Source organism: Dermacentor silvarum, chromosome 7 (assembly GCF_013339745.2).
Source record: "Dermacentor silvarum isolate Dsil-2018 chromosome 7, BIME_Dsil_1.4, whole genome shotgun sequence".
NCBI classification, from domain to species: domain Eukaryota; kingdom Metazoa; phylum Arthropoda; class Arachnida; order Ixodida; family Ixodidae; genus Dermacentor; species Dermacentor silvarum.
This window is the reverse complement of record NC_051160.1, coordinates 129070419-129214597: the sequence shown is the minus strand read 5'-3', so window position 1 is coordinate 129214597 and position 144179 is coordinate 129070419. Positions and strand designations below refer to the sequence as shown.

At 48.8% G+C, this 144179-nt stretch overlaps 1 protein-coding gene across 1 annotated transcript; it reads right to left on the bottom strand.

Annotated features, from left to right (window-relative positions):
• Positions 1 to 48516: 48516 nt before the first annotated feature.
• LOC119459169 (arylsulfatase J-like) lies at positions 48517 to 130795 on the bottom strand. The gene is made up of 9 exons (XM_037720994.2): positions 130751 to 130795; positions 127644 to 127803; positions 126825 to 126937; positions 124402 to 124515; positions 109122 to 109262; positions 107625 to 107745; positions 71411 to 71716; positions 63457 to 63595; positions 48517 to 48859 (listed from the first exon to the last, which is right to left on the bottom strand). Exons 1-9 carry the CDS (start codon positions 130793 to 130795, stop codon positions 48517 to 48519), a joined length of 1482 nt encoding a protein of 493 aa, XP_037576922.2.
• Positions 130796 to 144179: the final 13384 nt, after the last annotated feature.

Below are 144179 nucleotides of genomic sequence, written 5' to 3'. Positions count from 1 at the left end.
ATTGAGAGTGATGACGAAACAGAAAGGGCCCTGCGACCTTTTCTGTCTGAGTTTAATGTTTGCGTTTCACACGCCCTTGGTTTATCCGCGGGCTGCTTCCTGTTTCTGAAAAAGAACCTACTTTGTTCAGCATTTAGTTACCATGTGGACGCTGAAGGCCGGTAATATATATATATATATATATATATATATATATATATATATATATATATATATATATATATACACTGCGATTTTGTGTTGCAGGATGTGCCATGACGAATAGTTAACCTCTATGCATTTAATGACGCTGCAACACGAATTCTTTTATTTGATACTGTGTCTAGTCTACTGGACTGTGAACGCTGCATTGTGTTAATGGGAGATTTTCATTGTGTATGTGATCCGAGTGATCGAAGCGGGATAAACATTCAGCGAGACAGGAGTGGTGAATTTTTGCCTAACGTGACAGAGAATGCAGGGCTCATAGATATAGGAGCGTCGGGACAGGGTTCTTGCTCTTATACACGAATTCAAGCTCACTCTTACGCCCGCCTTGATCGAATTTATGTCTCTTCATCACTACTCTCCCGAGGACTGTCGTGTAGTACTATCCCAGTTTAGTTCTCTGATCATCCTATGGTTATCACAAAGATTAGTGAGAGATCTGTAACCAATTTCCGACCACAGTGGGCACTCTGGAAACTTAACTCTGAGCTCCTAAATGATCAAGAATTTATCAATCGTGTGCGTATGACCCTAACAACTTGTTTTTCTACAGACTTGCCATTATTTGCTGCTTGGGAACTCTTTAAGCAAGAGGTTCGCACAGTGGCTATAGAAATTGGGTCGGTGAAATCATTTTATAGAAAGAATGAAGAAAAAATGCTTCTCAAGAGCTGAGTGGCATTTACGAGATGGAATGCGAAATGCCAGGCACTTACATAGAAGACATAGAAAATATGAAATGTCAGTTACAAAAGCATGACGCATTGCGTTACCGAGGTGCGCGAGTTCGATGTCGAAACAGGCGTGCTTTGCCCTCTGAACAGCCAACACGTCAAGCTTTACTTGATGAGTGACGTCACGGTACTTCAAAAGTAATTTCGGAAGTATACCCTAAAGGTGGTCTTGTAAGAAATACGAAAAATACGAATTACATAATTTCGCAGTTTGAAAGTTACTACAATGCTTTGTTTACTGCACCTCCCGAAGATTATGATGCAAAAGTCTTAGAGAGTTTTGTGCCTCTAGTAAAACCTTTACAGACTGTTACCATCCAAGAAATTGAGATTGCTATTGATCAGCTGCCTTTATCGAAAACCCCCGCCCTGATGTACTTTGAAGCGAATTTTACAAAGCGTTCAAAGGAATTATCAGTTCCATATTATTGGATATATTTATTACAAGTTTAGAGGTGGACGCCCTTCCGCAATCTTTCTGCAAAACCACAGAGTTTTAATCCCAAAAAGCTCAGATAAGGAAAAACTGCGTTCTGTTGAAAGCTACAGACCAATCACGTTGTCAAACGCTGATTATAAAATTTTTGCAATAGTTTTATCTAATAGATTACAATTTGCGATGTCGATTCTCATTGGTTCCCATCAGACGTGCGGAATTAGAGGTCATCAATTCAGACCAACATACATATCGCCCGTACACTTCTTGAGTACTGTTACGGTTCCACTGAGCAGCTTGCAATGCTCCAAGTAGACCTTGCTAAAGCTTTTGATCGAGTCAGTCATTCCTATTTATTTTCTCTTCTGGAACACGCCCATGTTGGCTCCATTGTGCTTAAAGGCGTTAGGCTTTGCTACACCCGTTGTTCTACTCGCTTAGTTATTAATGGCTATCTCTCCAAACCCGTTGCTATCTGCTCTTCGGTAAAACAAGGATGCGCGATGTCCCCCCTACTCTTTGCCCTTTACCTGGAACCACTATGCTTAAGCGTAATTCAGTCAAGGTCCATCCATGGCTTAAACATACTGGGTAATGAGGTTAAGGTGTTAGCTTACGCAGATGATCTAGCTTTTTTCTGCACAGATAAGCCCAGTGTTGAAAAGGTTGTAGCTACAATAGAGGAATTTGGCAGCGTATCAGGAGCACAAATGAACTCCTCGAAAAGCTTAGGCTTATGGTTCGGCTCCTGGTGTTGCAAGCAAGAACAGTTTGCGGGCATTAAATGAACTGATGTTCCGCCAACCTATCTTGGCGTGCCGCTAGACGCATATAAATTAAGCGCACACTATTGGAAAGAACGGGTTTCGGCCTTGCAAAGTTACGCTCGGACATTCGTTTCATACCGACTTTTTATTTTCGGCACGGCTGAAGCCTACAGTAAGTTTTTGGCAGCCAAAATTTACTACGTATTGCAAGTTATTCACTGTGCCAGGCTCTACATCTAACGCTTTCACCGAATTTTTGCAACTTTCATATGGTCCTCCACTTTTGAACCCATGAGGCAAGACAATGTTTTTAGACCAGTTAGTGAGGGTGGGCTTGGCTTAGTGCATCTTTACGTGCAGCAAATAGTGTCTCGTTTCTTCTTTTTTCGCGATGCTTCGCATCCTATAATTCGGTCATTTATACAAGTCACACTTGTTGATGCTTTGCCTGGTTTAGTTGTTTCTTCAAAATTTTTTTCGCGTTTATGCTTGCTGGGGTTCATGCAAGAGGTTTACTTGTCGGTTCGTTTCCCGACCGTTCGGTTTTCCACTGAATACTTGTACTCCGTGTCACGTAAGTAATACAAAGATTTCCTGCTCATGCTATTTCCGCCTCCATTTTACCGATCACTATACATTGAATGGCCATGCCACGATGTACTAACGCGGGTTTGTAAAAAGTATATATCCCCATGCTGCAAAACATTCTTTTATAAACTCCATAGTGAAACGTTACAGGTAAAAACATGGCTACAGAAAAAGGGTATAATTGTGTCTCTGTTAATTGTCGTCTTTGCGAGGTGCCAGAGACAATTGAACACTGTTTTATTGGCTGCAAAGATGCCATTATATTTTGGGATATCCTCCAACGGACTCTAAAGAAAGACTTTGAAATCAACCCCCATACAGTGGTGTGACACCTGCTGCCGACCACTGATGACAATGTACCTTTCAACATGTTTTTTCTCATGGGAATGCACAGTTTGTGGAAGGCGCGAATGATGGACCGCAACGCCGAACCGGTGGTACCTACAAGGGTACATTTCATCCAGATTACTGTGCATCTAAAACATATTTATTATGGCCTTGATGTTCAACCGGACTGGTACCACATTTTGGTGAGGTGCTTAACCTTACCACCCTTTTTGAAGCGGAACAGTGCCTCTTTTGTTTTTCTGTGTATGAATCATTGTGCCCGCCATCCTGTGACTATGCACAATTGGTGAGCGTTTTATTGGATTACATGCTAAAGTAACAAATACCATGAAAGAAAGAAAAGTGGGTGTACAGCGTAGTGATTATTACACTTGCCTTCGGGCCGCGGGTTGAAATCGCGCCTCGCTAAGAAAGGTTATATAGTTTTTTTCCTTTCTTTCTCTCTCTTTCTTTTTTGTCTCTCTCTCACTCTAATTTTATCTTTAGTCCACACTCAATTAGGTTCCTACCGTTTAAAATTAGTGGCGGTCCTCCCTATGACATGTTCATAGCACTGGGTTTATACAGCCTATGGAAATCTAGACTATGGGATCGTCATGTCGAAACCCCGCGATCTACAAGATCGTTCTTTCATGAAAGTGATGCATATGTAAGAAGTGTGTACACTGCGCAGGAACCTCCGCCTGACCGGATGCACTTGTTGGACGCATGTGTGCGTTTTCCCGAGCTTTAAGTGTGTAGCGATGTCCGCGATATAATCCATCTTCAGTATTGTTTTCCATGTCATGAAGAAAAAAAAAGTCTGTGTATAGCACGGTGGTTAAGACCCTCGCCTTCGGACCACAGGTATCCGGGTTCGAATCACATGCCGCCAAGAAAGTTCATTTTGTTTTATTTATTTCTTCTTTTCTCTCGCTCTTTGTCTGTCTCGCTCTCTTACTCTCTCTGCACCTCTCCTCCTCCTATGCTCTGCTTTCCCGCTCTCCCAGCTCAGCGATGCTGCGCACGACAACGAGACCAACCTAGCGAGGTCTTAACGGCTCCGCAATATAAGTTACTGGGAAATAGAAGTGTCAGTATTATTTGATAGCACAGCTCACTTAAGGAAAGAAAGCATGCGCTTCGTTCAGACGATTACAGATTCGTTGCGAGCACTGAAATTAGGTCACCTAATGGTGAAAGCACACTTTGTGCGCCTGTCCGCATCAAGCCTGTAAGCTTATAAATCTGCCAACGAAAATAACCAGGCGGCTGAACTGACCCAGATTAATATTTACGACAAACGTAAGCGTTATATGCTTGGTTCGGCATCGGCAGTTACATTTTTTATTTATTATTTATTTCTTGGTTAGAAAGTTGTCAGATGGGGCTAGTTGGTATGCCATTGTATTGCAAATGTCTATAGCATAAATTGGAAGCAACAGGACGACAGAGACAAGTACGACCGTTAACTTCCGACTTGTTTAGCCCGTCAAGCGAATCACTGATGACAATATCAAATTATTAGGCAGCTTTACAAAGTAAGGCTCGTCATTTTCTGGGCCGCATAAACTGCTGTAAAATTTCGCTTACTAACCAAATGAACAAGCACGTTGTCACGCTTGCGCAGGCAAACACGAACACATCCTAATAGATGAGCGCGGACACTCGCTGTCAGAACGCTGACGTGATGAAGAGGGGCAGCAGCGGCGAGCGAATTCCCCTTCCTGCTGCCTCTCGCTTTAACACAAACTAGGCGCGCGAGAACACGCGCACACGAAGCCATCAGCTATATCCGGTCGGCTAGCCTTCGAACCCAACGCAGTTTCCCTCCAAGATAGAACCACGCGACCGCGCTCAGCCGCCACAGCTGCTGCAGTAGAATATGCGATGCGCACTAACCTTCCCCATTCAACCCCCCCCCCCCCCCCTAGCCTGAGCACATCTCCGCTCCTCCCTTTGCGTGCGTGCGAAGAGGTCTTCCACACTCCCCGCCTTCTTCCCGTGCGAGCGCGAGATGACACAGCCGCAATAAGCCACTTTACTTCTCGGCTCACCCTCACAAGCTTTTTCTCGCACCTAAAGCATACGGCGCGCGGCCATGAATTGGACTTAACAGGGAACATCTTGGCTACGCTGACACCTATATGACTGAGTTTGTCCTGAAGTGTGTATAAACTTTCTATCGGAATAACGCAATGATTTATATAGGTTACCAGAAAGAAGTGCAGCAAGAAGGTTGCATAAAAAGCAGCACTTGAAACAACAAGATCGTTAAAGAAAAAGACAGAAAACTTAAAGGAAAAACGAAGAAATATACAAGCGCCAAAAAACAAGAACAAACAGACAGAGACAAACAGGCGCTTACACAAGCACACACGCACGCACACACGCACGCACGCATGCAACGACCGGGCATTCTGGTGATATTACCTAGTGAAATTGCATGATGTTTTGATTGGCATAAAGATGTGTCCGCTCTACTGCAGTAGTCATTCATGTTGCAGCGTCTTCGGGATAGGCCGAGGTGGTAACGCAACAGATTGTAACATTTTCTCATTGATGTATAATACGTAAATGTGCCTACCATCGCTCTCAGACAATCATCGGTTGGGAAAATTATCATCGGAACAGATTGAACTATTTCACTTATCTACTCTATTTTATGCTTTGTGACAATGTAGCTGAGCTCGGAGGCAGCCGAACAATTCCACACAAACTATGCCCCAAGATTATGGTGAATGTGCAATCTCTGCTTCCGTGCACCAAAACGCAGTCGAAGACCGCGACGCGTTCCCGCGCACCATGCTGGGGTTCCGCCGCAATCTCTCCGCACAGGACCTATTGAGTCTGCTAAAACACCAGATGGTTGGCGACACTACCAGCTTCACCGAGGCAATTCTCGACCTAGCTATTAAAAGGCATTTGACAAGGCTAAACACGAAGCGATTTTAAAAAAGGATCAAAGAACATACAATTACATTCGAGAGTTTCTTAGCACGCGTTGTCGTCGGCGACGAGGAACCGCCGGAATTAGAGACGGGCCCGACGGGCACGCCTCTAGGCTCCTTCTTATCATCATTACTCTTTAATTTAGTTCTACTCGGGCTACCCGAGAAACTTTTAGAAGTAGAAGGATTGTATCATAGTATATGCGCGGATGACATCACACTCTTGGTTCCCAGGGGAGGTTGGGACGGTGATGTCCAGCGACCGCTACAGGCAGGAGAAGATGCGGTCCGGGAGTACTTGCGAGGAACGGGCCTCGAGTGCTCGGCGAACTCCTAATATACAAACCCACGAGCAGAGGTCACAAAACCCTACGTAACGAGGAACGGGAATACTTCAAAATACGCATTATATCCGAAGACGTTACTCCCACACCGCACGTGGACAAAATTAGAATCCTGGGGTTACACCTGCAGGCAAACGGCCATAACGGAGAGACGGTGCGAAGACTCCATCGTACGGTAGACGACACGATCCGACTCTTGCATCGCATCACGAATAGGCGCAGCGGTACGCGTGAACACTGCGCGATCCGTCTAGTGTAGTCGTACGCGATAAGTCATATAACGTACGTCGCCTCCTATACCTCAAGTGGAAAAGGTCGGAAAAAAACCAGACCAAATGCATAATACGAAAGGCTTTCAAGAAGGCGGTAGGCATTCAAATCAACGCGAGCACCGACACATTTCTGGAGCTCGGACTTCACAACTCACTCGACGAATTTATCGAGGCACACGACGTTGCGCAGTACGAATGATAATCAAAGCTAACGATGGGTCGACGTATCTTCGAGTCGCTCGGTATGACGTACCATACTCATAATAGAGAAAAGACGGCAGTTCCAGCCTCGGTCCGCGACCGCCTGACCTTCCTGCCGCTTCCCAAGAACATACACCCGACGCACCGCGTCGGGCGACGCAGCAAACGAGCTAGCGACCTTCAATAGAAGTTTGGTGACAGTAACGAGGCGGTGTACGTAGACGCCGCGCGATATGGCGAAGGAAGAAGCGCACACGCGATCGCGGTTGTAGACCGCACGGGCAAATGCCTTGCGAGCGCGGCGGTGACCACAGGACACACGGAGGCGGCTGAAGAAGCCGCGATAGCCCTAGCACTCGCCGCGGTGCCGAACGACGCGATCGTGACTCGCAGGCGGCAGTCCGTGCCATCGCGCGCGCGGGATGCGGCCCGCATATTTCAAATTTGTGACGACGGAGACGCAACCCGAAAATTGTACGGACCCAGACACCCACCGACGTCCCGCTCGCGGGCAACGAGGCGGCCCACGCCACTGCTCGAGGTCTCACTCAAGGTCGATCCAAATAGGTCGCGCGCGCTTCGGGTGAAAAGCGGTTCAGAACGAATTGTCACCGACATAAGCAAGGGTGGTTATGGGAGCAGCGATTGAAGCGCGACTATGTTTGGGGGGAACAAACATAGGGAAACAAAAAAGCGTTTTTTAATTAAAGCGAGACACAGACTCATTCAACGAAAATAAAATTACTAATAAATTATATATACGCATGGTGAGGGAAGAAGAGACACCTCTATTTTACTTGATAATTATCAATAAATGCCTTTTTACAGCGCCCACCGTAAGAGCGCCCATCTATATAGCGGAAGCGTTGACACCGCTATCACTTGCAAGGCAATGCAGCTCTTGAAGTTTTCAGAAAGGCGCGCTCGTAAAGTTAACCTGTTAAAACACGCCCCCCTCGCATGTTATGTTGTTTTGCTTGTCGACGTTTGCCTGAATTTGGTGACGCGGATAGTTTAATTGTTTCTTAACCTGTTCAGTGAAAAGCAGTGAGTTGTGACCACCAGATAAATGTTTAGTTGTTTTCGTGGGAAAGCACTGGCCGACGGGCTTAGCATCTGACGAAAGGACGAGCACTCTACTCCGAAAGCATTCTTCGGCCTCCAAAGAAATTATGTTCTGTGCATCGATGCGATTTCGACACCCGTACGGCTGAACTTTTCCTGCATCGCTTCCCGCGCTGAAAGCTAGAAATGCCCATCAAGTCGAATGGCTGAGCATTTGAGTATACAGCTCTAATTGAAATAATTATAATTATATAATTGAATATACAGCTCTAATATACAGAAGCGCCAGCGCTGCGGATGCACTTCACGACGGCTCTGCCTTTTATCAATGTTTTCCGCAGAGTGATCGAGTCAAATAGCACAAAATCTACCACCATCAGATAGAGCAAATCCACTCGAACCCAGGGACACTGAGACCTGGGGTGAGCTACCTTTTTCGAAGATTTCGCGAAGCGAAAACCTGTGTGCACAGCTACACATAACGCCGACTAGGCCTAGCGGACCTCTACCGGCCCCCGGCAGGGTGAAAAACAGTGCCGCGATGTAAAGCAGAAGATCGGAAGCACCTCCGCAATGTATGTAGACGAGGCAAAAGTGGTGGAAACCTCGAATGACAACTCAGGAGAAGAAGAAAGCACTCCCACGAGATGAGACGAGCACGGCGACACGGAGGTATGGATCGAAGTTACGCACAGAAGAAAGGGCCGTGGGAACGCTAACGAAGAGGCAGAAAAGCAAGGCACCCGCTCGAGAATTCAGACGCACAGAGGCGGGAAGAGCATAGTGAACAAGATTTCACAAGCAAGCAAGATGCCCAGGCTACCTAGAGACGACACCAAGATAATCACCAGACCGCAAGACGGGCTGAAAGAAACGCGTGCAGAGCCAGCCTAGACGAGGCGATACGCAATGAAGCAGGAGTGAGCAGCGACGAAATCGTCACGATCTGCCCCAACCCCACTTAAGACATCCTAGTGATAAGCACACCGGACTAGAAGATGGCGACGAAAGTCGTTAAAATCAAATAATTAATAATCAACGGGATGAAGTACGAGACCAACGCGTACGTCTCGGCACAGGAACAGATGGCAAAGGGGTTAATCCGCAACATTCCCCTGAATCACACACAAGACCAGCTCGTGCACGCACAGGTGAACGAGAGGAACCGTTCCTTGGTGTACTGCAAGAGACTCGGCCGCGCGGCCATCGTGATACTACTGTACGAGGGCAACATGGTCCCCGCGTGGGTGCACTTCAACATCATCACGATGAGAGTATCCCTCTACCGGAAACAAATAGACTTTTGCAAAGACTGCGGCAGGCTCGGGCATAGACCCGATGTGTGCCCCAGACCGGACGACAAGCTGTGCTCGGCGTGCGGTGCCGAAACCCGACCAAAGACCACGAATGCACACCAAATGCAAGCGGAGAGCTGAATACAAGACGCCGTACATCGAGAAGAAACGAGGAAGAACTCCTGCTGGTAGCCGGCTCACAAGACCCCGACTGCGGGGAAAGTAACAACAGACAACCATCCCCCAGATCCAGGTTCAGGCCGGAACGCGGGGACGACCAACCTCGAGATCCAGGTCCAGGAGTAGAGACAGGACCGGGCGCGGGTCGAGATCCGCCTCGAAGGGGAAGAAGCCCGAAACGAAGGGGAAGAAGCAAGAACAGACGACACCAGCAAAGGTGACCTAGTCCCACGTAGTGGCCGGTCGCTAATCGTGAAGTTCCGGCAATACCAGTAACGATAGGGGCAAGTAGGAACACATAGAGGAACGCGTGAAGGACTATAGAACGGAAAACCAGCATACTCAGGCAGGAGCTAGAAAAAGCAAAGAAAAAAAGCCGGTCAGCAAATCAGCCCCCCCCCCCCAAAAAAAAAAATAGATGAACTACAGGAAACACTTAATCAACTACTCTCAAAAACGCCGGCACATCGTCGCCCCCGTCAGCCGCCGTCGCCGCCATCTCCACCCCATCCACCGAAGCCATGGAGGAGGAGGTGGAGATGGTAGTAAGGGTAGCACAACAACTGGGCGCCAAGCGAGAGATCCCGGAGACCATGACCAACGAGCAGGTCGGTTCAGTACAGGAGGTGAAGAGACCCCGCCCTTGCGCACAAAAAAACACACGTCCTCGAGGACATCCTCAACAAGCTCATGGACAAAATGGAGAAAGTGTTCGAGATGCTGGCGGCGCGCATTAGCGACAGCGGCCCTAAAATACGACAGGCGGCTCGCAGAACTGGAGTAGAAGATATCGTAAAGATGGTGGGCACCAAAAAGGAAGACTCGTCATCTGGCAGTGGAACTGCCGCAGTTTTTCAAACAAAAAAAGCAACAATGCCGGAACACATTAAAACGACCGCAAAAAGAAAAAAAAGCCCGACGTATTAATTCTCCAGGAAACATTCCACCGCGCCAAAATTGCAGGGTACGCCGCCTACAAACAATGCACAAAAGGGACTGGGAGGGGGGACATAATCGTGACCACATTAGTCTAGAAAGGACTGGTCGCGATCCCACGCATGATCAGAAAAATCATGGACATTACCCACATCCTCATAGAAATCGTGCCGCGCCGCAAGAGGGAGAGCAGCACTTTTATTCTGAGCGTCTACGTACAGCAGCCTGTCCAAAAAGGGCCTAACGCACCATTTCGAAGATTTAATAAACGAAACGATGACCATCGCGGGCGACAACAGGCTCATCATCGGAGGTGACTTCTGCGCTCCACACAAACAATCGGGATATGGGCACTCGTCAAAAAAGGGAAACGACCTAGCCGACCTCATAGAAAAGGCCGGCTTAACCCTTCTAAACCAGCCGGCCTCGCACACCAGAGTCGGTGCGGGCCTCCATAGGGATACCACACCGGACCTCACGCTGTGTAGGAGCGCCTGTAGAATCACCTGGGAGAACACCTTCGAGGACCTGGGGGCAATCACAGGATCCTCAGTATCGCCCTTGAAGAGCCCCGCGCCATGAAGGAAAAAAACAAGATCAGGTTAGTAGACTGGGACAAATTCCGCAAAATCGGAGACGAAAAAGAACAGGGGCCCATAAGAAACATAGAAGAATGGAGCGGAGAGCTGCTACAAGACGCAGGAAAGGCCACGTCCGAGATGGAGTGGTACGGCTCGGGAGCGCCACGAGAAGACGAAGAAAACGATGGCGGCGGTCACCCACCACGGATAGACAGCAGGCTCGCGCATCTCGTACAAGCCAAAAATTCATCCAGAAACACCTGCAAGGACAAAGACGCAATAGAAATCTAAGTCGCAGAATCGCGGAACTAAACAAGAGCATCGAAACACACTGCGCCCAGTTATGCAATCAGGAATGGAACGAAGTGTGCGACGCCATGGACGGGAACATCAACACGGGCAAGACGTGGAAAATCCTCAAGCACCTGCTCGACCCGTCGGGCACCAAGACGGTGGCGAAAGCGGAAATGGCCAAGATCAGATACAAGTACAAGGGAAACGCCCGTGAGATGGGTGATGAAATTGCCAAGCTTTGCTCGAGAGACCCCATCCGTCGAACACCGGAACTACTGAGGCTCTCCCAACGAGAACCTCGACAGACAGTTCTCCCAGCAAGAAATCAGGGCCGTCCTGCAGACCATCAAGACCAAGTCGGCTCCGGGCACCACCAAAGTGACGAACAAGATGCTCCAGAAACTGGACGACCAGGCAACGAGCCGATTGACAGACTACATCAACGAGTGCTGGTGGAACGGGAGGATACCCGACGAATGCAAGCGGTCCGACGTGATCGTCATCTCGAAGCCGGGTAAACCTCTACAAATCCAGAACATGCGGCCGATCTCCCTCACTTCCTGCGTCGGTAAAGTGATGGAGGACACCTGCCAGAACAATGTTAATGGCTACCTGAAGTCCGAAGACGTATACCTGAAGCAACACTATCGGCTTCAGAAGAGGGATCTCTACCCAATACGCCATGATACAACTCAAGGAGCAAGTCATAGACACCACGGGGCGAGGCTTGAGGGCAATACTCGGACTCGACCTAAAGAATGCCTTCGACAGGGTCGAGTACGCGGCCATCCTCGAAAGAATCGTGCAACTCGGCCTGGACAAACGAACGTGCAATTACATCAGAAATTTCCTTACGGATAGAACAGCCAGAATCAGACTGGACGAGAAGCAGAGCATCCAGGAGGACATGGGCAGCGCGGGCACACCGAAAGGGCCCGTCCTGTCGCCGATGCTCTTCAACCTCGTAATGATCGGACTAATTGGAGCGAATACAAGGCATTAACCACACAGTATATGCAGACGACATTACGATTTGGATCATGAAATACGCCAGCGAGGGCGAGATGGAGAACAAAATTCAAGGGGAGGTGGAGGCAGTCGAAAATCATTTGGAGGGCACTGGACTAGAATGTTCGCCGGGGAAATCAGAACTGCGACTCTACCGCCCCAGGAGGCTGGGCACACCGTCCAGAGACGTAGCGGAACTACACAAAAGGGGAATCATAATAACCACGAGCAACGGCACGGAGATACCCATGGTCCAGAAGATCAGAGTCCTCGGTCTCTGGATCGAAGTCAGGGGAACAAACACGGAAACCGTAACGCGCCTGGAAAAGTAAATCACGGCTACCTTTAGGCTAATACAAAAGGCCTCCAACGGCAGAAGGGGCATTAAAGAAAGAAACATGGTGTGGCTCCTCCAGGCTTTCGTGATCAGCCACATCGCGTACGTGGCGGTATTCGTCCACTGGAACAAGGCTGAGAAAGCCAAGATCGACGCGCTCTTTAGAAAAACGTACAGAACGGCACGGGGTCTCCCGGAATACACAAGAAACGGGAGGACACTACAACTCGGTGTACATAACACGCTGGACGAGATCGCGGAAGCACAGGCATAGACACAGGAAGCACAGGCTTAAAAGAATTGCAACTCGAAAGACTCTCCGGAACCAAGGCGGGAAAAGATCATGGAAAAGATCGGCATAAACTCCCATGGGATGAAGGGCTACAAGAGGCAGATTCACCAGGACGTCCAAGCCGCAATAAACATGGAAACATCACGAAGAACATGCACCCCGTGCACAATGCCGAGAGAAGAAAATGTCGCAGGAAAACGATCCTCAACAACCACGGCGCGCGGGAGGGGGTGCTCTTTGTAGCCGCCTGGTAGCTCCGAAACTGGGTCGACAATGGTGGTGTCGGCGGTGGTGTCTTCGAAATGGCGGTCATAGACACGAAAAGAAAGACCATGACGGCGGGCTCCGTCATGACCAGATCGTCGGAGGCAGTGGAAGAAACGGCAATCGCATTGGCCGTAATCAACGGTCGGAAACAAGACAGAATAATAATCAGCGACCCCCAGATGACCATTAGAAACTTCACAAAGGGCTGGGACTCCACGGAGGCGGCCAAAATCCTGAACCGTAGAGCAGCAGACTTCAAGAACGGCAAAATAACACCCGAATACCTCAAATGGATCCCGGAAGACATGGAGGAAGTAACTACAGATGACCCGAGGACCCCTCGCAACCTCAATGAGAAGGCCCACCCAGCCGCGTGAGAACTAACCCAGCGCGGCTCGGAAAGTGACGGCCCGACACCACGCTACCCCCCGCGGAGGTTTGAAGACTGCGGCGGAGGCGATGGGGAAGACGTAGGAGGCGACAACGACGACGTAGCGATACAGGACGACAGAGACATACTAGTCACGTACCATGGCATACTGACACACTATAAGAAACAAAGAGAAGCATACCCACAACGGAACAAACAACTAGACAGATCTCAAGAAATAGATTGGAGAAGGTTGCAAACCAGATCCCTCAGAAACCCAGTACACATAAAGATAGTAAATTTGACACAATACCCAGAAGCGATCTGCAAGGTCGGCAAGCATGAACACACAGACACGGCACACTTCTTGTGGAAATGCACAGAGATCAGACCAGTATACAGAGAGGACAACATAGAACCAGACCTTCTTGAGGAGTGATAGCTAAGCGCTCTGACTAGCTTAGATCTACACGACCAACTATGGGCTATCCAGCGGGCCCGGGCAGCGGTGGAAAGGCTATGCCTCACCGCACATAATGCCCGGGTGGCCTGAGCCCGTGCTGCCAACCTCGCAGGTGCTTCTATCAATAAAGTTTTTTCCCTCCATCCTCTAATGGCAAGCCTCCGAAAACAAATTTCGCTACTTTTGAGAGCACAATGACGTCACTTCTGTTTTTAACGGATATGACGTCACAGTTCTTTTCCACCGTAAGTGTTGCCTCCTCACACAGATGGCTGTGCCCCATGAACTACAGATGAACCGCCATGTTTTTAACGTATGGCTTCTATGGAAGCTTCGCTAGCAGGTATATTTACCTTGTCTCACTCGCCGACAGTGGCAAATTACGTGGCCGCCGCTTCCGGCCCCGAGAGCGCGGCGGCGGATCTGCCGGATCCAGACACTACGACAGACACGCAGCAACAACAATCACAGTGGTCGTGGGGTGATCGCCGGACCAGGTTAGAGACCTCACCCAACACTACAGACTCGAAAGACGCAAATTCCCGCCACCGCCCGGTATGTTAAGCAGGATCGAGGCCGTGACCTTACGCTTACTGCAAACACACACTTACCCTAGCCCGGCCGTCTTACGCCACTGTTCCCCGAGGTTACACCCGGCGGATGCGTGTAAAGCGTGCGTGCACAGAGCAGCGCTGCGACACATGCTCTGGGAATGTGCCGGCAACAACGGTACTGAAGCCGCCGGCTTTCGCGACGGGCCCATAACCGTGGACGTTACCAGAATACAGGAAGCCTCGAGCTCGCTCCTTCCCGCCGCCGCCCCGGCTGCGGAGGCCACCGGAGACCTCCGTCGGCGACGCCGCCGCTCCCAGCTCCGCCCTCTAAAGTTCGGAGCTGGAAGGCCAGCTCTGGGCCGTCGGCAAGCCGACGATGCCGCCCGAGTCCAAGGACTTCGAGCCGCCACCTGAGGCCACAAAAACCAAACTGCCAGTCCTTTCAATAAAGTTTATTTCTTCTTCTTTTCACGTGCTGCCGTGACGACTTCGTAATCTTGCAGGCATCGGCATGCAGTCGTAATCATGCTACTTTGATTCCTATATAGGCATCATGCCGCGTTTGTGAGGCGGTTGTGGTTCCAACGGGATCATTCCGTCGTCATCATAATGTTACCATCCGATTGTCGTCAATACCCACTGCCCATTACCAGAGGCAAGACGCAACGAAGTCGGCGAGAGAGACGTACAGAACAAGTTTGTAGCATAAGCCTTGCCCGTAGTGGGCGTGTGGATTGAATGTGCATTTCTGCGTGCCTGCTTACATATAAACATTGGCGCCATTACGTTACACTTACCTGACCACTTCACTTTTGGTCAAACATTGCCTACTTTGCGTAATTAAGCGTTTCGCGTAAAATAACACTACATTCCCACCATTTTCTGAAATCATTTCGGTCATTAGCTATGCGTTTACTTAGCATTTACTTCACCGTTTGCGTAAACATAATCGAAACCTTCGATTAACACCAATTCCCATATAGGCATGAGGCCCGCCGATTTTTATCCTAGCTTATTAACGCTGTCGGCGCCGTCGCTGTTGTGCTGTTCACATGCGGCTCGTAAAAGTACGGCAATTCAGCGGGCCTCGAGAGACACGAACAGGATTTGACCGGAAAACGACCGAGCCAAGTCGACGCGCCGTGAACGCTACGCTCGATCGCCTCGTAGCGGAGCCAGAGCTGTGGTCTGTCTTCCGCTGCTGGCATGAACGTCCAGCGCCTGCCACTAGCGCTTACTTTGAGCCGTATGCTCTGGTCTGAGCTGAACGGGTAGTGAAGGTCAAGTTAATGTTGTTGTTGTTAGTTATTAGACCGTTTATTAAAGAATCATAAAAAGTTTCCGCCCCCAGGAAGTGAATAATCTTATCTATTATTTCACTGGGAGCTGACCAGCGTCGACGCTTTGTGTTCCTTCTCAACTCATGCTCCATCGAGAACCCAGCCTAAAACGCCACTGGCGAAAGCTCCTCATCAAACCGATTTTGACGAACTACGCTTCTACACTGCTGCCAGGGTGCCGTTCCTTCTACCCAGGAGGAGTTGCCTGGCGTGCTGCGTGGCGGCAAGATGTCGGCGCCACGTATGCTTAGAACACCATCCGTGGAGTCCAAGCACAACGATAGACCATGCTACTTGCTGTGAATCATTTGCCGTTTGGGTTAATTAAACTCCCAAGAAAAAAAGGAAGAACGAAATGAAGAAAGAAGGTTAGTTTACTTTTCGGCTTAAAACAATTGCTACATGTAAGTGTGAAGCGCTCTCTCCCACTTAATGTTAAAAAAACACCGCCCAAGCACTCCGCACAGACGGTTAACCAGCAAAACTGAAACGTGCGGTCCCGGTGTTTAGCAGTGGGTTAATCCCGACGCTCTATTGAAGCGTTTCTCAATTATTGGTCACATGTTTGTGTTCCTAGTGGAACGCAAGCGCCAATGGCGGCGGATGTTGTTAACCACGACGCCGAGGTAACTCGAGATATCGAACGCATGCGACAAGGGCGAGCCGAGGAGCCAGCGGGGCGGGCAGAGCAGGTACGTCGCAGAGAACGACGTCACTAACGGCGCTGCCAATAGCGCACGCGCTTGGGTGTGACGTAGAGAACGACGTAACTGACGGCGCAGACAATGGAGACGTTTATCGAAACATGGGAAGAACGGTTTTTCGTTTCGCCTAGGCATATACAGCTTTCGCTGTAAAGCGAGCGAAAATGTGCTTCATGAGTCTAGTTGAGCAAGTCTGGCGGCCCGTTGAAAGGCGGCTCACACAGCGCAGGTCAAGTCGATGGGTGGCTTGTAGCCCGAGGAATGTCCACAGCAGGTGGTGCAAGTCTGCTTCTTGGTGAAATCGCGATGCTATGAAACTCGACAGCGCATTTGCGGCTGTGGTGGTGCGTCGTTGCCAGGTGTCAAGATAGGGTGCCGCTCACGGAGAATGTATGCTTTATTTTCTGGTCGTTCACGCGGTGGCTCAGTTAGTTAAGGAGTGGCGCTGCTGAGCACGAGATGGCGGGATCAAATCCCGGCCGTGGCGGCCGCATTTGGATGGAGACACAGTGCAAAAACGCCCTTGTGCTTGCGCTTTAGTGCACGTGAAAGAACCCCAGGTGGTCAAAATTTACCCGGAGCCCTCCACTACGGCGTGCCTCATAATCAGAACTGGTTTTGGCACGTAAAACCCCAGAAAGAAGAAGACAGAAACAAAGAAAAAAATTTCTATGATTGCATTCACGCTGAAATTAATGACTGAGCACCCGATACTGGTTAACGGCCCAACGATATCTGCAATACTACACCGCAGATTGCTTGGCGTAGTCATAGACCGGGGACTATTTTGATTAAGACACTTCGCCGCATGACGTCAAAGTTGAGGAGTTTCGTTCACCTCCTTCGCGTCATTGCAGAAGCAAGATGGGGCCTCTCGGAGGCATCAGTACTCCAACTGTACCAAGTACTATTCGTACGGCATGTACCGTACAGCATACCGGTGCTCTCAAGCAAGGTGCAACCTGTGTGCGCACGCTGGAGAGGACTGAAGCTCAAGCATTGGACACATGTTTGGGCCTACCACGATGCACGTCAACCAATGGAACAATAGGGGAATCTCTGTGCTTTTCCCATTGGTGTATACTTGCTCTGCGAGCCTCTTCGAACGTACCCTGTCGTGTTGACCCGACACAGACACCATCCTTTGTCATCGCTCCGGGCCACCCACCCAGGTTGCTGCTTTTCAATGACTATACCGCTGAATAACATGAATAATGAAATACCGTATGAATCACAAGCTCGACAGAACCCAAACGTGCATGGCGCACACTATTCGCCTTGGTGTCGCATTCACCAAGCGTTATAGACACCTCATAGGTTGCAGTGATGCTCGCCCAAATTGTGAGTACTGCCATGTGCCAGTAACCCTTCATAACATGTTTTTTTCGGTGTTTGTCCCGCGCATGCACAAGAACGACAGCAACAGGTCTCTCCCATTGCAAATGTCGATAAAAGGCTGCTATCAGACGCGTTTCTTTTGGGTTCTTGGCGTAATGCAAACCGCACAGCATTTATTTGAAGTGCCGCGATAGCCTTTCTATAAGCCAATGGGCTAAACACATGGCTTTAGAGATGGCACAATGTTGTGAAATTGTAGATACACACCTCTTCCACATATCACCATCATCATCATTCATCAGCCCTTTTCATTCCCGTCCCTTTTCCCCAGTGTTGAGTATCAGATCAGAGCAAGCTTGTAGCTCAGGCCTACCTCTCCGACTTTCTGTAAATAACTTATTCTCTCTCTCTGTGATCAATTACTGAATGCAGTTGTTGCTCGTCTGTAGCCGTGGTTTTCCTAGCGGCACCCACAACCATCTGTTTCAAGACTTGCCACTCAAAGACATCGACAGCTGTGGAACTCACAGCTCTTCGCGCTGCACTTCGTCTCGTGAGCCTAATACCTTGAAGGTGGTCAACATTTTCGCCACTCGAACGTTGCAGTGCAGTACTTTGCAGTCAGCCCTGCAGCGCGGAGCACACGAAGAACTGATATTCAAGATTAGAGGAATAAACCATACTTTGGCCGACACAAGACACCACGTGCCGTTTCAGTGGTTTTTATGCCGCTGCGGCGTCATAGCTAACGAACACACTGATAACGCTGATCTGTCGGCTATTCAAACCAACAAAGAGGAATCGATACCGTTATCAAGGACAGATGTCGCTAGAAAAACTTGCAATGCTGTCGCGTCATATAACGTTCTCAATCTGAAACAACCCAAGTTTTCAAGGTAGCCAGCTGAACCACCTGAACTCTTCTCTCCGCCTTCGCATCCCAGCTGGACTTCTTTGACCCGAGGTTACCGTGCTTGGTCTAATATGGCAAAAAACGGCGTTTACGCAGTCTTTTGTTTTCCGGATCAGATGGGCCGACGACGCCTCGGGTGATGACTGTGGTAGCAAGGAGACTGTGCAATGCGTTCTGTGTGACGGTCCTCGCTACAATTCACAGAAACGACCGCTTGCAATCGCGATAGCGCGCATTGATCAAAAACCGTTGACTTAAAAAATCACTTTAGAACGCCGACCTCAGAAGCCATCGCAGCCGAGAACGACGAGGGCACTGTTGCTGTTTTGAAGGCCAACCGACATGCACAAGCTTCTGTAACCTGAAGTCATGTTTATAATGCTACAAGTGCTACTGTGCAGTGATAGTATGCGGTGATAGTGAACGGCTGTGATTTTGTTTCTGTGGTTCCTTTCTCTCTGTGTACTTTCTTATCCGCAAAGCTCCCCTTCCCCAGTGTATAGGGTAGCAAACTGGAATTTGCCTTCTGGTAATTTTCCCTGCATTTCCCCTTGTGTCTCTATCTCTCGATAATCAATTTATCTCCGCCTATTGAAATGTTAACCGTAACAAAGAATTGTTGACATTGTAATAAAACATACTGCATGGATTGATACTATCGAAAGAAGCTGTGAAATTCATCGTGGGGCCACACAAGAAATATATAGTCTCTACTAGAGCACTACACGGGCCGATTTTTTCAGCCCGGGCCCGGCCCTGGCCCGATTTTAAATCGGGGTGCCCGCCCAAGCCCGAAAAAAAAGTTTTGTGGCGAGACCCGAGCCCCTCCCGGAAATAATCTACGTTACCCACCCGACCCGGCCCGCCACCCCTTTACCTTAGGCCCGAACCCGGCTCCAAACCGGCCCGAACCCGGCCCGAGACCAAAAAAGACCGCAGAGTGTCATTGAAAAAATAAACGAAAGAAGAGAGGGAAAGGAATTTATTCTTAAGGCATAAATACGTCATATGCAATTATGAACACTATTTGAGAGGTCTTAACGCAAATACCAAAGCGCGAAGTTGTGCGAATGACCCTGCCCAGCAGTTTCACCAGCAGTTTACAACGGCGCGACTTTGATGCGGCCCAATCCACTTCTATCACCACGCCGCCACAGTGTTAAAGCGATAGCGTTAATACTGTCGTTTATACTGTCGCAGAAAATCTGGCGTCGGCGTCGATGTCGGCATCCGTGGCAGATAAAATCATCCACAACCACCGCATCATCAAGGTGTTAGTGCAAGAGAAAGTCATTCCGAACCACCCCGACCAGGCAGGCCCTTCGTTGTCGTGGAGGGTTTCCGTGAACAAACATTGAATTTCTCACAGTGAAATCCGTCAGAAAAATGGTAAAGTACAATTTAAGCACAGCGTACAGACATGGTGGCGTCGAACTGTTATTTCAAGGTAAGATAAAACATAATTCTGTTACGAGGAGACTCAAACACAAACCACATTTGCCAGCATTTCCATCATAAAAAAAACACCGCATATCCACGGGGTGAATGATGATGAGTGGGCGAAGCTCCGGAGGGAATCATCGGTAAACCGTGAATCTTCCGTGTAATTCGCCCAGTCTCGCCGCACTAAATCGAACGATTGACTTCCACCAATGACACGCGCCATATGTGACGTCATTCCTATTTTATAACAGCGCCCTTCATTATAATTGCACCATCTCCCGCTTAAGGGGACGCTAGCACAAACGCGTTAGAAACGTGCAGTACTCTAAGGGGAAGAGGCCACAGCGTCTTACGCAGCCGTTTACACATGCCGGAACGTGCACCGCGTTTGCCGACGCCATCAGCGTTTATGAATACGGGGGTAAGGCGGAGAGGCCACAGCGTCTTACACCAGCTTCTTGCACGGGCCGTAACGCGCTAGCACAAACGCGTTAGAAACGCGCAGTCTTTCGTTAATGTTGGGTATTTATTGCCATCGTGGTGCGTCTGTCGACGTGCGCTTCGTGGCGTAGTGGTTAGCGCCACGCGTTCAGAAGCGAGGAGTCCCTGGTTCGATTCCGCTACGGCCACAACTCTCAAAATTTCTTTTTCTCATAAAAGTAGACGTGGCTACCTACTACGACGACTACTACTACTACTACAGAGGAGGGACAGACCCACACCCTAAGGAGCTTCGCCCCTAAAACAGTGGTTCAATCAGGTAGCTTACCTGCGAAAATCTTATCCGGGTGGTGCTGGCATCCTCGGCAGGTTAGGGAGCCTAGGTGCAACGCCGTCTTAGGGTGGTGACAGCCTTTGTAAGGGCACTTGCCGCCGCCAGCTAAATTGGCGGGTTAAATCTGGGGCACGAAATGGCGAAAGACCAGCCGACAGACCACAATTCCCACAACCCTTGCTGACGTGAAATTAATAACTTCTTTTAGTAAACTTTGGCCTCAGCAGCCAGTGACAAATGGTGCGTCTGAGAGCCGTACACGGCACGTCTACGTTTTAGTTAAACAAACTAGTAAGGACACTCTTTATTACAATACACTTCGAAAAGTACCCTTTATATATTATCTACAACTGGAAGGCAACGACGATGCTTAATGCAGTTCACATTCTTGGTGTAAGATAATGCTACCACGAGCACGCCATCGTGCCTTATAACTTGTTGCTTTATATGTGTCACACGACATGCAATAGAAAAGTAAGTTTGATGTGTTAAAATAAAAGGAAAATGCAACTAGTATATTAAAGATGTATGGCGGTTTCTTGTGTGCATTGGCACAAAACTAAATTAAAGAAATTTAATAGATCGCGTGCCAACATGAGTACATCAGAGCGTGACAAAAAAAGGGCAGAAAAACTGGGGACCAAAATTTGGCGGTAAATAGCGGTCAAAATCTTGGTGTTGTCACCACCCTAAAACGGCGTTGCATGTAGGCTCCCTACGGCAGGTTAGGGAACCTTCATGCAAGCGCTGTTTTAGGGTGGTGACAACTGCGAAATTGTGAGGGCTGTTTACCGCCAAATTTGGTGAGTAACCATTTTGATTACAATTTTCGCTAGAATTCGCGGCTCATTCCTGCTGTCTTTTTGTCACGCGATCTATTAAATTTCTTTAATTTAGTTTTGCACGAATGCGCACACGAAACCTGCATAGATCTTTAATATAGTAGTTGCCCTTTCCTTTTATTTTAACACATCAAAGTTTTTTTTTCATAGCATACAACGCAACAAGTTGTAAGGCACGGTGGCGTGCTAATGGTAGTATTTTCTCACGCCAAGAGTGTGAACTGCATAAAACATTGTCGTTGCCTTCCACTTGTACGCACTATATAAAGGGTGCTTTTATTGCGATAGCAATTATATGGACACTCCAAAGCAGATTTCTGCCGTCGGCGTCGCCGTCGCCGTGAGGTTCCGTATGACGTCAATGGAAATGAAATCGTCGCCGCGCGCCGCCGAACGCTGTATGTGCGAGTGAAAGGGCGCGAGGGACGCGAGCTTTCACGGGGAGTGAATCCACGGCGGAGAACAAACGCGCGTTCTGCGCCGTGCTCCCTGAAGGGCTGCAGAAGTAGGCGTCTCTTTCCACCTTTACAATCACCATATATGCAGAGCAAACGCGCCTTCTTCCGACGCGCGAAAAACCGTGTGGGGGGGGGGGGAGGGAAGGGAGGCAACGTTTAACTGCGGCACCAAGTGCCTATTTATATCAGAGGCTCCGGCAACAGTCACCAACGCCGCACGCATTTTGTGCGAACGCGGGCAAAACGCCGACGGCGTCGACAACAGTTCTGAGTGTTGCCAGTGCTGCTGCATGTCCAAGTTATACAGCTGATAAAGTTACTATCATTACTCCGTATAGATCTCTACAAATTTGCTATCGCAATTGATGCTTCGCCTTTCAGGTGAAACTGCGACATTTTAACACGAAAGTGTTTTATGCCGGGGTCCACCAAGACTTCACTGACGTATTTCCGTCACGGAAATACGTCATAGAACATAATACAAAGAAAGAAACCAGAAGAAAAAGTTCCACAAACATGCAAAATTTGGGAATCGAACCCACGACCTCTCGGTCCGCGACGATAGATCGCCGAGCGTTTAACCCATTGCGCCACAAACGCATTTGCAGAGAGCTACACAGACGCGCCTTATATATCTAACACTCCTCCGTGTACCCGCGCTCTTGTTCGGGGCGGTGCCGCCGCCTACGAGCAGAAAAGAGAAGTACTGCATTATGACACTAACGCGCACCGACAGGGAACGCTTCGGTGGTCTCACCTCACCACTACGACGCCTCGATGCCAGCATTCGAAGGGACGCTGGCATCAAGAAGCACTACCAACGCCACCTAGGTGGCGTTGCTAGGTGGCGTTGGTAGTGGCGTTCACCGTACTCAGCACAGCGGAGCGTGGCCTCCGCAATTAGCTCTGAAAATGTTTCTGAAGTTGATCGCGGAGGCTGCAATTACGACGCGCTGTACGCGCTGATTTGACTCGGTGACGATTCAGTTACGTGCTTTGTCTTGCGCGTTGTATTAGTGTGTCAGTTACATGCTTCGTCTTTCGCGTTGTGCTAGCGTGTGCAGCGTAGTGCAGCTTCCATATGCACGACGGTTGCTCATGGTCATCGACGTTGGTAGTCGTGATGGAGGAGACGTGCCACCAGGCGTCAGCGTGGGTGCATCAACGCCTAAGGGCGCTTTAGCCACAAAACACCAATAGACATTATATATCAATGTGCAATAAACATTACACTACTTCTGTGAAGACACGTTTCACTTTCGTGTTCTATACCGATTCCTATATAAGAGGGATCAACCACATTTTTTTTGAAGTGTGGCAATAAAAACTGTGCTTACAAGCCTGTTTCACTAAAACGTAAACGCGCCATGCACTGCTCTCAGACACGCTATGGGTCTCTGGCTGCTGAGGTCAAACTTTATTTTTAAAATTGAATTTGTTTCACGGCACCAACGGTTGCGGGAAACGTGGTCTGTCGGCTGTTCTTTTTGCCATTTTGATTCCCGCATGCTATATTTGGCGGAAAATTTGATTCGCAAATTTAGCTGCATGGCGGCGGCAAGTACGCTTACAAAGGTTGTCACCTCCCTAAAACAGCGCTTGCATGTAGGCTCCCTACGGCAGGTCAAACTGGGAATTGGCCTCCCAAATAGTTTTTTGGACAACCATGCGCGTCGGGGCAATAAACAATTAATGAAATAATGAAAAATGACCTTAGGGCCTTCACATTTAATTATAAGACGACTTATATTGTCCCTGGAAAAACGTCCTCCCAGCAATGCATTTCTGTTTAAAAGCGAAGCCGACTTTAAGGCGATCGGTGTAAGATTGTCTTTGTCAACTAGCTTTCCCACGTTCTGTGTTGCAGTGAATAAAGCCTACTTGCCGGAGGCGAGCGATACGAACGGGTCCCGATAACGCTGTTGCGTTCTACTATTAAAGGCGAAGCTTAAGCGTCCTCCAATATTTTTTTTTCTACTTCGGTCTCCTCACTGCAAAGCATGCGCCGCCCCAGCCGCTCGTCCCAATCAACCGTATTAATTCTAGTAGGATACTAGAATGCGGCAGGAAAATGTGCAGGATTCCCAGATCACATTATTTGTAGAGCAGCTGAAAAAATTATTTGGTTGGGTAAAATTGTCGAACCAGGCCAGCCTAGAAGCCGAGATGACGCGCGGAGAAAACGCATTGCCGTCATGCCCTATGTCAATCGCTCTTCCCACGGAATAAAGAACGTTGCCAGCAGGTTTGGTGTTGATGTTGTTTTCAGCGCCGCTGACAAGCTGCAACGAATATGTGAAGCGGTGTCCAAAAAGATTGATCAAACCAACAAGAATAAGTGTGTCTGCGCCTTAAAAGAAAATTGTAGGCTCGTAAAATGCAAAGTTGGTGTGGCATACATGTTGCCACTACTTGCGGTAATGTTTACATAAGCCAGACCGGCCGGTGTATTAATATTCGACTAAAAGAGCATCAAAATTCACTCGACAAAGATAACCACTTCCACCTAGCCAACCATTGCAAAAGCTGTCATTGTAAACCTGTCTATTCTGATACCATGGTTTTGTTTACTCATAGAAACAAACTAACACTCGAAATAACCGAGCCATATCAAAAAGCATACTGATATGTGCGTAAGTGAGCCGTCTATAACCCTAACTGACCAAGAATTTGCCTTTTTGAGCGCCACCTGATGTTAAGATACGTCGAAGTTCTGTGTATATATTTTTTCATAATGTCTGTATTATTTTATTTCTATTCCGCATGCTCTTGCACATGCTCACTTTAGTTATACTGGGTATATATATATATATATATATATATATATATGTGTGTGTGTAATTTCCCTCCAAAAATAAACCTTATTGTCCTCGTTTCTTGTGTGTGCGCTGCAGTTTCAAGATTAATAGCTACCAACTCGCCCAACTTTCAGTACATTTACGTATTCTAGTACACTCTAGCCGAAGCGCAGCAGTCGTGAACGCAGCGCATGGATGGAGTAAATGGAGAAAGAAAGCATCTCATTGCTCCATGGTGCAACGTAATGCGCTGCTGTTAGGCGGCCGGTTGAGAACATGCATACCATCATGAATGGATGCAGTGCCATATTTCAGCCGCCTGCCCAATTATCTTATGTTACCAGTCATAGTTTTACCAATTCGCCTTTGAAGAATCAGCAAGTCGTGAACGCGCTTGCACTGCGCTAAAAGCATTTATTACATTTATTTAGGTAAGAAATACAATGGCATCCTTTGGATTGATGACGACTTTGGGTTTTCTGGACTTTTAAATTCTGTTCAAACAGCGCAAAATACGGCGGAAGAATAAACGGGAAGTACACAGGCGTAGCACTGCTAGCTTCTAGCGGCGCCAGGGCAACAGGTTTTTTCTGAGTCGAGACGCGCGAGGATAACTCGCTGCACGTTACATGCACGCCACCAGAAAGTCCGAGCCCGGCCGGGGCCCGGGTCAAAAAGCCCATGCCGTGCGCGAGCCCGGCACGAGTCCGTAAAAAAATTGCCTTACTCAGCCCGACCCGGCCGGGCAGGGCTTTCGGGCAAGCCCGAGCCCTTGCAGTGCTGTAGTCTCTACACGGCTTATAGAATAAAACATTCAGGGTGCAGTTCTGAAGCAATTCGGCCTCCAATGGGCCCATAAAAAGTTTGGCGTACTTCGGCTCTATCCTGATGTTCACTGAACTTCCACTGTTCTGTACAGAGTATTTGCCATGAATCTGAAATGAATGAATGAATGTTAACTTTATTTATAATCCGGCGAGTTATTCGGGGATTTGGGCGAATGCCCCTGCCTAGGTGTCGGCCAGGAGCCCTTGAGCTCTGGCGGCTTCCTCGGCCCGCTGGGCGGCCCAGAGTTGGTCTTCGAGGGCGAAGCTGAGCAGCGTAGTCTCCCAGCGCGTTCGGCTCGAGGCTGCGTCCCCGTCTGGAACCCCCCCCCCCCCCCCTTGTTTGCACTCCCATAACATGTGTTCCAGGGTTGCCCTGGCCTCACAAAACTTGCATTGGTTGGACGAATAAAGCTCTGGGTAACAGAGATTCAAGATCACCGGGTTTACAAACGTTCTTGTCTGCAGCTGTCGCCATGCGACCGCCTGTCTCTTGTTCAGTTTCTGGTGTGGTGGCGGGAATTTGCACCTCGCCAGTCTGTAGTGTTGCGTTATATCTCTAAAACTCGTCAGGCGATCCTCCCACTCCCATCCCTCACCAGACGTCGTGGCCGAGGCGGCGGTAGTGTGGTTGGCGGCTCGGTACGTAAGCCCTCGAGCCTCCCCGTGCGCCGCCTCGTTGCCGGCGAGTGATGTGGTGTGGGCGGGTGCCCATACGATGTAAACTTCTTTATTCCCGGTTTTGCCCGCGAGTAGTATTCGTAATGCCTCGGGGGAGATGCGGCTGTTGGCGTAGTTGCGAATTGCCGTCTGGGAGTCGCTGATGATCACTTCGGCCTCGGTGGTGGCCACCGCTAGCGCGATGGCTACCTCCTCCGCTGTTTCCGCGTGCACCGTGCGTACCGTGACACTAGTTTTGCAAGTGTTCTCGTGATCTACCACCGCGGCCGTGAAGGCGCGCCTGCGCCCGTACCTGGCCGTGTCCACGAACACCGCGTCTTCACATTTGCCGTACTTCCTGTGTACGTCCTGCGCTCTCTTTTCTCTTCTACCCCTGTGGTATTCCGGGTGCATGTTCTTTGGTAGCGGAGGGACGACCAGCTTGTCCCAGAGGCTGCTGGGTACGTCGACTTTGATGCCGTGTTGAGCGTGATACCCGATGCCTAACTTTTCTAATATGTATCTGCCCGTCCTGCTCTTGGAAAGACGTTCGTATTGCGCTATGTTCTGTGCCTCTATCAATTCCCCCAGCGTATTATGTAGACCGGTCGCGGTACTCGAGGTAGTTGGTCAGCCTTGTGAGGACCGCGTGCTCCATTACCTTCCCCACGCACGAAGTCAGGGAGATCGGTCTGAGGTTCTCTAGCTGCAGTCGCTTGCCCGGCTTCGGTATCAGCACGACGTGCGCTGTCTTCCATTGCTGCGGTACGCGTCCGGTTTCCCAGCACGCATTTACGTATTTCGTCAGTTTCTTTATGGATTTATCGTCTAAATTCCTGAGCGTTTTGTTTGTGATTCCGTCGGGCCCGGGCGCCGATTTAGTGTTGAGCTTATGTAACACTGCCCTGATCTCGGACTCGCCGATCGGTCTGTCTAGCTCTTCATTGATTGCGCCTTCGTATTCTGGATGCGTTACCGGTGGGACCGAACTAATGTACCGTTCCGTGATCTCCAGTAAGATCTCCTGTTCGGAGCCTTCATACGCATGTATGATTCTGTTGATGTTCTGTCTATACGCGGTTTTCGTCTCTTCTCAGTCAAGCATGTACCTAAGCAAGTTCCACGTCTTCGCGAGCATTAGCTGATTCTCCATGTTACTGCAGGTGTTTTCCCACTGTTGCTTTTGCACTGTTGCATTTCTATTAAAGTGTGTTCAATTCCCTTAATATCTGTGTCGTGTTGGACGGCCGTGAGATTTCGTCTGACCAGCGTTGTAACGGCCGATTTCTCCCCCGCGGCGCCACTGTATCCATGAATCTGAGAATTATTTAATTCGAGAATGAGTATGAGCATGGTGCCCAGTGGAAACGCTATAAGGTTGTCACCAGCAGTGCGTCCATGGGTGAATAATACAGTTTGAATGCCATCTGAATGGCGAATATTCGTGGAAAGAGGCACGACATATAATGTCGCAAGCAGTGAGCCTAAAAGAATAGGCAAGTTCATTATTTTTCGTGTAAAATATATAGTGGACTTTTTCAAAGCTCCGAACGTTGGACAAATGGATTTCATCCCATGGTCTACATAATGGAAAAGGCTCTCAGTAACTGTCTGTACGCCCGAAAGGATTCGCTGTCCCAAGTTGCCAGGCTTATGAATTTTCGGTAGAAGATTAAACCGATCTGCTTTTGGACGAAGTGGCATAAGGGACCTAAATGTGTTTTTGCATGTCACATTTTGCTGAAGCTCTGACAGTGCTTAGTTTACCTTAACCTTGAAGTCACTCGTTGGGTAACTAGGAAGCCTTTACAAAACAAGCAATTCGATTTCTCTCTATACTCTTTCGTAATGTAGTGTGCTCGGTTTATTATCACGATTGCTCCGCCCTTATGAGCTGGTTTATTCATAATGGCTTGGCGTGAGTACAACCGGTCTCAGACGTCAGTCTCACTTCCATATATATATATATATATATATATATATAGTCATACCATAAGAAGCCAACAAAAAATGAAAGCAGGGGAAGTTACTTGTAGTTTTCAATTCAATTATAGAAATGATAAATAAATGGAAATTAAAGTGGATGAAAAAACAACTGGGTGCAGGTGGGATACGAACACACGTCTGTGCGTTACACGTGCGATGCTCTTTTCAATTGAGCTACTGCGACGTTGTTTCCACGTCCACTTTCTGGGGTATCTATGTTTATCTCCTATAGAACTAACACAGCGAGTGTTCACCAGCCCCATCACTCACCTTGGCGCCAGATGTGGAACATCGTTTCTGCCGCAGGCGTCACGTCAACGTGAACTTTTTGAGTCACAGCAACTGGTCCCTAAAGCCACACTACCTGAAGCCATTAAAGCTGCCGGATTTGAGTTCCTCGCTATGTAATGAGCGAGAAGAAAGGAAACAGAGGGACCTGATTTTTATTAGTAAACCCCAATTTTATTATGAAAAAAAAAAACTGGCCGCAGGTAGGATACGAACTCATGTCCTCACATTACGCGTGCGATGCTCTTACCAACTGATCACACGCGGTGCCGTTTTCCCTTCGCATTTCTTCGGGATTTATGTTTATCTACTAGGACTAATCCTGGGAGTGTTAGCCAGCTGCTCAGGTATAGTTCAGTTCATGTCGTTTACGGAGGAAAAACAACGTTTCATCTCCAATGCGCCCTGGTGGCCTTTTCAGCAAGGACACTTCTGGTACTCCGCTGGCTTCACACCTACCCAGCTTGACCAAGTGCAGTCGTGGTGCTCCGGATTCCCACGGTTGTCCACTTTGTCATTGAAGGGCCGAGGGGGTATGTATTCTCGGTATCTTGCCAGCTCGTTCAGCAATCTATCGCGCAACTGTAGAAAAAAGGAGAATTTCCTTTGCAGGTTAACATATCGCGCTTGCCTTTCTATACAAAAACCACCGAGTAACACCTTTTACAAAAACATGTGCTTTTTGCTCTAGTATTACCTTCTCTATACTGAGCGCTTACTGTTGCAGTTTTTTTACTAAATTGGTGGTTGATAGCGCCTTTTTTTCTCTTACTTACCAACCGTGTCTTAGCAAGTCATTCGTAGAAGATAAGCGCCATTACTTCCCTACAACAGCACTACCAACGACGAGAATAACTGTAGAACTAGAAGACGCACAACCAAAATCAAAGCCGTCATAGTACTGTAGCAAGCAAAGAAACTTTTCTCAACCTGAGTGGATGGTATAGAAAAATGAGACACAACAGCGTACCTTTTTATGAATTCTTGCATGTGTTTGCATAGTTAACTGTGGCCTCAACCAGCGTACAGAAAAAACACACAGTTTTACTTCTCGGCTATAAAGTGCAAATCTCGATGAGTACGGACACGCGCTGGAACCGGTTTAACGGAAAAGCAGTAGAGGAGAATCGAATAAAGCGTTCGTTTGACCAAATAGTCTCGTGGGATGTTTGTGAAGTGTCGGCTACTTGTTGGCTCCATCTTCAGTGCTTGCGATAGTTAGATACAGTCAATTATCTCAAATATTAAGATTGTGAACCACCCGAAGGTACCCCCCTCCATAACATGCAAGGAGCCACCGCATCTCTAAATAACGCGACACAGGGCACATCAAGAGAATCACAAGACAGAGCGCTGCCTGTGCGTTCTTTCTTTTCTGCTGTGTCCTGTGTCACGCTGGTAAAAGCTAACGTTTACCAAGACGTACCAAACTGCCCAAGTGAACACGCTGTTAGCCACCAATGGGGGCAACTTCGAACAGGCTCCTACCCCAACTTACATATAACAGCTTCACCTGCTGCGGTGGTGCCACAACCTTCAACTATTCGCTATGAGAATCCCTATAACCGCCGGGCGTCACATCCGTCCTCAGCCTTGTCCGAGCCTCCTGCAAGGCACGGCTGACGGGCGTGGATTTGCAAGACTAGCACTCGCTAATCGCCCGGCCTCCCGCGTTGTTTTCAGACATCGTATTCATGGATTGAGTGCACCACCTTTAATATGCATCGACATTGAATGCAATTTAGGGTACTTCAAGTACTTTCTGTGTGGTAACTGTGTATATATCTATCTATGTTAATATTCGTCTCTACCGGCTGACACAGGCACGGAATAGCCTTTGCTGCCCTGCAGACCCACGGCCATGACATCGGGCCGTAGTGGTCTTCAGCGCCAAGAAGCGAAAAATTACCGGACCAATAAAACCGACAACGCAACAGGCAAGCAGAGATATGTGCATAATGAGACGGAAAGCGTTCAGTAAATGCTGAAGCACCTGGTAGAGTCAATGGGTGTGATTCTCGCCGGTCTCGAGAATCCGGCCGCTCACGTTCCCTGCTGGTGCTCTCCGCACTACAACCACTCATCGCAGCTCTTTACATATTCTCTGAAGATTTTACTTGGCGCCTGTGCTGCACACGCAGGAGAAGCCCACACTCCAGCTTCGTCTTGGCGCCTTTACCTGAAGGTTCATTGAACTAGTGACTTCTGACAAGGTCTGGAACCCGGTGGTGGCTTCATGGATGACATTTGTGAATGTTTATGAACAGAATGTGTATGCCTCTTCCTGTGCCATCATCATCCTGCATCACACCTTTATGTCCCCGTTCCCCCTCCTCCTGTGCAGAATAGCAGACTAGAGCGCGCCGGCTCAGGCTGACCCGTCTGCCTTCTTGCAAATAAATTATATATGTCGCGATCTAGCTTTGTCTCTAACCGTTTACCCGCAAACCGGGATCCCCGGTTAGTCCTTGCTCGAATGGGTAGCGCATCGGGCTGCTGTGCAGGGGGAATAGGATTAACTTGGGTCAACGGGTACATGGCACTGGGCATCTATTTGTTGCTTTTAAAGAACCTCTTTGCAGCCGACACTGGGAGTGCGGGACTGGGTATTTGGCATGGGTATCTATACCGCTCTTCAATTAATCTATTTCTTGCTGACATGGAGCATTGTGTATCTTACTCGGTATGTGCTGCCATTCAATAAACCTCTTCGATAGCAACTTGGATCACTGGGTGTGTGCTAGTAGGTGTTTGCCGCTCTTCATTGAAAGTTGACTCCAACTTCGGCAAATAGTTATGTGGCACTGGGATTATGTCGCTAGTCATAAATAAATTAATATTGAAGAACCTATTCAGTGGAACCTCACTGAACGGGAACTGTCCAAGATATGTGCAGCATTATATGGCGGTCGGCGTGGTGTGGCGTGCACTAAAAGGAGGGGCAAAGGAAGACACTGGAGTTTAGTCTTATTGATGACAGCCCGCACTAAGGTGTTGGACTCCTCCTATTCGGGTGAAGCACGCTGTTCTTTTCAATTACCAGCACTCGTAGAACCTGCCGTGTGCGTTGTGTTGTGAATTTTCTTCCTCGCTGGATTTTCTCGTCGGCGTCAGAAATGAACGCACTTACACTCTTTTCTTAATAAAGGTAAATTAAGTCTTCTGTTTTACGGATTGAATTAAAGACCTTACACAGTACACTGAATGCCGGACTGCCGTGTGGTATACTTCAGAATGTGGTTATGTGATATTTTTTTGCTACGTGCAAACGGGCAGCAATGTAAGGGACAATGTAAAACTTCGTTTTATTCAGCTTCTTTCGTTATTTTTCTCGGTTCTTCATTATTCCTTTTCACGTTTTCTGAACACGTACAGTGGTTATGTGTCTCCTGATGGCAACGTCTAGCCATAGGCTTTGCTATAAAGCTAAGTGCTCAGGCTACGAATAGTAATAACTTTTCAACAGAACATTCGGGATTTTTATATAGCACGTAAAAACGATTTTAACGTTTAACGTGTAAGGCGCGTTCTGCAGGCTTTAACCAAATGAAGGTTGTCGTGCGTATCGTGTCGCTGTATACATTATCCTTGAGTGTTCTTCGTTCCCATTCCAGTGGCAGGTGCCAGCCTACTGCTCACATTCACTTTCCTCTCAAGCCTATGTATTTTCAAACTAAATACAACCACTACTACTACTACTCCTCCTCCTCCTCCTCCTCCTACTACTACTACTACTAAAAATAATAATAATAATAATATAGTCAAGCAATCAAACAATTGAAATAAATTAAATTATGGGGCTTTACGTGCCATAACCACGATATGATTATGAGCCACGCCGTAGGGGTGGGCTCCGACATAATTCGGAACACCTGCGGTTCTTTAACTTGCACCTAAATCTAAGTACACGGGTGTTTTCGCGCTTCACCCCCTCAAAATGCGGCCGCCGTGGCCGGGATTTGATGGTGCGACCGCGTGCTTAGCAGCCGAGCACCATAGCCAATAAACAACCACGGCGGGTTCAATCAATCAATCAATCAATCAAACAATAAATCAATCAAACAAACGCTTAATATAGTGCCTAGTAACAGCAACGAAGCCTTCCTACTGGTTAACTTAAAAAAAGTGTTATGCGAGACATAATGTACAAAGGAGATGTATGTAGTAGACAAAACAATTGCGAGGCGGATAAACAAATAGGGAAACAGAAAACGACGAGACGGGCGTAAAAGGGAGTTAATCAGACAACATGACTATTGACATTTATCCAAGACACAGGAAATGAACTCTTAAATATGTCAATAAAGGCAGCATACTTGATTGAAGTTTTTGGGAGTCCAGCCATAGGAAGATATTAAATGCAACAACACCGGGCAGAAATGAGGAATGTTGTCTGGCATACTTTCCGGCATTGGAAATTGCACATGATTAAGAAGATTTGGGCAATGCATAAAGTCATGGGCTATCTCATAGAGGAACTAAAGGTGTGACATAATACGTCTTGATTTTAAAGGTCTTAGTTGGAGTATATTTGAGAGGGCGGGACTATTTTCAACAAAACGGCAAAAGCCCTGCTTAAAAAACGTATCAGTTTATGCCGGATGCGTTAAATGAGGTCAGAAGTAGATTTGCACGTTCCGCTCTGAAATACAAAGGCATATTATAGTAGTAGAAGGCACACATGGGGATGCAATTTTAGGAAGGAAGCAGGGGAGTGGAAGTCATGCAATTTACGACAAACAATGCGAAGAACAAGAAAGCCAGGTTGTTTCGCATACTTAGCGCGTGAAGAGCAGCTTAGCGCTTCGTCGAAGTACACACCAAGATCTTTCATTTATCTTCTCTGGGCAGTGCAGAATCCCGAAGGGTGTACGGAAATTATCCATGGTGTGTGTTTCCGGGTATAACTTTATACCACAGTTTTGGAAGCATATAAATGCAGCTTATTGTTTCTACGCCAGTTTTAGAACGAAAAAAATCGCTTTCTATAGGTCAATGGAGTCCTGAACACTCTTGACAGTCTTAAATAGCCTTAAGCCTTTAGCATGTAAAAAAATGAAGACTGTCGATTTGCTGATGAAATGTCATTTATCAACAGTAGGAACAGGAGAGAGCCAAAACAGACCCTTGGGGAACTCTGCTAGTTACTGAAGTATTAAAGCGCCAAACAAACGACTTCAGTACGACTTAATACTTCAGTAACATGCACGAACTAGCCCAACAAAAAGTTCTGCTTGAACTCTGCTAGTCACCACATAGTTAATAGTACTCTGTCTATTAGTGAGAACGAAGCACAATATATAGAAGCGAAAGCTTCATTACGCTACCTCGGACAGCAATCGGCGACTCAACACTTTTCACATTGAGAGCTAGAGGTCAAACAACAAGAGAACATTAAGGCGCGTTTATAGTCCGACGTTATCGTTGCTCACACTTTGTCTTGCATTATTTACAAACTTATTCATCGGATATTTGAGTATGACAGCCCACCAAAATATCATGACACAAAACACCGGCAGCGCATACCTTTTATGTTAAATATTCTCAAACTAAATAATAAAAGTGCGAAACAAAAAATTGACAGTCACTTTAGCATACGCCAAAGAGGTTGAAGGCGAAAGCCTGCGCGCTCAAGTGACATTCATTAAATTACTTGACAGTCTCATTCGAATGCATTGTTACTTTTGAAGCAAAAGCTTCATTACGCTACCTCGGGCAGCCATCGGCGACTCAACAGTTTTCACCTTGAGAGCTAGGGGTCAAACTAACAAGAGAACATTAAGGCTCGTTTATAGTCCGACGTTATCGTTGCTCACACTTTGTCTTGCATTATTTACAAACATATTCCTCGGATATTTGAGTATGACAACCCACAAAAATATCATGAGACAAAAGACCGGTAGCGCATGCCTGTTATGTTAAATATTTTCAAACTAAATAATAAAAGTGCGAAACAAAAAATTGACAGTCACTTTAGCATACGCCAAAGAGGGTGAAGGCGAAAGCCTGCGCGCTCAAGTGACATTCATTAAATTACTTGACATTCTCATTCGAATGCATGGTTACTTTTGAAGCAAAAGCTTCATTACGCTACCTCGGGCAGCCGTCGGCGACTCAACAGTTTTCACCTTGAGAGCTAGGGGTCAAACTAACAAGAGAACATTAAGGCTCGTTTATAGTCCGACGTTATCGTTGCTCACACTTTGTCTTGCATTATTTACAAACATATTCCTCGGATATTTGAGTATGACAACCCACAAAAATATCATGAGACAAAAGACCGGTAGCGCATGCCTGTTATGTTAAATATTTTCAAACTAAATAATAAAAGTGCGAAACAAAAAATTGACAGTCACTTTAGCATACGCCAAAGAGGGTGAAGGCGAAAGCCTGCGCGCTCAAGTGACATTCATTAAATTACTTGACATTCTCATTCGAATGCATGGTTACTTTTGAAGCAAAAGCTTCATTACGCTACCTCGGGCAGCCGTCGGCGACTCAACAGTTTTCACCTTGAGAGCTAGGGGTCAAACTAACAAGAGAACATTAAGGCGCGTTTATAGTCCGACGTTATCGTTGCTCACACTTTGTCTTGCATTATTTACAAACTTATTCATCGGATATTTGAGTATGACAGCCCACCAAAATATCATGACACAAAACACCGGCAGCGCATACCTTTTATGTTAAATATTCTCAAACTAAATAATAAAAGTGCGAAACAAAAAATTGACAGTCACTTTAGCATACGCCAAAGAGGTTGAAGGCGAAAGCCTGCGCGCTCAAGTGATATTCATTAAATTACTTGACAGTCTCATTCGAATGCATTGTTACTTTTGAAGCAAAAGCTTCATTACGCTACCTCGGGCAGCCGTCGGCGACTCAACAGTTTTCACCTTGAGAGCTAGGGGTCAAACTAACAAGAGAACATTAAGGCGCGTTTATAGTCCGACGTTATCGTTGCTCACACTTTGTCTTGCATTATTTACAAACTTATTCATCGGATATTTGAGTATGACAGCCCACCAAAATATCATGACACAAAACACCGGCAGCGCATACCTTTTATGTTAAATATTCTCAAACTAAATAATAAAAGTGCGAAACAAAAAATTGACAGTCACTTTAGCATACGCCAAAGAGGTTGAAGGCGAAAGCCTGCGCGCTCAAGTGACATTCATTAAATTACTTGACAGTCTCATTCGAATGCATTGTTACTTTTGAAGCAAAAGCTTCATTACGCTACCTCGGGCAGCCGTCGGCGACTCAACAGTTTTCACCTTGAGAGCTAGGGGTCAAACTAACAAGAGAACATTAAGGCTCGTTTATAGTCCGACGTTATCGTTGCTCACACTTTGTCTTGCATTATTTACAAACATATTCCTCGGATATTTGAGTATGACAACCCACAAAAATATCATGAGACAAAAGACCGGTAGCGCATGCCTGTTATGTTAAATATTTTCAAACTAAATAATAAAAGTGCGAAACAAAAAATTGATAGTCACTTTAGCATACGCCAAAGAGGGTGAAGGCGAAAGCCTGCGCGCTCAAGTGACATTCATTAAATTACTTGACATTCTCATTCGAATGCATGGTTACTTTTGAAGCAGCTTCATTACGCTACCTCGCGCAGCCGTCGGCGGCTCAATAGTATTCACCTTGTGAACTAGAGGTCAAGTCACAAGAGGGTATTAAGGCGCGTTTATAGTTCGACGTTATCGGCACACGGGCGAGCGTCATCAGACGCCGGGCGCGTCGATGCGCATTGGCGGCACGTCCGGTTACGTTGACGGCGCCAGTACGTCGAACGTTCGGTCGAACTATCGCCGCTGTTGTTCTCGCCAACGTAGCATAACGTGCGCGCGCGTTCACGCTACCTCGGACTATATTTAGGCCTTTACGGAGCCATGAAAGGAGACATTGCCGCCTTTGCCAGAGTAGAGTTGGGCCCGGATGCGAGTGGCAACCAAGCCTGACTACTTTACTAATCACCGCAGTGTCTTCATAGGCATAAAAATTATGAATAAACACTGTATTCATTGCTAAGATATCTGTATATCATTGCGAAACCCCACCTCGGCCACAACTCGACAATGGGCCTAGCGAGGGCAGTAGAGCGTTCGCTATCAACCAGGGTTAACCAAAGTTAAACCACACCAATTTTTGCTTAGGTAATTTGATACCGGAGTAGTGATGGAAGAAATTATGCATATCTACGTGAGTTTTGTAGTAAGGAGCTCATGGCAAACTACTTGAAATGCTTTACTTAGGTCTAAGTGAAGTGTCATGTGTGGATTAAACCCACGCGCTGTCGATAGCAAAAGCAAGTCAAGTTTCCTGGTAGTCACTTGACGCGACCACGATTGCTTATTAGGCTAGCATGTTTCACATCTGTACACTTGCATTTTGTACTTCCGTTTTTGTAGCACGATGTAGTACAAACTGTTTGCTGCTGTTCTACGTTCGTCTCAGGATTCCTACTAATTAAGAACTGGTGACGAGGGTGGGATGATTCGAACCTATAGCGGCGGTAGTATAACGGATGGAAGGTTCTATCCTGGTTCTTGTTCAATGTGCTGTCGCTGCAAGATTGCGAGCTACCAGAACAGCAGAGATGACTGATGCAGTGACGCAAGCGGTGGGAAGATTTGGACACATCGAGCCATTTGACGACTCATCAAGCGCCTGTAATTTGTACAACAAGCAGTTGACATCGTTTCTTCACCTTAACAGAGTACTGGAGGCGGAGAAGGTTCATCCGTTCGTGAACCTAATAGGAAAGAAGACGTACGCCATCTTCAAGTCATTTACTGCTCCAGATCTTCCATCAAGCAAGTCTTACGACGACCTAAGGAAATTGCTTGGCAATCATTGGCAACCAATGCTTGGCAGCCTTCAGTTATTGGTGAGTGAGCCAAGTTTTAGCGGTGGTCTCGGCACGAGACTGAATCAATTGCTGAATTTGTAGCAGGACTGCGCTCCCTCTCGAGCTTGCGTGACTTCGCGGATTTTTTAGACGAAGCACTGAGGGACAGGTTTATTTGTGGTTTACATAAAAAATATTCAGCGAGTTCTGTTTGCGGAAGATAAAAAGGTAACATTTCAAAAAGCAGTTGAAAAAGCTTTAGCGATGGATGCCGCAATTAAAGGTTCTGCAGAAGTGCATGGTTCAACAAACTTTTTTGACGTATAATATGTAACTGCGCATAAGCAATGCAGAAAGCAGTTGCAGAGAAAGATTCTAACGAAAAGAAATCATCAAAAATGTGTTGGCGGTGTGCATCATTTGGGCATTTGGGCAAAAACTGCATGCATGCGTCAGCGACGTGTTTTCGCTGTGGCAAGAAAGTACATATTCAGCGCATCTGTCAAGCTGATAAGAAGGAAAGATCGCACGTACGAACGCGGAACATAAAAGTTCTTACCAGTGAAGCAGAAGTGGCGTTAAACGGTATCACATGCTCCGCAAAAGATGCCATAACCGTACATCTCTTGATAAACAAGACGCTATCTGAAATGGAGTTGGATACGGGAGCAACGGTATCCATGGTTTTTTTTAGGCAGCAGCGACAATTCTTTGCAGTTTCGCGCGACAAAATTGAGCTTCCGCACCTATAAATGTGCCCTAGTCGAACCAGAAGGAGTAGTTGAAGTTTTTGTCGAGCACAATGGGCAAAGTATTGTGTTTTCCTTGTACGCGGCAGGGGGAGAAGGACCTCCATTTCTTAGCTCACAGTGGTTGCAGCATGTGCGGCTCAACTGGAATGCTGTGTTCTGCAAAAAGCTCTCCTCGACATAGGAGCCGACTGATACTGAAGCAGATATAGAGGTGAGCAAGCTTTTGCAGAAGTACAATGACCTTTTCAAAGAACAACTTTAATATATTAAGGGATGGAAGGTAGAGCTCTTTCTCAAATATGATGCTTGTCCAAGGTTCTTGAAGGCGTGAAGTGTGCCTGTCACACTTGTTCCTGCACTTGAAAAAGAGCTTCACAAAATGAACACAATGGCCGTCATTACACCACTTGCCATGGGCGAGTACGCAATGCCGGTGGTGCCGGTTGTAAAGAAAGATGGAAACGTTTGCCTCTGTGGCGACTACAATACAACTGTGAACCCTGTGCTAAACACCGATCGCTTTGCTTTGCTACGTGTCGAGGAAATTTTCGTAGCACTCAGTGGAAGCCAAGCGTTCTCTAAAATTGACTTGAACAGGGCCGATCAACTGGTCTTGCTGGCGGAATCGGCGCGTCGTCTTCTGGCGATCAATACGCAGAAGGGACTATTTCCAGTTAACCGGTTGTCTTTCGGTGTTTTCTCGGCTCCTGGTATTTTTCAACGAATTATGGACAGAATGCTCAAGAATCTCATGGTGTTCCCTGTTATTTGGACAATATTCTAGTGATAGTAAAGGCTAGGACGGAACACCTTCAGAACCTATAAGCAGTTCTAAGCCGTCTGGGTAGCAGGAGAGCGCGAATAAAGGCGCAGAAGTACACTTTATTCCAGACGGAGGTGACCTATTTGGGGCACTGAGTGCCGATGGCATACATCCTACAACATATAAGACGGATGCCATTGTAGCCGCGCCAGTACCAAAGAACAAGCAGAAGTTTTGTTCTTTGCTTCGAGCAGTAAACTACTACGATAAATTCCCGCCTCGGGTGGCCACGCTGGCCCATCCTCTGTACGAGCCACTGCGTGACGACCAGACATGAGCGTTTACGACTGCATGGCAAAGATCCTTTGATAGCATCAAGACTGCGCTGGCATAAATGGGGGTCCTGGCCCACTATGACGCAGAACGGGCGCTTGAAATTCCTTGCGACGCATCGCAAAACGGGGTAGGCACCGTGCTTTCGCACATTTTTGCTGATGGCTGCAGTCATCTTGTTGCTTAGGCTTCTAGGACGATGTCCGATGCAGAGCAAAAATATAGCCAGATCGAGAAAAAGCGCCATCAATCATCCTTGGCGTTAATAAGTTGCACTACCATCTTTACGGATGCTCTTTCACATTGCTAACAGATCATACACCGCTGCAAACTATCTTGGGGTCAAAATCTGGTATACCATCCCTGACAGCAGCACGACTTCAATGTTGGGCTGTTACATTGTCCTCCTATACGTACTCCTTGAAGTTTCGACTGGCAAACTAAAACGTAGAGGCCGACAGTTTTTCGCGCTTGCCAGTTCGTCAGGCGCCCGCTGACGAAACAGAAGAGACATTCCACATACTACGCTTGCAATCGATGCCGGTCATAAACAAGGACCTTGCACGCGCAACCTCACAAGACCAACTTCTTTGCAGAGTAATCGAGCTCACAAGTACGGGGTGGCCTATCTTTGCGGACGACGTGGATCTCAAACCGTTCGTCGAAATGCGCACACCGCTGACCACGCATCAAAGGTGCCTCCTTCGGGAAATGCTTGTAGTGGGACCTTTTAAGCTGCGGTACCTGGTACTACAAGAACTTCACCATGGTCATTCAGGCATGGTGCGATCCAAATAATTGGCCCGCAGCTACGTTTGGTGGCCTTCTGTTTACGCTGATCTCGAATCTCACTTGAAAGAATGGAAATCGTGCCAGGAACAGCGTAATGCCCCTAACAGTTCCCCTTTGCATGGTCGTGGCCAACATCTTCTTAGAAGCGAGTGCACATCAAGTTTACAGGGCCCTTCCGGCAGACCCCATTCTTAGTAGTAGTTGATGCTCCTTCTAAATTGCCAGGAGTCTCCATTATAAAAAAAACCAGCCAGGCAACTATCGATCGTCTTCGCGAAATTCCTTGCCGCTTCGGTCACCCGACAATAATCGTATCTAACAACGGGCTTCAATTTACGGCAGCAGAGGTGAAGACGTTTCAAGAGATAGGCGCACGTGAAGTCACCGCAGCAACTCATCACCCGAGTTCGAATGGCTTGGCAGAACGTTTTGTTTAATCCCTAAAGACGGCACTAAAGAAAGGACGAAACATGGGAAACCTGCAGGCCAACCTTCACAATTTCTTACTAGCTTTTCGGTATCTACCTCATGCTACTACGAAGGTAGCGCCGGCCAACTTAATGTTCGGTCACCTTCACCGTTCCAAACTGGACCTTCTCACACCGGCAGTAGAAGAACTAATTGAGAGCCAGCAATTCATTCAGTCCAGCCAACGCAGCTCCACGGCTAGACAGTTTTCTGCGGGAGACTGTTTTCGTTCGAAATTGCAGGGCACTGAAATGTATCTCATGAAGACAAAGAGGCACTCGGATGGCGTGTGCGTGGAAGGAAGAGGAAGCAGAAGTAAACGAGCCGTTCTGGCGTACGGTCGGCTCTCTGTTCCTTTACAATGACGCAGTCTACAACGAACCTGCCTTAAGGCTTTCCAGTCCTAAGTGTTTCCTCGCGCAGTTTTTCGTCGTGCCGGGCCCCTCCTGCCCAGGAACGCCGTACACGCTTCCTCAAGTACGGAGCCCGCCACCCTACCACCGCCGCAAGTACCCACTGCACCGTCCGTGGACGGCGTTCAAGCCTTCTCGGCGACTCTACGACAGGGATGTACAGATAACCCTGTCAACCCGATCGCCAAGCTGACACAACAGCTCCAGGTTCTGACGACCGCCTTCGCATCCGTCAGCGATTGCGTCCTGCCTGGGAACGCCATCCACACTTCCCTTCCGCCGGCTTTTCGTGGATATACCACCGTTCCACGGGCTTTCAAGACGACGTCTCATCCTTTGGGTTGAAACTATCAATGCCTTGGGTGATCATCATGCTTGGCCAGAACAAAAGAGATGGCTGATTGCAGCAAAACGACTTTGCGGTGCCGCTAAGGCATGGGAGAACTACGAAGGCATGAAGCAGCCATCCTGGCCTGAATGGAGGGCAGCTCTGAGAGCTGCTTTCAGCCAGTGTCCTCATGCCTGCGGTGAGTCTAACCAGCGAAGTTCTCCGCACGGCGCGCCGAAGAGCTACAGTGTAGATCCTGCGGCAGGTGTGCCCAGAAGTGCCTGGACAGAGGGGTCTGCAGGCTGCCCCACCGCAGACGCTGGCTCACCGGTGGTCACCGTCTGCGTCACCTCAGACGACGGGAAGCGCATGGCGACCGCCGCTTCCGCTAGAACCACCTAGTATCTCGGCCTCAAACTCGGACAGTTCAACTGCACGCAACGGGTCATCAAGCACCGATGATGGAGAGCTAGAACTTGCATACCCAATGCATACTAAGAATACCATACATCAGAACCAGTCGGACGCACACCTCCGGACTTCACTGCTGTCATTGGCCGAAGTCGGAGATGTTCATGCCTCGCCTAGCGAGGTCTTGCTGAAGGAATCCAGGCAGACCAACACAGCTGTGGCCACCATTACTGATGACTGGAGCGTGTCCGAGGTCACCATCATTGATTACCTTCCGATGCGGCCCAGATCTTCCGATAGTACGCATCCTGCAATGAAGATCGAAGGCCAGTAATGTGAAGATGGCGTGAACACTGACAAGGAAGGCGGGGTAGCATTAGGCGTTTTAGCAAGATCTCCCGGTTCGAGCACCTTGAGGAGCATTGTTTCATTCGCGGCAACTCTGCAAAAGCGTCCCATACAAGCACGGATGATTCCTCCTCATTGAAGAAGGCACGTCGTAGACCACCCCGATGGATTACGACAGAACGCGATCAATGCGGCCAACCGGGTTCAATGCTAGTATCAACGGATCAGCGTCAAGGGTTTCCTGCCGCATTTTTTCAGGAGCGAAGGGCTAATCGTTGCCGAGACCAGCGACCAGAGCAGAAAACTCAGTGCCGCCCGCCAGAGAAGTTGGTAGCGCATGGACTAGATGGCTCAACGACGACGATTTCCCAGTCTTGTCGACCAGGATTCTCACCACCTCACAAACGCCAGAACCATCTTCGACAGCGTGTCAAGTCACAGCAGGCAAGCAGCAGCGTGGCCGAGTGTAATGTATGTCATGAAGACAAAGAGGCACTCGGACGGCGGGCGCGTGGAAGGAAGAGGAAGCAGAAGTAAACCAGGCGTTCTGGAATACGATCAGCTTTCTGTTTCTTTACAGCACCAACAAGATGGCTTCCGGGTACTGTGGTGCGGCAGAAAGGACCTGTTTCTTATGCCGTCAAGGCGCACGCGCCACGGAGCTTCGTAGGGTGGCATCATAACCACGATCAGCTTCTCCTGGGTACAGCTGACGTCTCCAAGGGCGAAGAGAACAACGACTCGTTCTGGGAGTTCACAGACACACCCCCGGAGCCGACTAGGGCAGCGCGCGTTGCTTCACAGGTGCGCCACCTATACGAAGCTATCGCACACCCAATCGACGGCCACGAGATCGCTACACGCAATCTTTGTTTTGTATAACGACAGCTCCCCACAGGTTAAGAGGAAGGAAATGTCAAGTATGTGATAAGGTGGTCAGTAAGTCAAGCTTCCAGGTAGTCACATGACCCGACCGCGATTGCTTATAATACTAGCCTGTTTCTCTTCTGGCCACTTGCATTTTGTACTTCCGTTCTTCACGTACGAAGTAGGAATAACGTGTTTCTGCTATTCTACGTTCGTCTCCAGATCCCTACGCCGCAAGATAAAGAGCGTCAAATTGGCCCCTACTATGTAACCACACTGGAAGTATGGGTCATAAATGTGACCAAATTCATTGTTGTGAAGTGCCCCCATACAGTGCCATGCTGTTCATCAATTAAAATGTTCCTAGCGCTAACAGAAAGCAGGTAATACAATACAGATTAGAACACTTTTGAGGCAGCGAATATGATTCATTTAGGCCGGTAGCTAGTAACTGCCCTTCTAAACCCGGTTTGTCTACGGGCACTACCCGAGCTACTTTCCATGCGCTAGGAAACGTACTAGACTTTAGGGAAGTGTTGAAGATACTTGTGAGAACAGGGGCCAGTATGCTTACGTACGTCTCAAGCAGTGCCGGATGGATTAGAGCACTGCACGGGCTCGGGCTTACCCGACAGCCCGGGCCCGGCCCAGCCCGTGGGCTTGGCCGGGCCGGGTAGGGCAGTTTTGTCACGGGCTCGGGCCGGGCTCGGACACGGCATGTACTTTTTGGCCCGGGCCCGGGCCGGCCTCGGGTATTTTGACGCGGGCCCGGGCCGGGCTCTGACTTTCTGGTGGTGTGCATGTAACGTGCACCGAGTTATCCTCGCGCGTCTCGACTCTCAAAATCTGTTGCCCCGGCGCAGCTGGAGGCTAGCAGTGCTACGCCTGTGTACTTCCCTTTTCTTCTTCCGTCATAATTTGCGCTGTTTGAACAGAATGTAAAAGTCCAGAATGAACGAAGTCGCGTCAAACCAAAGGATGCCATTGTATTCCTTACCTAAATCAGTGTAATTTATGCTTTCAGCACGGTGCAAGCGCGTTCGCGACTTGCTGATTCTTCAAAGGCGAATGGTAAAACGATGACTGGTAAGATGAGATAATTCGTCACGCGGCTGAAATGTGGCACGGCGTCCATCCATGATTGCACGCATGTTCTCAACCAGCCGCCTAGCAGCAGCGCATTATGCTGCACCATGGAGGAACGAGAAGCATTCCTTCTCCATTTACTCCATCAATGCGCTGCGCTCACGACCGGTCGTGGCTGTGCTTCTGCTATAGTGTACTAGAATACGGTTGAATGAGACGAGCGGCTAGGCCGGCGCATGCTTTGCAGTGAGGCGCCCGAGGTGGAAAAATACTGTGGCGGCGCTGCGATAGAACTGGATTTAAAGCCCCTTGATTATTTTAAAGTACCGCCACTCTTTGTACTCTGCCGCCGGCGCGCGACCTCCTCGCCTCCTCCTCGCCCCTCGCGAGTCCCCTCCGCGGGAGACGGTCTTGCGGCCGTTTTCCTGCACGGTGATTGGACTCCCTTGCCTTTGCCCTTGGAAACGAGCGGATCTTGCCTTTTGCTTGTGTTTTGCTTTTTCGTTCGCGCCATTTTGCGCCTTAGCTCGGCTGGCTCGGCGTATGAGAACGTTGCACGCTAACATTGCACACTGTTTCGTGCACTGTCTGCTAGCGCTATGCCGTGCGGCTGCGCATAGAACTGCAGCAAGAAGCGTAATGATGGTTATGCAGTTTTACGATACCGCAATGAAAGCGTGATGGCTTGCGCAAGAAGCAGTGGCTGCACAACATTGGCCGAAACTTTGTCAGAACAAAGTTCCGACAATGAACAGTGTTGTTTGCGAGGGAAGGCGCCTTTCTTATTGCTCCTATCAAAGCATCCCCTAATGCTGCATTTTTTTTTTCAATTCTTCCGTCCTGCTTAGCGTTTTTTCTGTGGCAATTTGTACGTTGCATTCAAATGGGGTGCTCCTCAGATTGCTCAATATTCTGCTGGGACTCCATAACGTCGCACGTCGTCAACTATGATTCAATCGGAAACGCAGCACTGTAGATTCTGCTTTCCACTGAACAAATATTCCCGATGATACAGCCTCTCGATCGCACTTGTCGTGATTGTTAGGATCCGTTGGCTGTTTTACTGAAAATCGAAATAGCAGCTTGTAGAGGAGATTTACAGCTTACTTCGATGTGTGTGTCAGTCACTTAAATACAATGAATGCAGGGCCTAAAAAATTTGTGGCAAGTATACCCGTGGTATTGCAGGTGATGAGCGCCATCTAGTGCACATTTTAAGGCGAGACCCTTAGTTGTATATGTTTCAAGGTGAGCGTTTGAGGTACAGAAAGTAACGTGCCCTAATGAGGGCCAGAAGCGAGCCTGATACTGCTTTATCATGTATTAAGCGGTGTAGGTTTGTGCCATGGCATAATGTTACTACTGTTGTGTTTTCTTGAGCATGTCTTTTGTCTCAGCTGCCATCCATACTGCATGGCATATTCCTGCACTAGCATTGTTTCTCATTCTAAATATTGACACGTATACATGTGTATATTTCACCGGTAGCCGCTTTCCACCGACTATCATATGTTAAACGTTATCGCTCGGCTCAGGACGCACCTGCATTGGAAGCTTCTCGAACGTTATTGATGCTTCTATCCGTCGTCTGTGGTCACCGACGCTCATGTAATCTGATTGTATGAGCGACGCGAATTGTCTAGAACTTTCTGGAAGACACGCGGGCACCAGGGATTAATCTGGAACCTTCGATGTATAAAATGCGTATAAAAGCCGACGCATTTCGGCGCTGATCAGATTTCGACGATCGCTGACTGTGTTCGCCGCTATCGTTGTGCTTCGAGTGTGGCTTGCTTTTGTGGGCACAGGTTCGCCCAACAAATAATCAGTTTCGTCATACACAGTTTTACGATTGATTCCTTCAGCGTTACTACAACGTGACAATATTACATGATACTCTTCTACGTTATCGGTATCTTGTCAAATAATGCTTTTGCGCGTGCATGAAAATAAAGCGTCTTGCTGATCATTCTTTATGATTTTTGTGTGATAAATGTTTTCCTGCTGTCCAATCAAAATCAAAATTTTAACTATCCTACTACATAATTTAGCGGTATATCGTTGGACTATCAAAATTCCTTATCCAGAGGCGTTTCTTTTGCCTAAAAATATAGTATGCCTTCTCCCATAGGTATACCGAGTATTTTTAAAGCTTCATTGACACTGACGCCTAAAGAACAATCTGTAAATTCATTTTCTCAGCTTCTGTTATTGCGGGCGATGAGGGGTTGCCGGCACCCCTTCATCGTACTTAGATTGCGCAGCCATCCTATTCAGTGCAGAAACCACAGCGCAAAAGCAACTTTGACATTGAGACAAACACATGGACGGACGATGCACTCGCCAATAATTCATTATAAAATGCACGCTGAATATAATACCTGCGGTGCACATGCGTGCACATGCAAGAAAAAACTGCCAAACATAGAGAGATGTGCCGCAAGCAATCCTGGATTAGATGCACAAAGTAAAGCAGCGTATCATGTGGCAGAAAAAAATGTCTGGAGTATAGAACTCGCCCGAAAGCTCCTTTTACATCAGTGTGTGTCATTTATACGGCTTTAAGATGGAACCAACCTGCTCATAAGCGTTGCCTTCAGCATTCTCCATGCTGTTATCACCATTTTGAAAATTTTTCTAAGCCACTGGGACGTGCAACTGGCCCAAAATCATGCGGCTCCGTCGAATTCTGCGGCCCGTCCTTAGGAGCGAAGGCGCAATAGCGTGCCGTGCGGAGCACCCGCCGCCGGCGGGCGACGAGAATCGAGGAGGAAAGAGTGGCAGGGAGGAGAGTGTCACAAGTTTCAAATTATCAAGAGGCTTTAAGTAGATTGGGCCGCATCAAGGTCGCGCCTTTGGAAACTGCTGGCGATACTGCTCGGCAGGGTCATTCGTACTACTTCGCGCGCTGGTATTTGCGTTCAGACCGCTCAAATGGTGTTCGTAATTGCATATGACATGTATTTATGCCTTAAGAATAAATTTCTTTCATTCTCTTCTTTATTTTGTTTTTTAAATTCCGCTCGGTGATCTTTTCCGGTCTCAGGCCGGGTTCGGGCCGGTTTCGAGCCGGGCTCGAGCCGGGCTCAGGCCTAATGTAAAGAGGTGTCGGGCCGGGCCAGGTGGGTAACGTAGAATATTTCCGGGCCCGGGCTGGGCCCGGGTCTCGCCATAAAACGTTTGATCGGGCTCGGGCGGGTAGCCCAACGTAAAAACGGGCCCGGGCCGCGCCCGGGCTGAAAAAATCGGCCCGTGCAGTGCTCTAGGAGCGATACCATCAGCGCCACAAAGAATGGAAGGTTTGAAGCGCTTCATACACTTGAAAACAGTCTTCACTGAGTGATAGCGTACACACCGTGCCAGACTGAGAAAGAAGGTTACTTGAGGAAGAAGCATTTTTACACCAAATACAGAAACTAAATGTTCTGCGAAGACGTCAGCCGTGTTTGAGTCAACATCGCCAGTTTCATCAACAAGACATACATCTTCGGCGCTCTTTTTAGAAGGGTGAGAGTGCACGAAGCTCCAGAAACATTTTGAATTACGTGTCCTACTTGCTTCAACACGTTCAATGTGGTTGTAGTGATAATATTTCTAATAAAAATTTGCAAGGACAACGACAGAACCTAAATTCAAGTTTCCACTTGCATGTGCCTGTTTGCTCCCTCTTTTCAATGTGCATTGTCTCTCAGTTTTCATGTAGTTTTTGTTCTTTAGAAAACCAATCAGGCAATTTTGACTTTTGGAGCGGTATTGTAGGTATGAATATGCACATGCCATATTCAATGACTTTAGTAAACAAGTTAACCTGTTCATCAACATCAGCTGTCCCATCAATTATTCAGGTGATGCTAGGATAACACCAAACAGTGCTGGAGTTACGTTAGGTGCTACATAGAAGGCACCAAGCAACAGCAGTTGACCACCTAAACAGCGTATGTCTATCCTAACAGCCTCATGATCGCACCCTAGATCCAAGCGACAGATACATTCTATCACGCAATCAACAGCGATAAGGACGCTACCACTTTCATGCTGCTAGGAGGAATAAGGTACTAAGGACGTTAGAATACGCAGGAAAATAAGCAGTGCATGCTATTTCAGGTAAAAGCCAAGTTTCACTAAGAGGTTTTACAGGATGTGCGAACGACAATGAGGTTTATGAATGAAACATTATGATATAACAATATAACACTATATATTGTTTTGCGCCAAAAGTAATGTTCACTCACTCGCTGAATTTCATGCTCATACCTCAGGCTCGGTTGATGCCAGATTGTTCAGCTCACACGGATCGCTGAATACATCGAACACAAAGACGGTGTCGTAGGCATCAAAGTTTTCCGAGAAGTCTTCCGACGTATTGTCATTGCTGCATTTAATGATCAGCTCTTGGCGCCAGTTGGCTCTGGGTGCAGACCGGTCGCTGGTGCCGGCGTCGAAGGTGGCTTGCTGGAGAGCTTTCCAGGCCTGAGACGACTCCATGAGGGAGTCCAGGTCGAGGTCGACGGGAGGCTCTCCTTCCGGCGGAGCCACTCGACTATCCAGAAGCGGGTCACTGTATGACTGCGAGCGGTTTACTAGCTTGTACCTGGAAGTGTAGATTCGTTCAAGCATTATAACACTGCCTTTGACAGCTGCAGTCGCATTACGTGATGACGGGAAACAGAAGAAACACTGGCGACCGGCTTTGACTGATTACTGACATCGAATTTTCAAAGACGGCGCCCTTTTGTAAACAAGTGGGTATTTATAAAGGACACTCTTTCTCTGCGATAACTTTATGAGCTAGGCTTCGAAAAATTGTGCCCGATATTGTGGCGTAAAATAAGACTAAAAAAGATGCAGAGCCTTTCTCTGTCGAGAAAATAGGGGTAAGCGAAGCTTGTGGCATGACGACACTGTCGCAGGCGTTCCGCTTCGTTTGCCCTAAACTTAGGGTCAGTGGCTCTTTGCAGACGTTTGGCCTCAACATTGCGCTCCCGCAACTAGGGGTCCGCGGCTATTCGCTGACGTTTCGCCTGGGCTTCGGAAGCCCTCACGATATAATCGGACGAGAAGCTTCGGGCACCCCCATTTTCTCGACAGGGGAACGGCTGGTGATTATGTCTCTTTGGGTCCCACGTTTGACAAGGGTAGTTCAAGGGCTCGCTACAGGGCCCCGAACCCACAGGGGTATATGCCATTGAGCTTGGACCCTTTCTGCACAATCACCAGGATCGGCCCACTTTTATGCGTGATACCACCACCGCAGGCACTTGTGAGCCTATAAAGCTTTGCTTAAAAAGATCTACATTGCGATCATATCATTAGGAAATATTTTCTCTAGGTGGTGACGAAGACAGTAAGAAATTAATATCAAGAAGCTAAAAGGAAGGCCGCAGTGACGTAATGCCAAAGAAATACCAGAAAACATCTATAGGACAATACTTCGCACTGTACATCATTAAGGCATCAAATAGAACAGGAAGACATTCCGGCATGGCCACCGTACCCCACGATGGCTTTCAAGCTTAATGCGATTGTCATTCAAGCAATGTAATGGCACACCTCATTGCTGCAGATGATCTAATTGACAGTCTGTAGTGTTCATTCGAGACTTCTATTGCTTCGGCTATATGCGATCTGCACTGTTTCCGGGATCGGCTCACTTTGTTATGACCCTCACTCGCCAGAGTTGGACATGACCATGATGACATTACGACGACTGTGTGGTGACGTCACTAGGATATTGTTAGAGAGACGGAGAGATGGTAAAAAAAATTAAGCCCCTTCCCTTCCGGGAACAGGGGTGCACGCGAAGCTTGTCCAACCCTAGGAGAGGGGTTGGTTAGTTTTTTTGAGCGTTTGAGACGTTCACGGGCCCGCTGCCGCTAGCGTTCCTTCAACGCAGCCTGCTCTTCGTCAAAACGAACCAAATGTGGCCTCCCCTTTTGTCTGCCGGGGCTGAAATGGCGGGAAACGGCGGGCACGAGGCGAGCGAGCACGCGATGACACCCTTTCCCTCCTCTGGAGGGAGGGGACACCTGTAATTGGCTGGGATATGGTGTGATCGCGTGCCCGCTGCGGGCGTTCGCGTCCGCTTCTTCATGCAACCCCGCTTTAAAGGGCCGTATGATGAACCGACAGAGGCTGACTCGGTTAGCGTGGTGGGCGCGCAACCCGGAGGTCGATGGTTCGATTCCGTAGCCCGACGAGCAGTTTTTATTTACGCGCGCCTTGGATTTTTTCGTAGGCCAACATCAACGTCATCATCAACACCGACGCCGATGCGGGTGAGGCAATACAAGCATCGCTTGAAAAGGATGAGGCGCTATTTTCTGCAACCCTTTAGGGAGCACGGCTAAGCGCCTATGGAATGATCATGAATTTATGATGTCAATTAGGCGACGAAGGCGATATGACGACAATTTAAACGCAATTCCTAAACGATGACGAAGGTATAACAACGACAGTGTGAGTGTGACAGCGACGACAATGACGTGATGTTGACTGCATAACGACGATGGCGTGACCTTGAATGTTTGATGAGAATCAGATGACGAAACTGGAATGACGGTCATGATACAACCGCGACGCCATCACGACTGTGTAACAACGAATGCATACCGACGACTGTATGACGACGACAATGTCATTACAGTGGGGGCGTCATCAGCATTGAATGATGACAGCAAAGTCGCAATTTCGCCCGAAAGGTGAAGCATCGATTCCGATGTAAATTAGTAAGGTCGGCCCTATAAACTGGTACACAATCGCTTACTAACAAAAAAAAAGTCACACGCAGCACAGTCACAGCGGAAGCTAGAGGAGAGGCTCCATAGGAACATGCACTAGTTTTCGTGACGAATCTGTTTGCGTCGTTTTCACAAGAACGAACTGAACTGTCCGCCCGGCGTCGACGGCGAGCTGCGGTTTGTGCTACTCTGCACAGTGGTCCGCTGAGCTCGACGTTGCCTCGTTGCTGCTGCGCACGTAGTTCTACGACCCGCATTTTCAGAAGTGGTTTCTACCTTGTGGGGAGGTGTCATAACGTGTACCGAAAAGTATACACAGGTACCGAGATCCGCGGCGCACATGTCCCATCCGTTGACAGCTTGCACTATACTATGCTGTTGATGATGATGATTTATTGGAATTCCTTTTGGAAAGGGGTAGTGACAAATAGTCACCCAGAATGTTTGAGTTAATCAGGTCCAGTTACATGCAACTGCTCCATGTCAGGACAACTGGTGGAATACAACGCAACCGCAATGCAATGTTCGTGCGTATCGACGCTACGCGGCACGTATGACACATCGCGTGACAAGTGACGTGATACAATGCTAATGATGATGATGATGAATTATTGGCCTCCCCTTTGAAACGGGGAGGTGGGAAACAGCCACCTAGCCTGATTTAATCAGGTATACTATACATGTTTGTCATTCTAGCATTTTTGCATACATCTCATTAATATTCTTTTTCTTCGTCAAGCCTTCTCTGTCTATACCATGTATTGCTACCTAAGTAACTGCTACATGGCATGTCACCTTGTGTAATAATATGCAACTGCTATGCAAAATACGCACGTATCGACGCTACGTGGCGCGCATCTCACATCGCGTGACAACTGGCACGATACGATGCTAATGATGGCGATGATGATAATTTTTGGCATCTCTTGAAACAGGGCGGTCACCTAGCCTGCTTGATTTAATCAGGTATACCTATACATGTTTTCCGTTCCAGCATTTGTGTATACATCTCAATCTTCTTTTTCTTCCTCAAACGTGTTGCATCTCCTCGCACGCTAGGACGCGTGTATAGGCCAAGTTTCTGCGGCGAGCTAGCAAACGCAGGTGTCGCTCTCTACAATCTACGAAACAGTGGCCAATCATTTCAGCATGTGGACAGAAACGGCAATGTGTCGACCACTAAACGAAACAGCATCGTTATTTCTAACCAGGGGCCAGATTCACGAAGGTTTTCTTTCGTACGTTCGCTTTGCCAGTGGCTGGCCGCCTCCACTAATGATATGTCTGGCATCCGGATTGTAAAAAATTTTTTCTTGCGAAAAATTCTAAGGTAAGAAGTTTTTGTGAAATCGGGCCCAGGTTTTAACACGAAGGATTCCCGAATGTAACTTGAAGAAAAGGTTTTCGTCCCTGGAGGAATGATCATTCGATGGACACGCTTAAGTACATGTAGGTAATAACATTTTAAATAAGGTTAACGATAATGGGAAGCACGAAACAATGCGCCTGTGAGTGCAGCAGAAATCTCTTTGCGGAGAATGTGAAAATATAATACATAATAAAGCGAGCATCAAGGAAGTGAAAGCCATTGGTGCATCTGTTACAGATGACGACATAACAATTTCTGGAAAGTAATTGATCAATCGAAATGGTAACACCTCTCTTAGAAATGGACTGTTTACATCACGACGAAAGAAGAATAACTGGAAGACAAGTTGTCTAACAAAAAGGTGAACTAGGCCAAGACCCCCGTGTGCTTCTGGTACATTCCGCAAAGAACACTTAAAAATATTTAGATATGACACCAAACACAATTCGTTTACTACTTTTGAAGATCCCTGTGACCCACCATATGACATGTTCATGTTACTTGGCCTACATAGCTTTTGGCGCAGTAGAATGTATGGCAGGCACCATCGCGTAACACTCCGGCGTTTTTTCAGGAATCTTCTGCCTACGTTTGTAGTGCGTACGCTGCGCAAGAAACAGCGCCGGACTTTATGCCTTCATTGGAGGCTTACACGTGCTTGCATGACTTTTGAATGTGTTTCCAGTCACGTTAAACCTTTGTAGTGCTTTGTTTTTCTTGTTTTACTGACGATTCTGCTCCAATGTAATGAAGAAAAAAATGCGCTGCGGGCCCGGGTCCGAGCACAGCGCTACCTGGGTATTTTCTTTCTCATTCCTGGCGATAGCTGCGACCGGCACAGAAATGGCTGACAACATCGCCAATCAAAACGGCTATTGGAATGAGCGCATTACAGCTTACGCTGTAATAACTGCAATAACTGTAAGCATGGTATCACGCACGCGCACGCAAACATGAACACATCTCACACGATTACAGCGGATACCCGCTGTCAAAACGCTGACGTAAGGAAGCGCGGCATCAACATGCTAGCGAATTGACCTTCGTGCTACCTTTCGCTTCAGCGCGAACTAAGCGGCGAAAACAGCGCCCACGAAGCTATAAGCACTCCGCGCACTCTGTCTCCGTCGCAAGTCACTTTGAACATACGGCGCACTCGGCCGCGCCATACGCAGCCGTCGACGGAGTATAATCCCTCCCGCTTCCCCCGGTACCTTGCATGCGATGGAAGACAGCGTGCTTCCTGCCCGCCTTCCACCCTTGCGCGTGCGAGATCGAGGTATCATCGTCGGCTCACTCTCGCACGCTTTCCCTCGCACACACAGCATACGGCGCGCGGCTACGATGTTATCGCTTGGACTTTATGCGAAACATTACGGCGACGCCGACCACGTCGGCGGAATCGCGCTCGGCGTGTCCATAGAACTGTTACCGCTATTATAAGAAATGACATCGATGGAACGATGAAGGTGGTGTGATGAAGATGGCATGAAGGCAATGGGATCGCAATTTTGAAATGACGTCGATAGTGTTACGACATCGTGACCACGCCCGCGTGACGACAATGCGATGATGATTATATGAATACGATACCATGACGACGACGGGATCACGACAGCGGTATAGCAACGAATGCAAGACGGTGACCGTATGACGAAGGTATGACGATGACATGACAACGGCGTACAGATCACGATTGAATGACAGCAGCATGAATGTAGTGGCGTGATGCTGATAGCAGCGCGTAAGGGGTGTTTTGATTGCCGAGCGGCATAAAGAGAATATATATATATATATATATATATATATATATATATATTGCCACCAAGCGTTTTGGAGAGAACACGCACCGAGAAGACGAGAAAGTAGAGGATCCGACTGAACAGTATTAGAGATGCTTTCACCAGCAGGTGCAATTTCAGTTTATCGATGCGGACGTGTGGTAGACAAGAGCAAAATTCCTACTGAATCGGTCATTGTCACGTTTGCAGGGACAGATAGACCGACAGAAATTAAGGCATGGCCCCTAATCTATCGAGTGGAAGCTCTATCCTCTCGTCCTCCACAATGTGTAAAGTGTTGGCGCTACGGACACACTATGAGAGGATGTAGGTCTGCTCCTAGGTGCCGAGTTTGTGGGGAGGAACACAATTCCAGCGAGTGCACCAGCAAGGAAGAAAAGTGCTGCCTCTGCAATGAAGGTCACTCTGCTGATGATATGAATTGCTCGGCAAGGGCACGAGAAATACAAGTTCTAGAAATCATTGAACGAAGACGTTGTTCTCGTCAAGAAGCCATATCTGAAATGCAGGCTAGAACACAGGGATACGCAGCTGTCACAGCCCGTCATACAATCGCCACGGAAGCGTCTCTGTCAATTGCTATTGCTGATGCAGTCGAAAGGGCAATGGAGAAGGCCATGGAGCGACTAGCTGGAAACCTTTGTGAGTCCTTGTCACAAATCCTAACTAACCAGATGGCGCAGATATTCGGCACAACAGCTACTATTAGCATGACTTCGCAAACTACTGAGTGTCCACGAACATCAAATGAAGACGTAGCGCCTAAACTCACGTCCCAAGATGATCAAATTGCTGGTCCATCTGTTGATGTAAGCAAGAACCACAGTGAAGGCATCAATGCGGATGCAGAAAGCTCAGATGAAATGGACATGGACCCCCGATCGCTAAAGCGATCTAGATCCCCTTTGTCGAAAACAGCCACTTCAATTATTCACTCAAAGACGAAAAAATACCTCAAAGACAACCTTACAAAGAACGATTTCTTAAAAGACAGCATTTTAAGTAAAGCAGTTACTGAGTCAATCTTTTCGCAACCATAGGATTCCTCAAAATTCTTCATTGGAATTGCCGATCCATTCACCCTGCGGTAACAGATTTATTGTATTTGGCATCGAAATTCTCCCCGGATATTATTGCACTGCAAGAAACATGGCTTTCAACACATCAATCTTTTAATATAAATAACTTCCGATCTTTCCGATTAGACCGTCCTTCGAAAGGCGGAGGCTTAGCATTTTTCATTATAGTAATGGAGTTAGTCTTAAGGTGAAGATTTCATATAAACATATGTCTCCTGAAAGTGAAATTTTTGCCTTAGATGTAACCTTACCGGGCTGCCTACCATTCACTTTAGTAAATCTATACTTTCCTGCGGGTGTGCAAGACACTCGATGTTTGGATTCCGCGGTGTCGTCATGGTGCAAGGATAAAATCCTTGTGGGAGATTTCAACTCCCATCACACGTGTTGGGGTTTTCGAACAGACCAATGTGGCAAACGTTTGTGGGATTGGTCAATAGATAACCATATGACTTGTCTCAACACCAGAATTCCTACATTTATTTGCAATCGGTCGCGCTCAGCTATAGATTTAAGTTTCATAAGTTCATCTCTCACTAGTTCATCTTGGGCAGCCTTGCACTGTGCCACCAACGGTGATCACTGTCCAATAATATTTGAAATTGCTTGCCCGTTAATACCATCGTGCTCTCAGATCCAAGTATTCGTAAACTACAATAAATTTAGAAATGATTTAAAAGCACATTTGGCTCACCATTCTGAAGAGCGCGAAGCAACAAAACTTATGAAAATTTTTGCTGTAATCAAACGATCACACAAAGAAGCTGAATTTATTTTTGAGTCTGCCAAGAGAGCCTCTCATAGTCCTTGGTAGAATACAGACTGTACACGAGACTACAGACGATGAGAAGCAGCTTGGAAGAAACTACTTTATAACCAGTCCCTCCAAAATTGGGCTGATTACAAGTTTTACGCTGCTGTATTTAAACGCACAGTAGCTAAATCTAAAGAAGATTATGATAGGAAACACTATGATTTCATTTCAAATCCGAAAAACAAAAAGGCGCTGTTTAGATATATGCGGAATCGAAAAATTCTGCCACCACCAATAAGTATTGATTATGTAACTCTATCATCTGATGAAATGATAAAATAACTAGAACAGATAGCAAAAGGCCTTGAGTGTAGATTCATGTCGTGCTATGTCACATAACTTGCAAAAACCAGCCCTAACGTCAGACTTCAACGAAGTTACTGTGCCTTAATTACCTCAAGTAATTCGAAACTTACCCTTGTCAGCTCCAGGTCCTGATGAAATTACAGTGCATATGATAAAAATTTTATTCGAAATATCTCCTTGTGACCTCCTAAGCATTATAAACTATTCTCTAAACAACGCCTGGATACCATATGATTGGAAACTAGCTAAAGTAATCCCGATACCTAAAAAACAAGGATTAGGTTACACCATAGAAAATATTAGACCTATCTCTCTTACTTCTATTATGGTCAAACTCATAGAGAGGATTCTACATTACAGAATTACTGTCTGGATGTCGGATAATTTAATATTGAATCCAAATCAAGTAGGCTTCAGAGCTGACTGCTCTATATGGTGTGCCCATGCTGATTTAGAGAGCCGCATACAACTCGCTAGAAAATAAAGACAATATTCCGCTTTAGTGACATTAGGCATAGCTAAAGCATATGACTCCGTGGAACATACATTTTTCTGAATGTACTACGGAATCATAATGTCCCAAAATATATTATTGCGTGGTTGGCAGAATTTTTGAGATCAAGAGAATTTTATTGCTTTAAGAATGGCTGCTCTTCCTCTAAATTCAAACAGACTCGTGGTGTCACCCAAGGAGCAGTCTTATCTCGAATATTATTTAACATATTAATGAGCGACATTCCAGCCAATCAGGACGTGCAAGTTTACGTTTATGCAGATGATATTGCATTCTTCGCGGCCGATAACGACAAACATTCTTTATACCAAAAATTGCAGAGATACTTGAGTATGCTTGAGGTATGGCTTCAATGAATTTGCATGACATTAAATGTAAGTAAAAGCGCAATATTGGTGTTCCCACTAAGGGATCTGGTTTCAATCTCTATAGTTTACAATCAAGAACCAATTCCCCAGGTTGAGTCTCTTAAATATTTTGGTATAATTTATGATGGAGAACTCAACTGGAGTCCACATATAGAAAATGTAGCATCTAAGGCACAGCGTGCTTTAGGTTTACTACGCAGACTGAGCAACCGAAAGTATGGGCTACGCAGGGACGCCCTCATAATGATATAAAAAATGTACATGCGTCCAATATTGGAATTCGGCTGTGTATTATTCTCAGGAAGCCCTGCTTATAAAACTAAGCCTCTGGTCCTTTTGGAGCGTGAAGCCATGCGCGTGTGCCTGGGACTCCCTAGGTTTGTAGCAAACAATGTTCTTTATCAGGAGGAGCGCCTACCAACATTGCCCTGCAGATTCCGCATCTTAACGATACAAACATTTCTAAAATTTTACAGTTTTCCAATTAGACGATTCGAGTATGTATTTATAAACGATCCAAGCTCCTTCTTTGTAGCTCATTGGCCACGTTTTCACACCCCACAGATTATTTTTGTACAAAAACAATTAGACAGTTTAAATGTAAAAATTCGAGACGTTATTCCATCGTATGACTCAAATCAGAATTTAAAGATTGAATTCGATAAAATTTTCCCACAGAACCCTAAGTTTCATTCAGTCAGGTTATTAAATAATATATTGCAAGATTACCTTGCGCACGTACACACAATTAACATAATAGCCACTGACGCTTCTGTGAACGACGATAAGGCGGGCGTAGGCATTTTCACGATGTCGCTTGGCGGGTCATTCTCCTTGAGAATGCCAGATTTTACTCCCGTATTTGAAGCTGAGCTCTTAGCAATGATTCTTGCACTGCGTAAACTCCCTTTACGTGAATCCAGCGCGGTAATTATAACAGATTCCCTTTCTGTCTGCTCTTCACTTACAGCTTCAACAAATTCGCCGGCTCTAAAGACGTTTCTAACATTAGTTCCCCCCAGCTGAATCTTGTAAAATTATTATGGGTACCAGGACACTGCGGATTACATTTAAATGAAATGGCCGATTCATTAGCGCGAGCATCCCTGAATGGACCAATAATATCGGTCCTTCCAGTGGTGGCACAAATAACCGCGATCAGATATCGGAATTTTTCAATTCGTTGAGATATAATTGAAACAATAACATCATGGAGTGAATTTCAGCACCTAAAACTTCCGTGGAAAATACATTGGTGTCCATCAAGACAATCGGAAGTAATAATCACAAAATTACGCTGCCATGTCCCACCATTAAACCTATATTTACACAGGGCTGGTCTGGCGATATCGCCGCTGTGTCCATTCTGTCTAGAAATAGAAACCATAGAACACTACTTTTTAATATGTCGTCAGTATAAATTACAAAGAAAAAGACGTCTTGAAATTCCGCTCGCTAAATTAGGGGTAAATTTTACATCAGAAACAGTACTCTCTTTCGGTGCCTCGGTATTCGGCTTTATCCACAGGGACGTGTTTGATGCCGTTTGTGGTTTCATTCAATCAACTAAACGAATAAAATTTTAAATCCATACTTTTACAACTAGAGATATAGCATGACATTTATATTACAAAAAGTGCAGTATAGGAAAATTATTCTGTTTGTTCTGATTACTAAATTGCACTGTAACAGTAGTTTCAAAAACCGTATCTAAAAGTTCAGGTGCCCAATTCTTGGCCAATCCACCGGAGTGGGTACGAGCCATGTGCTGACGATATCATCATCCTCATCAATTGTGAGCCAGGACAAAACCACCTTGTCATCTTGTTCACCTTGTCGTCTAACCGCGTGACAAAAGTGTTGGAGTTTTCCGGGTACAACGACGACGACGTATCCCATGCAGAAGACCCTGTCCGGCAGCGGGAGCACGAGTACTACGCACGTGAACACCCCAGTTCACAGAGAAAGCCGTGGACAACGAGGCTTACCACCAGAGACACCAGGACAGCATACGATGACGTCGTCTCAAATAACCACGGAAGTTCCGACGCCTCCTACTCCGACATAGTGTACCCTTCAGAACCCGCTGTCGCCCCCTGCCTATCACGGAGATTTATATGAGGACGTGGATGACTGGCTGAGTGAGTTTGAACGCGTCGTTGCGTTCAACTGCTGCGATGGTGCCACAAAACTCCGAAACGTGTAGCTCAGCTTAAAGGACGCCGCAGCACGTGGTTCCAAAATAGAGAAGACGTATTAACATCGTGGCGTGAATTCCGACATCACCTTCTGGAGTGCTACAGGAACAACGACCGCCGCGTACGCGCTGAGTATGAACTACAATCCCGCGTTCAGATTCCGGATGGGACCGTCACCATGTACGTCGAGGATAGGACTCGACTTTTCAAACGAGCGGATCCTGCTATGCTCAAGGACAAAAAGTTACGCCACCTGATGTGCGGTGTGAAGGAGCAACATTTTGCTGGTCTGGTGCGAAGCCCTCCGAAAAGTGTGGCCGGTTCCTCACTGAAGCTGTGGCATTGGGGAAAGTGCTTCGGGTGCAATAGCACCGAACAGGTTCGCGAAATGATTTGCTCTGTCGTCCGCGAAGAAATGAAGAAGCTCTACGGAGTGAGACAGCCAATGGTCGGCTCCATCGAGCCGCGATGAGGTTGAGTAAGCACTCGGAAGCCACTGATACCCACTGATGCGGGACCGGCCCCCATGTTCGCAGATATTGAGCCCCGTACGTATGCGGAATCCTTGCAGAACTCCATGCCTGCTTCTCGCCCCGCAGTCTCAATTCAGACGACGCCGCCAGGCGCAATTCAAGCAGCGCACACTGGCTTGGACGTCGATGGTCGCCGTGCACCCCCGAGGCAGTCTGATGTCTGGCGTGCGTCGGACAGAGGACCCCTCTGCTATCACTGCAGTGAGGATGGTCACATCTTCCGCGAGTGTCCGTATCGACAACTTGGGCTACCTCTGCTATCACTGCAGTGAGGACGGTCATATCTTCCGCGAGTGTCCGTATCGACAACTTGGGCTACACGGTTTCTCTATCAACTCGCCTCGTGCTCAGGTTGGCCAGAGGCCAAGGGAAATTGAAAAGTATGTGGCCCTGCCACGGGTACCTTTCACACGACGTCAATCGCAATCACCATCTCCGGGTGACTCTCACTCATTCGTCCATGTTTTGGGGCGATGGCACAGAGATGCTCGTCAAGCCCCCGTCGGGTAAACTGAAGGCAGCAACCTTCGGGGGCGAAGTTGCTGGGACTCAAAGTGTGGAAGACCTACCATCGACGCTTGCACGTAATGTCGCAGATTCACTGAAAACAGCAAGTTCTATGCGCAAGAAAGATATCACAAACGGTCGCATACCCGTATGAGTGCAGTGGAAAAGAATCGCCGGTTACCCCATCTGAACTTGGTGACCGAGTCTTCCTTGACATACCTGTGCTGATAGACGCTCTACAGGTCAGCGTATTGGTAGACACTGGTCGAGATTATTCAATTATTAGCGCGAAATTGGCAACGATTCTAAGAAAGTTATGACCCTTTGGAATGGAACGCGCATTAGCACAGATGGAGGTCACCTTGTTATTCCGCTGGGCCGCTGTTCTGCAAGAGCTAATATGCGTGCGTCGACAATTGCAGTCACCTGCCTCGTCATCCAAGACTCTTCGCGTCAACTCATCCTTGGTATAGACTTTCTTCGCGAGTACGGTGCAATTATATATCTTCGTGAGCGCAGTGTGACCTTCTCAACACTACGTGCTACAGAGCAAGACGCCGATAGCTGTCGTAAACATGCGCTGCGTGTTGCTAACGACAGCATGACATTGCTGTCAGGAGTGACTGTACCAGTAGAAGTCACGTGCGAAAACCTCCGAGTCGGGGACGCGGTCGCTGAAAGCAACGTCTCTTTATTGCTGCTTCAAGGTGTATGCGCTGCCCGAAGCCTGGTTCGTGTTCGTGACGTGTGAGGAATACTCCTCACAAATTTCAACTACGAACATCGACATCTTTTCCGCGGCACTACCGTTGCTATGCAGATCCTGTCACCGACGTCGCAGAGTGCTTCGCATCCGAGGAAATTAATGGTGATGACAATTTTCTTGACCGCATCGACGTCAATTCGAAGCTCTCGGACGAGAGGAAAGCTGCACTTCACGACCTTTTAAAGGAATATCGGTCTTGCTTCGCCTCTTCGTCTAAAGTCCGCCAAACACCCCTCACCAAGCACCGAATAATTACCGAGGATGATGCGCGCCCTATCCGACAACATCCCTATCGTGTCTCAGCTAAAGAACGCGAGGCGATTCAGACGCAAGTAAAAGAGATGCTCGACGAAGGATTCATTCAACCATCCAGCAGCCGATGGTAATCGCCAGTGGTTCTAGTGAATAAGACGGATGGAACACTACGCTTCTGCGTTGATTACAGGAAGCTAAACAGAATCACAAAAGAAGATGTTTACCCGCTGCCTCGGGTCGATGACTCTCTCGACAGGTTGCGGCACGCGAAGTAGTTTTTATCCATTGATTTAAAAAGTGGCTATTGGAAGATTGAGGTTGATAAGCGAGACCGAGAAAATACTGCGTTTGTAACCCCAGACGGCCTTTATGAATTCCGAAATCTTCCTTGCGGCCTCTGTTCTGCTCCAGCTACTTTCCAGAGGATGATGCATACCGTTCTCACTGGCTTGAAATGGCAAAGCTGCCGTGTATACCTAGATGATGTAGTCATATTATCTGACACCTTCGAAGAACACGTGAAGCCACTCGCTCAGCTTAACTTACGCTGTAACCTCAAAAATGTAATTTCGGCTATGAAAAGCTGACCTTGGACATGTCGTGAGTGCATAAGGACTTCGCTCAGATCCAGACAAAACTGCAGCCGCAACCGCATTTACTGTTTCCTCTGACAAAAGGGCAGTACGATGTTTCCGTGGCTTGTGCGCTTACTGTCGTCGATTTATTGCAAACTTCGCCAAGATAGCCGAATCGCTCCCGCGACTCACCCGAGACGATGTACCTTTTGCCTGGACCACAGAGCAAGAGACAGCTTTCACAAAGCTGCGACAGCGCATGTAGACAACACCTGTACTTCCCCATTTTGATGAGGAGACAGATACAGAGTTCCACACAGATGCTAACAAAGTCGGACTTGGGGCTGTCCTTTTACAAGAATACGGCCGTGTTGAGCACGTCATAACTTACGCCAGTCGTACACTCTCTCGAGCCGATGCAAAATACTCTACTTCATAGAAAGAATGCTTCGCAGTCGTGTGGGCGACGACAAAATTCCGGCCTTACCTCTAGGGCCGTCCCTTCAAAGTGGTGACTGACCACCACTCGCTGTGCTGGTTGGCCAATCTCAGAGATACGTCTGGCCGTCTTGCTCGGAGGAGTTTGCGCTTGCAGGAGTTTGACATCACAATTGTGTACAGGTCCGGGTGGAAACACGAACATGCCGACGCGCTTTCCCGCGCACCTGTGGGGAACCCTGCTGTGAGCTCTGAGGATGACGATGGTTTCATCGGGGCCGTTTCTGATTCTGACTTCACGTCCAGGCAGCCATCAGACGAATTACAGCCTGTTATCGACTACCTGGAGGGACGAAAATCTCAACTTTCTCGGCATATGACTAGCGAGTTATCCACCTTTTCTCTCATTAGGGTCATCCTGTACAAGAAAAATGGTCATGGCAGTGACAAAGCCTTTCTACTGGTTGTGCCTACTGACATGCGTGACATCCTCTGTTCATGCCCCGACGAACCCACGTAAGGCCACTTGGTCTATTCGCGGATTCCCGCTCGGGTGCGCCCGCAGTACAAGTGGCCATGACTTTGGGTTATAGAAGAGCCCGATAACATTTGTCGAATGCTTTTACCTACTCCCCGTTTGAATCGAATTGGCTGTACCTTTGGCTATGACAGAATACACGCCTTTAAAAACAATTTATTTGATGATCTACGATCCAGAAGACACCAAGCTCAACAAGTGCCTCTAGTCCATGGGTACAACGCGCGTCCGGCTCTCCTGCCCTTTTTTTTCTTATCCGTAGTGCAGAACGGGAGAGGTGTCCCCTTTGAATAGACAGTTGCTGTGCTGTATGTTACCCACCTTTTCTTAACCCCACAACAAGAGCCTCTATGAGGACAAAACTTTCTCTGGAATGCTATAGTCCTTGCCTGCCGGAGATGATAGCCGATTCGTCATTCCAGCCTTCAATCACCAGAATCACATCTTCGCGTTGATTGCCGTTGCCCGTGGAGAGTGCCTCCCACTGGTCCTTTCCGTCCACGTCGCCGAGATGTGAAACGTCTCCTCCTTGAGGAAAAAAATGAATGCGAGAACGTTCGTGAACAACAAGATACCTCTAACAATGTAATTTTACCCGTTATCAAAATTTTTTGCGTGGTGCGTCAAATACAGTGCGCAATTCAACTTGGCAGTTTGGCGATGATCGCACAGGTCTGCCACCTTGAAGACAGTGATGTTGTGGCCGGTATTGGTAACTGTAAGTTACAAAAGGTATTTTTTAAAGACGATAGTCTTCGCTAAACGCGAAAAATTTTGTCTGTCTGTCTGTCCATCTGTCGGTCAATTCAGCCGCCCGGCCAAAACCAAGCGAGCTACTAGCACTGGTGGCACGGGGTCATACACGGCAACATTACACAGCGCAAAGGAAACCTCAGGCCTATTTGAGGCAAAATATATGTGCATAACCGTGATACGCAGCGTTCATTTATTGAGAATACACATTGCACTGGTTTTTATGTTTGTAAATGAAAAATCAATGCGTTAGAAATGGTGTCGAAGAGACGCTACGTGCTAAAAACTAGCCGACTGAAGCCACGGCTCTGTAGACGGCTTTAAGGCAACAGTAATAAAAGGTCCCAACAGATGGTGCATGAGCTGGGTGAACGCGGGTAATTTCAATTGAATTCAGCCAAACGTTCATTGCATCCATCATGAGAGGAGTGAGAGGGGAGGGGAAGAGCGTGACGGGTGGGAGGTTGGGAGAAGAAGGGGTGTTACGTAGAAGACTATCGTCTTTTGACGTTATTTACAGCGAAACAAGCAGATATGCGGCCATTTTTTAGATGCACAAAGTTCTTAAAAAATTGCCTGTATCAGTTAGCACAATTCTACGAACCCTTGATCTAAATTACTGGTTCAGGCAGCCATTACTTCTGCGAGAAATCAACATGCTTAATTGAAAAATAACATAATTGCGCGTATCAACTTTTATTTTTGTTATTTTATGGCACATGTTCTAATCTAGGAATTGTAGCTAGTGCGTTTGTAAGGCATATCCACTTGGAATGAATTCTCAGGACGGCACTTGTTTCGAGATAATTTTAGAAGTGCCCGCCAGAATACATTGTGTTCCAGTTACTTTTCTGCTTCAGTGCATTAAACGGCATTTTGTTTAAAAAAGTTAAAGCAAAATAAATGCCTCATGTGCCTTGAGCTGATGTATGCAGCTTTCTTGTTGTAAAGGTACGAGTGAAATTCATTTATTAAACAACGTTGTAACTAAGTTTAGCAAAGTGAGTGCCTGTTGGAGGGCGCTTGCAGCATAGGCGACGACTACGGGGGGGCTCCGGGGCTCGAGCCCCCTCCGGAGTTTTCCGGGAGGGGGCTGCCCCCCCCCCCCCCCCCGCTCCTAAAATGTCATTAACTTACCCAATTCACTTAAGGTCTCTTTTGAGTTGCCTCTACCTTTTCCCTTAAAATGTAAAGTGGCTACACGCTATTTGCATGATTGCGGACGCGGACGTGCACGGATTTTATTAATGCTCTCGCTTTATTTTTAATATCCTGACACTAGGAAAACAAGCGCATTGGAAACATCTACCTCATCCGTGTTTTTTTCACTTCAACATGGTATTTCCAGTGTGAACACCATGCACACACATTATATTTCAATGTGTACGCAGGACAAAGTTCAATGTATTTTTATAGGGAAAGAGGTAGCCAACGAACAATGATTTATAATGATTTGGATAGCCCATGTCTAGAGAATGACTATGTTTCTGTATGTTCAAGTCGCTACAAATTGCTTTGCGCGCTTTTTTCACACTGAAAAAGACCTGCACACTTCAGTGACCCCTTCGGCAGAGTCTTTTATCAACAATGTGTGAAATGCACATGAATGATATATGTCTCAGCATTGCTTCTCTTTCCAGTAGGTAATGCTAGCGACTCACGAAAAAAGAGTTATAATAATTTACAACATTTATCTGGGATGGAAACATCGCAACGTGCATGCAGAGTTCATAAATATATATAATTAACTTAGTAACCGAAGTTACACCAAGCCGCATTCACTCGAAATCAGAATCAATAGCAGTCATACGCAGCAGAGCTTTTACTAGGGCTCAGAATTAAAAAAATAGAGGCTGCAGTTGCGCCGCAAAGGCGAAGCAGTTTTACTGATAGCGAAGCATAAGACAATTGCATGAAGGAAGATTTTTCCCGTATAAATACGTGTAAGAGCCGCCCCCCCCCCAACTTAAAAGCAAATGTTTTTTTTTAATCTAGCTGAGAAGTAATCGCGTTCACCGCTGATTCCGATCACGCCCCACTGCGAATTTTCCCGCGCAGCGTACTTTCGCGCGTATATAAAAAAAGTCGGTCCACTACAGGATGGCCTCTGTCAGTAATCTCCAATTACCCCTGTCTCTTAGCTTAGGCTGTGAGATCTGCAACACTTGGGCGCGAAAAAACAGCCTAAGAAGGAAGACAGCGCGCATGAAGTAAGCAGCCATCCCTGCTCGCCCTTGATCATTGCACTCCCCCAATAATTACCAGCAATTGGATACGGCACGCGGGCCGCGTGAGCGTCAACCGCGCACAGTCATTACCAGCTGCGGCAGGCCTAGATGAGAAGACGCGTGCTCTCCTCCCCATGCGCGCATTTGGTCACGCGACCTCCAACTAACCCGAATATTGAGCGCGTGGGAAGATAATGTCCATCAAGTCGCCATCCTTCTCGGCTCAGTGTTACGGGCTTTCTCTCGCACCCACAGTGTGTGGCTCGCTCACTCACATGACTTTCGGACTTTACACGGGATATCACGGCGACGACGACAGCGGAAATTTGCCTGGAGTGTCGATGCAATTGTTGTCGCAATAAAAGTAGAAATAGAAAACAGGCGTCGAGCTCGCTTCTACCGCGGCTGCGGACGTTGCAATGTGCACCGGCTACAAACACAGCATGAGAACCAACGACGAAACCAACAGTGAGCACCTCGCTTATCAGTACTTCGCCACAACCCGTCTGACGCTGAAAAGGAAGTGTATTTTCCACCGTATAAGCATCAGCGGAAACATAGCACTAGGCGCGCGGGGGGACAGCGTACGCGAAGGGACGAGACATCTCGGATGGCCCGAGCTTGAACTCGGTGCAGATGAAGTCCAATATAAAGCACGTGACCCGCGTATGTAAAGCAGAGGCAGGAAAAGTAGGAGTTGAGGACCCGTGCGTTCTAGCTGCTAAGCAAAAACAGACACCCCGCCGCTATTAACAAGGTTCCTCAGCTCACGTGTTTCCATCAACCAGCGGCATGTATCGCCAGAGGTTCTATGAAGTACTTGACACACTGCTGTCTTCGTTAAACAACAGGCATCCACCTGATATGCGGCAGCATAAGTCCCACATTGGGCAGCTTGCCATTGGGAAGTTCTACAGTGATAGCGTTCTACGGCGACGACCTTGAACCAGAACGCCAGATTTGGCACAGAGGTATGCTGATTGACATTTTAAGCCAGCAAAGGTCTGCATTGCACACATTCGAGGACGTCGTGCACATGTTTACGGGGGGCAAGGGCGAACTCCCATGAAACCTTTTGCCGGAAATGGCCAAGCTAGAAAAAATTGCGCTGGCCATACCGGTCTCATCGACCACATCCGAGAGGTCCTTTTCTTGCCTTCGGGGACTGAAAATGTACTTGCGGTCGACGACTGGACAAGCCCGTTTGAACCATCTGGCAATTTTGCACGCCCACAAAGAACTCACCCGCAAAATCGATTTGAATAAGATTGCCGATGACTACATTTCCAGATCAAATGCCCGAACGAACACTTTTTCAATGATGCTGAAATCATCGCATCAGACAACGAACTGATGTCTTTAATAGGGAGAGGGACCAACTTACAAGTCAAAGCAAACTACCTGGCTTAGAAAACAAGGCAAAAAGTTATACAAAGGAACGAAAATGCGCAAGCAGAGTGAGGCCATTTGGGTAAGAAAAGACGCGTGGTAGCGCTATTTGTAAAACTCCCCAGTCCATGCGGTGCATTTTCCGTATTATTTTTTATTCGTCACATGCTGCATTTGCAACTCAATAACACAATCCACGCTGTTCCTATATTTGATATCGAGTACTGTCGCGCTGTTGACATATCGCTGTCTTAATAATTTGTTCCCATTGCAGAGGCTTCCCGCTCCAAAACCGCCTTCGTTACACCGGACGGATTATACGAATTTAATGTCATGCCATTCGGCCTATGTAATGCGCCCGCTACGTTCGAGCGTATGATGGACAGTATCTTGCGCGGTCTCAAGTGGCACACGTGTTTGTGCTACCTAGATGATGTCGTTGTCTTCTCACCTGATTTCTCAATTCACCTGCAACGACTAAGAGATGTATTAAGCTGTCTGACTAAGGCTGGCCTGCAACTTAACATCAAAAAATGCTTCTTTGCTGCTCGTAAGCTCACCATCTTAGGCCACGTCGTATCCAAAGAAGGCGTGCTTCCGGATCCTGCAAAACTCCGTGCAGTTGCCGAGTTCCCCAAGCCCACTAATCTGAAGACACTACGCAGTTTCGTCGGCCTCTGCTCCTATTTTGGCCGCTTTGTGAAGAACTTCGCCATGATCATCGCCCCTTTGACTCAACTGTTGGCTGGAGACAACACCCTATCCGCCTGGTCAAAAGCATGCGATGACGCGTTCACGACCCTTCGCCATCTGCTCACCTCTCCTCCTATTCTGCGGCATTTTGACCCCGATGCCCCAACTGAAGTCCATACAGATGCTAGTGGAGTCGGCCTTGGGGCGGTTCTTGCCCAACGCAAAAGCGGTCTTGTGGAATACGTCGTTGCTTACGCTAGCCGCACGCTGACAAAGTCGGAGCTAAACTACTGTGTTACAGAAAAGGAGTGTTTAGCCATACTCTGGGCCCTTACGAAATTTCGACCTTATTTATACGGCCGCCAATTTGATGTAGTAGCGGACCACCATGCGCTGTGCTGGCTCTCCTCATTGAAAGACCCCTCTGGCCGCCTCGCACGCTGCATGGGCACTCCGTTTGCAAGAATACGACATCCGGGTTGTGTACCGCTCTAGACGCAAGCACACCGATGCCGACGCTCTCTCCCGCTCGCCAATATCACCTGACCCTGATCCTGACAGTCTTTGCCCACTCAACTTTGTCCTCTGAGCACTTGCCATCGATGACATGCGCTCTGAGCAGAGCAAAGACCCGTGGATTTCTTCGCTTTTGGAGTTTCTCTCTGATCCTACCACTGTTACGGCGTCTAGAACTCTACGGCGGCAGGCGCATCACTTTGTTATTCGCGACCAACTCCTATACCGTGGCAATTATCTCCCCGAGGGTCGGCAATGGCTCCTAGTAATACAGCGTCATCTTCGGGCTGATTTATGCGCGTCGTTTCACACTTATCCCCAATGTGCACACGGTGGCGTGTTAAAGACCTACACCCGCCTTAGGCTCCGGTATTACTGGCCTGGCATGTACAAGTTCGTTCGGAAGTACGCCCGCTGCGGCCTCTACTGCCAGAGCCGAAAGTCGGCCCCTACTTCCACTGCCGCACCCTTGCAGCCGCTTCCTTGCCCATCCAGTCCTTTTGATCGGGTCGGAATCGACCTTTACGGCCCGCTTCCTTGTACTGGTGCTGGCAACCGCTGGATTATCGTTGCAGTGGATCACCTCACACCCTATGCAGAAACCACTGCACTTCCATCTGCAACGGCTCAAGATGTTGCACCCTTCATACTGCGGCATTTTGTTCTTCTTCACGGAGCCCCTCGGGAACTTCTCAGTGATCCAGGCCGCGCATTTCTATCTGAAGTGGTGACGTCGCTGCTGAAGGAGTGTCACATCATCCACAGGACCACTAGCGCATACCATCCACACACGAACGGGCTGACGGAGCGTTTCAACCGTACTCTTGGCGACATGCTCGCCGTGTACGTCGCGTCCGACCATTCCAACTGGGACGCTGTGCTTCAGTTTGTCACGTTCGCCTATAATACTGCCACTCAAGCTACCACTGGTTTTTCTCCGTTTTTCTTACTGTACGGCCGTGAACCTTCCTGCACCATCGATACCATGCTACCCTACCAGCCTGATTCATCGGAACGTGTTCCTGTGTCTTAAGCTGCGCAGCATGCTGAAGAACGCAGACAACTCGCCCGTTGTCTTACCAGCGCAGATCAGACACAACAGAAGCTTCGTCGTGGTGGCTCTGTTTCCCCAAGCTTCCCTTCCGATTCGTTGGTTTGGCTGTGGGTTCCACCTGTAGCTCCCGGGCTTTCTTCTAAGCTGCTCCCAAGATATCATGGACCTTACCGTGTATTTGCACAAACTTCCCCCGTGAATTATGTCGTCGAGCCTGTGTCACCGTCCTCTGATCAGCGCCGTCGCGGTCGCGAAACGGTTGACGTAGATCGGCTCAAGCCCTTCTACGATCCCTCTATGTTACCGTATGCTTAGATCGCCAGGATGGCGTCTTTTTCTCCGGGGGACAACTGTAACGAAGAAGTGCCGGTTAGCCAGGTGCATCTCCGGTGTATGAAATACGACGAAGAAGTGCCGGTCAGTCAGGCGCATCACCAGCGTTTTTACGCACGGGGCTTGTCCTGACTGCTCGCCGGGTTCTTACTGCCGCACCGAGTTCGACCTCTCAATCCTGTCAATAAACTCCTTGACAATATGTTTATTTATTGGGGCACTTGATGATTTTTACTCTATAATCTTTTATTCTGCCCCCATAAAATAAACGAAACCAGGGGCATAAGGCATGCTTTGACAAGTAATGAAACTTGCGTTATGAAATCACACTATACTTATTCGTCATAAGTTGTGTTCAGAAATTGTTATATATCGCTTAATTTTTATATATGTTATGTCTTATCTTCTGAATACGTGACCTTTCGTCTAGAAAAAATTTCTTGATTGTATCTGTTGTGTTAAAACATTGACAAGGCGTTACATGGCTTTTTTCATTGATGTGTACTTGTGCGACGTAATGCCCACAAAAAAAATATAACTTCCTAACGCGTTTAACTGAATCCGCTTGTCGCATGGCTCATCCGAGAGATACCACTCTCTTGGTGGTAAGAGGGGACTCAGGCTGTAGAATTGTCTCCTACACTGAGGTGTTGCAAAGACTCATATAAGGTCGCCACTTCAGTGAACAATCTTCCGAGGTCACTCAAAATGTCCAGTGTAATTGTTATGCAAGGCAATATATATATATATATATATATATATATATATATGTATATATGTATATGCATACGTGGGTAGGGTTCGGAAAGCTGGTCAGGCCCCAGCCCCCCCCCCCCCCCCCCTGTAAAGACGAAAACTTTCCGCCTATGGCTTGCAGGTTGTATGCGCCGTGTCTTACCCAAGAAGTTTACCGGGAGTGGAGGCGATAGAAACGTTTGTGGGCCTGTTCCAAATGGGAAATGGGCAATAGGCCACTAAACATATTCTTAAGCACAAAAAGAGAGATACGCTTCTGAAGTAATAGGTCTAAGAGCCCAAGTATATATGAGCTCTGAACCGCGCTGTAGCATGACGGCGTCCGATAACACAGAAAGATTCCGTTCACGCGTTTTTGCCATCTATGCTTGCTTACGAAAACAAAGGTATTTGTAACGCGGCTTGGCTATAAATTGCTTTACTCGACGTCTGCTTTTTGCACCTATGTGACGGTTGGCGCGTAGCGTTGAAACAAACCTCATGACCGTCGGCTGGGGCCGTTGGCCATTAGGCGAACTTTGTTGCTGCTAATGGGCATCGTAGTGGACACGAAATTTAGGTATAGCGTGGCGTCTCTTCTGCGTAAGCCTCGCTAGTGGGTCTTGCACGCGATCTGCGTACCTGCGGCCGCATAGAAAGTAGGCGCCCAGTCGACGAGGTGCATCATCTGCTGCGATGGCGGCCGTGGCAAAGGTCCTCTCAGGTGAGCGTGCCAGAACACTGCGGGCGTCCGCACGGCCCCTTCCCAGACTCCCTTTTTGACTCCGCGCAAGGGCCAGTTGGAGCCGGCGTTTGCGGGGTACGTAGCCTTGAGTGGTGCGGCCCCGTTGTCGCTGACGAACGCTACGACACTGTCGGCGAGCATACCGTGAGCCTGTAAAGCCGCCAGCAGCTCACCGATGGAGCGGTCCATGACGGCGAGTGCTCCTGCAAGGGGTGAAACTTGTAATATTGTAGGGCTGTACTTTCACTGCACACGCACAAACACACACACACACACACACACACACACATGTTGTTGCCGAGTGTAGTTTAGACATATACCGGTAACCGAAGGGTCGTTTGGCTCAGGTGCGGTGAATCTACGTGAAAGACACAGGAATGAAGGGTAGATCGCAATTTATTACTTTGTTTTGTGAACGCGCAGCGCCACTCTCACGGCTCTATATAATCTATTCTCTGGCGGTTCGTAACGTCGAATTCCAGAGGACGTATCTTCTGAACAGGCAGCGTTTTGGTAGACACTTCCTACCTGGAACTATTTATTTTTTTAAATGAAAAAGGCTAGAAATGTTTTCTTTTGAGGTGGTGGTTACGTCATTTTACGCATTGGTTCTCAAAATAAATAAATAGTAAATAAGGTCAGCATACATGGGAGAAATTTAGAAATTCAAGCGCGGAGAGAGTCACAGTGAGTAAGCTAGGTCACGATGCAATATTAGACACACTAAAGCATACCTACATACATACATATAGCAAAGGTGAGAAGTTGCAACGCTCGCTGTAATATACCGAAGAGCTCAGCAGGCTTACGAGACCGCGGCGTGTTCCGAGATGTACGACAGAAATTCTCATACGATGCAATACGCACACAGACACAAAATGCGAAAGCAGCCTGTGCCACACAAGACACATATTGATGAGAATGAGGCATCTTCGAAACAACACGCACACATAGAAAAAAACTTGAAATCCGGCTGCACTTACGTAATAAAAACCTAAGTCTACAGTTTACGTACTACACCATGGAACTTCGTAAAAATGTCGTAATCTGTATGGTATGCCGCGTTGCTTTCGACAGCTGGCCCCAGAGAAGAAACAGTTGATTTTTTCAGAAGCTCGTTTAGCAGATGCGGTGCGTAATTGGTGAAACTATTGGAACTGTACATTATATTGATTATGACATGAATGCGTTTTATGCCAGGCTACACGGAGAAATCGGTGTGTACGTCACGGAGTCTTCATCGTGCAAATTGGCTGGTATCCTCCGGTCATGGTGCCAATTTGTCGTTTTGTAAGGTGGTTGCAGCTGAAAGAGGGACAATCGCAGAATGGTAGAGAGCCATGGAGGTCGGAGGAAGAGGGGGATCGCTCACAGTGGTCGGAAAGAGGAGTCGAAGGAAAGGAGTGCGCCCGCCGGTCACTCGCTTCTGACCACATGCTCGCCTTCAGTCCAGAGATGCCACTCCACCAGCGGTCTCGACGAACGCGCGTCTCCTCACATTTGAACGCATGAATCGGTGCACGTGCGCAATGCTTCCGGTGCTCTAACGACGCAGTTTCGCCAAATACGCCCTCACCGTCGCGCCGGATATACCTAGGGCACCTTGTAGCCTCCGGGATTCAGTTAACGCTGCGCAGCAGCACATGTCCTCGCGTGCATGCTATCGCTGTAATTATTTCGCCCTTTAAGCGAAACTTTAGCAAATGAAAGACTGTACGTTGATATGGAGTTGTATTTCTGAATGTGCAAGAAAGCTGCCACAGCTCCTTAATATAGACGCTTAACTTTCGTCATATTAATTTTTTTTTAACACGAAAGTGTTTTATGCCGGGGTCCACCAAGACTTCACTGACGTATTTCCGTCACGGAAATACGTCATAGAACATAATACAAAGAAAGAAACCAGAAGAAAAAGTTCCACAAACATGCAAAATTTGGAAATCGAACCCACGACCTCTCGGTCCGCGACGATAGATCGCCGAGCGTTTAACCCATTGCGCCACAAACGCATTTGCAGAGAGCTACACAGACGCGCCTTATATATCTAACACTCCTCCGTGTACCCGCGCTCTTGCTCGGGGCGGTGCCGCCGCCTACGAGCAGAAAAGAGAAGTACTGCATTATGACACTAACGCGCACCGACAGTGAACGCTTCGGTGGTCTCAGCACTACGACGCCTCGATGCCAGCATTCGAAGGGACGCTGGCATCAAGAAGCACTACCAACGCCAGGTGGCGTTCACCGTACTCAGCACAGCGGAGCGTGGCCTCCGCAATTAGCTCTGAAAATGTTTCTGAAGTTGATCGCGGAGGCTGCAATTACGACGCGCTGTACGCGCTGATTTGACTCGGTGACGATTCAGTTACGTGCTTTGTCTTGCGCGTTGTATTAGTGTGTCAGTTACGTGCTTCGTCTTTCGCGTTGTGCTAGCGTGTGCAGCGTAGTGCAGCTTCCATATGCACGACGGTTGCTCATGGTCATCGACGTTGGTAGTCGTGATGGAGGAGACGTGCCACCAGGCGTCAGCGTGGGTGCATCAACGCCTAAGGGCGCTTTAGCCACAAAACACCAATAGACATTATATATCAATGTGCAATAAACATTACACTACTTCTGTGAAGACACGTTTCACTTTCGTGTTCTATACCGATTCCTATATAAGAGGGATCAACCACATTTTTTTGTAAGTGAACTCAACCAATTTTTAACAGCGGAGCTGTTTAGGCCGAGCGTTAGTCCGTAACGTGCGAACAGAAAATGTGGGCCGATCCTGGCTGTAGTGCAGACATGGTTCAAGCGCAATGGCACATACCCCTGTGAACTAGCGAAGCAGAGCCTGGTGAAGTCTAGCTAAGCATGGTTGGGATTACTTACGCTTAATCAGTCATCGATAACTAATTGATAGCCAATAAATAGCTAATCAATCAATAATCAATAAATTTCGGAAAATGCTGGAGATGACTTGGTAGTGCTCAGCCTAGCCCAAATACGTGGCCGATACTCTTGCGATAGCCAATGGAAGCCAATCAATACGTAATCAATAATCGATCAATAATCAATAAATTCCGGAATGTGCTGGGGATGACTTGGTAGTGCTTAGCCTAGCCCAAATACGTGGCCAATATCTTGCGATAGCCAATCGATAGCTAATCGATCAATAGTTGATAAATTCTGGAAAATGCTGGGGATGACTTGGTAGTGGTTAGCCTAGCCCAAATACGTGGCCAATACCTTACGATAGCCAATTGATAGCCAATCAATAGCTAATCAATAATCGATCAATACTCAATAAATTCCGTAAAATGCTGGTGATGACTTGGCAGTGCCTAGCCTAGCTCGAAAGCCAGGACTAGCTAGGTGCCCATCAGCTCTGCTGTCTGTTAGCATTGCGCCTCCAGTGCAAGCTATGGATACGCTAATGTTCTTAAGCGCAGCTTTATAGGCTCACAAGTGTCGGCGGTGGTGGTGGTGGTGGTAGCGGCGGTGGTGTCATGCTGAAAAGTCGGCCGATCCTGGCGATAGTGCAGAAAAACGTCCAAGCTCAATGGCACATGCCAGGGACAAAAATGAAAGAGCGAAAGAGAGATAGAAATAAAGAAAGAGAGAAAGATAGAGAGAGAGGAAACGAGAAAGAAAGAGAAAAGAAAGAAAGAAATAGACAGAAAGGGAGAGTGAGAAAGATAGAGAGAAAGACAGAAAGAAGGAGAGCGGGAAGGAAAGATAAAGAGCAAGGGAGAGAGAAAGAAAGGGAAAAATAGACAGAGAGTGAAAGGAAAAGAGAGAGAGAGAAAGAAAGAGAGAAACATAGACAGAAAGAGAGTGAAAGAGAGGGAGAGAAAGTCACGACAAAGGTCAGAGAAAGAAAGAGAGAAAGATAGAGAAAGAGACAGGGAGAGAAAGAAAGAAATGGAAAGAGAGGAAAAAATAAAGATAAAGAGAGAAAAAGAAAGAAAAAGAGATAGAAAGACAGTCCCCACGAAGGACGGAGAAAGAAAGAAAGAGAGAAATAAAGAGAGAAATATGGAGAGAAAGAGAAAGAAATGAGATAACAGAGAGGGAGAGTAAGAAAGAGAGAGAAAGAAAAGAGAGAAAGGAAGATAGAGAGATAAAGAGAGAGAGAGAGAAAGAAAGAGAGAAAGAAAGAAAGTCAACACGGACGTCAGATACACAGACGACAAGCTTCGCTTACCCCCATTTTCTCGACAGGCGAAGGGCTGGTGATTTTTTTTTCCATCTTTTCCTGTTGAAGTTGGAAACTTGTGCCGATGATAGAAACTACGGATTATCCCTGATCCACCCACTGGTAATAATGTGGGTGGACAATTGCAGTGAACCTACTAAAGCTAGACCATCCAAGAAGTGTGCTCCTAGTGAGAGATTCTGATTAGTCGGCGGTCCTTTCAGTTTAAGTAAACGGCAGGAATACGGACAGCTCCGGGCATTAGCTAAATGAGCAGCTGTCTGCTCGCGAGATATTTTTGTGGTGCCCAGCCTGTACTGAGTGATTGTTTGAGGCATGCTTTGAGACAGTCTGAGAATACAAAGCTAAGGCGTTTCTTCTGTGGAAGACTTTCAGGCATACTTGTAGGTAATGCCTAGATATCATCAGAAATTTCAACCTTGTCGTGTTAAGCTTTCACAGGATGTTACGATGTAAAAAAAATATCACAGTTTCGCCCTAAGGGCGAAGCAATGAAAGCGATAGCAACACAGCAATGTCATACGAAGTAAGGTGAGCGGCTTTGGTAGCAATATGAATTGTAGTAAACATGAGCTGATTAAGTAAGCAGGTGTGCTGCGGCGTAAGTAGACCGACATGAAGAGAGACTCGATGACCACGAGAAGGCGCGTGTGAAACGGTGGTGTTGATGAGAAGCGCTTCCAGTGGGCAGCGCGTGCGAAGGGACACACCTGTAGCGCTGCACTGCCGATCCGGGCAGCATTGCATGTGTAGCGTGCGTTGGAAAATGTGGCCCGACTATTACTAACTGAATGAACAAGCGTGGTGTGAGCGCGCACAAACACGAATAGATCACACTGAATGACTGCAGACAACGACTGTCAAAACGCTGGCAGCAAGCATACGCCGCAGCGGGCGTAAGCTTGCTGCGGCGTCTATCGCTTCAACGAAAACTGAGCGGCGAATGCACGGCGCATAAAGGTCAGAGTCGTGTGGAGAAAAGAGACGGTGCGGACGAGCGACGAACGCAGTTGTTGGCAAAGTAGAAGTGCGCCCCCCCCCCCCCCCCCCCCCCCCCGCTCCCTCCGGCGCTGGCTTCCTGCTTCCTTGCTTGCGCGTGGGAGATGAGTGCGTTCGCTCTCCGTGATAGCGCGCGTCCCCGCACGCTTCCGCTAGGGCATACGGCGCGCGGGGAAGATTTTATCTATAGGGAACCTCACGGCGACGGCGACGCCGACGGCAGAAATCCGGTTAAAGTGTCCATATAATTGCTATCGCAATAAAATTGTGTGCTGTCAGACTGAATAGTGGCCAGGAGTCCTTGTCGAGATATTAATCTTGAGAGGGTCATGTGGTCTCAACGTTTCACTGTTTTTTTCAGGTACCCTAAAAGCACAGAGGGCATTACATAGGGGGGAAGGGGCTGGGGGGTTGCGACAAATGAGGCAAAAATACCCAAAATGCAAATATAACGAAGAAAATATAATTAGAAAAACAAGAATGAGTAAACACAAATTAGGGCAAGAACAATGACATTACAGAGCATATACAATGTGTGAGATATATATATATATATATATATATATATATATATATACTGTAGTGGGGAAGAGAGTCAGCAGCCATTGAGAGAGGATTACGAAGTCCAGCAGCCCGGAGAGCGCGAGACAGCGACCGACGCTCTTTAACCAAGGCTGTTGCGTAGCCCTAACGGTTTTGCAATTAAACCCCCTCACAGATTGGTGGAAAGGTGCTGGGTACTCTACCAGTCTCCCAACCTGGAACTACGAAGCCGTACCTTACCTCCAGCGTCAGCGATGCCGGAAGAAACCACCACGCAAGGCTCCTCCCAGACTCAAGCCACTGTCTGTCCCGGCGTGCTGCCTCAGCGTCTCCCACCGATATTCAGCGGGTCTGGCGATCAAGACGTCGAGGACTGGTTGACAAGTTACCAGAGGGTGAGCGCAGTCAATAAATGGGACGATGCAACTAGGCTGACCAATGTAATCTTTTACTTTACCGGCGTCGCCAGTCTCTGGTTCCAGAACCACGAGGCGGAGATTAATAATTGGGCGTCGTTCAAGACAACATATTCGGAAATCTTCGGCTGCCCCGCGGTACGCAAACTCCGCGCAGAACAGCGACTTCGTGAACGCGCTCAACAACCCGGTGAGAACTTCACAAGCTATATTGAAGATATCGTCGACTTGTGTAAGCGGATAAACCCGTCGATGCACGAGTCAGACAAGATCAAGCATATCCTCAAAGGAATAACTGATGACGCATTTCAAATGCTATTGGCAAAAGACCCACAAACCGTCGCCGATGTTGTCAGCCAGAGTTTCGACGAATTGAGCAAGCAACGCGCCCAAACTCGCCGCCCTCTGGAACAGAACGACTCGATCGCGGCGTTGACTTTGGGCGACCAGAATGCACTGTTGCTTCAGATCAAGCAGTTCGTACGTGAGGAGGTCGCCCGACAGCTCTCCATTTTATCGAGCACGCCCGAGCCAGCACTGCTTCCACATCTGGCCCCAGTGATACGCAAAGTTATACAGGGAGAGGTCACTGACGCTTTGCCTTTCACTCGTCCGCCACCATCGGAGCCTGCGCCCTTGTCGTATGCGCAAGTCGTCGCTGCCGGGCCGCCTCGTCAACCGACCTATTCTGCCGCGTCGGCACCTGTTCCGCCCCCACCAGTTCCGTTCAGCCGACCAGTCCCCACAAATCCATGGCGCACTGCAGACAATCGCCCTATCTGTTATTCTTGCGGCTATGCTGGACATGTGGCACGCTTCTGTGGCCGTCGCCCTCCTGTTCCAATAGATGTCATGCGACCGTCTGCTTACGATCCTGGGCGCTTTGGCGGCACAGCGCAGCCCCAACAATCCTCTTCGCCCGAGCGCATGCCTCAGCTACCCGCCGATCTCCATCCCCCCGACGTCGCTCTCTGTCACCTTTGCGCCGTCGACCCTGCCCTTCTGACGCGGAAAACTAAACGTCGTAGTTCCCGAGGCACGAACTGCGTCGTCGTCGAAAAATTCAAGTCCTCGAATTTCTCCAGCGAACCTCATCGACGTTATTGTGGATGGCTTTCGTACCCTTGCGCTTGTGGACACTGGTGCTGCCGTTTTAGTGATTGATATAAAACTTTGCCGCTTGGTTCGGAAGGTTACGACGACGTCAACGGGATTATCCCTCCGTACCGCCAGCGCACACCATATTCAACCGTTAGCCGCCTGCACAGCCCACGTCATAATTCAAGATATTGTGTATCCCATTGAGTTTCTTGTGCTACCAGCCTGTTCGCATGATGATCCTCGTTTGGGATTTTCTTTCTCGCCATCATGCTGTTATTGACTGTGCTCGTGCCGAGGTGGCGTTCTCTGCATTGTGTTCCGCGTCGTCTGCACCTACAATAGAAAAGTTGTTTGTCACCGAGGATACCAACATACCACCAAGTAGTACAGCCCTTGTCCCGGTGTCCTGTGCCGCTGTTCGTGAGTCTACAGTTCTCTTGACACCTTCCGAGACCGTTCAACACCGTAGAAATCTCACCTTGCCTTTTGCCGTTCTCGACATGACCAATGGCGCCACATCCTTATTTGTTACGAATCCGTTGCCGGTTCCCTCAACCTTACTTCGTGGGGAGTGTATCGGCACAATTCAGGCATTCGACGTATCCTCCATCTTCTGCCTTGACGACGTGGACACCTTGCACCTTAGTGCCCTGACACCTTCTGCTAGTACGCCCGATCCACCACCTTTGGGTATGTTCGACTCCGCCATCGACGACGAACTTGCAGAGGCGCAGCGCGAGAAACTTCTTGCACTCCTCCGCCAGTTTCAAAGCTCGTTTGATTTCCAGAAGACGTCATTAGGCCGCACGCATACTGTTCTCCATTCCATTGACACCGGCTCACACACACCTCTGCGCCAGCGCCCTTACCGCGTATCCCCTGCTTAGCGTCATGTTATCGCCGAACAAGTCGACGACATGCTTCAGCGCGGCATCATTGAGCCGTCCTGCAGTCCCTGGTCGTCGCCTGTTGTTCTTGTCAAGAAAAAGGACGGCTCAATCCGCTTCTGCGTCGATTACCGCCGATTGAACAAAGTTACGCGAAAAGATGTGTATCCCCTGCCACGCATCGATGATGCCCTGGACTGTTTGCAAGGTGCCGAATTCTTTTCATCACTAGACTTACGGTCCGGTTATTGGCAGGTCCCTATGGCACCATCCGATCGGCCGAAAACTGCCTTCGTAACTCCCGATTGGCTGTACGAGTTCAATGTTATGCCCTTCGGCCTATGTAATGCCCCAGCCACATTCGAAAGGATGATGGACAGTGACTTGCGTGGGTTGAAATGGAAGACATGCCTCTGCTACCTGGATGACGTCGTCGTTTTCTCCCCTGATTTCGACAGTCACCTCCATCGACTTTACGAGGTACTGAGCTGTCTGACGCGCACAGGCCTTCAGCTTACCATCAAGAAGTGCCGATTCAGAGCTCGCAAACTCACCATCCTGGGCCACGCAGTCTCTAAGGACGGCGTCCTTCCTGATCCGCAGAAACTTCGTGCTGTTGCTGAATTCCTGAAGCCTACCACCGTGAAAGCACTTCGCAGCTTCCTAGGTCTATGCTCATACTTTCGCCGCTTTGTGAAGAACTTCGGTTCTAAAATAGCACCACTGACGAAGCTGCTCACCGGCGATAGCTGTCTGTCTGGTTGGTCGCCGGCGTGTGATGAGGCTTTTGCAACGTTACGTCGTCTCTTGACTTCACCGCCCATTCTACGTCACTTCCACCCTACCGCTCCGACCGAGGTACACACGGATGCTAGTGGGATCGGCCTTGGCGCTGTCCTTGCCCAACGTAAGCTGGGCTTCTCTGAGTACGTAGTTGCCTATGCGAGTCGTGCCCTTACCAAGGCAGAGTGCAACTACTTGGTTACCGAGAAGGAATGTTTGGCAATTGTTTGGGCGTTGCAGAAATTTCGCCCTTACTTGTATGGCCATTCGTTTGATGTCGTCACTGATCATCATTCGCTCTGTTGGCTGGCTTCACTGAAGGATCCGTCGGGTCGACTTGGACGCTGGCCGCTCCGTTTACAAAAATTCGATATTCGCGTCATTTACCGCTCAGGACGCAAGCACACTGACGCCGACGCACTTTCCCGCTCGCCCCTGCCTTCCGATGTCGCGCCTGTTTCCCTTTTCGCAACTTCCTGCGCTAACATCACTATCACAGACATGCCTTCAGAACAGCGCAAGGATCCCTGGATGGCTGCGCTGATCGACGTTCTCTCTCTGCCTTCGACGACACCAGCCCCACAGCTCTCTCGTGCCCTTCGTCGCCAAGTACCTCATTATGCGCTCCGGTACGACATGTTGTACCGCCGCAACTACCAGCCCAATGGTCGAAAGTGGCTTCTTGTTATACCTCGCCATTTGCGCTCCGATCTGTGCACGCACTTTGACGCAGACCCACAAAGCGCGCATGCTGGCGTTTTGAAAACGTATGATAGACTTCGCCAGCGATTCTACTGGCGTGCAATGTACACATACGTCCGCAAGTACATTCGTTCCTGCGTTGAGTGTCAACGCCGCAAAACAACTTGTCACATGCCTGGCCCATTACAACCTTTGCCGTGTCCCGCTCGCCCGTTTGACAGAATCGGCATAGACCTGTACGGGCCCCTGCCTTCCACCCCTGTGGGCAATCGGTGGATTATTGTGGCCGTCGACCATCTCACTCGATATGCCGAAACCGCCACTTTTCCAGCAGCTTCAGCTCGTGATGTTGCCTTATTCATCTTGCGCAGCTTCGTTCTTCGCCATGGCGCGCCACGCGAGCTGCTTAGCGACCGAGGGCGTGTGTTTCTTTCTCAAGTCGTCCAAGAGCTTCTCAGTAGTGCAATATCATTCATCGCACCACTGCAAGTTATCATCCACAGACTAATGGCTTGACGGAGCGCTTTAACCGAACACTCGGTGATCTGCTCTCCATGTACATAGCCTCCGACCATTCTAATTGGGACTTGGTGCTTCCTTTTGTGACATATGCCTATAATTCAGCCATGCAAGCCACTACTGGATTTTCCCCTTTCTTTTTACTATACGGACGTGAGCCATCTTCCACACTCGATACTATACTTCCATACCGCCCAGGTGCATCCGAATACCGCCCTGCCTCAGAACTTGCTCAATGTGCCGAAGAGTGCCGCTAACTCGCACGCTCATTTACATCCGTGACACAAGGTTTTCAAAAAGAGCGTCTTGACCCAGCTAAACCTACGCCTACCTTCCCTGTTGGTTCGTTCGTGTGGCTCTCAATTCCATGCCCCACCCCTGGTCTCTCCCGCAAGTTTGCAGCGAAATATCACGGTCCCTACCGGATCGTAGAATGCACATCGCCGGTGAACTACGTCGTCGAGCCTGTGACATCCCCCACCGACAGACGCTGCCGTCGTCGTGAAACAGTCCACCTGAGCCGCTTAAAGCCCTACTACGACCCTCTGGTGCTTGCATCACCTTCAGTCGCCAGGATGGCTCCTCTTCGCCGACGGGGCCAATGTAGTGGGGAACAGAGTCAGCAGACATTGAGAGAGGATGACGAAGTCCAGCAACCCGGAGAGCGCGAGACGGCGACCGACGCTCTTTAACCAAGGCTGTTGCGTAGCCCTAACGGTTTGGCAACTAAACCCCCTCACAATATATATATATATATATATATATATATATATATATATATATATATATATATATATACAGGGTGTTCCAGCTATCACGCAGCACGATTTAAAAAAAGAGAGGAACGGCGTTACGCAAACCAAACCCAGTGCGTATTGTTTCCAGTAGAGTGGAGTATCCGCCAGTAATTTATTCGTTACTGAGATTTATTTAATTAATCTAAATTAATTATCTAACTCGAACAGTACTGTCCTAATTATCAAAGCGTCAATAAGAAAGTTGTAGAGCGAGATGAAAAACTCCCGATGCAGCTTTCTGTTGCTCAATACGTGCTACATGAAAGTGTTTTTCCGGGTGTGAAAGAAGCCCGCCAATACACGCAAAGTGCCTCGAGCGGCCGGTCGCACGGCAATTCTTTGTGGTTGTCCTGGTATACTTGTTGTAGGAACCGGTGCCGCGGCAGCAGACAGAGATGGCTGATTCACTTCCGATAAGCGAGGCAGTCGTCTACAACCTCCGGCAGTGCTTACCATGCCTTGGAAATGCATAGTGTCTCTGAGTTCCATCACGCTAGAAGCCGCTCTACCATGCAGACGACGTCGATAAGGAGCGCGAATCCCACATCGTATGAAGTGACTCTACATATAGGGAAAAGAATGCAATGGCATATTTGACTTCATTCGTAGTAAACAGTCAACCGCGGTTCTTTTACAACTTAAAAAACCTTGGTGGTCGAGGAATAGCCGGCGCCCGGAATGTGATGTTTGGCACTGTGGTTTGTGTTCTTTAACTTTATTGACGATATAAACGAATTTTAATAGCGGAGCTGTTTAAGCTCTTGGTTAGGCTACGTAGCGCGAACAAAAAACTGCGCCTGGCGATGGCGTCACCGCACGTTGCCTAGCAACGCCTCGCACCAGCTGTGCGAGGTGACGTCGTCGTGACGACACACGTGACGTCATCGCTCGGCAAGGTTACCACGCTCTCCCAGGTTACCCTCGGCCCCTCGCCACAGCACGAGGTGCGACCGACGTATCCGGCGTTCGTCGGCGTGCCCCCGCTGCAGCCGGCGTCGAGATGCGACATGCTGCATTTTGCGCCGGCCTTGCCACCCAGAATGGACCGCATCCGCGTCTCGTTGAGCAAGATGGGCAGGTGGATAGCCGTGATTGTGGAAGGCGCGAAAACCGACCCCTCTATAGTCCAACTTGTGCGCCCCGCCGTCCCGCCTAGACGCATGCGCATTTTATACGAAACAGCGAACTGTCTGCACGTGCCACTACCAGTATCCATCAGGCCATCTTGCTCGACGAGACGCGGATACGGTGGCTAGATTGGTAGGTGTGCCGACCGGCGTAGTTCACTGCTTCTCCACATCATGACAGCAGGAGTGGCGCTGCGATCAGAGGTTTGCCGTGAAGCGCGCGTCGTCTGCTACTGAGAGTGTTGTTATAGCGCGCTTGTAATATTTAAGATAATAAGGTTTCACTGTAAAACTTGAAATAAAATGGTTAAATTACGTTCAGAGAGTGCTTAACAGTGCGATGTTTCCTGTTGTAATGAGTAATTTTGAAAATCGGCCATTTATATCGTCTGTTAACACGCTCAGGGCACGGAGCGCTGCGCTCGCAGTCACGATAGTTCTCCGAATTCTTGTAATTTCCTTGGACGTTTAAGGAGCGAAGTGAAGACTGTGGGTGATATTCGTGAATACCAAGCTCTTGAGACTCCGAGACAGAGTGAAAGTGTTCCTGCACAGAAGAAATTAAGCCGGAAAAGCACCACTGGCATTGCGCCGAATTGTAAGTTCGGCTACAAACATGCAAACCACGCGCTAAAGAATGATTGGTTTCCATGCGCTGAGACCCAGAACTTTCCGTGAGACGTCAGCTTGCCCTTCGCCGTGCTGAAGAAAATGTTTAGACCGCATTAGTCATGTGCCAGCGCCACTTCAAGGAGCATGTCATCGAGCGTATGACCGGCAGGAAGATTGTGTAGATTCCGATGGCGTATGTGCGGTTAGAGTGACGCTGTTCCTTCAGTGCTACCCGCCGCTGCGCCTTACATATTGAAGAACATTTCTAGAAAAACAACAAGGCGAGACTCCAACGGCATGTCGGCCGTTGAAATAATCCGGAAGAGACAGCGAGCAACTCCTCTGGAGACATTGGCCAAACTTACACACGCTCCAAGCAAATAGGATGCGAATGCAAATATCGCGAGTTCTACAGGTGAAGAATGAGTATTTGTAGACAAGTGAATAAATGAACCTGCTCAAAGACGGCCGACGAAATGTTTGTGTGTGCAAAAGATTCAGCTTCAAGTGCAGCGGCCGCGGTTTACGTACGCAACGACTGGCAGATATGCCCTGCCGCTGGCATCTTTTCTTTTCCTTTCGCCAGCTGAAGCGTTCAGGAGTCATGGATTGTGAGCAGCATAAAATCTAAATTAGGAACAGCATCATCAACCTAATACATTGCTCGCCTGCACTTCCTTGTGACGACCAAAACTTGGCTCCTGAGCGTACTCCAGAAAATAAAAAACACCTTACGTGCATATTGAGCGATGTGATGCAGTGAAGTGTTTCATTTAAATCTATGGTTGCAATAAAAGTTTGGTGTTGCTGCATGGTTTGCGTGTGTGACCGAAGAATTACCTAAATTATTATTGTATTCAAGTATACATACATACGATCTTCACGAGTCCAAACTATGATTTTTCATGCTACAAGGTACTGCTTTCATCATACATCATCGCACGACGTAAGAGCGTTTTTTTCTTTATCACCATCAAGTTTATAATATATTTTATAAATTTATAATAGCCCCAATACTAAAATCATTTGGTTCAATTTCCTTGACTGCATTCAAGGAAATCGAATCAAAGGATTTTAGTTGTACGAATATCAATATTTATTCCATTGTGTTTTACACCCCTTAAAGCCAAAGCATTTCTCTTGCACATTTCGTGGTATACGAATACGCCCTGCACATTCGCCCCTACATACATCTATTCTGCAAAGCAAACTTCGCCTTTCTCGCTTCAGAAGAACTGATGAAGGGCTATTTTGTCCATGCAAAATTTGTGCTTCTCCTCGTAGACTCAAGTTTAACGTGTTTACCGAACTAAACAGCGTTAATAGCTATTATATTCTTGAACGTCAAACGGGGAAACAAACAGGTGACGGAAAAGGCAAGTACGTTACCTTCGCAAGTGACAGAGCTCTGCTGCGTTCAGAAATTTGTAACTGTCTATGATGCCACTGTGAATGTGGTTTTCAGCTTAAATACGATGGTAAATACGCAGCAGTTGCAATGTAACGTGGCCGCAGCAGCAGACGACGCGCGCCGCCTGCGACAGACCCCCGACCGCAGTGCCAATTTTGTCGTCATGATGCGGAGAAGCGCTGAACTACTCTTCGTGCCCGGCGGACGGCACACCTACCCATCTAGCCACCGTAACGCGGATGCGGTTTATTCTGGATTTTAGTACACTATAATTCTGGGTGACGAAGCCGGCGCGAAATGCAGCATGTCGCATCTCGACGCCGGCTGCAGCCGGGGCCGGCTGACGAACGCCGGCTTCGTCGGCCACGCCTCGCGCCGGTGTGGCGTGGCTGCGCTTTCGTGCTGCGCTTTCGTGCTTAGAGTGCTGCACTTTCGCTGGCGTGGCGTACCTGTGACGCGCCGACCCCGAGTATCGTCCCGATACTCGGGGTCAGCTAAGTTTGGCTAAGAAACAGATAAGCCAAACCAAGTTAAGCTAAGGAAAGCAAAGCCAAAACTAAGAACCAGACAAGCCAAACCAAGTTAAGCAAAGTTAAAGCTAAAAACCAGCCAGGCCGAACCAAGTTAAGCAAAGGAAAACAATGTTAAAACTAGGGAAGGGCCACCAGCTTTGCTGTTTGCCCAGTCTTCGCACCATTTAGTGTGAAGCTGCCCCTGATTTTTTAATCTAGTGAAGCTTCTAGTCTCGTACACCAGAGAGCAAAACAAACGGATCTTGACTACTAATTCAATCTAGTCTATGAACGTTGCCAATGAGCGCGTGCCGTATGAACTAGAGTTACTCTATATACAGTAACTCTGGACCCGTCCTTAATTGCTTAGTAGGTAGTGCGTTGCGCTGTTAAGCATGAGTCACGGGATCAAACCCCGGTCGCTGCAGCCGCACATCGATAGACCCTACACGCAAAAAAAAAACGCGCGCGTACCGTGCATTGGGTGCACGCTCAAGAGTCGAAGAATGTGTAAATTCATCCGTAGTCCCCGATCGGTAAAGTGTGCCTCACAATCAGATTATGGTTTTGGCACACAAAACCATAGAATTTATTTAACAGTAACTCTTGTATAGATTACATCATAGTGAGACCTAGCGCAGCGATGCTTAAAATCTCCTTTCATCAATGCCTATGGAAAGGGCATGTCTGTCGTATATTACTGGGCGGCATGACCTTTTGACTTCCTCCTAAGAGTTTTGCTATCATTTCTGAACTTTTCGCAAGCAGCTGTTGCTTTTCTGCTGCCCTGAATTGGAGTCGCGATGCGTCATCGCGCACGTGCCTTACGCCCTTTTAAAGGTTTACAATGATCGAGGCAACAGATGTGGCAGGGTCAAGCAGGGTATGTTTCGGGCACGATGGCCGCACAGGGCGTTGTGACGCAGTTAGCGAAAGACATGTCGGAACGAAAGAGGTTGGCCGCTGTGGCGCAGTTAGTTTAACGTTGGTAAGTTTCGCGTTGACTGAATCTTACGGAGCCAAGTTTGTGACGCTTTTTAATGCCCTCTCAACAACATATACGTTCTTTCGGTACTCACGCTTGTCGAAAACGCGACGAGTGATTGCCCAGAATGACAGATAACACAGGACTGTGTTGCTTACACCGGCAGAACGCGCAAAAGATAACACCGAGGAGCTAGAAAAGGCAGGAATTTGTAACTGAAAAATTCCGTCTTCTGATGGGCTGAAAACAGGCTTGGCACCCACGAATTTGTCTTGAGTGTGAATGGAAGGCATTCTGCGAGCGTCTAGCATGGTCTGGCTGGGAGCCTGTGTTGTGGCCACCTCTATGTACGTGGGGTATCATCGCGTCGGCTGAGGCCAAGTTGTTTCGAAAACATGCAGTCGCCATGTATTTGGGCTCTTAAAGAGCAGGAAATAAGGCCCGGGAATAGGGGGATACTTGCTAATCAGATGTATTCGTCATATTTTATGTATGGTATTGTTTGGGATGAGTCGGGTATTTTCTAGGCGATGTTTGTCAAAGCGAACTGATTTTCTTAACGTCGCGCAATAACTACTCTCGCACGTTTCGCCTCTACACGCAGTTTAACTATAATGTCTTAATACCAAAATGAGACATGCTTGTAGATTACTTGTTTCAGCTGCTGCCATCCGGTGGAGCTTCGTACGGGAACTACTACTGCTTACCTGGTGCCACAACATTGGATGAACGCAGAACAAGCCCTGAATGAACATTAAAATTGAGCCAAATAAACATTTCCTTATTTGAGAAAGCGTCTTGCGTCTACTTTATGAAATTGCACCTTGCACAGATTCGATTCAGACTTGTAAAGATCGAAATGAAAAGAAATGTCGCAATTGCAATCGAAAGCCAAAGCATCGATTGCGATAGCAGATTAGTGTACAGGTATATGAAGTAAGGATGGTAGTTTTATCGGCCGCATAACCTTGCAAACGTAGGCATGCTAACTAAATTAACAAGCATGGGGTCACGCGCGCACACGCGAACATCAACACATCTCACTCGATGACAGAAAACGCTCTAGTCAGGAGGCGCGGCAGCACCAGCGAGCGAAGTGACCTTCGTACTGCGTCTCGCATCAACCCGAACTAAGCCGCGAACCTCAGTGCATGGCGGACTGTGTCCCCGTCGCGCATGGCTTTCAAGATAAAGCGGCCCGGGTGGGAGCGGAGGCGCAGGCCACCCGGAGTAGGACCCCCCTTCTCCCTACCTAACCACGGAATCTTGCGCGCGACGGAGGACGGCGCGGTTCCTTCCCACTTTCCTCCCTTACGTGCGCTAGATTGAGACGTGATCGCCGGCTCGCCCTCACATGCTTTCACTCGCACATACAGCATACAGCGCGTGGTGGCGATTATTTCCCTTGGACTTCATGCGGAACCTCCGGGCTACGGCAGAAATGCGCCTGGAGTGTCCATATAATTGCTGTCACAATAAAATGATTCCGCACCAAGACTACGCCAGGTGCAGCACTATAAGTAAAGACACATGCCGCGCCGATCAGTGCAGCCGGCGTAGCGCGTACTAGCTAGCGTTCAAATCGCGCGAGCCCAAAACCGAAACCATAAATGTGGTTCAGGTTTTCACATCAGCCGCTTGGTGTGCTACAGTCGGTTCGGCTGCTGGGCTCTATGGGAGTGTGCGCTCTTGTTGAATGTCTTTCTGTACGGTCAAAGCTTCGCAAGAAACCACGAAATAGATTGGCAGTTTACTTCAGTTTACTTGATATCTTCTTCCACATCTCTCAAATTAAAAAAATATGGGGTTTTACGTGCCAAAACCACAATCTGAGTATGAGGCACGCCGTAGTGAGGGACTCCAGAAATTTGGACCACCTGGAGTTATTTAACATGCACCTAAATCTAAGCACATTAGGTGTTTTCGCATTTCGCCCCCACCGAAATGCGGCCGCCGTGCTTCCATATCTCTCTTCCTGATAGTCGTATAGCTGCCCTGAAAATTAGTATTGTAGCTACTGCTGTAGACCACTACTACTTCTAGGGGGGCGGCGTCACCACACGAAATCTGAAAGCGATGGCGTGAGGCATCGGACATAATAAATGGTTACGGTGGCTAGTAAAGTAGGATGGGAATGTTTATCCTGCAGGTCTCGACAGCGAGTGAGACCAAGCGTTGAGGCGCTAGGTGGTCTGGTGATGCTGCGCAGCATGGGCTCGTGCAGCGATCCGTTCTTGATTTTTTTTTCTCGTACGAATCACTCATCTCAATTTCTGGTGTCAATGCTCCAGCCCTACCTTTGTTTAGCGGACTTATGAACCGCAAGACGCCTGCTGTGGGTCCTCAAATGTAAATAGGATTCTGCGTCCATGCAATACGATTACATGTTCATTTGCAGCACAGTGCAGAGTCAACACTTCTTTTGCTAGTAAGATTCAGGTGTGGTCGTGCGATGAGCAAATTCTCTTAGGCACCAATCTCAGTAGATTTCGGTTCAGAATACCAACTTTTGTAGGCATTGATTGAATGAGCACGTAGACAGGATGCCGGTCGCTCCAGTGAGATTCGCATTATCTCTGTTTTACATGAATTGCGCATGGCATGAGACCAACTTCAGGAAAGCAATGCTGTGTTTCGCACTGTCGACCTTGTCCATTCGTTTGCCTATATTTATTTTCTGGTGCCGGAAGGTGTATGCTTTTGTCGCTCTCCATCACGGTAATATTGCCACTCACAAGTTGAGTCCAAATTTTCTTTCAAAAAGTAAAAAAAGGCCATCGGTGGTGTGTTATGCCTGTGAAAACACAAATGCACTTACAAAACTTTTTAACTTTGAGGCTGTCGACACGTTGGCCAGTGATGTCTATGCAAGAAAACTAGAATTCACAAGCAGTTGTTCTAGAACTGAACTGGTGCCTGCGTGCTGTACTGGTGCCATTTCGATTACACTTGCATGCGCTTTGCCATGTAGGCTGATTTGATTCAACTCACCGCGAGCAAGCGGGCTGTCACAGTCCAACCCGTTAGAATTGACGCGAGCTCAATTACCTCGATACCTATTATAAGCGAGAAAAGCTACACGCGTCTTTAGTATTTATGGAAATAATGCAAATATCATTGCCATTAGCAGTCTTGGTATACGTCACGTAATTTCGGGTATCTGCGTCCGGACCTAATCGTTTTTCTTTCCCCCCAACTTGGTCTACCGTGCCTGTGTCCTTTGGTATGTGCCACTGGGCATACGCTCCTTTTCATAATCACCATTTTATCATATAAAACATATCCCTCACCAATTTCACACGATAAAATAGATAACTAATAGCATTAGCGTTGTCAATCACCACCAAAGCGCCAATGAGCAGCCAATTTTAATGCGTTAATATTATTATTATTATTATTTCATTTCAAAACATAATGTTAGGGGAAGGATGAAGCATACTCGTATTTACAGATGGGGTTTAATGGCTGCGTAGGGAAGTAAAAAAAAACTAAATATTCTTCATCGTCTCCCAGGGCAACAACCATGTTCTCTTCTTTCTACATTACATACTGTGACATTACCCCGTAGGAAGAAGCACCTTACTGGTGCGACGCACTGGTTCCACGAAGGAACGATTTGAGGCGGCTGACGTGGATGATGTCAGATAGAGGTGAAGGCACGGTAGCATCCAGTGGACACACTTCATATGTGACAACAGTCACCTGGCGGAGGATGCGACAAGGGCCGTAGTATCGCGAGAGGAGTTTCTCCGAAAGAGCGACACGTGGAGAAAGAGACCAAACTAGCACAAGAGCACCTGGTTCGTATTCGACGTCGCGGTGACGCTGATCGTAACGGCACTTCTGACGTGTCTGTGAAGCAGAGAGACGAAGACGGGCAATCTGGCGTGCTTGGGTCGCTGTGGTTATGGCATCACGAACGTACTCTGTCGGCGAGTCGAGTGTGGTCGAAAGAGTCTCGAAAGGCAAGGTCGGTTCACCGCCGTATAGAAGGTAGATGGGCGAATAGCCAGCTGTGTCGTGGCGCGAGGAATTGTACGCAAACGTGAAGAATGGTAGAGCAGTGTCCCAGTCGCGATGATTGGAGGAAACATACATACATCGCGAGCCTGTCAGTTATTGTCCGGTTCAGGCGTTCAGTAAGACCGTTTGTTTGAGGATTGAAGGCAGTAGTAAGCTTGTGTTAGTAGCACAGGATCGAAGTAAGTAGTCGATGACTTTGGCAAGAAAGTATCGTCCGCGATTGGTGAGAAGTTGACAAGGTGCGCCGCGGTGTATGATAACGTCGTGAAGCAGGAAGACAGCGACGTCTAAAGCGCAATTGGTGGGAAGGGTTCTTTAATGGCATAGCGGGTGGTATAGTCTGTAGCGACGGCAATCCACTTATTTCTGTCGTTTGATATAGGGAGTGGTCCGAGTCAACGCCAACGCGAAATAAAGGGTCGGGCGGTATAACCAGAGGCTGCAGCAGAACAGCAGGATGTACAGCTGGTCGTTTTCGGCGTTGACACGACTCACACGCGGCGACAAAGCGACGGACGGAGCGGTTGAGACGGGACCAGAAAAATCGTCGCCAAATCCGGTCATAGCAACATGCGCGAAATTTTTCACAAACCGGCGAAAATAAGGGGAGGTTGGTGCAGGGAAATTCTGCACTGCACGAACTTTAGCGGGGTCGAGGCGAATGCCTGATGAATCGACGAGTTGTCCGAGCATGGTTATGTGGCGGTGACAGCTGTGGCGCTTCGACGAGTTGAGCCGCAGGCCAGCGGCGCGAAAAACAGAAAGAACAGATGAAAGTAGTTCAAAATGGGCCGCAAAAGTTTTAAAGCATACGATCTCGTCATCCAAGTGGCACAAAAAGATGGACCATTTCAAGCCACGCAAGATCACGTCCATCATAAGTTCAAAGGTCCCCGGGGCATTGCACAAGGCGAAAGGCATTACCCTAAACTGATAGAAGCCGTCAGGTGTGACGAATGCGGTCTTCTCACGGTCTATTTCATCCACGGCAATTTGGCCAAATCCGGAGCGAAGGTTGACTGATGAAAAATAAGTGACACAGCGGAGACAATCCAGAGAATCGTCGCTCCGTGGAAGTGGGTAGACATCTTTTTTGGTGATCTAGTTTAGATGACAATAGTCCACGCAAAATCGCCAGCTGTTGTCCTTCTTTTTGAAGAGAACAACAGGGGAAGCCCATGGGCTAGAAGAGTGCTCAATAATCCCTTTGGTAATCATTTTGTCAACTTCGCTCTGGATAACTTGTTGCTCAGAGGGCGACACCCGGTATGAGCGTCGGCAAACAGGTGCCGCATCGCCGGTATTTATACGATGCTTCACAACCGTAGTTTCACCCAAAGAGGGATCGTTCAGGTCGAAAATGTCGGCGTAGGACTCGAGGAGGTCACTAGGCTTTGCGGTGGATTGGGGTGTGAGGTACGGCGCAATCATCTTTGCAATGTCGACGAGCGGGGTATATGCAGAAGGCGCAGAACGATCACTGGTCGAAGATGGCGCTACAGATAGAGCTGAAATATGGCACTCGCGGGACGGTGACAGCCTGGCAAGTGACATCCCTCGAGGAAGTACGTGAGGGCACTGGCCGAAATTTAGGATCGGAAGACAGGTCTGATTTGCCGCTACAGAAATGATGGTGTGTAGGAAGGAAGCGTTGTGGGAAAGTAGGACTGAAGTCGCAGAAGTGAGGTCAAGTTGCACAACACCGGCTGAACAGTCAATCAGAGCAGAATAGGTGGTCAAAACGTCGAGTCCGAGGATCACATCGTGATGTCAGCGTTCGAGCACACCAAACAAAACGAATGTGTGGCGTCCGGCGACACTGACACGTGCAGCACACATTCCGAGCACCGCCGGAGTTCCACCGTCGGCGACCTGTAGCAGTTGAGTCGGAGCAGGAGTAAGGACTTTCTTCAGGCGCGTTCGAAGGTCTGCATTCATGATGGAAACTTGCGCTGCAGTGTCGATGAGGGCTCTAACAAGCAAACCATCCACATCCACGTTCAGAAGGTTCCGATCAGTAGGCAGGGTCAACAGAGGAATTTGAGGCCGGGGTGCTAGAGCAGCGTCACCTCCCGGAACTGCCCTAGTCAGTTTCCCGTGGGAGAGCGGCGGCGGTAAGCAGGGGCGGGGAACGACGCAGTTGGGGTGAACAGGAGCGGCTACTGTGCTGTGATGGTGAGCGGTTAGTCGCAGTGGCTCGAGCATTGTCAGGTGCATCTTCGAACTCGGTGGAGGGCGCAGGCGGCCGAGGATTCAATGGGGAGCGGTGGTAGGCGGGAAAGCTTGGTCGAGAGTGGGCCGGCCAGGAACTTCAGCAGTGGTGAGAGATGTGGCCCACACGTCCACAATAGGGTAGACGCTGCGTAGACGCGTGGACTACTGAACTATGCGGCGGCTTTTCGCTTCTTCAAAGCGGCGACACTCGTTAATGATATCATTGACTGTTGTGATGTTCTTATACACGAAAAGGTTAAACGCGTATTCCGCTATGCCTTCCAAAACGTGACTGACTTTGTCTGCCTCTGTCATGTTTTTATCCACATTGCGGCAAAGAGCCAAGACGTCCTGGATGTACGCCCGTAAGATTCCGTGGACGTCTGTGCACGGGTCCCAAGGTCCTTCTGAGCAGCACTTTGGCGGCCGATGGGCTTGCCAAACAAATCACGAACCTTCTGCTTGCACTGCTCCGAACTTATGATTTGTTCTCCATGTGTCTCGAACCAGACCTGTGCCGTTTTTTGTTGAGGTAGTATATTTTGTTGGCCAGCATAAGCGTGTTAACCCACCTGTTGTGGGCGCAGACCCGTTCGTGCTTTACCAACCAGTCATATACGTCAACATTGTCAATCCCCCCAAAAATACCACGGTCGCGGTTCTGGGATAGGATGACCGTCGGTGGCGTCGACGGGGCCGCGGTTGAAGACTCCCCTTCGGATGACATGGTGGCCAGGTTACTTCCGCTGCGGAGCTGCGTCTTGCGCAAGTAGCTACACCGCACCTCCACCAATAATGTTACGGGAAGCAAGAAGCGTACTAGTATTTACAGATTGGTTTTAATGGCTGCGTAGGGAAGCGAAAAACCAAAATCTTCTTCGTCGTCTCCCAGGGCACCAACCATGTCCTCTTCTTTCCGCATTACATACTGTGACAATATATACACTTGACAGGAAAGGGAAAACGAGGAGCAGGCTGGCAACTGCCACCGGAAGGGGCAGAACGCCTGCCTTCAGGAGGAGAAAGAAACATTGAAATGGAAGATAGGAAGGAGTGGAGGAAAGGAGGAAAGAAAGAGCACAGACACACACACACAAACACACAGTACATGTCATTCACAGAATGACCGGTCACTGCTGGTTACGCTACTAAACAATGCTAAAATATAAAAAAATGTGTCTGAGGTTCTGCCACTTGAAAACATAAATAACCTACAAGCGTGAACCTACGTTCGTTACTTCTATAAATGTTAGGCGAACGCAATGAGCCTGCTCGCGTCGAAACGTTAGACCTGTTAGGGCACTTCATGCATTTTCAGTGGGTAGGTATCTTTCTTTGTATCTATGTTTCTAACTGTTTTGCCGCCTACCTAGGACACTGGGTATTACATGGTCGAATGGTTAGCGAATTGGGCTGCTGTGCTGAGGTAACAGAGTTCGCAATCAACCGCCTGACCAACATAGGTCCCGGAGTATGTGCGAGTTTGTGCACACGTGCTGCTCTTAAACGAACCAGTATGACGCGGAGATGGGTCGCTGCAGAGGCGGGACTAGGTAGGTACCGCAGCTCGAAAAAACGCTATGACGCCGACTTCAAGCACTCGGTATAACCGCTAAATCTGTGGTGGTTTTCCATAAACCTCTTTGATGTAAGTTGGGTCAAATACCGAAGATGAGGTCATGGGAGTACTTCTTGAGCACGGCAAGTAGTACGCTTGTGGATCGGTCAGCAACACTTATTCGAGCGGATCACATCCCTAGCACGGGAAATGTTCCGCCAACGGCGACACGAATGAGCGGTACTGTGGGTGGTGTTAAGACCTTCCCAAGGCGGCGACGAAGCTCTGAATTCATCACTGATATCTGAGCCCCAGTATCCACTAGAGTAACAACATGTGCGTCATCCAGTTTAACGTCTATCAGGTTCCGTCTGGTCTGCAGTGTGGTCACGGGATTTGGCAGGCGAGTCGTCGATGCAGCATCACCTCTGGGAGCTGCATCATCTAGTTTTCCCGGGGGAGTCGGTTAATCGGCGACGTAGGGCGGCGGAATTGGGGCGAGCGAGATGATTGGCGACGAGACAACGGCGAACGGGACGGGTGATCACGCGGGGATGGTGAACGACGATACGGCATGGAGGGAGCGTCGTCACCGGTGGTTTTGGGAGGCTCGTGGTAGGGCTGAGATCGGCCATCACCCATGTCGGGCAACGGTTGTATTCATAGGGCGACCTGATACCAATACCACCGGCTGTTACAATGGCGGGCCACGTGTCCAATACGATGGCAGTTGAAGCAAATGGGACGGTCATCAGCAGTCCTCCACTCGGCTGGGTTACGAGTACGGAACGGCGGCCTTTTTCCTTGGGCGTGCGAAAGTCAGGGACGGCGGTTGATCGGCTGGTAAGGAGCTGCGGCTCACACAGAGTCCAGGCCAGCATTGCAGGTCTCCTGATGAACGATAGCTTGGACTAGTGGCACCATCTGGGAGCTATGGTCGCAGGTACGGCCGCACGCAGAAGCAGGAGACACAGCGTCAAGTTCACGTCGGGTGATCTTCATGGCGTGTTCTACGGTGAGCGGCGCCGACGGCTCTGGTACGTCTTAGCACGACCACGTTGCTGCCGTGTTCGGAAATCGAGCGAAATGATGGGCACTGAGTCGACGTTTAGCGGCCTCAAAGCGCTTGCACTCTTGGATAATGGCATCGATGGTGTTGCAGTCTTTGCAGATTAGCAGGTTGAAGGCATCATCTGCTATGCCCTTTAACACGTGGCCTACTTTCTGAGACTCCGTCATGCCGTCGTCGGCTTTGCGGCGAAAGGCCAAGCACGTCCTTTATATAAGTCAGGTATGACTCTGTCGCTGTCTGTGTACGAGATGCCAGCTCCTTCTTTGGTGCTGCCTTTCTACCTGCAGGCTTGCCGAACAGGGAACGCATCTTTTCCTTGTATGCATCCTAGCTCCCAATTTCTTCGTTATTCTCAAACCGCACATTCATGGTTCCTTTGAGGTAAAGTAATATGTTTGCAGAATGTGCCTGGTATTTTAGATGAGCCAGGACGACCGTTGTCGTTGCAGCCACCTCGGTGGGCGCCGACCCCCTTCCGCCATTGTGGATAAAGCCAAGCGTCGGCCGCTGCGGACCTCCGTTGCACCGTGTGGGTACCCCGCACCTTCCACCAAAATGGCACGGCGGTGAGAGTAGCGAAAAGGGATAGGAAATTGTATTTACAAAATATATACAGAGAGAGACGGCTGCAGACAAGATGGCAGAACAACAACACGAGCGCTACTCTGATAGTCGTCTTCATCGTCTTTATGGCACATTCTTCCATGCTCGACAGGATGCGTGCTTCAATGCGCGGGAATAGCGCGTAACAATATGCTCTCAGAATGCAGAGGGAATATTCGTGGCTTCATAATAGCTTCTTAGCTTCGAAACTAGCACGAAAATCAGGTTTGGTACACCCCACGGTGGCCCACTTACCGTGGTTCTGCGCTGCTGAGATCAGCACCGTACAACTTTACGACATACAGGTTTTAGAAAAAAAGTAAAGACAAGCTGACTGCGCGAAATTTTAGAAGCCATGGCCATTGACAGAAGCGGGCAATCATGCATCAGTACACCGTCGATACTACTAACACAAAAAGAAAAAAACTACTTGCGCAAAGACGACACTTCGCCCTGAAGGGCGGATAACCGGCATGACAAAAGGAAAAAGCATTGGCTGTCGTGTGCTATAAAAGGTGTGGGAAACCAAGAATAAACATTCAGTTGCTAGTCCAGCGTGTGTCGTCGTCCCTTTCTGTCCGTGTCCATTCGTTCTGCTGGGAACCATTTGTGCTATGTGCAACCAACGAGCTCAGGCCAACACTATTCTGAGATCGAGGTTATTGTCAAACGTTTTCCACGTAACTTTTGTGGACAATGCATCACATGCTGATGGGAAGCAAAGCTTTTACAGTTGTCAACTCACCGGCGAAAACAGTGCGATTGTGTGCCTTGATGTATGCGAAGCTGTCGACAACCTCTTGAGGCGCTTCTGTGGTGCTGTCCGTGCTACTGGCGTGGACTGCTTGGTAGCTCATCGAACAGAAATAGGGGCTGCAATGGCACCAGTGGAAAAATGGTTATTACTCGTTCTTGTGGCGTTATTTATTGAAACTTGTAAATAAAGGACTGTAAAGGAAAACAAAAAAAGGAGTCTAAACGCGCTTAGCTTAAGCTGCGACAAGAATAACTTGCAATAGCGAACTCCGGTCTGTCTTGCAAACAGTGCCGCTGACCTACCTGCTCTGCTCATGAATAGCCGCTCGCATGTTGGCGACCTTGTGCTAGCAAGGCGAGTACATTGCGCGACTTGAAAAAGCCTTGTGTTTGCGTCGGCTCGGCACTGTGTCAATCCATCACGTACTTTGAGAATGATTACTGTAATAGCCTTCATTTTTGGGCAAAGCGTAGAGTCTTTTGCTTGTTTAAGTTGCTTTTCTGGCATGACTAGACATGACACGCAGGAGTTTTCAGAAAATGTGACATGAGTCGATGCAAATACTAAGCAGAAATTGTTTTTACGAGTAAAAGATTGCGTTACTATGCATCATATAGGCACGTATCACAGAGGTTTCAGACAAGAGGCTTCATGAACAAGGGGAACACATTGCTTAAAAATGCTATCGCAGAAATATTATCGCAACATAAAAACGTGTATTTCCTTTATATATTGATTCATTTTTATGTGTATCTAACAGTTACGTATGGTGAAAGTTGCCAAAGAAAAAAGTCGTTATTGTCCTGCTCTTGGTCTCATTTTGGTATTCACGGCAAGAGAGCAAAAATGTCGTCAATGAACGAACGGAACAAAACAGGTAGATACTTTTCAAGAATACGTTATGCACCGACGCAATACAAAACATAACGCAAACATACAGCGCAAACAGGAAAGATCGACATAACCCACAGGAAGCCCAATGCATGTTAAAAAACTAGCTTACACAACATTAATCCGTCATAAACTAGAATACGCGTCTGGCATTTGGGATCCCAAGCAAACTTATCATCAGTAACATCGATGCCTTGCTAAACCGTGCTGCGCGATTCATTTTTTTTTCCAGATTATTCACGTTACACCAGCGTCACCTCGTTAAAGAATAAGATGAGTTGGACACCTTAGCACTTCCCCGTAAAATTTCTCGCCTATCACTTTTCCAGAAGCTTTATCACCATCCATCACTTATGATGATTTCTTTCAGTCACCACCAGTTATCTTTCCACGTCGTGACCATCTATACAAAGTCAAATGCATTAATTACCAGTCATCCCATTATTCATATTCGTTCTTACCGCGCACAATAACTGAATGGAACGCCTTACCATCAGACATTGCTACGGAACCAGACTTGACTAAGTTTCAAGATTTAATTCACTCAAGACTTGTCAACTAATATTATTATTATTATTATTATTATTATTATTATTATTATTATTATTATTATTATTATTATGGGACTTATACAGTGTTTTCGATGTTTGTTGCTGTTTTGCTTTTCATTTCAGTTGCCTTATGTTCTCCTAATACGTACTAATGGTATCTCTGAAATAATTGTGACTTATTTTGTATATTACCTATGTTTCACTCTATTATTAATTTTGTGATACTCTCTTGTTTTTAATAATTTATGTTTATTTATTTATTTAGATACCCTTGGGGCCAACAGGGGCATTGTATAGATGTATAATCTATGACCAGTGCCTGTGCGCCTGTGACCCCCCCCCCCCCATGTTATACCCTCGTAATGAGGGCCTTTGAAGGTATTTTGAATAAATAGACAAATTAATTGAGGATGGCGCAAAAAGCGATGGAACGAAACCTGTTAGGCGTAACGTTAAGGGACAGGAAAAGAGTGCTGTGGATCACAGAGCAAACAGGGATACTCGATGTTAAAGACGAGATTAGGATAAAAAAAACTAAGCTGGACAGGCCACATAACGCATAGGGCAAATAACCAGTGGGCCACTAGAGCTACAGAATGGTGCCAAGGGAGGGAAGCGCAGTCGAGGACGGCAGGCAATAAGTGGGGTGATGAATTTCGGAAATTTACTGGTGCAAGTTGGAATTGGCTAACGCAAGAAAGGGATAATTGGAGATCGCTGGGAGATGCTTTCGTCCTAAAAGTTGGCTGACGATGACGATGATAATTTTGATGATGATTACTTTTGGTGAATGTTGCCCATCTCTAATTCATCTTTCGTTTCTTCATTAAAGCCTCTATCTCCTTGCATCTAAAGCAATTTCCTGTGCAGCGCATGCTTAGCATTTGAAATATTGCATTTCTGAAGCGGCTTGCATACCAAGGCAACTTAAAATTAATTCTGTAATTTTACGTGCCAAAAGCATGATCTGATTATGAGGCACGCCGTATAGTGGGGGACTCAAGATTGATTTTTATCAGCTGGGGTACTTTAACGTGCCCTCAACGCACGGTAGACGGCGTTCTTGCATTTGACCCCCATCAGTATGTGGCCGCCGCTGCCGGGATACGATCCCGTGATCTCGTGTTTAGCAGCACAACGTCTTAGTCGTTAAGCCACCACGGCAGGTCCAAGGTAACTTAAGGAACTTACGAAACTACCACAGCTCCAATAACTCTGGCCACGTGTGGATTGATGGGACACATTATTGGTTTTCGCTAAGTATTTTTACTCGAACCTATATATATATATATATATACATCTAGCAGCTGGACCTGTTCGAGCGTGTCGCCAGTCATAATGAATGGGGCTCCCGGCAAAAGCTGTCTTATGTCTATTTTGCTCTTCGAGACAGTGCGCGGACATGGTTTGTGAACCGGGAGAGGAGCCTGACCACATGGGATGCCTTCCGCACCCAGCTGCTAGACACATTCACTAGCAGCGACAGAAAAGACAATGCGCAGCGCCTTCTTGAATCTCGTGTTCAGAAGCCAAATGAGAGCGTTGCCATGTTTGCAGATGATATGGCCCGCCTTTTCCACAGAGCAGATCCTGAGATGGCCGAAGAAAAGAAGTTGCGCTATCTCTTGCGGGGAGTGAAGGAGCAGCTGTTTGCCGGACTCGTGAGGAATCCACCGACGACAGTGGCCGAATTTACCAAGGAGGCTACCGCTATCGAACGGGCACTGCAGCAGCGGTACCGCCAATACGATCGCGCGAACTCGCCAACAAATGCTTCACTGCTACCTGAGGGCGGCGGCACATCTCTGCGTGAAGTTATCCGAGAGATTGTGCGAGAGGAGATCCGGCAGCTCGGAATTGCTCCCATGGCACCAGCGGTGGCTTCTGTCGCTGATGTCGTCCGGGAGGAAGTTCGACAGGCCTTTTCTTCGCCCGACTGGCAAGCGGCGCCGCGACGATGCACATACGCGGAAGCTCTTTGTCGTCCACCTCCCGCCACTTCGATGCTGCTGACACCGTCGACCACTCCGACGCAGCCACCGCCGCCATCCCCGACGCCCTATCTTCGACAGTCACAGCCGCCGCCAGCAATGCCGTATCGCCGACAGCCGATCGCTGCGCCGCGGTCTTACGGAGAATTCCCTGCCGGCTATCCGCTACGAAAAACCGATTTCTGGCGCACCGCTGACCGCCGGCCGCTATGCTTTCATTGCGGTGAAGCAGGACATGTTTATCGAGCTTGCCACTACCGCGCAGCTGGGTTTCCCAGATTTCCCACCAACTATAGTTACCCACGGTTTGACGCTCCACGTACATGCGACGACAATCCAAACTTTCGACTGGAAGGTTCAACGACGCCTCGATCGCGTTCCCCATCACCGGCTCGTTACACCCAACCAAGCCGTCGCGATTTTCCTGACGCCTCTAGGGGCAGGTCTGCTAGCCCGCGCCGGGGAAACTAGAGGCAGCGACCTCCGGGGGTGAGGTTGCAAACCGTCCAGCTTCCCAAGAGCCCCCATCACCGACGATCGACGACTCTACGACTCCGACGATTCCAACCACACCACATGTACCAGACGCCGTCAGCGCCGATCTTGTCGTTACCATTGACGGCCACCAAGTGGCCGCTCTCGTTGACACTGGTTCGCATTTTTCGATAATGAGTCTAAAGCTAGCCGACAGACTAAGAAAAGTGAAGACGCCGTGGACCGGGCCCAACATCAGAACTGCCGAGGGCCAGTTGATGACGCCGATTGGAAAATGCACAGCCCGAATCATAATCGCCGGTTCAGCCTTCGTTGCCACCCTCGTCATTCTCTTTGAGTGCTGTAAGGAACTTATTTTGGGAATGGATTTCTTGAGGGAGTACGGTGCAGTTATTAATGTCCGCGACCGCATGGTGACATTTTCTACGAGCTCCGAAGACGTCGACACCGCGGATGACCAGCGACCGCGTTTACGTATTGCCGACGACGACGTCACGCTTCCGCCGCGAAGTTGTTCCCTCGTGCCTGTCATCTGCGATAACTTGCACACCGGGCCTGGCGTAGCTGAACACATCAACGCACTAGTACTGAGTCAGGGCGTTTCCGTCGCCAGGGCCGTAATCAATGTACTCGACGGACATGCTGAACTCCTGCTGACGAATTTTAGCAGGGAACGTCGACAGATTGTTAAAGGCACTGCTGTTGCTTACTTCGACGAAATTGCCCCAATACAAGACTGCCTCACAGTGCAGCACGCGGCGTCCACCGCGCCTATGCCTGCACCTGTGGTTGATGTCAGTCAAACTTTATCGCCCATCGAACGCAACAGCCTTCTTGAGCTCATCAATGAGTTTAACAGCTGCTTCTCATCTACGTGAAGAGTTTGCCAGACGCCGCTCACCAAGCACCGTATTATTACTGAAGACGACGCAAGACCCATCCGGCAGAATCCTTATCGTGTAGCACCGAAAGAGCGGGAGGCAATACAAAAACAAGTGAAGACGATGCTTGAGGATGGAGTTATTCGGCCATCTAAGAGTCCGTGGGCATCGCCTGTCGTATTGGTGAAAAAGAAGGACGGTAGTCTGCGCTTCTGCGTCGACTATCGAAAACTTAACCAGATCACAAAGAAAGACGTTTATCCGCTACCGCGTATCGATGATTCACTGGACCGGCTACGAAACGCGCGTTACTTTTCGTCGATGGACTTGAAAACCGGCTACTGGCAAATTGAAGTTGACGAGAGAGACCGTGAAAAGACCGCTTTTGTGACACCCGATGGACTTTATGAATTTCAGGTGCTTCCCTTCGGTTTGTGTTCTGCGCCAGCAACGTTTCAACGACTCATGGACACGGTACTCTCAGGCCTCAAATGGCAAACCTGCCTAGTGTACCTCGACGACGTGATTGTTTTCTCCGCCACGTTCGACGAACACTTACGGAGACTGAAGACGGTCTTTGAGGCAATACGCTCAGCAGGCCTAACTTTGAAACCGGAAAAGTGCCATTTTGGTTTTGAGGAACTTCAATTCCTCGGTCACGTGGTTAGTCATGAAGGTGTTCGACCTGACCCTGATAAAATCACTGCCGTCGCTAATTTCCCGACGCCATCAGATAAAAAGGCCGTGCGACGTTTTCTGGGCCTTTGCGCCTACTACCGGCGGTTTATTGCGGACTTTTCGCGCATCGCGTGTCCATTAACACATCTCACCCGCGAAGATGTCCCCTTCGTGTGGGGCGAAGAGCAGCAACGGGCATTTCACGAGCTACGGCAGCGGCTGCAGACGCCTCCTGTGCTCGCACACTTTGACGAAGACGCCCCGACGATTCTTCATACCGATGCTAGCAATGTCGGCCTTGGCGCAGTGCTTCTTCAGCGGCAGGACGGCACCGAAAGAGTGCTTGCTTACGCCAGCAGGACCCTATCCAGAACGGAGACTAACTACTCCACTACAGAAAAAGAGTGCCTCGCGGTTGTCTGGGCCATCCTGAAATTTCGCCCATACCTATACGGTCGCTGTTTCACCGTCGTCAGTGATCACCATGCACTTTGCTGGCTGACTAATTTAAAAGATCCAGCTGGTCGGCTAGCACGCTGGAGCCTTCGGCTCCAGGAGTTCGACTTCACTGTTGTCTACAAATCAGGGAAGCGGCACGCCGACGCCGACTGCCTGTCTCGGTCGCCTGTGGAGACTGCATTGCACGACGATGACGACGCGGCTTTTCTAGGCATGGTAGACGCTGTCGCCGTTTCACGCCTGCAACGCGAGGACACAGAACTGGTACCTCTTATTGATTACTTAGAGGGGAAAACAAGCTGCGTGCCGAGGTTATTCGCCAGAGCGCTGCCTTCATTTTGCTTGCGTAACGACGTTCTGTACAAAAAGAACTTTTCACCCAGTGGCAGCAGCTACCTACTTGTCGTTCCCGCATCTCTACGGAACGAAGTCTTACACGCCTGTCACAACGAGCCGACCGCTGGTCACTTGGGCTACTCCCGCACATTATCTAGAATTAGGCTAAAGTATTACTGGCCGAGACTTGCGCCAGTCGTGAAACGTTATGTCCAGACATGCCTGGATTGCCAGCGCCGCAAAACCCCACCCGTCAAGCCTGCTGGACTGCTGCATTCTGTTCAGATACCGCAAGCGCCGTTCGCACAAGTTGGCATGGACCTTTTAGGTCCATTTCCAGTGTCTTCTGCCGGCAATAGATGGATAATCGTCGTCACAGATTATCTTACCCGATACGCCGAAACAGGTGCTCTCCAGCGGGGAACAGCAGCCGAAGCAGCCCGATTTTTCATCGAAGCCGTCGTCCTAAGGCATGGCGCTCCTGCAGTGGTCATTACCGACAGAGGTTCTGCTTTCACGGCCGCACTTCTGGATACCGTGTTGCGATTAAGTGGTAATACTCACCGAAAGACAACCGCGTATCACCCCCAAACCAATGGGCTGACAGAACGTTTGAATAAGACTCTGGCAGACATGATGAGTATGTACATCGACGTCGACCACAAGAACTGGGACGAGATTTTACCATATGTTACATTTGCGTACAACACGGCTCGCCAGGAGACAACACGCGTAACACCTTTCAGCCTCGTCTATGGCCGGGAAGTAACAACACTGTTGGACGCGATGCTGCCACACGAGTGTGGTGATCACGAGACTGGTGCCGAGGAGTTTACGCAACGTGCCGAGGAAGCAAGGCAGCTTGCACGCTTGCGCATCCAAGAGCAACAGAACTACGATGCCAGACACTACAATCTTCGACACAGACCCGTCACGTACAACGTCGGAGACCAGGTGTGGGTTTGGACTCCTATTCGTCGGCGGGGGCTATCTGAAAAGCTCCTGCGAAGATACTTCGGGCCGTACACAGTTCTACGCCGCATCAGTGACGAGAATTATGAAGTTGTGCCCGACAGTCCTTACTGCTCCAAACGCCGGCAGCGTCTGCCCGAGGTTGTGCACGTGCTTCGTATGAAGCCATATTTTGCATCATGACCTCACTTTTGTGCCATCACTGCACTTTCTTGGGCGCTTGGCGCATCGGGGCGATGCTTCTTTCAAAGGAGGGGCAAATGCCACATGCTATATCGTCGCCGCGGGTATGTGCCCGGCCGTGGAAACGACGCTAAAGTAGCGCGCGGGTAGAAAAAACAGAGACGACAACGACGTTGCGTTTGCTGCATATATAAAGTGCTTTTATACGTGCTGTACGCCGGCTTCCACGTCTCCTGCGAGGTCGTGACAATATATATATATATATATATATATATATATATATAACGGCGCTTATTATGTTACAGTAAACTTTACGGGGAAACTTGCGGCATTAAAAACGAGTGAAGTCCAACTCGGTTATGGCAAAGAGACGTAATCTTTAAAGATTGTTCGGCATATTAGGCAATTCGATATGCCAAAAAACCCCTTTAACGAACCTCAACAAACTTTTGGGATGTGGTTCTTATAGGCAGATTTGTTATCTTGAGTATAGTAAGCAAAGCAACAACAAATCCACTCAATGAAAACAAAACAATGCATAGTAGGTAGTAACATTGTTGTACGGAACAGCGTTCCTGGAACTATAGTTCCTTCTGGGAGGAACGCCATGGTTCAGTTAAGGTTAGGTGGAACTGTAACGGCAACGCGTTACGTTTACGAAGGCGCAGCAGAGGGAACGGCGTTCCTTGTGCAAACGTTCCACGGCATTGTGCACACGCACGCAGGACACACGCACACGCAGGGCGGATGGGCGACCGCGTGAGGCACAAAGAACTACCCCTTGCCTGTCACGTGACTGTGGTGAATTTCTTAAGGCGAAGCTTGACATGGCTAGGCAAAGCAAAAAATGCCTCTGTCCGTTGGGTGTATACAGCAAACTATCATCGTCAACATTGGATAGAGCGTCGTCTTCTTCCGCAGCTGGCTCGTCGGCACCCGTCTGGTTTCCCGCATGCTCGGCACGCGCTCGTGCTACAGCCACCGATTTCGTCGTCTCCTTCCACAGCAGGCTGCATCGCCGCTCATCCTTCCAGCGTAGAATTTCACTTCTCTTCTGTCGTCGTAATGGGGAGGCCGCGTTTACGGGCGAAAGAGCCATTGCTTAAGAGGGTATGAGCCATTTATTGCCTTTAGTTACGGACAGATTAATTTTGAAGCATTATATTTTCGAAGAATCGCAAGCGGCAATGGCGGGCGAACGCTGCTAACCACACCGCCGAGCAAACTCGAGACATCGAACGCAAGCGACAACGGCCGACTGACGGCATACAGTCAGTGCCGTCTTTCTCTGTCGCAGCCGAACGTGTGTGTAACCTCATTAAGAAACACAAAGACGTAACCAATAATTTAGAAATATTTTAATGAACCATGGGGATTAACCCAGTCATAAACACCGGGGTCGCACGTTTGAGCTTCGCTGGTTAACCATCTCTACGGAGTGCTTGGGCGGTGATTTTTTAAAGCAAAGCTTTATAGGCTCATAAGTGTCGGCGGTAGTGGTGGTAGTGGGCCGATCCTGGTGGTGGTGCAGAAAGGGTCCAAGCTCAATGGCACATACCAGGGACAAAAAGAGAGAAAGAGAGAGAGAAAGAGAGAAAGCAAGAAAGATAGAAAGAGAAAGGAAGGAAGAAAGAGATGAAGAAAGAAAGACAATCAACAGGATGATGATGATGATAAGTGGTTCTTGAGGGAAAGGGAAAGGTTGGCGCTATCTTCTGCAGCCCTTGAGGGAGCACGGCTCAGCGCCAAACAGGAAGGTCAGATACACACAGGAAGGTCAGATACACACAAGCTTGAAAGAAAGAAAGAGAGAGAGAAAGAAAGGAAATCACCAGGAGCGTCAGATACACAGACGACAAGCTTCGCTTACCCCCATTTTCTCGACAGGAGAAGGGCTGGCGATTTTTTTTCGTGAGTTCTTCGTTATATTATTGCGATAGCAATTATACGGACACTTCAACCGGATTTCTGCCGTCGTCGTCGCCTTCGCCGTGAGGTTCCGTATAGATTCCAAGGGCGATAAAATCGTCGCCGCGCGCCGTATGCGCGAGCGAAAGCGCGCGGGGGACGCGCGCTATCACGGAGGGCGAACTCCCCCGGGCGCTATCACGAAGAGCGAACGCACAGCGGAAAGCAAACGCGACCGTCGCGCGAAAGACCATGGTGGTATGGGAGGGATGGAGGCGGGGCGGCGCTGTGCTCCGGCACCAAAGGCGTATCTTGCCACTCAATCTCCCACGCGAAAGCAAGAAAGCGGGAAGGCAGCGCGGGAAGGAGGTGGGGGGCAGCTCTCCTCTGCCAACAACTTCTCCTCTGCACAACTCCTCTGCACTTTGCCCTGCGTTGGCCGTCGCCCGCACCGTCTCTTATCTCCACACGGCTCTGACCTTTGTATGCACTGTGCATTCGCCGCTCAGTTTCCGTTGAAGCGAAAGACCGCGCGAGCCTTCGCCCACTGCGGCGTTTTGACAGTCGTTGTCTGCGGTCCTTCAGTGTGATCTATTCATGTTTGCTTGTGCACGCTGACACCACGATTGTTAATTCAGTTAGTAAGCGAATGTGTCCAAGTTTATGCAGCCGATAAAACCACTATCCCTACTCCGAATAGCTCTGTACTAATTTGCTATCGCAATGGATACTTCGCCTTTCGGGCGAAACTGCGACATTTTTTTTATGACTATGCTTCAAGATTGTCATGTGACGCTACCTCCTGTAGTTTCTTTCCTCCATACCGGTGTGCCAGCCCGCAGAGGAACGATGACGTCAGGATTGCAGCGCCATTCAAGGAACTTCACGGAGGTTATAAAATTTCTAGTCCTCGCGTGACTCGCATTCGTCATGACCCTACCGACCAATCCTGGTATTCACATCATCCAGCTTGTCCGCGCCCAAAGATTTCTTCTCGTTCGGGCACCAAACACTTCCAGACGAGGAACACGATGAGCTGTCGCGGTACCTGCTGCTACCAGTTGACTACGTGTTGTCGCAGATGAAAAACTGAACGAACTTTCCCTCAAGTACAACACGGCAGTACCCTCAAGCGCTTCGGTGGAACGGCTCTTCGTCCTTGCCAATGAAGTGCTTACGAAAAAAAAAAACGGGTTCGTCTGTCGGACACCAACATCGAGATGCAATTCTTGCTGAGTTCGCACAAAAGACTGTACTAAGTTGCCGCATTTCGATGGGGGCGAAATGAGAAAACAGCCGTGTACTTAGAGTCAGGTGCACGTTAAAGCACCCCAGGCGGTCCAAATTTCCGGAGTCCCCGACTACGGCGTGCCTCATAATCAGATCTTGGTTTTGGCACGTAAAACCCCGTAATTTATTAATTTAGTTTTAAACTGTACCAAGTGCGAATATGTATTTTGGGCATTCCCCCCCCCTCATATACTGCAATATTGCACCAGCATTCATTAAACGCCTATGCACTGTTTTTTTTTTGGGGGGGGGGGTGCGGTTTCTTGTACAAGAAATTTAATTATATTGGTGCATGTGGGTAACTTTCTGTTGCGCAGTATCCTGACTGCACATTTGCAAACTGAAGTGTGTTGTATTTGTGTTGCACTTGTAATAGGCGAGCACAAAAGTTGCACTTTGACATGTCTGGAGTATGTCCGGTGCACCCTGAAAAAAATCGTCTATGAGCGTTTCTTTGGATTCTTTTTATCTCCAAATAATCTGCTGCCGGCGATGTTCAAGTTTTTATAAGATACGTAGTTCGATGTGTTTTAAATTGTGCACTGTATTTCGCCTCAGGATTATGACACGATATTTTAATTGACAAATCAAATGTAACGTTAATGTAACGAAACGTTCCAATTTTTGAAGTGTATAACTGGAACGCGTTCCTTTAGTATTAAAGAAACTTGTAAGGGGAACTCGTTTCGAAATTGGGAATTAACGAGGAACTTTCGTTCCTGTTTTAGAGGAACGTGTACAACACTGGGTAGTAATCATGGCCTCTGCCTTAAATGGCGTTTCGGCGTCACTAGGAATGCTCTTCTCAAATCACGACAGTATGGAGACCTGCTGCAGTCCACATTCATCAATATCCGAGCAGTACCAACCACGCACACCCAACATAGAAGTGCGTCCTCAAGCGTCTGGCAAGGTGACTCATCGCCTGGATACACACGCCCCGAGTTTGTTATATCCAACGTGCAGTTCGTTGAGGGAGTTAGTTTACAGGAGTACCAGTCATCAAGTTGCGCGCGTTCGACATACAGTATGGCTCGCTTTGTCCCGATTAATTATATTCTGTAAATACAGTCGGTATGCGGTCACACTGTGTTTGGGTGTGGTTATCACACACCGTTTGCACCAAAAAGTTACACGCAGCTGGCGTTTACCTTTGCAGGATTGTGCTTGGCGATGATGCGCTTTGCCTCGTCTGTGAACGCGTACGTCGAGTACACGCCGTTGAGGTCGGTGACAGCTTGCGTTGTGTTGCCTACGTTGCGCCAGAGATCCAGGCCACAGTGCTGCCCATCCTGCAAAGTGTACAGTGCCGTATTTGTGAGTTCCCTTTCGAGAATATGTAGGGAAAATTGGGCCGCTTCATCGGCAAAATAACATGATTTTGTATGCTTCTTGTTGGGTCCTTTGGTCTTCAAATAGAACGTCCTATAATTTCAGTTTTTCTTACTTCAGATATTTCTTTAGCACCCATACAAGCGCGCTCGCACAATTTCGGCGCGTTGCCGCTAATAGGCGTGACGCGTTATATAAACCCTATATTTTTTCACCAAATCAGCCAATTAATATTCTAAACAAATAAAACGAAGGAAAAGGCAAAGAAGGCTTTGCTTTCAAGCAAGGATACATTCATAAGTAATTTACTTCACAGATTAGTCAACGGCACCGCACCGACGACATCGTCGAAGGCAGCGTCGCTGATTATTGTGTGTGATGAAGCTGATGACAATGGGACAATGACAAAGACGTCATTGTGACGACGACAGCACGGCGATTATCGCGCCATGGACCTCATGGCATGACGAAGCATATTGGCATCCTGCCATTTTCGTTGTTGTGTTCGTCGTTTTTATCAGGGTTTTCGTATCTGCTAATGTGTGCAAACTTATTAATTCTTAAGGTTGCAAGGCAGAGCAGCCCAATAATTTTTCAGGAGTACTTGGGGGGAGGGTGTGATTTTCTGAAGCTTTTAGTCAGGCTTCGTAACAGCTGTGTTCCCAGTAGTGGTGTGCAAGGTACTTGTCTGCGCTGTTTCATAGCTCCCTGAACGGTAGTGCTTTGCTGGACGACCGGAGAATGGTCAGAAACACACCATCACACAAATATGGTGACAAGTCAAGTATTGAACGTTGTCCACAAATTTCGTTAACATCTGCTACATGTGAAATCTTCCACCCTAACATTTATAAACATATGGATGATTTTCTTGTACAACAAAGAGTGCTTATTAAACCACAGCGCCGACGTCAAGACATGACTATTCAGCTTACAAACAATCAATCCAATTTACACGGGATTTGACAGCCGCAATAAGTAAATTCAAACGAACCAACATTATCTACATGAATTTTTGTAAGGCATTTGATAAATTCTGAAGCAGTAAACTGATTCACCAATTAGGGTTGACAATAACATTTTACAATTGCACTGAATTAGAGCTTAGCTCTCGAACCACTGTGAGTTTGTTTGGTTGAATGGAAGTTGCTCTATAACAAATTTGGTGTTGGTTCTGGCCTCCCCCCCCCCCCTCCAGGTCGTTGCTTGGTCTTATAAACGACATTGTTATTGACATCGCTGTTTATGTTCTGTGTTATAGAGGTATCTGTGTACATTATAAAAAAATGAAGATGGAGTTAGGGTAAACAAGAATCTCCAAAACGTTATATCCAGGTGTGAAAAGTGGCCGATCAACCATGCTTTAGAAATTGTTTATGCAAATAACTCATAAAGAAAACTCGCTTCTTTTTTGTACAGTGCTAGCGGCATTTTTCTCTCAAAGGTAATTGAATAAAACATTTGGCCCCCTCTGCCCCCGAGAGCGGGGCGCTGTTGACTGTGGGGGAGAACGTAACACCAGCACAGCAACTGCAACAACAACCGGAGTGGTCGTGGGGAGATCGGCTTACAACGTTCGGGGACATCACCCAACGTCACAGACTAAACAGACGCAAATAATCGCCAGCCCACGACAACTTAAACAAGACAGAGGACGCAACTTGGAGATTACTGCAAACGCACAAGTACCCCAGCTCATCGATCCTACGCCACTGTTACCGAGCCTATACCCGACGGACCCATGTAAAGCGTGCAAAAGCAGAGCTACGCTGCCACACATGCTTTAGGAATGTGCCGGGAAAGACACTATTGCTACACCCGCTCAAGTTGCGGCGGACGTTAGACAGGGAGAAACTGCCTTGTTTGATGTTGGCTGGTATCCATGTTGGGCAGTGCTTGCTACCCCTTGTAAATACACCGCGTAAATTGCTTACCTACTGTGCTTCCACGTAACAATGTCATTGGTACATCACGCACTATCATTTACACCAAAGGATAGTCCTACAAACAGCGGCTTTCTTTTACAGTAAAACCTTCATTTCCACGAAATAAACGTTTGAAGTAATCTCTTTTCAGAGAACCACTGGTGAATGGAACAAGCTTTCTGATTATGTTGTGACCTAAGATTCATTGTCGTCGTTTGAGAAACACAGTAGATTTCTTTCTTTGAATATGCGGTGTTATGGTTTTCTTGTGCGCTATTGTTTTATCATAAAGCGCGTTCACATCTCGGCGTTGCCGCCACTCCCGCCGACAGCCGCGGTGCTGCTTATGTGGCGGCAAATTTGGAGAAGAGCCTTCTGAATAGAGAGTTTTAGCGAGCCTAGTATTGCGGTAAACGCAACCGCCCTAGGCGTTGTACGTTTCACCGCGATTCTTCTTGGGTTTATATTACCCAGTGCGAATCCGCTCTGTATTATGCCAATGCAGTCTTTGTCGGGTTTATTAACGTTTTGAGGCGACAGCGTTAAGGGCCCCGTGTCGGTGTCGATGTCGGTGTGCATGGCGAAGAAAATCATCCCGAACCACCCTGACCGCGCACACCTTCCGCGTGGTACAAGGTGTTAGTGAAGAAAAATTTAATTTTTCATAGTGAAATCCGTCCCAAATGGTAGAGTATTTAACCACTACCTACAGACATGGTGGCGTCGTCCTGGTATTTGAATGTACGAGAAAACATAACTCTGTTACGAGGAAACTCAAACACAAACCCCTTTTGCCAGTATTTCTACCGTGCGCGCTCGGGTATGCTACTAGTGAAAATCTTATCCAGTTGGCGGTCGCATCCTCGGCAGGTCAAATTCAGAATTGGCCTGCCTAATGCGTTTTGGACACATGCGTGCGTCGGGGCAATAGCGAACATTTAATAAAATAAAGAAAAAAGGTCTTAGGGCCTTCACATTTTAATGTGAAGCATTTCTGTAAAGTTATACCGACTTTAGGGGATCGGTGCAAGCTTGGTATTTGTAAGCTGGCTTTCCCGCGTTCTGTGTTGCAGTGAAACCGACTCAAAGAAAAATGTGATGCAAACTGGTCCCGGTAACAGTATCGCGTGTCACCCTTAAAGTGCAAGCTTAAGCGTCCTACAATTTTTTAATGTTTAGTTTGCTCGCGTTTTCGACTATTTTTTAACAGCGGAGCTGTTTAAGCCAACCGTCAGTCCGTAACGTGCGAACAGAAAATGTGGGCCGATCCTGGCGGTAGTGCAGAAAGGGTCCAAGCACAATGGCGCATTCCCCTGTGAACTAGCGAAGCTTAGCCTGTCTAAGTCTAGCTAAGCATGGTTGGGACTACTTAAGCTTAGTCAGTCATCGATAGCCAATCAATAGGTAATTGATAATCGATCAATAATTATTAAATTCCGGAATATGCTGGGGATTACTTGGTAGTGCTTTGCTTAGCCCAAATAAGTGGTCAATACCTTACGATAGCCAATCAATAGCCAATCAGTAGCTATTCAATGATCGATTAATAATCAATAAATTCCGGAAAATGCTGGGGATGGGGTAGAGCTTAGCTTAACCAAAACGCCAGGACTACCTATAGGTACCCATCAGCTCCGCTGTCTCTTTAGCATTGCACCTCCAGTGCAAGCTCCGCTAATTTTTATCCATCTTGCACATGGTGGACTTTGTTGTATGCGTGGCAGGAGAGTTGTATGTGGAAGTTCGTCAACTTCTCGACTTTAACGAAGCTTCTTGCGTTTGTCTGTAATATTGTAAAAAAGTGGCATTGTCAAAGACTTCCCTATGCCACGTTCAACTAAAGACGTACGGAGCTTTGTCGGCATGTGCTCCTATTTTCGACGTTTTGTCAAGAACTTCTCCGACGTTGCCCGTCCACTCACGCAACTCTTGAAGAAGGAAACGTCATTTTCTTGGGGTCCTGAACAGGCCACTGCATTTCACACGCTTACGACTTTACTTACGTCACCACCCACCTTGGCCCATTTTGACCCGTCAGCCCCCACTGAACTTCGCACCGAGTTCAGTGTACATGGCATCAGTGCTGTTCTCGCCCAGCAGCAACAAGAACGCGACCGCGTCATCGCCTATGCCAGTCGCCTGCTTTCCTCTTCAGAGCGCAAATTTTCTATCACTGAGCGCGAGTACCTCTCACTGGTTTGGTATGTCAGAAATTTTCAACCATACTTGTTCGGACGCACCTTTTCGGTCATCACAGACAACCATGCGATTTGCTGGTTGCTTTCCCTCAAAGATCCGACCAGACGACTTTATCGCTGGGCACTGAAGCTACAAGAATACAGGTTTGACGTCACTTACAAGTCTGGCAGACTGCACCAGGATGTGGACTGCCTATGCCGTCATCTAGTGGATCCTCCCGACTTGTCTGCGCACGATTCGGATGCCTTTGTCATCGCGATATTCGATTTAACCGACATATGCAGCGAACAGCTCAGCCATGCCAATTTGCGGTCAATTATCCACCGTCTACGCTCTAATCACTCTGCCCCGCCCCTACAATTATTCGTGCGTCGTGACGGAATCTTATACAGACGCAACACCAGCTCCGATGGTCCAGAGCTTCTACTGGTTGTTCCCGAAACCGTCTATTCAACTGTTCTCGAACAGCTTTATGACGCTCCAACTGCTCGACATCTCGGAGCAACTCGCACGCACGATCGCGTTCGGCGTCGGTTCTCCTGGCCAGGCCTCCACCACTCTGTGCGCAAATACGTTGCTGCTTGTGAGCCCTGCCAGCGCCACAAGCATCCATCCTTGTCGCCAGCCGGTCCTCTTCATCCCATAGGCATGCTACCGCATCGGCCTTGATCTCATCGGGCCATTCCCAACATATCTGACTGGGAACAAGTGGATTGCAGTAGCTACGGACTACGTGACACGATACGCTATCACACAGGCACTACCTACAAGCTGTGCCACTTACGTTGCGGAATTTGTCCTTTACGACGTTATTCTTCACCACGGCGCTCCTCGACAGCTGCTCACCGACCGTGGTCGCTGATTTCTATCCAAAGGCGTCGACGACATTCTTCGTGCATGTTCCATCCGTCACAAGCTAACCACTGCCTACCATCCACAAACCAATGGGCTTACCGAGCGCCTCAACCGCACACTGACCACAATGCTCTCCATGTACGTTTCCTCAGACCACCGTGATTGGGACAGCACCTTGCCTTATGTGACGTTTTCCTACAACTCGTCACGCCATAACATCACTGGCTTTTCCACCTTTTATCTCTTCTTTGGCCACCATCCCATGTTGCCCTTCGAGACTCTTTACCATCACCTGTGCACCCTGTGACAGACTACGCCCGCGATGCAGCTTCTCGGCCTGCAACGGCTCGCCAGATTGAAAGGGATCGTGTTTATGCCTCCCAGCTGTCCGACAAGGGCCGCTACGACAGCCATCACAGAGTCGTTAATCACTCTCCAGGCTCTTAGGTCCTCCTCTGGGCGCCTTGCCGCCACGTTGGCTTATCGTCAAAGCTTCTTTTCCGCTACTCCGGGCATTGCAAGGTCGTGCGCCAGATCACTGACGTCACGTAGGAGATCGTTCCATCGGCAGCCGATCATCTGCCGCGTCCGCCACTGCTCTTCCGACTAAAGCTTTATGTGGCTGGATACTGCTCCTCAAGCGCCCAGATGGCGCACTCGACGGCGGGGGTTTTATGTTACCCACTATTCCCGCGCACTGAAGCACGCATCAAGCCGAGCGTGGAAGAATGCGCCAGAAATACGGTGAAGACGACGATCAGAGTAGCGCTCGTGTTGTTCTGCCATCTTGCCTGCAGCCGTCTCTCTCTGTATATATTGTCGCGACGTGGGAAGCTCGAGAGACAAACGAAACACACTTGTCGGCTGAGGCAGTAACAAGAACGGACGGTTTTTTAATACCGCGCGCTAGTCAATGCTTCTTCTTCTTCTTGCTCTCTACGTTTTTCATAAGTGCCTATATTTTCTTGTGATGTCGTCATCATTGCCGCACTAGAAACGCGGAATTTGCCTCCCTCCCAAGGGAAGCATCGCCCCAATGCGCCACTTGAGCGTATGCATGTACGAGACACTAAAATGCGAGTCACTTGGAAAAGTACGGCTTCATGCGCACCTCATGCACCACTTCGGGGGTTGCTTGCGGCGCCGCGAACAGGCTTCACCATCGGGCATGACCTCGTAATTCACGTCGTTCAGTCGTCGAATAACTGTGTATGGACCAAAATATCGCCTTAGTAGTTTTTCAGAATGTCCCCTATGCCGAATGGGTATCCACACCCACACTCTCTCGCCGGGTGTGTAGGCGGCGAATTTGTGCTGACGATTGTACCGCGTTGCGTCCTGGTCTTGCTGCTGGTAGATGCGTACACGTGCAAGCTGTTTGGCTTCTTCGGCACGTTGAACAAATTCTTCAGCATCTGCATGGATATCCGCGCAATCGTGGGGCAGTATTGCATCCAAAGTTGTCGCGACCGTGTACCAAGCTGAATGGTGTCATACGAGTCATTTCCTGTTAAGCGGTGTTATATGCGAAGGTTACATTCGGCAAAATCTCTTCCCAGTTCTTATAGTCCACGTCGACATACATGCAAAGCATGTCTGCGAGCGTCTTGTTCAAACGATCCGTTAGTCTATTCGTCTGAGGATGATAGGCTATCATTTTCCGGTGGGCTGTGCCGCTGATTTTGAGAACTGCTTCTAAAAGTTCAGCCAAGAACGCGGTTCCTCTGTCAGTAATTACAACCGCTGGGGCACCGTGCCTAAGCACGACGTTTTAGACGAAAAATCGAGCTGCTTCACCTGCTGTTCCGCGCTGGGTAACTTTTGTCTCAACATAACGGGTAAGGTAGTCAGTGGCAACAATAATCTACCTGTTCCCTGTAGTGGAACTTGGAAACGGTCCAAGAAAATCCATGACAATTGGCAAAGGGCGTTCCCGGTACCTCTACAGGATGTAGGAGACCAGCTGGCTTGTCGGGTAGTGCTTAGCGTCTTTGGCAGTCAGGACAAGTGCGTACATGATGTTTACCATCGCTAGGAGCTTCGGCCAATAATACTTCCGCCGCAGTCGGGACAATGTTCGTGTGGATCCCAGATGACCTGAAGTGGCCTCATCATGACACGCTGTGATAACTTCATTGCGAAGCGAAGCAGGTACAACCAGTAAGTAGGTGCTGCCCGTTCGAGAAAAGTTATTCCTATAGAGAACATTGTCCTTCAAACAAAATGACGCCAGACTGCGTCCAGACAGTCGAGGCACGTCTTTGCCTCGGCCTTCCAAGAAATCGATAAGCGGAAGCAGTCATCGCGCTGCTGCTGGGAAATGGTGAATGTATCGGCGACTCCCAAAAATTCAGCGTCTGTGTCCGGATCCTCAGTGACAGAAGGCTGTATAGGTGACCGAGAGGAGCAGTCGGCGTCGGTATGCTTTTTCCCTGACCTGTATACGACGGTCATGTTGAACTCCTAAAGCCTGAGGTTCCAGCGCTCCAATCGACCGCAGGGGTCTTTTAAATTAGTCAGCCAACACAGAGAATGGTGGTCACTGACAACGGTGAACGAACGATCGTACAAATAAGGGCGAAATTTAATAGCAGCCCACACAACGGCGAGGCATTCTTTCTCCGCAGTAGAATAGGTTTCTTCTGAGCGCGAAAGAGTTCTGCTGGCATAGGCCATCACTTTCTCGGAGCCGTCTTGTCATTGCACCAGCACGGCACGCAGACCTACATTGCTCGCGTCGGTATGACGTGCTGTCGGGGCGTCCTGGTCAAAGTGTGCCAGAACTGGCGGCCTAAGCAGACGCGGACGTAATTCGTTAAATGCCATTTGCTCGCGTTCGCCTCAAACAAAGGGAACATCCTCTCGTGTTAGTCACGTCAACGGTGAGGCAATACATGAAAGGTCCGCAATAAATCGGCGATAATAGGCGCACAGGCCCAAGATGCGTCTCACTGCCTTCCTGTTAGATGGTGTAGGGAATTTTGTAACAGCTGGGTCAGGCTGGACACCTTCCCTACTGACGACGTGGCCCAGGAATTTGAGTTCGTTAAAGCCAAAATTACATTTTTCAGGCTTTACCGTGAAAGCCGGGTTAGATGCTCTTCAAATGTAGCCGAAAAAACGATCGCATCGTCGAGGAGACGTGCCTCCAAGCATGTCTGAAACTTTGGACCTGAAAGTAAGGTGTTAATTAGACGCTTAAAAGTGGCTGCCACTGTACACAAACCAAATGGTATCCCCTTAAACTCGTAGAGACCGTCGGGTGTCACGAAGGCAGTTTTCTCTAGATCTCGCTCATCGACTTCTGTTTGCCAATACCCGCTGCGTAGGTACACAGAGGAAAAATAGCGTGCGTGGCACAACCTGTCGAGTGAAACGTCGATGCGTGGTAACGGATAAACGTCTTTCTTTGTTACCTGATTTACCTTGCGGTAGTCAATACAGAAACGTAAGCTGCCGTCTTTTTTCTTGACCAACTCCACAGGGGACGCCCAAGGACTCTTTGAAGGCTGTATCACATCATCCTCGAGCATTGTCTTCACGTGCTTTTGTATTTCTTCGCGTTCCTTCGGTGCCACATGGTAGGCGTTCTGTCGAATTGGTCTCGTGGCATCGTCCGTAATTATCCGATGTTTGGTCAGTGGTGTTTGCTTGACCTTAGGACGTATACGAAAAGTAATCTTCAAACTGCTGTATAAGTTCCAGTAGACGCTGTCTCTCAGCGGGCAACAGGGTCGAGCAAACGTCGACGAACAATGTTGTCGGGGCCGGAATGGTCTTGTCACTCAGTCCTTGGTCGTGAACAGCGAAGCACTCCTTTACTTGTACTGTGCCGTCACAGAACGCAACTGCAGTGCCTTTCGGGACTTGGCGGCGTTCGTTGCTGAAGTTCGTAAGGAGCACTGCGGCATCCCCACGATTTAAAGCGAGAATGCCCCCTGCAATCGAAACGCCTTGTGTGAGCAATAATACGTTGATTTGTTCCGCTATCATATCACCGTGGTAAGTCCTCTCGGTAGAAACAGACACAAGGCAGCAGGTTCGCGGCGGCATCGTCACGTACTCGGCTCGTCGTGAACGCTCGTGCTGTGTATCATAGTTGCAGTCTACATCTGGGTTCGCTTAAAATGTGACCAAGGCTCCGGGATCTTTATAATAGCTCCATAATCCCGCAGAAAATCCATCCCCAAGATGAGTTCTTTGCAGCACTCGGGGAGAATAATGAACGTGGCAACAAAGCTGGAATCACCGACGCGGAGTCTGGCGGTACATTTACCCGTTGGCGTCATTATCTGACCCCGGGCACTTTTTATGTATGGTCCTGTCCATGGTGTTTTCACCTTCTTAATGCGGTCAACCAGCTCTTGACGCATAGTGGAGAAATCAGCACCGGTGTCCACAAGGGCTGTTACGGGATGTCCGTCAACAAAAAGGCTGAGGTCGGCGCGAACACATTCGTCGGCATTACTCATCGTCGTCATGTCGTCTTGTTGCGGCGGTTGGGGGGTCTTTTCGGCGTCTCGACAGTTGGCAACCTTCCCCCCGGAGGTCGCGGCCGTTAGTTTCCCCGGTGAGGACTGGAGGAACGGCCTCTGACGACGTCTGCGAAGCAGGGATGGTTGCGGGAAGCGGAACGTTGAGGTGACCGAGAATGCCAGCGACGACGTGGCGAAGCGGCTTGAGTGGTCGGCGAGTAACAATCGTCCTGGACACGGCGGTATTCAATGCGCGGGGAAGCTGAACGTGGAAAGCCTCCAAACACGACGTCTCGATGAGGGCAGTAACGGGCAATGTGGCCTGGTTCCCCACAGTAGAAGCAGAGTGGCCGACGGTCGGCAGTGCGCCAGAAGTCAGTTCGGCGAGCTGGTGGTCGTCTCCCAGGCTCCCGCTGCCACGATGGAGTGGTAACAGGTGGCGGATGGAATGGCGTGGTCGGCGGTGGAGGGAGAGGACGACGAACGACATCGGCATAGCTCAACGGGCGTGATTCAGGGCACGGCGCGGGCGATGAAAAGGCTTGCCGCAGCTCCTGGCGGACGACTTCGGCAACAGAAGCAACTGCTGGCTCGGTAGAAGGAGCAACCAGGGTTTATAGTTCCTCACGCAGTACTCTGTGAATCAGCTCTCGCAGAGGGCTTTCGCTAGTGGTGGCATTCTGAGCTGCGGTGCTCATCGGTGTGGTATTGGACAGGCGGTCAATGTGGCGGCATCGTTGCTGAAGTGCTCGCTCGATTATAGTGGCCTCCACGATGAATTCGTCTGCCGTGGCTGGTGGGTTTCGTACCAGGCCTGCAAACAATTGTTCCTTAATTCCGCGCATGAGAAGGCGTACTTTCTTAGTCTCGGGCATATCGGGTCAGCTCGACGAAATAGACGGGTCATATCCTCAGCTTACTAGCGACGCTTTCGTTGGGTTTCTGGAAGCGCGCTTCCGTTAGCTGTTGCGCGTAATCCCGCCGGTCGGAACAGGAGAAGGTATCCAGGAGTTGGCGTCGAAAGTCGTTCCACGTTTGGAAGCATACTTCCCGGTTCTTAAACCATGTGCGCGCACTGTCTTCTAGTGCGAAATAAGCATGCCTAAGTTTTTGTTCTGAGCTCCATCCGTTCACTTTAGCAACCCTCTCACACTGATTAAGCAGTCCTCAACGTCTTCAAATGCATCACCACGAAAGATATCTGGAACGCGAGGCTATTTGAAAGTCACCTGGGAAGGGCTCGTCGTCATGTGTGAAGGAGCAAGATTCGCCGATGTAGGAGTTTCCATGCTGGTCGGAGCTGGAACGCTGGTGAATTCGGGGCTAAGGCCTAACAGGCGGCTGCTGAATCGGTGCCCTGGAGTAATGACGAGAGGTCGATTCTCGGGACTACGTGTTCGGGTCCGTGCAGGTGTCCCGAGCATCAGGTACCCAGCACCTTCACCAGTGTCGCGACGTCGGAAGCTCGAGAGACGAACGAAACGCACTTGTCGGCTAAAGCAATAACAAGAACGGACGGTTTTTTAATACCGCGCGCTTGTCACCGCTTCTTCTTCTTCTTTCTCTCTGTGTTTTTTATAAGCGCCGATATGTCTTGTCACGTCGTCGTCATTGCCGCGCTAGACACGCGGCAATATTTTGTAACTACAATTTCCTATTCATTTTGGCTACTCTCATCCCGGAGTAATATGTCTGTAATGCTGAGTGTCGCGTAAGCTCCTTTTTAATGAATCGATGTCTGTTCCACGTCAACTCATGCCCGTGGTCCGCAGTTGATCAGTTAGGAACCTATCGACGGCCGGCCGTCGAACCCTTCTTTGTATGCTCACGGATTCCATTAGTTTCTAGCCCCATCGCCTGCTTTTTGGAGAATGCGCTAAGTAACCACCATATGTGCTTCTAAAGAATTTTGTTATTTTTCATTGAAATGGAAATGAAGATATTTAATCAGCTATTATGGTGATGGCAACTCCTTCTGACGTAATAGTAAGAGCAATTAAAAAAAAGGTTACATAATAAGTCTCATCCCATATCCAGAAAATCTATAAAATGGTGTTATATAACGAAGTAACTGAAGTCCGCATATAGTTCAAGACTCACCGGAACCTACAGAGACAAAAGGTTGCCCCAGATATTATACTGAGTCCCGACACACACACACACACACACACACGTATGATGCGTTCCGAATGGTCACATGGCTGCGATGTGGTCTGAGATTAACAGGCATAAACATGAAGAAAATACGCAGCTGACATCATACACACCCAGACGCACAACACCAAAACCATAAATAATCACGCAAGGCGTACAAAAATCACCATTACACACATCATAACCATCAAGCGCACATAAATACAAATGAAGTGCATATTATTACAAATGATGGAAGTGAGTTGAGTTTGAATAACTGTACGCAATGCGGCACCTAGTACACGCTAAATATTCCTATTTCCGCGAAGAAAAATTCAAGTGCGTTCAGTGCTTTCCTCTGTGCTACTTTCGATAACCAAGGACCGAGCAGCTTTGCTAGTACATCCATAGGCATCTTTTAGAAAAAATTTCAGTTCAATAATTTTTACGAGGTGGGCTTATTTCATGAATGTCGTGGCTCATTGTATGCAAAAATTTGCAATGTGCCACTTTGCTATGATCTCTCTAACTTCCCAGTTTTTATAAATAAATGTAGGTCAATAAAGAAATGAACACAAATGCATATTTACCTGTGGCAATGGGGCGAAGGGCTTTATCCGAAGCACCGGCACTGGATCACACGCGACGCTCATTAGTAACTCTGCTGACCTTACGCAGCAGCGGTCGTCCTAAATATACCACGCTACAACTGATTGTAGCCTGTCAATTTGGCATATTTTGCATACAAGCAAATTCTATAAATCCAGTCACCACCGGTGAATGCCCCAAACGTAGCGTTCAGCACACCGTTTACGCCATCTAGGTTAGGTTGCTGGAAATTGTGTTAGTAAATTAGGTATGTAAGACGACAAAATAGTAAAATGTGGTTTCAGTGAAGCGTTTCGCCAGTTACGCTACTTTTATGAAACTAGTGCACATCTTGAGGATACGAGATGAGAGCTCAACGGGATATTCAAGCACTCGGGAAATTGAAGACTGGTTGCGACAATTCACAAAACGAAGTATATCACAGGGCACGTCGGGCAATTCTGTAGAAACGTTTGTAGCCTTTTAAAGTGAAGCTTTCTATGTCTCACTGATTCATTCGTGAGCGCGGAAAATGCACTGCAGGAAAGCTAATAGTAAATTCCACTGGCGGATCTGGAGCAAGTTTTTTTGCTCCGCGGCCGAGAATTTGAATTCCACTGGCGGATCCAGAGCAAGATCGCATGTTCCACTGGGCGATTTGGGGCAACTTGCTCCGCGACGGAGCGCTCCGCGTTGATCCGTCTTATAGAGCCGGATTTCGCCGGAACTCCAGCGACTAGGCGCCGTCACTTCCGGAACAATCGGGTACGTCGGTTGCTTGCAGCGCTTTTTCAAGCGCTGTCTGGTAACCCTGTGGCGTTGTTTACAGTTCTGAAATGGCGTCGTTCGACCCTGCCAGATTGCTCGTTGCTTTGAGCGACAGCGACAGTTCGCACAGTTCCTCTTCAGAAAGCAGCAGCGATGAGGATGAGTCGTACGTACTGTACGACATTTTATTTAATGAAATGTTTGCAGAGCCTCCGCACAAACGCCCCAAAATCGTCGGCTACGTCGAAGAAGACGCGAAGTGCAGTTGCCGCTGTGCCTAGAACCCCCAACGCGGTCTAATGCGAGATTGGCAACATGGGTAACCGGATGCGTGCGACAACTTCCGCTGCAATCCCTGCCGGAGCGTGTTTATTTTTCACTGGTCGATCGGGATCGGGTCGCTCCGCGGCGGATTTTCTTGCTCCGTCGTGGATTCGGCACACCGCTCCAGATCCGCCAGTGGAATTCACTATAACTTACACAGTAGAACTATCTGTGCATCTGCGCACACAATAGAACAATTTGCGCATCTGCGCACACAATCGTAGAACGTGACAGTTTACATTCGCAGTTGTACGAATAAGAACAATGGGAATTCAACCGCCACGCGGCCCAGATGAACTGTATATATCTGCATTGCACTACGCGCGTCACGCAATGCATTCCCGACCGTCACCATAGGTAGGCCGCGGCTGCAGCGGATGGCAGAAAAAGAGGCTGCCGTACACGAACGTAAGCGCGAGAGCGATCGTTCCCGTAAACCCGATCCCGTCTATCGGCAACGACATGCACTCCGTGAAAGTGTATGCGTGCGTGTAATCAACGGCTGCATGAGATAAAATAAAGACTATGCACCTTAACGAAATGCGTCTTCATCCAACTTCAACGTTTAAAAAATACAATGCTAAATAAGCAATCAAATCACATATGCACAGCATCGGCTAGCTCAGCATTTCTTGGGTTCGTTGCGTAGTCGTTGGCATTGCACTTTGATTTTGTTAGCACGGGCGAAAGCGTTGCGTCCAACCATATTTCATTAAGAAAGGGGCTTTTATTTTTTTATTGACGATATCTTGCACAGTTATAACGCCAGTTTGACTGCTGCTGCAGGCGTTGCTTAAAGCGATGAACTGAGGCGCAAAATATTGCTACTAGACAGGAGGAAAACCTGGCCACTAGACATTTTAACACCTTACTAAAATTTATTTAGTTTAGTGTGTAGGATGACTATGCCATATCACGCGTGCGGCGATGACATCTTGCGGCGACTTTGCCTGGAAAGGTTACTTGCGGATTCAGGCGCAAAAAAAAAGAAAATCAACGCCCCCTTCTTAAAGAAAGATGGTTGAATACTAGGCTTTCTCCCATGCAATCTGAAGCAAAGTCAAAGTCCAAAGCCAACGACCACGCAACGAACCCAAGAAATGCTGAGCGACCCCATGCGATGCATATGTGATTTGATTTCTTGATTTGCGGCCCGCTTCCGTGACGTGCGCGCGGGAAACTGGTGACATGCGGACCCGCCCGACCGCTCGTTTCATACTCGCGTCCGCTGTTAGCAGGAAACTCGTTTCGCACTATCATCTGCACGCATCAGCTCCGGGACCGAGCTGATGGATAGTTCGAGAAGGGGGGAGACAGTCTAGTCTGTCACGTGATTGCCGCAGCGGCGCGCCGCTGCGGCAATCGGCTACCCTTGGTGATCGGCTACCCTTGGTGACGGCCGAGAATGCATTTCGTGGCGCGCGTAATGCAATGCAGATATATGCAGTTCGTCTGGGTAGCGTGGCGTTGCAGTTCCCATTGTTCTTATCGGTACAACTGCGAATGTAGGCTGTAGTGTTCTACAATGCGTATGTTGTGCGCCGTTGTTCTATTGTGCCCACAGATGCGCAGCCGTTGTTCTATTGAGTGCGCAGATGCACAAATAGTTCCATTTTGTAAGTTGGCTTTGCTGCAGTGCGTTTTCTGCGCTCACGGACGAATCAGTGCGGTATAGAAAACTTCGCTTCAATACCTAAACGCCACACATAAGTGTTGTATCCTTGGCCCCCGCATTACCTTGTTCTAATTGCAGGCACACCGCATCAACGCAGAGCACGGACGCGTTGTTGTTGATTTGGCTTCGGTTTAGCGTGAAGCAAAGGAGTACTCACTTCCGAGGCGGTGGTGTGATTAAAATAAAATTCTTGGCCGTTGTAGTAACCGAAGAAGGTGTCGAAGCCGCGCCATGTGGGCGTGTGCTCGAGGCTCTTGTATCCCAGGTGCCACTGCACAACAAACGACCCGGGCATTTATCCACAGGAGAGCCAACACTGGATGGATAGCGAAGAGGATCTGCAAATGGTGCTTCATACCAAGACAGGCTACTGACGCACCGTGCAGAGGACAAGCCTTGATTGCGCGTAGAACAAAGAAGAGTGCTTCAATTGGCCACCGTACGCTACCGTTACAACACTTTTGCTTACCTGACGCCGTTTGTCACGCTTCACTGCGTTTAACTCACCAGCTGATTCACACACGACGATACCAGAGGTAATGAGAAGATGTCGAATGGAAAAAGAAAGACAATCATCAAATTGACAAGCTCGTCGATGGTGATATAAACCTTCACAACTATTGTAGACATTATCTACACCATACCAAGACGTTGTTGTAATGACCTGCTCACATATATGACAAAAGTATATGACTAATATAAAATAAGGGCAGCTTCACACTAAGTGGTGCGAAAACTGGGAAAACAGCGAAGCAGTTGGCGCCTCCCTAGCTTTAACTTTGCTTTCCTTTGCTTAACTTGGTTGGGCTTGGCTGGTTCTTAGCTTTACCTTTGCTTAAAGGGACACTAAAGAGAAACAGAAAGTTCAGCTGGAATAAGAGAGGGACCTTCAGGAATGCATGCAGTTTTTGTTGGGGGCAAAAATATGAGTTATTAGCTGAGAAATTCGTAAACAAAGACCAAATATCTCTTCCTCAATTTCTCTCACCCCAGATTTGGCGCTGAAGCAGTGTCGTCACAGATTTCATTGCTCTCAGCGAATCAGAATGCGCCATGATACGTCACCGTTTGCGTAAACGGCCGAGGGGCTGGATGCATCATGACTGCATGCATGGTCGCTGCGTTTGCGTTCGCCGCGATGGATACCGTTGCTGCCGCTGAACCTTGCAACGAAGAGCTCGCCAGGGAAGCAGGACTACATTTCAGCGATATTCAGTGAAACGGAGCGCGAAATGATCCGAAATTTCGGGGTACATTTTGTGAAGAAGTAGGGGGTTTGGGTATGCCCCCGTCTGTAGAAGTCTTAGTGTTAAAGCCTGAGGTGTATTGAGTTTACAATGTTGGAGGGGGTAGATCCTACGAGCCAAGTAAAAGTGCTTAGTAATTTCGTTGTGCGAGGAAGGAGAGTCCCGATTGTCAGTACCCCCAACGTTACGCTGCCCGGTACTCGTAGCTACGCGGTTGATAATCCCTCGTGCAGCATTGTGTGCCAACCCATTAAGGTTGGTCGGGGCACCCTCGATCTGTCCCATGTGGGCTGGTGTGTGGTTTGATCTGCTTGCTTCCTAGTGTCCCTAGGGCCAGCTCGGATATGGTTCCTTTGGGAAATGACCAAACGGCTGATCTTGAGTCACTGTAGATTGATGTCCTCTTGTCGTGTAATAAGGCCATCGCTATTGCAGCCTGCTCTGCGATCTCAGAGGACGTCGTCCGAAACCAGATTGCGTTCGTTACTTTACATTCATGGTCTACGCTAACCGCAGTGAAAGCCTGTCCGTCGGCGTTATGCTGGCGGAGGTGTATGGAGAATAGCGGAAATTCTTTTTTGTTTTTGCTAATAATTTGCGTCACGTTTTGGAACAATTTCTATTCGTGTCATTTTTATAGGGCACCAGGGCCGAAATGGATATAATTGCTATTGTAATAAAACCATCCGCGTGTGTTTATCGACTGCTTGCGAAGAAACTTCGCTCCCCAATCACGACTGCCGATGAAACTTCGCTTCCCCAAGAAAGAACAAGTCTTCTGACAAAAGCTGTGGAGAGAGCCGCTCCATAAGTAGGAACAGAGCGTGGCGAAGGTATCCCAGGCTATATCCTCCCATCTGCTGCACCCCAGAAAGAAGGCCGCCGCAACATTACGAAATCGCACAAGCGACCAAATGGTTAAATCTGAGGCCACGAAAATCGGCATGCTCTGTGGACATTAAATCAATCACTTACTCTATATAGGAGGCGGAAGTACGGTACATATGACCATCCATCTATACCGTTCGCGCTTCGGATAATATAGTTTTACTTTATAGAAAATCATGGCGCAATGTCCACGACAAATAATGCAAGAATAAACTCAAGGCACAAAGCGCGTTTGATATATATATTTAAACGACTGAAAAGAAATTGCCTATGCAAAACTATATTTCTGATGTCTAACATTGAGTAGAGAAGATGCCGCCTTAATTTGAGGTTGCGCTTTACGACGGCGAGAGACAGCGCTGCAAAGATAGCGTATTAGCCACCTCTCCGTGTTTCTGGCGCCCGTACACGCGCCAATGATTTAATTATAATCTGTATATCTTACCTTTCCCACCATGTGCGTGCTGTATCCCAGTCGCTTCAGCCACTGCGGAAGCACCTCGAAGCGTAGTGGCAGAGCACCCTTCCCGGCTGGGGGAAGCGGTCCGTAGCCCAAATCTGGTGCAACGACGAGTAACGAAATAAAGATACAAAGAAAGGGAAACCTAAGCTTTTTATAAGCACCCCGAGGAACCGTAGTCGCCACGACTATAGCGATAGGCACTTAATTATGAGTTGGTGGTGGACTAGTTGGGTCTGATCAGAGCCAACTTGTCGAACGTTGTCGAACATTGCATTATTACGAACGTTGCACAGCACGAATACAGAGTGGACATGGTGCGTAGGTGACAGACCCGAGCCCTGTGCGCATCGTACAGAGCGCCAACCTACATCGGCTACTCGTCCTGCCCGTATTCATTCGAGATCTTTATCGTTCCCCATGAACGATATCAAGGTATTAGATGACACCGACGAACATATGACAGCGATGAGGGCACGATGACGCACGAAGTCACCTACGATGGCGGTACAACGGCTAACACATCATGAACCTGCATCATGAACCCTGGAATACCGAGCGCCGTTTTGAGGACTTCTGCCAAACCAACGTGATGATGTACATGACAATAAAGCAGTAAACATGGTGAAATCTGTGACAAACGTCACGAACTTGAAATAACGCGATAGTCTAAACACCTATCTCTGTAAAATGCAGGCCCATTGCACCAAGCTTCTCTGAATATATACATGGAACCTTTAGCCCACCAAGCAGACAAAAAAATTTTGCAGAAAGAGCATAACACGTTAGCAACTGTTTTCTTACCGGTACGTGGCGGATAACGGGACGTGAAGAAAGCCGAGCGGGAAGGCGTGCACACCGGCGTCGAGTAGTGGCGCTGCAGTACGACTCCGTTCGCAGCCAGGGCGTCTATGTTCGGCGTCGGTATCTGCCGGGACCCGTGGAAACTGACGTCGTTCCAGCCCTGCGCATTACCGACGTGAAAAACAGCGGGCCAATTATGAACACGCATTTTTGGTGTTTATGAAAGTAAGAGAGAGTCGGAATCTAGGAGACGTTTTTCAGAAATTTTTGGTGAGGTGTTACCTAATACATGTTCCACAGAAGAACTTCGTGTCTGCACCGAAACCACGGCTTTACTGGCGCAGAAACATTTCTTATACGATTATGCTATCAGGCTTAGTCTAGCTGCTGAAGACATTGGCAAGGAACGAATATGGAGACAAAGTGGAAGCATAATGACATATCCAAACACTTCGGCGTCAGGACGTTTGACCAAAGCGAAGGCAATATTCATGTGTCGGAATCGAGCGGGTGTGTGTGTATGCGGGCATGCGGGGGCGGGGTGGTTTGACATTGCTCCTGCAGTGACAATTATCGAGGAATATTATTCTATTCAAAACTACGAAATTCATAATACAAGCTCCGTATATATGCTTGTTACTAGTTCTTTTCGCGTACTATGGGGACAAAATTGACCAGGATACGCGACCATCGACGAAATTGCATCGCTACTCTGTCATCTGCGGTCGAGACCGCTGGAAAGCGTGGGCTGCGTATGTGCTTTCCGGCGGTACCGAACGCAGGTGATAGCACAGCTTATCGAGGCAGATAGCGCACCAATGCAATTTGGTGAAGACTAGCTCGTCCTGGCCACATATGTCTCCGATAATATGGAGTATTAGTATAGCGGAAAACAGAAAACGCAAGGATTTAGCGTTAGCGTTAACGTTGCGTGCTACAAACTGCACATGCGCCGAACGTAAACGTAGCCAGCACTCTTACGTACGTACGCTATTTCCGAAATATAGCGTTCAACACTAACGCACGCAAGGGATTCCGTACGTAGAGCAAGATGGCGACGCCTGTTGAAGCGAAAGCCGTCCACTTCGGATGTATCGAGTCGTCGGCCTGCACTGTTCGGCTCATTCGTTTCCCACCAATACTCATGTTTGCTTTAGAGTTGTGTGATTATGCTTCGACAGCGGAGTATAGGTGACAAATGGGCATTGTTTTCGATATACGTTCTCGATTAGCAGCGGAGTAGGCTTAACGAGAGGGTTTGCTCATGTTTGCTGCATCCACCTCGAAATGGCGCCCAAGTGTATTTGCGTTAACGTTAGCGTTTTGCTCCGTTCCGCTATTCTAAAACTCTACCTTGTACCGCGCAGTGCAGCCTTTCTTTGCGTTAGCGTTGCGTCGCATGCTAACGCTAACTTAATCGTTTCCCGCTATACTAAAACTCCCTAATAAATCGTCAGCTACCATGGGCGTACGCTTTGCGCCCTTGGCCACCTTCAGCAATTCACGTTAAGACACGGTAAGCGGCCAGATAATACGGTCATTGATGTAGAGGCCTATTGTCGTGTTTTTGGGGCGGGGGTATGAAGCCGACCATTACACAGAGCTGACGAAGAAAAAGAAGACGATGACATCGTGTTTCCTTCATGAGGAAGAGTTAGTGTTTGTGCTGCACGGTGAGTTTCACTGGTGTTATGCAGCGGTGTGACAACATTGCGCGGTGAGAATTAAGTATGCAGAGCCATGAGCCGAAAAGCCAGGCTATTTGAGAGGCCTTTTATGTGTACAAAGTAGCGAGGATAATATTTAGTTATGTATATACAAGGTGATCAGTTTTACGTTTCATGGGATTTTTAAAACTCGCCTGTGGCAAATATCGTTTACTCTAGACTCTGAGCCGGATAATTCAGAGAGACGGACATTACTTGCACTACGAATCGAAACACATCTCCGAATTATTAACAGCATTCACGAACTACATTCTTGTTGAATTACTTTACGAGTTTGCAAGGCATATGGAATGAATTTCCAGAATGGCACCAGTCTGGAGTAATGCGCCAACAAACTCGCCGTAAAAAAGGCACTGTTGTTCCACTTGCTCCTTTAATAAGACTCTGTTTTATGCAATGAAGCCCGAAAGAAGTAGGAACGCCCATGTATTTCACCCCACACTGTAGGACACAATAACTAGAAGCTTGTGTCATCCTGGAAATATATTTCAAGTCGATACGCCTTTCACGCTCACCGGCTGTAACTCGTAAATTGCTATTTGGGCCACATAGTAATTCTCAGAAGGAGTTTATTGCAGTTTTCGGAATTATTTGAATATGTGTTTCGAGTTCTCGTCCTAGTAATGCGCGCCTCGTCGAATAATACAACTCAAGGACAACAGTTAGGCCCCCTGCCACAGGTGATCTTGAAAATTCCGTAAAACCTAAAAATGAAGACCCTGTATGTAGTACAGGCGGCACAAATGTTCTAGCGAAGGCCATAAGTTATGCGTTTGTTTGGATTGCTTCTTGCGCACAACTAGAGGGACAACCATGAGGAACAAATTTCCGACTGATATTGAAGTTATATCTGGTTAGTGCTTAAGTCGTTCGGAACGTTGATTAGTGCATTTGATGTGAACACAAATGGCGATAAATTCCATTGAAAACAAATATATTCCCTTATCAAGATATTTACAGAACAATGCAAGAAAGACTGCATAAAATCATAGATATAGTATGAACCCTCAACAAATCTGTGTGAATATATTTTGTTTAACCTGTGGACAAAATACCCTTTTTATGCCTAGACATGCGAGGACGTGTGAGCCTTGGATTGTCACTGTCCTATCCCATGCATTTACGATTACACCTCAGACGGGCGCTGCATGCGCAGTTTAGTATTTTGTAGGTTCTAGCAACATCGCTCTCGCCACCACCACATGCACAAACGCAGCAGTCATTTTCACCGACTCTCAGGCCGCCTGTAGAAATTTCTCGAGGGGCCGCATCTCGGCTGATGCACACAAGGTACTACAACGACGTAGCACTCCGCTCCCGTACACCTGCGTAACGTGGGTACCCGGACACGAGGGACTAGAGGGGAACGAATCGGCTCACACCGCTGCCTGCGAGCAGGTCAGCCGGGCTCCCCTCGCCCCACATGCCCTCCGACCCGCGCCAGAAGAGGTGGAAACCGTACCCAATAACTATTCGGCGATATTGCAACACTACAGGCTCGAGCGCCGCGTGTACCCTCCACAGCACCCAAACCTTGGCAAAGAAGAAAGCGCGGTCCTCAGACGCCTACAAAGTAATACTTACACTCACGGAAATATAATGCACCGCCTCTACCCGACGCTCCACAGCTACCTAGCCCACTCTGCAACGTTCCCGACATCCTGGCGCACTTGCTCTTGGAATGCCTGTGGCATGAAGACAGCGAAATGCAGCCGGAAATGGACGCTAACCGAGCACCAAAATCAAACGAAGACCACCTTTTCGAAATGTGGGAGGCCAAGCTCGCCCTCGGGGACTTGGAAGACCAACGACAACTTGTCGCCAGGGCCAAGAGGGCAGCCGAAGCCAGAGGGTTCCTGGACTAAGGAACCTTCCCACCTCAGGGTGATATCGGGCCTCGTTCGGGACGCTGTTTCAAAAATAAACGTTTCTCTCTCTCTGTCTCTCTAGCAACAAACAGAATGGGTGATGACACTTACCTGCCCGACCCTAATGTTCATTTAACCAACCGCTCGTGAGCTGATTAGGTGGCAGCCTTATGAATTGGGATGAAATTGTACCTGGGGGTTGAACAGCTTGCCTAACGCTTGAGCAGCAGCACCCTAACGCTTCAGTTATTGTTTTACGGCCTAGCCCGCACAAACGTGCGGGTAAATAACGGCGCTCATTGAAGAGCACCTCCTTCAGTGTAGGTTTCAGAAACCTCTGCCGCCGATGTCAATGTTTCAGAGAATATATCGGTTCCAGTAGTTTACTAATTTCGCCACCGGGGAGCGAGCAATTGGTCAGAAAAATGGCGTCTGAGCAAACGCCACCACGCCGGCTCCCTCCGAAACGTAAGTCAACATGTCTTCTTGTTATTCAAGTTTTTACAGCGAAGGCTAGGCGAAACGAAAAACCGTTCATCCCATGTTTCGTTAAAGGGATAGGGACACAAATTCTGAAAATTTTACGAAAATGCTGAAAATGAATCGTCCGTTTGTGATCACACCGAAAAGAAGTAGTAACTTAGCTCATTTTTGAACCGATGGCTTTATTTTTGGCGTTTTTGTGAACGCGCTTGCCGCCCGACCCGCGGGAGTTGGAAGGCGTGACGTGACGACACCCTCGTCGGATAGCCAGCCGGCGGGGCGCGGTCATTCGAAGCGCGCCGAGGCCGCCATCGCGAGCCTGGATTCGAGTTCTGGTGACTCTATACCAGCTATGAGTACACGTCTGAAGACGAGCACCATTCCAACTTGGCAAGAAATATTACCGCGTACGGTTACGAGCCTTCCGCGTTAAGCGACGAAGAAGAGCAGGCGGCCACGGAAGTGCCGGTCAGGATTTCGCGAACCGTAGCGCGAAAATTTCCCTCTGCACCAGACCCTTGTGCAAGAATTATTTGTCATTTCCTCCGTAAACTTGCTTTTACAAAAGAACACTCAGGCGAGGCAGCTGCGGGGTACTTCATTACTCTGTGGATGATTGAATATTAGTTTATGCCGTCGGCGTGAGCAACTGCTGTGAGGTATCAGTACCTCCCCGAGACTCTCACGTACACTTCGCCAGCCGCCCGACAGATGGCAGCACCTGTCTGGCGTTCTGCCCAGTTTTCCCCGATTTTACCCTGTGGAGAAGCAGATCTGTGTATGTGTGTGCCCCGCAGCCATGTAGGACTGATATCGTGAGTCGCACTCGTGCGCGCTAGCCTTGTATTGTTTTACTATGCTTTACCAACAATGTAGTGGGGAAGAGTGTCTGCAGCCATTGAGAGAAGATAACGAAGTGCAGCAGCCCGGAGAGCGCGAGACAGCTACCGACGCTCTTGAGCCAAGGCTGTTGCGTAGCCCTAACTGCTTTATAAATATACCCCCTCATATATTGGTGAAGGTGCTGGGTATCGATCCCAAGTCTCCCAACCTGGAACTACGAAGCCATACCTTACCTCCAGCGTCAGCGATGCTGGAAGAAACCACCACGCAAGGCTCCTCCCAGACTCAAGCCACCGTCTGTCCCGGCATGCTGCCTCAGCGTCACCCACGGATATTCAGCGGGACTGATGATCAAGACGTCGAGGACTGGTTGACAACTTATCAGAGGGTGAGCGCAGGCAACAAATGGGACGATGCGACTAGGCCGACCAATCTAATCTTTTACTTGAACGGCGTCGCCAGTCTCTGGTTCCGGAACCACGAAGCGGAGATTAATAACCGGGCGTCGTTCAAGACAACGTTTTCGGAAAACTTCGGCCGCCCCGCGGTACGCAAACTCCGCGCAGAACAGTGACTTCGTGAACGCGCTCAACAATCCGGTGAGAACTTCACCAGCTATATTGAAGACGTCGTCGACTTGTGTAAGCGTATAAACCCGTCGATGCACGAGTCGGACAAGATCAAGCAAATCCTCAAAGGAATAAGCTGATGACGCATTTCAAATGCTATTGGCAAAAGACCCACAAACCGTCGCCGATGTTGTCAGCTTGTGCCAGAGTTTCGTCGAATTGCGCAAGTAACGCGCCCAATCTCGCCGCCCTCTGGAACAGAACGACTCGATCGCGGTGTTGACCTTGGCCGACCAGAATGCACTGTTGCTTCAGGTCAAGCAGTTCGTATGTGAGGAGGTCGCCCCCCAGCTCTCCATTTTATCGAGCACGCCTGAGCCATCCCAGGCTCAACATCTGGCCCCAGTCATACGCCAAGTTATACAGGGAGAGGTCACTCACGCTTTGCCTTTCGCTCGTCCACCACCTTCGGAGCCTGCGCCCTTGTCGTATGCGCAAGTCGTCGCTGCCGGGCCGCCTCGTCAACCGACCTATTCTTCCTGCGTCGGCACCCGTTCGGCCCCCACCAGTTCTGTTCAGCCAACCAGTCCCCACAAATCCATGGCGCACTGCGGACAATCGCCCTATATGTTATTCTTGCGGCTATGCACGACATGTGGCACGCTTCTGTCGCTGTCGTCCTCCTGTTCCAATGGATGTCATACGACCGTCTGCTTACGATCCTGGGCGCTTTGAAGGCACAGCGCGGCTACAACAATCCTATTCGCCCGAGTGCATGCCCTCAGCTACTTGCTGATCTCCATCCTCCCGACGTCGCTCTCTGTCACCTATGCCCCGTCGATCCTGCCCTCCTGACGCGGAAAACTAAACGTCGCGGGTTCCCGAGGCACAAACTGCGTCGTCGTCGAAAAAGTCAAGTCCTCGAATTTCTCATTGACGTTATTGTGGATGGCTTTCGTGCCCTTGCGCTTTTAGACACTGGTGCTGCCATTTCAGTGATTGACGTAAAACTTTGCCGCTTGCTTCGGAAGGTTACGACGACGTCAACCGGATTATCCCTCCTTACCGCCATCGCACACCATATTCAGCAGTTAGCCGCCTGCACAGCCCGCGCCATAATTCGAGATGTAGCTTATCTCATTGAGTTTCTTGTGCTACCAGCCTGTTAGCATCATGTCATCCTCGGTTGGGATTTTCTTTCTCGCCATCATGAGGTTATTTCACTGTGCTCGTGCCGAGGTGCGTTCTCTGCGTTGTGTTCCGCTTCGTCTGCACCTACAATGGAAAAGTTGTTTGTCGCCGAAGATACGAACGTGCCACCCAGTAGTACAGTCCTTGTCCCCGTGTCCTGTGCCGCTGTTCGTGAGTCTACTGTTCTCCTTACACCCTCCGAGGCCGTTCAGCACCGCAGGAATCTCACATTGCCTTTTGCCGTTCTCGACATGACCAACGGCGCCACATTCTTATTTGTTACGAATGCGTTGCCGGTTCCCTCAACCTTACTCTGTGGACAGTGTATCGGCACAATTCAGGCGTACGACGTATCCTCCATCTTCTGCCTTGACGACGTGGACAACTTGCAGCTTAGTGCCATGACACCTTCTGCTAGTACGCCTGATCGACCACCTTTATGTATGTTCGGCTCCGCCATCGACGACACACTTGCAGAGGCGCACCGCGAGAAACTTCTTGCACTCCTCCACCAGTTTCGAGAATCGTTTGATTGCCAGAAGACGTCTTCAGGCCGCACGCACACTGTTCTTCATCCGATTGACACCGGCTCACAAGCGCCTCTGCGCCAGCGCCCTTACCAGATAACCCCTGCTGAGCGTCATGTGACTGCCGAACAAGTCGACGACATGCTTCAGCGCGGCATCATTCAGCCGTCCTGCAGTCCCTGGTCGTCGCCTGTTGTTCTTGCCAAAAAAAAAGACGGCTGAATCCGCTTCTGCGTTGACTACCGCCGATTGAACAAAGTTGCGCAAAAAGATTTGTACCCCCTGCCACGCATCGATGATGCTCTGGACTGCTTGCAAGGAGTCGAATTCTTTTCATCACTAGACTTATGGTGCGGTTATTGGCAGGCCCTTATGGCACCATCCGATCTCCCGAAAACTGCCTTCGTAACTCCCAATGGGCGGTACGAATTCAATGTTAGGCCCTTCGGCCTATGTAATGCCCCAGCAACATTCGAAAGAATGATGGACAGTGTCTTGCGTGCGTCGAAATGGAAGACGTGCCTGTGCTACCTAGATTGACGTCGTCGTTTTCTCCCCTGGTTTCGACAGTCACCTCCGTCGGCTTCACGAGGTACTGAGCTGTTTGACGTGCGCAGACTTTCAGCTTAACATCAAGAAGTGCCGATTCGGCGCTCGCAAACTCACCATCCTGGGCCACGTAGTCTCTAAGGACGGCGTCCTTCCCAATCCGGAGAAACTTCGGGCTCTTGCTGAATTCCCGAAGCCTACCACCGTGAAAGCGCTTCACAGCTTCCTTGGTCTATGCTCATACTTTCGCCGCTTTGTGCAGAACTTCGCTTCTAGAATAGCACCACTGACGAAGCTGCTCACCATCGATAGCTATCTGTCTGGTTAGTCGCCGGCGTGTGATGAGGCTTTCGCAACATTACGTCGTCTCTTGACTTCACCGCCCATCCTACGTCACTTCGACCCTACCGCTCCGACCGAGGTACACACGGATTAAAGGCATTACTGCCTTCGTGCCCAGCCTCAGGCATCACGCCCCAGCCTCGCCCTCACAGTGCACAAGAAGGCTGCAAGTGAACGAAAACAGTGCCGACATCTTTTCGGCTCCTCTTTTCAAACACGCCGCTGATCATTTCTGCCTTTCATTTTCGTGAGAAGACCAGTGGCACAGCGTCAAGCTTTAGGTGTTGCTTTTTGAGCGGCATGCCGAGGATTTTCAGCTCAGCCGGGTTGGTCAGATAATCATCGTCGACGAAGTGGTCTGCGCAAATGAAGTCATTTTTTTAGGAGCGAAGCTCCTTATAGCGGCACCCGTTCCGTCCTCGTCGTAGTAGTAGTAGTGTGTAACCAGTCTGAGAAAAATGAGAAAAAAAAATGTGGTTGATCCCTCTTATATAGGAATCGGTATAGAACACGAAAGTGAAACGTGTCTTCACAGAAGTAGTGTAATGTTTATTGCACATTGATATATAATGTCTATTGGTGTTTTGTGGCTAAAGCGCCCTTAGGCGTTGATGCACCCACGCTGACGCCTGGTGGCACGTCTCCTCCATCACGACTACCAACGTCGATGACCATGAGCAACCGTCGTGCATATGGAAGCTGCACTACGCTGCACACGCTAGCACAACGCGAAAGACGAAGCACGTAACTGACACACTAATACAACGCGCAAGACAAAGCACGTAACTGAATCGTCACCGAGTCAAATCAGCGCGTACAGCGCGTCGTAATTGCAGCGTCCGCGATCAACTTCAGAAACATTTTCAGAGCTAATTGCGGACGCCACGCTCCGCTGTGCTGAGTACGGTGAACGCCACCTAAGTGGCGTTGGTAGTGCTTCTTGATGCCAGCGTCCCTTCGAATGCTGGCATCGAGGCGTCGTAGTGCTGAGACCACCGAAGCGTTCACTGTCGGTGCGCGTTAGTGTCATAATGCAGTACTTCTCTTTTCTGCTCGTAGGCGGCGGCACCGCCCCGAGCAAGAGCGCGGGTACACGGAGGAGTGTTAGATATATAAGGCGCGTCTGTGTAGCTCTCTGCAAATGCGTTTGTGGCGCAATGGGTTAAACGCTCGGCGATCTATCGTCGCGGACCGAGAGGTCGTGGGTTCGATTTCCAAATTTTGCATGTTTGTGGAACTTTTTCTTCTGGTTTCTTTCTTTGTATTATGTTCTATGACGTATTTCCGTGACGGAAATACGTCAGTGAAGTCTTGGTGGACCCGGGCATAAAACACTTTCGTGTTAAAAAATTTCCGAAGTTGTGTCCGTAGCGCGGAATCGAACCAGGGACCCCTCGCTTCCGAGCGCACGGCGTTAGCCCACTACGCCACGAAGCGCACATAGACACACGCACCACGATGGCAATAAATACCCAACATTAACGAAAGGCCGCGTTTCTAGCGCGTTTCTAACGCGTTTGTGCTAGCGCGTTACGGCCCGTGTAAGAAGCTGGTGTAAGACGCTGTGGCTTCTCCGCCTTACCTTCAACGCGTTTCGAACGCGCTGCCCAAGGCGGTGGCAAGTCAAGTTCAAGTCGAGGAGCGTTTATGAATACGGGGGGTATACTCTCTCAGCAGTCATGTGATGACGTCGGCAAACGCGGTGCACGTTCCGGCATGTGTAAATGGCTGCGTAAGACGCTGTAGCCGCTCCCCCTTACTAGAGAGTACTGCACGTTTCTAACGCGTTTGTGCTAGCGTCCCCTTAAGCGGGAGATCCGATGATTCCCTCCGGAGCTTCGCCCACTCATCATCATTCACCCCGTGGATATGCTGTGATTTTTTTAGAGGTCTCCAGGCTGGGCGTGATGGCTGACAGGCAGGTATCTAAAGTTTATGCACCTTCTCGTCTCTGGGAAACGTGTGCGACGGCGTGTCACGACCGACGATGCTGTTATAACAGCAATGGCTGGGCATTTCCTTCCGCGGCGACGAACGCGTCAATACCGAGCGACGACCGCGGGAAGGCGCATGTGAGACGCACCACCTGCGTGGAGCGCCGATGGTGATAATGGTTCAGACGGACCACGTGCAAAGATGGCCGAAAGGGGCTAAACAAACGCTGGAAGTGACCGACAACCCCCGGAAACGCTGCGACGGCTGTGGCCGATCATGGCCGCGCGAGCACGCACGGGTGTTTGTTATGACGTCAAATTTCAGCTTCTGCCGGCAGCCGCTTGGAGGCAAGGTGCAACAGAAAATTGCAAAAAATAGATCTTTCTCGTTCTTTTTTTCAAAGCACCTTGTTGTATCGTCATTTTCAGAAGTTCAACTTTTGTTCCGACGCAAAAAACCACCCGCCCACTTTTGTGTCCGTATCCCTTTAAAACTCTCTTTTGGCGGCACCGTCAGTTGCATCGTTCTCTACGTCGCACCCAAGCGCGGGCGATATTGGCAGCACCTTTAGTAACATCGTTACGTCGTACCCAAGCGTCGTTACGTCGTTACGTCGTTAGTGACGTCGTACCCAAGCATGCGCGCCTGCTCTGCCCACAACGCTGCCTCCTTGGCTCGCCGTTGTCGCATGCGTTCGATATCTCGAATTAGCTCGGCGTCGTGGTTAGCAGCATCCGCCCGCCATTGGCGCTTGCGTTCCACTTCGCGATTTAAACGTGGACGTTTCATCGGTGTTGGTGGTGAAAAACTTTTAATTGTATTACAAAAAGTACGAGGAGGTATGCTCGGGACGACCCTGAAGAGGCCGCCCCTTACAAACACTCAACAAGGGCCTTTTGGGCCCGTAGGTCTGAGCAGACGAACAGGGCAGCCTCCCAGTCTTCCCGGGTAGGGTTGGGTAAGGACGGAAGGCAGGGTTGGATGGGCAAGCCCACATCATGTGGTAGAGGTCCGAGAACTTCTCCGCACAGTGCTGGCAAGCTCCAGTATAGGCCGGATCGAAATGTTTAATTTCCACCGGGCACAGCATAGTGTTCGTAAAGAGGCGGAGCAGGAGACGCTCTTCCTCCTTTTTGAGGTCTACACGGACGGGGGTAGAGTTCGTGGCTGGATTGATAGTAGGCTGTAATTTGTGTATACGAGTAGATTGGGTTGGGGTGGAGTCCTGATCGGCGAGGTCAGAGATAAAAGGAGCCCGGTGAAAAAGCGCGCGGGCGGCAGTATCCGCTGCCCCATTTCCCTGTGATCCCATGTGAGGAGGAGCCCAAACGACGTATCGGGGGTCGGGTCGGGGTCCCCGGTTCGGCGGCTAGATTGAAGGAAGCGATAGGCCAGGAACGGAATCTGACCCTGTTCGTAGTTCCGACAGGCCCATCGCGAGTCGGTAATGATGGTTTGAGAGCGAGAAACGGAGGCAGCAAACGCGATGGCGACGTCCTCCGCATATGTTATGTCTCTAGCGCGAAAGTTAAGGCCGTTAACCGTTTTGCCTTCGTGGACCACCGCGGCCGTAAACCATCCCCCATGGTGTGGGCCGGTGGCGTCTACGTATAAAACGCCGGGTTTGGAGTCATAATGGCGCGCCAGGGCCTCCGCCCGAGCCAGGCGTCTGTCATCATGGTGTGCGCATGCCATGTTCCGGGGAAGAGGGCATACGTGCAGGCCATAGCGCCATTCTTGTGGCGCATGTGCGCGCTCTTCCATTTGTCTGAGAGGGTGGAGGTGTAATCAGGCAAAGAGGCGGCGACCCGACAGTGTCTGAGAAAGACGTGTGATTTGGTTGGTAAGATGAGCTTCCTTGAGCTGCCGATACGTATTCGCCATCCCCAGGCCCAGAAGGCGCTGGTTAGAGGTGCTGACCGGAATTGAATTCAAGGGCCCGCTTAACCATATTTTGGAGCATGACCTCAAGGACGTCATCCTCATGCTTGCAGAGATGGAGGTATGGAGTCGAATACAACATTCGACTAGTCACAAATGCATTGGCCGGCCGCAAGGCATCTTTGCATCTGAAACCCCCGCACTTGTTGGAAATCCTGTGGACCATGCGGCCCACCTGATCCCCACCTTCCACAGCTTCCCTATTGTTGTGTCGGTCCGGCGGTGTTGCTTGATGAAAAGTCCGGGGACTCTAATCTCCGGTTGTTCAGGGATTCGACCATCCTCTACAGAGAGAGCAATTTTGGACGTGCATTTGGGCGAAGGGCGGCGATGCACGAATTCAGACTTTTGGGGGGAGCATTGGAGGCCGCAAGCGTGAGCATATCGGACCACTATGGTCGCCGCTTGCTGCAGGTTGGCCTGCATGTCTCTTAAAGAGCCTTGCGTGGCCCAGATGGTGATGTCGTCCGCGTAGAGTGCGTGTTGCACCCTCGGGACGGCCTCCAGCTGTGCAGGCAAGTTCTTCATGGCCAGATTGAACAATAGGGGGGACAGGCGAGCACCCTGTGGTGTACCTCTGGACCCTAGAGTGTATGAGCCGTGTTCGGTGTCCTGTATATGCAAGTATGCGTGACTCTGTTAGAAATTGTAAGACGTACGGAAAAGCGTTACGCCCGCAGTTGGTTTCAGAGATATGAATTAAGATCATCTCATGAGTGACGTTGTCGAATGCTCCCTTAAGATCCAAGGCCAGGACCACGTTGGCATTATGAGGTCATTCGATAGGGTCTAGGACTTCCCGATTAAGTTGTAGGAGGACATCTTCTGCGGATCTCTGGGGGCGAAACCCGCACATGAGATCCAGCAAATGTGTTATGGTCTTCCACTGAAAGTAGACAACCGATCCCGCACCATCGTCTCCATTAACCTGCCTACACAAGAGGTGAGAGAGATGGGGTGGATGTTGTCCGTATTTACGGCTTTGCCAGGTTTAGGAATAAAGCTGACAAGTGCTATCTTCCAATCGATAGGGAGGGGCACTTCTCCCAGCCAGGTAGAATTGAAGTATGTAAGTCGAGTCCGGCAGGTTTGCCAGGAGCTTGACTGTAATTTTATCGCGTCCTGGTGCAGTGCCACGTTTCTTTTTGGCCAGGGCTGCCTTCAGGTCGTGCAGCTGGAAAGGTTGATGCAGCTCGGCATTCTCAGAGCCTGCATATGAGTATGCCGTCCCTGGGGTATCCTGGGTAGTGCACAGGTATTGGTCTATGAGCTCGTGCGCTAGCTGAGTTATGTTACCAGCAAAGCCGTGGATGGTGCTCTAAAGTGTTTCTGCGTTTCCGTGCGGGTTTGTGTGGGGTCAATGAGGGCGCGAAATCGCTTTCGCGCCCTCATTGACCCCACACATGTGTTTCGCCTGGACATTGTCGCGCAGCCGTATTGCAGTGGCTAACCCAGTTAGAGTCGGCGAGCTGGGCCGCATACTCTGCCGCCTTCTGGGTAAGCTCTGCTATGCGAGATTTTAGTTTCCTATTGTGTTTCTGATGGCGCCATCGACGGACGAGGCTGTGTCGGCTTTCCCAAAGGTGGAAGAGGTGGTTGTCCACATCCGAGACCACCTTTGAGAGTTTAATGTTCCTTTCCGTAGAACGCAAGCTAGAAACCATTTGCTGGGACCAGGCCTGGTAGCCGTGCGTGTATATGAAAACTGTGTCCTGCCAATTTTGTCTGAATTTCATCCAATCTGGGATGTGGGCTTGTTTGAAGGGTCGTACCATGGGGCGTTTTGCGAATGGCTGTGTTGCTGAGGCAATGGTCGCTACCGAGGGTTTCCTCAGTATATACCCAGTCGGCGAACTGAATGTCGCGTGTAAAGGTCAAACCCGCACAGGTGTCCCTGGTCACGGAGTTGCCAATCTGAGTTGGGTGGACAGGGTCAGTGTAAAGAGCGAGGCCCAGCGTGGACATAAGCTCCGCCAACTTGTGGCGATGCTTCTCTTCACGGTGGTACCCCCAGACCCGACTGGGGGCGTTGAAGCCGCCCACAATCAGGAGGGGGTCTCCCGGCCCGCAACTCTCAGCGCACGACTGAAGAGGTCCCCGAATGAGACGTCTTGCAGTTTGGCAGAGCAGTATACGTTGAGGATGTGAACGGGTGGGTCGTGTTTTCGGAGCGGGAGGACAGTCACCACTACGTGAGAATAGTCGGTTTGGAGGTCAAGATCGATCTGTATAATTTCGGTGGACGCAGAGACAAAACGAGGGGTCCTGCTGGAACGTCGAATAGTTCGTAAGGGTGGCGCCCTTCCCTGGCTCTTGGAGGGCAACCACCGCGGGCAGATGCTGAAAGGGTGAGAAGAAAAGTGGGAGGTCCGCTCGCTTGGTGCGAAAGCGGAGGCCGTGAGAGTTCCACGGGGTTCTGATGATGGGAGACGCCGATTTGGAGGGGCCAAAACGCCTAACTTTAGGGGCTCCCGCCATGGTTAGGTTGGGCGTTAAGAGTGAGTGTAGCTGCCCCAGAGCCAGTAGGCGGCACCAGAGTTTTGACATCTAGGCCTGCCAGGGTGCAGTCTTCGTGATCGTCAATGTCTACAATGCGACGCGAAAATTTGGAGGGGCGGCCAGATACGTCCCTAACGGGACTCGCGTTCCGCAGCGCGCGGGGTGGCGGAGTGGCAGCTTGATTAACTTTACTCGTGATCAGCTCATCAATTTTCGCGAGCTCCATTTTTGCGCTGAGGCGCGCCTCCATACTCTCAAAAGAATCATGACCCGACGGCTTCGGCAGCGTAATTTCACTATCCACGGACTCCGCATTGGAGGCGGAGGGTGAGGTAGGAGCAGATGGTGGGTTAGAGAGTTGAGCTTCAAAGCTTGCAAATTTAGCGCGGAGAGGCTCCGTGTGCTTACGGATTTCCCCAGCAATTGGAGTAGGAGAGGGAGGGGGGACTGGAAAGGGGAGGCTGCCCCACCGGTACCGCTCACCTGTTTGCCATATTTCAATGCGTTCGCACAGGCACCGGCTCCCACATCGTTGCGCTGCTATTGCTGCTGGCCGCGGTTCCCCTTGCCGTCGTGTGGTTTCGGTTGCTGCGCCGCTTGGCCCTTGACGTCACCTCCACGTGTTGGCGCCTGCTGCGTTGGGACGTCGACGTGGCGTGATCCGCCACGCGAGAATGCCCCATGGTGACGAGTCTTCTTCCCCGACTTGGGGAGGCCGCTCTTCTGAGGGGTAGTCATCTTGGGTTGTCTGTACTTGGCTTTACATTCGTGCGAGTTCATGGCGTGGCTTCCTCCACAGACCGCGCACTTCGGGTCGCCCTCGTGAGGTGTCCGCACCCCCTCCACTAGCTCCGCCTGCTGTCCACACAGGCCGCGCTTTGCATTGGCTATGTTGAGACACGAATCAGCCCGGTGTCCAATGGTGCCACACAGTCCGCAGGCCGGAATGGTCCGGGTAATAGGATTGAACGAAGGCGATTTCCGAGTTGTAATGAATGTAGCGAGGCTTGACTATGCTAGCAAAGGTGAGTCGAGCCTTGTTCGATGTGCCAAATTTTCGGATATCGAAGAGTTCGCCTGCGCGCCACTGCAGAGCCTGGCGTAGGGTGTCGGTCGTCTCGTGGTTGGCGACCGTGACCACGCCGTAGCAGACGTCCTCGCCATGTTGCTTCGGGTCGCCGTGGGCGGTCATCTTGCCTTTGTCAGTTTGGAGCTAGAAGTCACCGACCAGCTAGTCCACCGTCTGGGCCTCCCGCGTGCTAGTGACGATGAGGTTCTGCTCCGACGAGAGAAGCAGGTTGAGCGTCGCCGCCTTTTGTACTCCGACGAGAGTGGCGAAGGTGGCGCTGAGCGCTCCATGTTGAAAGAAGTCTCGTAGCGCCACTGGCTCACGAGGCTTGATGATGACGACAATGTCTTCTGGGTGTGGTCGAGGCAGAGGCTTAGGCTTCCACGTCGTTGTAGGCTTGGTACGCTTCACGCCGGAGCCTTGTGCCGCACGCGTGGCGGATCCTCTCTGAGTTGAAGGTGCCTTGTCGGCGGGCGGGGCCGAAGGAGCCTTCATCATAGCTTTGCGCTGGGAGCGGCGCTCAACCATGCGAAAGAGTTCTTCATTGCGGATGGGGTCCGCAGCCGCAGATTGCTGTCCCTCGGAGACCGGGATCGTTGCCCACGCCATGGCGCCGGGATCGTAACCGCGTTGAGCAGAGAGATGTGCCATCTTGCAAGTTGACCGGTCTGTTCTCACCAGCGCGCCGGCGTAGCATTTAGGCTCAGCGTCGGCAACGCGAGGTCGGAACGGAAAATCGCTCTAAGTTTGCCAAAAATGGGCCCACCTGGATGAGATTGGTGTCCTCAGGTGCCGGGCAGCTTTAGGAGTCCGATGGAAGCAAAATTGATGGGGTTGCACCAAATTGACCGTGGCTTTCGTCAATAATTGACAGATACGATGCACCACACTACAGGCAAACGCCAACTGCGTTCCCGGTTTCGTCGCAGCCGTAGTCAAAGTGCAGTTCGAGAAACTCCCGCGTAAAACGGGCGTTGGCCCGGGCGAACGCGT

Bases quoted from the DNA above. Each gene is read 5' to 3' on its own strand.
- LOC119459169 (XM_037720994.2), bottom strand. From the start codon at position 130,795: ATGTGGGGCGAGGGGAGCCCGGCTGACCTGCTCGCAGGCAGCGGT. The intron at 127,804-130,750 runs GTGAGCCGATTC...GGTAATGCGCAG, and splicing joins ACCTGCTCGCAGGCAGCGGT to GGCTGGAACGACGTCAGTTT. The intron at 124,516-126,824 runs GTAAGATATACA...TTTGTTGTGCAG, and splicing joins GCACGCACATGGTGGGAAAG to TGGCACCTGGGATACAAGAG.